The sequence below is a fragment of the Miscanthus floridulus genome, chromosome 7 (assembly GCF_019320115.1).
Source record: "Miscanthus floridulus cultivar M001 chromosome 7, ASM1932011v1, whole genome shotgun sequence".
In the NCBI taxonomy this organism is placed as follows: Eukaryota; Viridiplantae; Streptophyta; class Magnoliopsida; order Poales; family Poaceae; genus Miscanthus; species Miscanthus floridulus.
Window position 1 is genome coordinate 127,524,826 of NC_089586.1, and position 143,347 is coordinate 127,668,172.

At 44.0% G+C, this 143,347-nt stretch overlaps 7 protein-coding genes, 1 long non-coding RNA gene and 4 pseudogenes across 17 annotated transcripts; 5 read left to right on the plus strand and 7 right to left on the minus strand.

Annotated features, from left to right (window-relative positions):
* Positions 1 to 6,314: 6,314 nt before the first annotated feature.
* On the minus strand, positions 6,315 to 9,365 carry LOC136464700 (uncharacterized). Of its 7 annotated transcripts, none has more exons than XR_010761251.1 (7): positions 8,825 to 9,365; positions 8,601 to 8,743; positions 8,293 to 8,492; positions 8,053 to 8,144; positions 7,794 to 7,849; positions 6,940 to 7,113; positions 6,315 to 6,598 (listed from the first exon to the last, which is right to left on the minus strand). It is a non-coding gene; the product is annotated as an uncharacterized lncRNA (long non-coding RNA). The 7 variants fall into 7 exon arrangements; XR_010761250.1 differs by adding an exon at positions 6,666 to 6,754 and having other exon boundaries at positions 6,315 to 6,589; positions 8,601 to 9,365; XR_010761248.1 differs by adding an exon at positions 6,666 to 6,754 and having other exon boundaries at positions 8,601 to 9,365.
* Positions 9,366 to 11,171: 1,806 nt separating this feature from the next.
* On the minus strand, positions 11,172 to 12,780 carry LOC136464701 (thioredoxin-1-like). The gene is made up of 4 exons (XM_066463658.1): positions 12,638 to 12,780; positions 12,215 to 12,399; positions 11,819 to 11,944; positions 11,172 to 11,537 (listed from the first exon to the last, which is right to left on the minus strand). Exons 1-4 carry the CDS (start codon positions 12,717 to 12,719, stop codon positions 11,382 to 11,384), a joined length of 549 nt encoding a protein of 182 aa, XP_066319755.1. The 5' UTR covers positions 12,720 to 12,780; the 3' UTR covers positions 11,172 to 11,381.
* Positions 12,781 to 39,681: 26,901 nt separating this feature from the next.
* On the plus strand, positions 39,682 to 42,364 carry LOC136464702 (uncharacterized). Its single transcript, XM_066463659.1, has 4 exons — positions 39,682 to 40,258; positions 40,349 to 41,034; positions 41,266 to 41,739; positions 41,824 to 42,364. The coding sequence occupies exons 1-4, from the start codon at positions 39,682 to 39,684 to the stop codon at positions 42,190 to 42,192; spliced, it is 2,106 nt and encodes a 701-aa protein (XP_066319756.1). The 3' UTR covers positions 42,193 to 42,364.
* A 2,425-nt stretch (positions 42,365 to 44,789) lies between these two features.
* LOC136467908 (uncharacterized) lies at positions 44,790 to 55,443 on the minus strand (annotated as a pseudogene).
* An 8,727-nt stretch (positions 55,444 to 64,170) lies between these two features.
* LOC136466243 (uncharacterized) lies at positions 64,171 to 65,576 on the minus strand. Its single transcript, XM_066464652.1, has 2 exons — positions 65,456 to 65,576; positions 64,171 to 65,364 (listed from the first exon to the last, which is right to left on the minus strand). Exon 2 carries the CDS (start codon positions 65,278 to 65,280, stop codon positions 64,171 to 64,173), a length of 1,110 nt encoding a protein of 369 aa, XP_066320749.1. The 5' UTR covers positions 65,281 to 65,364; positions 65,456 to 65,576.
* A 1,352-nt stretch (positions 65,577 to 66,928) lies between these two features.
* LOC136466245 (uncharacterized) lies at positions 66,929 to 71,216 on the plus strand. Its single transcript, XM_066464653.1, has 5 exons — positions 66,929 to 67,037; positions 68,385 to 68,702; positions 68,778 to 69,035; positions 70,317 to 70,642; positions 70,813 to 71,216. The coding sequence occupies exons 1-4, from the start codon at positions 66,929 to 66,931 to the stop codon at positions 70,364 to 70,366; spliced, it is 735 nt and encodes a 244-aa protein (XP_066320750.1). The 3' UTR covers positions 70,367 to 70,642; positions 70,813 to 71,216.
* Positions 71,217 to 74,422: 3,206 nt separating this feature from the next.
* LOC136466246 (monooxygenase 2-like) lies at positions 74,423 to 80,616 on the minus strand (annotated as a pseudogene).
* LOC136464703 (uncharacterized) lies at positions 78,195 to 79,505 on the minus strand (annotated as a pseudogene).
* Positions 80,617 to 92,362: 11,746 nt separating the features above from the next.
* LOC136467909 (diphosphomevalonate decarboxylase MVD2, peroxisomal-like) lies at positions 92,363 to 96,481 on the plus strand. Of its 2 annotated transcripts, none has more exons than XM_066466719.1 (11): positions 92,363 to 92,506; positions 92,648 to 92,884; positions 93,139 to 93,337; positions 93,972 to 94,035; positions 94,175 to 94,238; positions 94,333 to 94,413; positions 94,596 to 94,682; positions 94,884 to 95,041; positions 95,131 to 95,179; positions 95,790 to 95,911; positions 96,006 to 96,481. In XM_066466719.1, exons 2-11 carry the CDS (start codon positions 92,669 to 92,671, stop codon positions 96,226 to 96,228), a joined length of 1,263 nt encoding a protein of 420 aa, XP_066322816.1. In that variant the 5' UTR covers positions 92,363 to 92,506; positions 92,648 to 92,668; the 3' UTR covers positions 96,229 to 96,481. The 2 variants fall into 2 exon arrangements, with proteins under 2 accessions (XP_066322816.1, XP_066322817.1); XM_066466720.1 differs by having other exon boundaries at positions 92,651 to 92,884.
* Positions 96,482 to 100,727: 4,246 nt separating this feature from the next.
* On the plus strand, positions 100,728 to 102,011 carry LOC136467910 (probable CCR4-associated factor 1 homolog 7). 2 transcript variants are annotated; one of them, XM_066466722.1, is made up of 2 exons: positions 100,728 to 101,393; positions 101,517 to 102,011. In XM_066466722.1, exons 1-2 carry the CDS (start codon positions 100,852 to 100,854, stop codon positions 101,713 to 101,715), a joined length of 741 nt encoding a protein of 246 aa, XP_066322819.1. In that variant the 5' UTR covers positions 100,728 to 100,851; the 3' UTR covers positions 101,716 to 102,011. The 2 variants fall into 2 exon arrangements, with proteins under 2 accessions (XP_066322819.1, XP_066322818.1); XM_066466721.1 differs by having other exon boundaries at positions 100,729 to 102,011.
* Positions 102,012 to 104,020: 2,009 nt separating this feature from the next.
* On the minus strand, positions 104,021 to 105,863 carry LOC136466247 (pentatricopeptide repeat-containing protein At5g27460-like; annotated as a pseudogene).
* Positions 105,864 to 109,626: 3,763 nt separating this feature from the next.
* LOC136464705 (diphosphomevalonate decarboxylase MVD2, peroxisomal-like) lies at positions 109,627 to 114,722 on the plus strand. 2 transcript variants are annotated; one of them, XM_066463660.1, is made up of 11 exons: positions 109,627 to 109,753; positions 109,898 to 110,134; positions 110,388 to 110,586; positions 112,008 to 112,071; positions 112,212 to 112,275; positions 112,370 to 112,450; positions 112,633 to 112,719; positions 112,922 to 113,079; positions 113,363 to 113,411; positions 114,032 to 114,153; positions 114,248 to 114,722. In XM_066463660.1, exons 2-11 carry the CDS (start codon positions 109,919 to 109,921, stop codon positions 114,468 to 114,470), a joined length of 1,263 nt encoding a protein of 420 aa, XP_066319757.1. In that variant the 5' UTR covers positions 109,627 to 109,753; positions 109,898 to 109,918; the 3' UTR covers positions 114,471 to 114,722. The 2 variants fall into 2 exon arrangements, with proteins under 2 accessions (XP_066319757.1, XP_066319758.1); XM_066463661.1 differs by having other exon boundaries at positions 109,655 to 109,753; positions 109,901 to 110,134.
* The last annotated feature ends 28,625 nt before the right edge of the window (positions 114,723 to 143,347 follow it).

Sequence of the window (143,347 nt, forward strand, 5' to 3'; positions counted from 1 at the left end):
ATCTATGACCGGTGAAATGAAATGCCCTAGGTTATACCTTTGCCTTGCGCATTCCATTCCATCTCCTCCAATGTCTATGCAACACATGCACCAACAAGATCAACAATGATATGATCCACTTCATATCATCACATGATCATATTGGTTCATCGATCTTGATTTCACTTGCTTTTCACCATTGCCTTCGTCTATCGGCGCCAAGTCTTGCTCAAGCTTCACCGCCATGCGATATATCGCTCCAAAGCCTCCGACTTGCCCTTCACGCTTGCAACCGATCTATCAAGTCAAGTCTTGTCTTGATCTTCTCCACCTTGATCACATGACTCAATGTCATGTCTCATGTGCAATAAGCTCCTTCATCATCACATGTGTGGGCTTTGCAACATCTTCAAACCATTTTCACCTTCATGGCATATGTTGCTCACACACATGTACTTGTGGACTAATCATCTATGTATCTCACATAAATACAATTAGTCCACCTAGGGTTGTCACTCAATTACCAAAACCACACAAGGACCTTTCAGCCTTGCAGTGTGTTATTGACAAGTCCTTCATCGACACTAGCTTCTTCACATTTGCTGAAAACCCAGTAGGGACTTTGACCCCCCTTAGGAAAGTGCATATATCTCTCTTCTCGTCTGGTGTTAGGTTGAAGCATGCTGTGGGCAGAGTGTATTTTCCATTAGCCTCAGGTACCGGGTGAAGCTGTGGCATCATATTTAGCTGCACCATGTCTTTTTGTGCTTTTAGACCATCCTTTGACTTGCCTATGTACATCAAGGTAGCAATGAGACTCTCAAAGACATTTTTCTACATGTGCATAGCATCAATGGCATGGGGGACCTCCAAGTCTGGCCAATAAGGAAGATACTAAAAGAAGATCGATTGTTTCTTAAAAGGTACGCCTTTGATAGGAGGTGTGCTTCTATCTCTGTTCATCCCATCCGAATTCTTCTTTCCATAGACGATGCGTATGTTTTTCACCATTGTGTATACGTGTTCTCCGTTATGACGTCTCTCCGGAGGGGGTTCAATCTCTAGGGTGTTGTCATAAAATCTAAAGAATAATTTGTTGTGGTACTTGTGACTCGTCTTTAAGAAGCGTCGGTTCCTTAGGTAAACTATCTTCTTGGATGCATCAAGGTACACCCATGTAGTACCATCCAAGCAAACCAAGCATCATGTCTTCCCTTTGATCAGTCCAGACAAAGCAAACAGCGTGGGGTAATCATTAGTAGTAACAAATATTATTGCTCTACATATGAAGTCCTCCTTTTGGAACGCATCGTACATCGGCTCCCCATGCCTCCATAGCCTCTCCATTTCTTGCATCAAAGGCTCGAGGAATGCGTCTATATCAATGCCTAGTTGTTTAGGGCCATAAATAAGAATAGTGAGGAGAAGGTACTTTCTCTTCCGACACAACCATGTTGGGATGTTGTATATGGTCAAGATCACTAGCCAAGTGCTGTGGTTGCTCATCCTCTCATTGAAGGGATTCATTCCATGGGTGCTCAAGCCAAATCATACATTCCTTGGGTCATCGCTGAATTCTTTGTGCTTCTCATCGAACCTTTGCCACTAACTACAATCAGCCAGGTGTGCAATCTTATCATCATCCACCTTGCGCTCATCATCCCACCATATCATAAGTGCGGCTTCTTTAGGGTTTAGGAAGATACGTCTCAAGCGGTCAGTCACTGGCAGGTACCACATTACCAAGGCAGGAATTCTTCTCTGCTTTACATCGTTGCCTAATGGAGTATCCTCTGGGGGCTAAGATTCTTGTACCACCTTTTTTGTACCCTTCTTATTCCTCTTTTTCCCCGTGGAGGCTTCATCCCCACCATAAAGGTCATTGTTCTTGTACCGGCTGGTCCCACACCGGGGACATTTATCCAGTGACTTGAAACGTTTCGCCACAAAAAAGTGTATAGTGGTTGGGGCATGCATGGATTTTTTCAACCCCCATTGTTAATGGACTTATGACCTTCGCTTGGCATGTGTTGGCGGGAATTGAGTTTGGTTGTGGCAGCACCCATGACAGGAGACGCAATAGATCATTGAAACTATAGTCTGACCCGCCGTACTTAGCCTTCAGGATGAATAGCTCAAGCACAAAACATAGCAATGTACAATGTGTCGGACAACCCTTTTCAACACCATACACAGTCTCCTTCGATGTTTTTGTCACCCTTTCTAAATTTTCTAGACCTTTTGAGCTCTTTAGTAAAATCTCTAGTCCAAGGGCTCGAATCATGTTCTCTAAATCATCTTCATCCCCGACACATGCTCCACCATCATTATTGACACCACCTTCGTCGTTACCATCCCAACCACCAGCATCACCACCTTGTTCATTGCCAAACTCAGAATCCATTCGTGCATCAAGCTCTGCTGAATATTGGGACATAGATTCTAGGGTTTTGTCATCGTATTCCTCCTCATCATCGTCGTTAACAATAACCGTTTCACCATGATGAATCCACACTGTGTAGTCCTCAACAAATCCTTACATAATCAAATGTGGTCTGATGATAGTCACATCTGCCCATGCCATACGGTTCTTGCAATCTTTACAGGGATAAATAATTGTATCCTTATTCTCTATCAATATCATTGCATGCTTCTTTGCGGCTTTAATAAATTTATCCACCTCTTCACGGAAACCTGCCTTGAACCTTAACGAACCATACATCCAAGAGTTCCTGTACTCCATCTTTTACAACAACAACAAAACAAACATTAAATGACTACTTATTCAGATATATATATATATAAATGAATCAAATTAATAATTACTTGAGAATAATTGTATATACTTCAGATATATATGAATATAAATCAAATATAATTACATGAAGCATACAAACACACCATGGTAGAGGAAAATTAATTAATGGCCCATTTATCCATAAATAATTAAAATACATATTTGTTGATTACAATAAACAATTTCAAAGACAACAATTAGCAACAATTATATTTTACCCAATATCTTTCATGCAAACCCTAGTCCAATTTCATCAAACACAAATTTACAAAAATAAAATTAATAAAAAAAACCAAACCCTAGATCTAGATCTACATGCACATGAAACATCCATAAAACTAACTAATTGTTCACTAAAATCAAGAAACATGGACCAAATAAGGGTATGATCTTGTTCTCCTACCTAATTTACCCAGTACATTCAAAACTTGGGTCTAATTTCCTTCATAAGTAGCTCAAGCACCATAGAAGAGAGAGAAAAATAAAACTCTAATTACTCACTAACCAACCATTAAAACTTCAAAAAAAGTGTGAAATAGCATTTTCTTACCTTTTACAACCTCTCCACCAAAGGATTTGAGACCAAAACCTTCCCCTCTTAGTAGAGCAATTTTTGGGAGGTGCCCAAGGCCTTCCCATCTTTCTTTCACGGGTTGGAGTGAGTGACCCGAGGAGAAAGAAGGTGCTGCAGGTTTTTTATATGTGGGTCATTTATAGGGGCGGCTGGTGATTGAGCCGGCCCTACAAATAACAGATAATTATATGCGGGGCATTTGTAGGGGCGGTTCAATCACCAGCTGCCCCTACAAATAAAAACATCGGAGGCGGCTGGTGAGTGACCCCCCTACAAATCAGACCCATTTGTAGGGGCGGTTCGTATCACCAGCCGCCCCTGTTGTTCCATTTGTAGGGGCGGCTGGCCTCTGGGCTCCCGAGCACGCCACTGTAGGGGCGGCTCCATCACCAGCCGCCCCTACAAAAATATTATCCCGTTGCTACAAACCGTTTTTCATGTAGTGGACACTGAACTCTCTTTAATATAACAGTTTGATGTAGAATAGCGCACGTCCGTCCATCTGTCCGGCCGCTTCCAAATGATACAGTACATATATGCATGCATGGAATCATCCATCAATGGTTGTCTGTACCTCCAAGTTGTCGACGTCCAACTTGCAGAAGTCGGCCTTGCCTTTGTACCGATTGGCGAGTTTCTCAAACGGCTTGTCCATGGCCTTGCACAGTGAGTTATTCTTTTCGTAGAACTCATACACCAACTAGATAGATCATTTCAAGCATTAGAGTAGTTCTACTAGAGGTCGATCGACGAGTCTCCAGAAAAGAAAAGAAAAAAAAACGAACTTATTGAGAGATCAAAAAGCTGCTACTAGCTAGTACTAGCAGCGGCGGATCTAGGAAATATTTCAGAGGGGCTGAACAACACTGCTGCTCGATCTTAAGTCTCAGCCCCCCTACACTATAGAACTTTGTCTAAAAATTCATAAATGCTCTACAGGGGTTCCACTGCTCCGGTATGGGTGGGGGGCTTGAGCCCCCGTCCCACCGCTATGTCCGCCCCTGAGTACTAGCTATTATTAGTAGCTAGCAGGTTAATTAATTTAGGTACGTACCGGCTTGTTCTATGGAGCAGCCTGGTCCCAATGCGATTCCCATTGCTTCATATTTTTTATCACGATCGGGAGAGCTATCCTGAGGGGGTTCGGTTAATGTTTGCTGGCCCAACGCATATGTGAAGAGCCCTTAGTTAATATAACTATATTGACTGCAGGATAACGTTTACCTACAGAATTATAAACAAAATCAAGGAAGTGGATAGTTAAAATTACAGGAAAGTAAGAAAGTTTTTATTGGATAAATCAGCATGAAGAGAACACAAGTGCAGGGATACCCAGAACCAAAAATCTGAGATCTGTGTGCCCACATTGCTTCTGTTAGCGCGCTCGGATCGAAAGAGGAAGAAAGAAAGAAAGAAAATAAGATCGAGCAGGAAATTAAGCACCGCGGCATGTATGATACCATCGTTAGATTCGCTCTAGCCCTCCTCCCCCGACCACCAGAACCACAGCCCCTCCCACTATATATAGTAGCTGTTGTTCATGCTGGACTAAGAGGGGTGAGCTCGTACGTGAGTAAGGAGGAGTAAGACAGTGCAAGGTGATGGCATTATATATATAGTCGGGTGCCTGGATCAGGCGTCTGGATGCGGCAAAGAACAGGGGCGGATTCATTAGGGGGCTCAAGCCCCCCTACTGATACCGGAGCCCTGGAGCCCCATGAATTTTTATGCAAAGTTCTATCGTGTATGTGAGGTTGAGACTTAAGATCGAGCAGCAGTCGAAGGTATGTTGTTATTGTACTTTTGTTCAGCCCCCTAAAATTTTTTTTGATCCACCGCTGGCAAAGAATATACGTGCTCACAAAGCTTATGTACCTATCTTCAACCCAAAAACTTAAGAAAATACTAGAAAAATATGAACAATTCACTTATATTCAATCACTGTGCGTAGGGGCAAAGAATAGATGCTCGCAAGGTTTTGCGCACCTGCTGTCGTGTACGTGATCCAGGCTGTTGTCTGGCAGCAAAGAATAATGCTTTCAATTCTTTTCTTTTTTGCTTTCTAAAACTCAAGTTTTAATTTTTGTACACCCCTACTACTACCTCCAGTCAACAATGCAGCACTGATCTAGATGTTTGTTTCATTTATCTAACAATGCATTTTTCTTGGGGATTTATTCTCAAAAACGTTATAAACGGAGGCCACCTCTTCCTATTCATTGACAAAATGTCAGAATCCAATCAAATTCCAGATATGCTCACATCTGCAGCGCGCCCACTTGTGCTTGAGGTTCACGACGTTATCTTTCCATTGGATAGCGCACCTGCGGTGCAAACTTCAACTTGGCTCCATCAAAGAATACTAGGAAGGAGGCGCGCTTCGCCGCGCCCGCATTGCTTTGTCATGCTAATGGCCCTGCTTGTGTGGGAGGCACACATGAGCACCCGTAGTGTAACGACTCAGGGGTGTGCCTAAAATGGGCCGCACCGCTGAAATGACTCGCTGTGGTACTGAGCCCATAGTGTATCGACCCAACCTGAGCCTATAGCCGGACCCATGCAGAAAGAAAAAAAAACGACGGACATTTCTTCGCTGTGGTATTGTGTCACGTGTCAGTGTGATATATTTTTTTATTGCAAAGGGAGTGGGTTCGATGTATTAAACCTGGGTCTCCATCGACACCCTTCCACAGTGTATCGTACCGAGTCCTTTATTTGTATTAAATGCATAGACCCAGCTTCGACACCCACACTGCGGGTGCTCGCAGCTTTTGTACTGCTGGCCTGATTAATTATATTCATGTTTTGAGGCTGATGAAACGCATATAGGTCAGAGTGGGCTAGCCTGTTAAAACTTTGACCATCGCACATGGTGAGCTCCAGTGCGGCACCTAAGAGAATTAGATAGGAACCCTCAAATCCTATAAGCTGATCGTAGAGCAAAATAGTTACTCCACACAAAATTCAGAGAAATCGTAGAGCGAAATAGTTACCTATAGATGTTTTGCATAAAATTATTTACACTAAAAAACAATCAGAATGATACACTCATCATAGTCAGAACACAGAGAGGCAGATAAGCTGATCTGGCCAGTGACTCGTGTAAAAAAGGCATTGGCAGGGTGGCTAAACAAACCAGGAGAATAGCAAAGTATATTGCTCGTATTTCACTGTCCGAAATCCCTAAACTTGTTAGCTGCACAAATCCCAATCAAGCCCGCTGCAGACTGCACTGGGTACTGCAATCCCTAAGAACAATGAGCATTTGTATCAGTTAACAAAATATAAAGAGGAAGAGTCTATTTTTTTTCTTACTTGAGACAGTAATGCTATACAGATGGAATACATCATGTCCAAGAGCACCCCAAAGCTATCTTATTCCCACAACAGAAGAGATATCAGCCCTGAAAAGCCATGAGATTCAAAACCACCCTTGTTTTTTTTTGTCTAGAATTGAGTTAGTATCAAGTCAGGTTTGTTTGCACTGCCTTCATAACTGAACCAATTGTGATATTAGAATCTGCTAAAGTTGCTATGAATGTTTTTTTTTGTTTCGTTACATGGAAATATATAGAGATTGAGGACAAACCTTGATCACTTCTGCCTAGAACTGAGGAAGTTTGAAGTCAGGTTCCTTTGCGGTGGGCAACATGATTTGTTGGGATGTAACTATCTTTGGAATATGTGAGGAAACAATAGTTGTAGCATTTTTTTCCTGTTGGTGATGCTAAAGCAATCTTCTCTGTCCTATCACGAGGATAGACTACAGACCATGAGGAAATAATTAGTAACGCATGGAGAAAAGGTAACGTAATGATGCAGCAAATCTGTCAAGAGATGACGGCAAAAACGCATTTGATACAGCAAGTACCACCAGGTTATCAAGAAAAGGATAAACCATATAAGGCAGATGTAGTAGCACTAACTGAAAATTAATGACGTTACTACCTTAGCAATAAAAGATAATTAATGGTAGAGTAAGTCTGTCAACGCAACACTAACATTCATGAACAATGTATTTAAGGGATGATCCATTTATGTTAAATACAGGAGGCTTAATTGGAAATGGGACTATATGTAGAACTTTTTCAAGAAAAAATGATCTAGTAATCAGTATCGATGGAAACTTGTGTGAGCTTATTTGCCTTTTTTTTTGCAATGCCTTGGTCTGAGGCTTAATGTAACTAAATTAAGCGAACTTAATTCTTAGAGGCACTTAATAGAGGAAGTTGTACTGCACTTCGCTAAGCAGTAAGTATCAGTGACCATATTTAAACCTCTAACCCTCACTGACCCCTGCTATTCTATTTGAACAAATCCAAATGCATGTATAACCCCGACTCCGTTGTTTTATAAAAGGAGCAGCTTCACTGTAATACCATTATATGTAAAAGAACTTGACTAATAAAGGTGGAGCACCACTATTCTGAGGGAGCATCATACCTTTTATGGAGCAGTGCTGCAAGGAATCATGCTAACATTAGTGTTTACATACCAGGCTGCAATAATTAAAGCAAAATCCAGCTAAATTAGATTTAGCTAAATTAAATTCAGCTATATTTTTTTTTGGTTTTAGGCAGCTGTGACCACAATGCACAACATGGACAGGAAAAAGAGAAGTACTGCATTAGCGAGGCTGCCATTGTGGATAATATAGCATGTAACACTATGAACGAAACTAATTAGTAACATGAGCACACACGTGGGCATACTAAGACGACGCCGTCAGTATCGGCGAATGTGCAGAGCAGGGTCCCCGCAACGAAATGGCAGCAACATCTAAAGCAACAGGGTCTGGTAAGGAGGCAGCAACAGTTTAGGCAACAGGGTCTGGTAAGGAAGGCAAGAATAGGTAAAGGCATCACCCAGACTTCTACTCAGAATAAAAACTGAAAAGGAAGCAATGCCAGTTGCCACGGAGATAAACAGAAAAGGATTTAACCTGGAAACCAGCGAAGCCGGAATAAAGCGACGGAGAGCAGGCGAGCAGCCGCCTGAACCACCAAAGTGACTGCGCCGACGGCAGGGCGGGGGAGGGGGGAGCCAACGCTGAGCACCCCTCCCCCGCACTCCCCACACGGTTAAACCTGGCCCAGAAAACTGCACTGAACCACGACGACAGGAACGGCGAAGCGCTCGGATCTAGTCAACCAATCGACGATTGGAGCAAGGCATCATTTAGATCTAAAAGGAGGCAAGCAAGGAGCAGCGAGGACCAATCGGACGGAAAAGAAAAATGCGAGGCATAACCTGAGAGTTCTTGGAACTGGCGGCGAGGTACGACGCAACGGCGGCGGCAATGCTGCTAGGGTTAGCTTTCTCACTGTTGCAGCTATCCCTTGACGCACCACCACTCCGGCAACGGCGGCAGGCAAAACTCCAACGCAGGAGCTCTGCGGACAACGGAAACAGAGAGGGATAGTTTCTGTCCAAGAAGATCAAGATCGGACAGGGAAGGAGGAGGGGGCGTGAACCTTAGTGCTAGGAAGACGGCGAGGTAGAGTTGGGGAGCCCATGCTTGCTGGAGGAGATGACGATGAGGGCGGGCTCTTACCGTCGCCTGTGGCCCATGGTTGCCGATGACCCAAGCGCCGTCGCCGTCACTGCCTCTCCGTCCTGGTTCCGCGGGGAACCTGTAGGCAAGGCCTGCAGCCGCCGCCGAGCGTGAGAAAGCGCTGCAGCTGGGGGAGAGGAGGAAGAAGAAGCGCGGACGGTGGCGGCGTAGGCAAGGCTGGCCAGCGCCGCCGGGGGAGAGGAAGCGCCTCAGCTGGGGGAGAGGAGGAGGACGCAAAACGGACGGAGATGGCGAGGCGCAGCGCCGTGTGATTTCTTTTTTTTTTTCTTTGTTGGCGGAGAGAGCGAGAGGCAACCGGCGCAAGGCCGTAATTAATCGGGAGAGCCCAAATCGACGCCCACACACGCACGAGGTTACGTGGATGCTCAGGATTCGTAAACAGTAACCGAACAGGAACCAAAGCGCTCTCGTCGCGCGGATTCTAGGAGCTTTATGGAGTTGTATATATATATATATGTATATTAGGCGCAGCGGGCATCAAGGAAAGAGACCTAAAGGAATCAAGATGGGCTGGCGTGGGGTGTGTGTGTGTCTTTAAAGATTCCGACTCCACCCGTTTAGAAAAGAAGAATTCCCAATTCCACACTCACACTACTTTTGTCAACACAGAGAGACTTACTATATTCCCGGCCCTCGATTCCTTGGGCCAGAAACTATGTAGGACGTGTTTGAAACGAGATTTTTTTTCCGTTCTTGCATTTTTTATGTAAACTCAAATTGATTCTTATGAATTTTTTAACAAAATTCTGATGTTCCAAACAAGCTCTTAGAGTTGTTCAGATTTTTTTTTAAACGAACGGGGACGAGGGTGAGAGCGTGCCCACCTAAGAGCGTCTCCCAGAGATGAGCCATCTAACTTGCAATCGCTAGCTGTTTGGCTAACTAACAGGCAGAAAACAATGGTAGAGTGTGTAATTTAGAAATATATGTAGCATACTTTATGGATATTGAATTAGTTTTCCTAATAGTTTAATGCATTTACATGTAGAATTGAGAAATATTTTTTCTCTATTTTATATAACAACTAAGATGGATAATTTAGTTAAAAATTAAATGGTTCTACATCATAATATCTTTCATAATAGCAAAGGCAGGTAATTTATATAAGTATTAGGAGTTTAACTATCTTGCATAATATTAGAGTTGTGTATTTTAGATACAAAATTAGGAGATATTCTCAAGTAGCTTTCATAATGGCATAGGTGCAGTAATTTAGGGCATGTTTGGTAGAGCTGTGCTCCCTGATTCTCCAACTGTGCTCCCTGATTGACTGGTGAAGTGATTCTGAGTGATTCTCTATTAGAATCGATTGATAAAATCATTTGGCAAGTTGTTTGCGAAGTGATTCCTGAAAGGAAGAATTTTACTGGAATTGTCCTTAGTACCCCTGTTTGTTTGAGCTGAAGTATGCCCAATATTTGTATGATACATAAATACATTATGGTTTTGTTAGAAATTGAGACTAGTGAACTTCTCCATGTATTTCGTGATTTTTGCATGCAGTGTAAAGGACTAACACAAACAATTTTTACATTCTCATCACACCATACCGCAGTGTCTTCCTTCATGGTGCTGATATTGTTTAATGTCTTAGAATTGGTATTAGTAGTCATACTTCACAAACATGTAAAGGACTAACACTCACGCAAAAAAATATATTTTCAACTAGCTACACACCAGCATCACATACAAAATCCATAATACAAGAAGAAACATGTCTCCAGATTGTAGATCTGAACAAGAGGGGCTTGGACGGCAGCGAGAGGAGGTAGGAGGTAGCCTGCAGCAATACAAATCAGAGTCAAAATTAGATGGATCTGAGGGAGAGAACGTATTTGAGAGGGATGGGATGAGCATCGGCCTTCAACTCACCGGAGAGCAGCGGGCGTCGGGGAGGGGCACGGCGCCCGGCGCGGACGAGCAGTGGAGGGGGCCAGCGCCCGGTAGGGACGAGCAGTGGAGGGGCACGGCGGCCGGTCCAGATGAGCAGTGGGCGTTGCGCCGGGATGAGGAGCGGGCGTCGGGGAGGGGAACGACGGCCGGCGCGCTTCGCTCGTCGCTCGCGCGAGAGTCGCGACGCGGGCGCCGCACGGAGGGGACGGAGACACGGTGTGGGAGAGGAGACCAAATGGATTTCCATTTGCGGGTAAATATCATGAAAGTTTGTGGGGAGGTCTGTAACCTCAGATGGTGGGGATCGGGAGTGAATCCCGGGGAGCAGGTTTTTACAGCTTAGTAGAGAGCGATTCACTCAGATTCGCTAGAGAAGCTAGTGTGTATTTTTGCGTTTGACAGCTGAGGAGCGATTCTGTTGGAGAATCTGCTCCATGGAGCACTCCCAAACGCAGCCTCTAATTAGTAATAGTAAGATAAGAAATACTAAATTTATTATTCACAAACCTTTAATATTTATGTCTCCTAAAATTTTAGCTCGTGCGGAAGCACAGGTCGATAGACTAGTCATAATACTCAACATCTCTCGATAAGTTTCGCTGGATGCTCCGCTCGAGTTCGTCCTCCTTGATGCCGACGACCTTGCCCACCTGTTTGAAGTTTTTGAATAGCACGAACGTCGGATACGCTCCCTCCACTCCGCAAAGCCCCGCCAAAAACTGCACGCACATACGGTTAATTGATTGCAATATATATACCCTATTCTACACCACAAACCAAAACTAGTCAGAAAAAAATACTGAATAGTATTGAACCGCATTATCACTCAGTGCTACATCCAGAACCATGAAATACCGAACAATACTGAAACGCGACTACTGAACGATATAACAGTTTTGTATAGAATAGTATTCTACATCTAGAGTGTAAAATAGCGCGCGTCCAAATGATACAGTACATATATGCATGCATGGAATCATCCATCAATGGTTGTCTGTACCTCCAAGTTGTCGACGTCCAACTTGCAGAAGTCGGCCTTGCCTTTGTACCGATTGGCGAGTTTCTCAAACGGCTTGTCCATGGCCTTGCACAGTGAGTTATTCTTTTCGTAGAACTCATACACCAACTGGATAGATCATTTCAAGCATTAGAGTAGTTCTACTAGAGGTCGATCGACGAGTCTCCAGAAAAGAAAAGAAAAAAAACAAACTTGGCTGAAATTGACTGAGAAACACTGTTCTAGCTGAAATGTTGTGAGAGAAAAACACTATTCCAACTGAAAAAAGAAGCCGAACAAGCCAAGTTTAAGACCAGCCAAACGGCCCATCGAAAACCTGCTACTAGCTGGTACTAGCTATTATTAGTAGCTAGCAGGTTAATTAATTTAGGTACGTACCAGCTTGTTGTATGGAGCAGCCTGGTCCCAATGCGATTCCCATTGCTTCATATCTTTGATCACGATCACACGGTCACGATCGGGAGAGCTATCCTGAGGGGGTTCGGTTACTGTTTGCTCGCCCCACGCATATTCGTAGGAGCCCTTAGTTAATATAACTATATTGACTGCAGGATAACGTTTACCTACAGAATTATAAACAAAATCAAGGAAGTGGATAGTTAAAATTATAGGAAAGTAAGAAAGTTTTTATTGGATAAATCAGCATGAAGAGAACACAAGTGCAGGGACACCCAGAACCGAAAATCTGAGATCTATGTGCGCACATCGCTTCTGTTAGCGCGCTCGGATCGAAAGAGGAAGAAAGAAAGAAAGACAGAAAAAGATCGAGCAGGAAATTAAACACCGCGGCATGCATAATACCATCGTTAGGTTTGCTCCAGCTCCGCTGATTCCTCGACCAATACCACTGCCCCTCCCAGTAGAAATAGTAGCTGTTGTTCATGCTGGACTAGGAGGGGTGAGCTCGTACGTGAGTAAGGAGGAGTAAGACAGTGCAAGGTGATGGCATTATATATATAGTCGGGTGCGTGGATCAGCCGTCTGGATGCGGCAAAGAATATATGTGCTCACAAAGCTTACGTACCATCTTCAACCCAAAAACTTAAGCAAATACTTAGAAAAATGTGAACAATTCACTTATATTCCATCGCTGTGCGTAGGGGCAAAAAATAGATGCTCGGAAGGTTTTGCGCACCTGCTGTCGTGTACGTGTGATCCAGGCTGCTGTCTGGCAGCAAAGAATAATGCTTTCAATTCTTTTCTTTTTTGCTTTCTAAAACTCAAGTTTTAATTTTTGTACACCCCTACAACTATACCTCCAGTCAACAATGCACCACTGATCTAGATGTTTGTTTCATTTATCTAACAATGCATTTTTCTTGGGGATTTATTCTAAAAAACGTTATAAACGGAGGCCACCTCTTCCTATTCATTGACAAAATGTCAGAATCCAATCAAATTCCAGATATGCTCACATCTGCAGCGCGCCCACTTGTGCTTGAGGTTCACGACGTTATCTTTCCATTGGATAGCGCACCAGTGGTGCAAACTTCAACTTGGCTCCATCAAAGAATCAAAGAATATTAGGCGCAGCGGGCATCAAGGAAAGAGACCGAAAGGAATCAAGATGGGCTGGCGTGGGGTGTGTGTGTGTGTCTTTAAAGATTCCGACTCCACTCGTTTAGAAAAGAAGAATTCCCAATTCCACACTCACACTACTTTTGTCAACACAGAGAGATTTACTATATTCCCGGCCCTCGATTCCTTGGGCCAGAAACTATGTAGGACGTGTTTTAAACGTGATTTTTTTCTTGCATTTTTTATGTAAACTCAAATTGATTCTTATGATTTTTTTTTACGAAATTCCAACGTTCCAAACAAGCTCTTAGAGTTGTTCAGATTTTTTTTTTAAACGAACGGGGACTAGGGAGAGAGCATGCCCACCTAAGAGCGTCTCCAAGAGATGAGCCATCTAACTTGCAATCGCTAGCTGTTTGGCTAACCAACAGGCAGAAAACAAGCCTCAAACAGTCGTGCAATCTGCCTCGCCAGCCCAATAGACTTGCCATATCATGCTCCTGCCTTGGCAAATATAGCATGCGGCAACGCGCTCGCCATCCTCGGTCTGTGAGCCTGACGTGAAGACAGGAGTATTGTTTACCTTGTTTTGCTTCAAAAATTCATCTCTTCTCTCCTCTTTCAAAAAAAATCAAAAGGTGGCTACATCAAATTTTTGAAATCATGTGAACTTTACTTTTGATAGAATAGATAATGAAGAACCCATTTTAACTAGATTTACATCAAAATCACTTGCAAATTCTAAAATAAACATCACCAAAGCTGACTGCTTTTTTGAGTTATTTGAACTTTAGAGTATTGATTTAATTATCCAAAATTAAGGAAATTTTATCGTTTCTTGTCATATTGAACATCAAATATAGGGTGGTGTATTCGTATTTGTCTGAAGTTGTGCAGCTGGAAGGATTTAGCTCATGGTTCTTTTCACTTGAATTGAATGCTTCTTTGCCACTACCTCCTCTGCAAAATGGAGCTTGACTTGATCTACCTTATTTGGCCTTTGATGTACCTTTGTCATCTTCTCAAGGGTCAACACAGTTGTATAGCCATTCTTAAGGTAGTTTCCTCAACTTTTGTGTTGCCTACCCTTTATGACAGACTTTTTGTCTGTTTGATTAACTTCTAATATTTTGGGAGCCTATATGTTTTAGGGGGATGCAATGATTAACTTCTATATTGCCTCCCCACGGATGCAACGATTTAGGGAGTGTTTCCTATATGTTTTAATATGTGCAATTGCCATTTGAGGCCATGTTTATGAATTCCATTCATATGCGCTTATTAGGGGGGGGGGGGGGGGGGGGCTCTCATAAATCATTGAACCCAAAAGCCTAATTATTATATGGGCTCTCATAAATCATTGAACCCAAAAGCCTAATTGTTATATCTTTTGTAAGCTTAATCGGAGTTGTCATCAATCACCAAAAAAGGGGGGAGATTGAAAGTGCATCTAGGCTCTAAGTAGGTTTTGGTGAATTGAATGACAACACGATTAAGCGACTAACAATATTCATGAGATTTGCAGGTGTTTAGTCCCAGGTTTATCATTATGTTTTGGACTCATATCATGTGTTGTGATCAAATATTTTTGACTAATTGAGTCTATGGTTTATTATTGTGAAGTATGAATTTGCAAGCAAGTGTGTTGTCAAATAAATGAGACAAGAGGGGATTGCATACATACGGATTGGTCTCAACTATGAAGCTTGCAAGCACAAACCAAATAAAAATAGTTGTCAAAGCTTGTGTGGGATATTGTTGGAAACAATCTTGTTCAAGTACAAGACAACAATATAAATTGAAATGGTTATCATTTTGCTCAAAAATCATGATTTGAAGCACAACAAGACTTCATGGCTTGAGATGGTGAAGATAGCAAGGAAATGTCCTTGAGGTACTAGGCAAGGGTGAAGGGTAAGCGATGTCTTAGCGGCCGAGAAACCTAGCTAAAGTTAAAAAGAAATTTACTTGCATTTAGTCGAGGCATTAATCAAGCTATGGGAAGTAGCGTTGATGTGGAGGATCAAATCAAATGATGAACGTGACTTGAAACCTTCGACACAAGTCACACGCTCAAGGTTGACATGCTCAAAGCATCAAGTGATGAAGACCCTCATTTATGCAAAATCAATGTGGCAAGCAATGCATGGAAGAAAGGCTCAAGTGGAGATTAAATTCATTTTAATTTAAGTCTTGAGTATAGGTATGACACACTATCAAGAGGGATGCATCATTGAATTTGAGACAAACAAATGGCGCTCAGGTTAACCTATGTGCGAAAACTTAAGAGTGAGAGACAAAGAGAGAGATGAAAAGCCAAAACCCTAGCCTCAGCTTAAAAACCGGCCAGGCCGAGTTTCAGACCCCAACGACTAGTTTTCAAAAAGCCGACCAAGACGGGTTCCCAAGCCGGCTAGGCCAGGTTTGGCCGAGTCAGCCCAAACTGCTAGTTTTGTCTTGGGCTCTACAAATACTTCTCCCACTCCACCTTGGCTTGCTGTTGTTCCTCTCCACTTCTCCCACACGACCAGATGCCCTTGGCCAGTTGGCCACTCCTCTCCTTCCCTTTGTGGGTGTGGTTGCTTAGAGATTCACTAATCCTTGATTAGAGAGTGAGCAAAGCTTCACTAGTAGGGATGTGAACATACATGACGAACAAGTTTCATCACTGAAGAAGTGAAATTCATCATAAATACATTTTTATGACGATGTGACGAACCCGAGCTACTCGTTGTAGAACTGGTTTGATCCATGACGAAAAAATAATCATCATAGAACTGTTTTGGCATGCATGGCAGGAGGCAGCCACGTAGGCGGATGCTTCCATTGGAGATGCTAAACCGTGTAGATGCTATGGCCAGTTTACATTAGAGATGCTTTAGGTCACGTGTCACCTTCTTATCTGACAACGTAGTCCACTCTTATTGCACGTTTCAGGTTTTTATTAGACCACATGCCAAGTCTCTATTGTTCCGCTTATAAGTTTTTATTGGCACACATGTCATGTTCTCGTTAGCCCACATGTCATTTTTTATTGGATCATGTGTCATATTTTTATTGGTCCACGTGATCGTTTCTTATTCGACCACGCGTCACGATGCTGGCCACATGGCTTGACATCTTTCTTCCATGTGTCGGATTTTTATTGGCCCATATGTCGTGTCCTGGCTATTTCACGTGTCATGCATTGATTTGTCCACGTGTCAAATTTTTATGTGATCACATGGACTGCGCTCATTCTACCACGCGCACAATGATCATTTCATCAGAAAAATAATTCGAGATCATCACTGCTGCATAGAATGACTACATAATTATTCAACATGGCAATCAAATAACAACAATTCACAGTTCACATGTCAGCAACAAACCACTGATAGAGTTTCACCGCATCCAACCGGCACACGAGTCCACACATCAAACCACAAATGTTCACTGCATCCAACCCACAGAGTTCAAGCCTGAAAGTTACCAGAACTGAAGCACCTGATGTCCTCACAGAGCTTATTGTACTTATCATGTTGATGTTTCTTGAACTCCTCAAACTCCCTTTCAGTCTTTTCTGTCTCCCTCTTCAATTGATCCACTTGTTCAACGAGGACAGTGAAACTTTCCTGTTCAGCAACAAGCTGTTCCTGAAGCGTTCTCTCTGTCGATGTCTGTGTTCTCGTGGAGCTTATCAAGATACCAGCATTCTTAAAAAAGGGTGTTGCCGCTGCCCTAGGAGAGGACCTTGCCCTGATAAAGGCAGAGGACCTTGGAAACAACATTAGCACTAGGCATTGGTTTTGCTCGTATATTCAAAGCTTCCTGTGAAATTCAAACAGTAAACATTAAGTTACATATAGTGGAAGAGGACTTAAGTTGAAAAATCAAGAGATTAATTCATAACAAGTAATGCATATGTCTTCCTCAGCCTAATGCTAATAGAGATTACATAAGCACAATGCATAGGTCTTTCTCAGCCTACTGTTGATAGAGATTACATAAGCATAATGCGTAGATACCATATTGATTGGTGCAAAAATGCAACTTTAAAATTAAATGATGATGCCACATTAGGCTCCTGTTACTTTTTCTTCTTTTATGGTAATTGATTCAGCAGATTTTAAGGAAAGCAAATGAAGGTACTTACAACTGCTTCTCTTATAGCATCGCCCAGGACATTTTTTCTATTGGTATGAAAGTCCTGAAAGACTTCCACGGCATCAACATCCTCATCAAGTCGACCATGTTGTTCATCACATTCTTGATCATGTTATGTGTCCTTCCTGTTGTTCTCCTTTTGTTAACATTGCACATGAATTACTGTTTATACAAAGGCAAGAGTAGCAATAAAACACAACCATCACTTACATATGATTGCAGCTGGACAACATAGGAGTGAAATCCTGTAGTCTGGTGGTACTTCACTTTTGCACGGTTTTGCTTGTTCTTCTCAAATACTTCTTGTAAGTACATTTGTGTTAGACGTAGCAAAAGTAATCATAGCAAGACTAGACAAGAAATCAATGAGTTTACGCGCACACACCTTGTTCTTAGCACGACCACTTTTCGACAAGTTTATACTACTGTGCATTGGTCATGAATGTGACAGGAGAGATCATCAGCCTGTTCGGTTGGCTGGTTTGTATCGTTGTTGGTTCGTGAAGAAGTACTGCTGGCTGGTTTGTGTGAGAGAAAAATATTATTCTGGCTGGAAATTTACGATCATTTACGATAAGCCACAGTCAAACGAATAGGCTGCATATGAATATGATCAACAGACGCCATTAAAGTAGGCTTGCTTCAGCAGGGACCACTTTTGCATGGTGTCATTTTTGAAACCTGCGCACTGTCGTTTTCACATAACAACATCAATGTTTCTGAAACCTGCACACTACCTGTTCATGCAGCTTTGTAACAGCACAATATTTTCACATAACAACGGCAATATTTTCGGTTTCCTGCCCTCTAGAGATCATGTAACAACAATATTTTTAGAAGACACACTCATTTATGGAGACAATCCACCTGTGAAAACAATTAACAGAGGTAGACCTATTAATGCGTTTATCTATGAAAATAAGTCATTTTTCAGAGACGGACTCCTTAAATGGCCTAGCTTTGGAAAAACAGTAAGCCCATTTACCCATCGCACCTACAAAATAAGTTATTCTGTAGTCACCTCCATTTACGATAATTTTATATACTAATTTACGATAATGTCAATATGTATTTACGATAGTTGGGTTACTGGAATAAATATTTACCATAACGTTATAGTAAACCACTTAGTAAGGAGTTACTATAATCTTGTAAATTAACATAGTAATTATCGTAACTCAAAGTGGCTATAGAATAAGTTATTTTATAGCCAGCTACAGGGTAGTATGTGTATGTGTGACTTAGTTTGGGCTCTTCTCTCTCTTTCTTCGTTTCCAGCCACCGCTTCCTCTCCTAAGGCGCTCTCTCCCCATCATATCTAGGCTATCTAGCCTAAGCTCGCCGAGGAGGCGCCCTACCAGCGATGGTGATGCACAGAGATGCTAGGGCCCCGGTCAGGTTGGAGGCACACGGAGGCTTAGGGCCCCCAACTGAGTTGACTGCATGCGGAGGCACGTGGACAGCCGATCGAGATGGCGGCTAACCGAAGCGGCAGGAGACGGTGCTGGAGGCTCCTCGCTGTCGTCTTCTACCACGACGCCGGTGGGATGGGGTGACCATGAACTAGGCACGGATTCGCGATATCATCGGAAGGGGTAACCTTGTCCTCGACCCCATTGGACGGGACCACCTCGTTCTTGATGCCGCGATTGTCCCCTTTGCACTGTTCTTCCTCATCGTCGACGTGGTGCACTAGATGCCATGGGCGGTGGGTCCAACATGGAGCTTGAATCCGCCACTGCTCGAGGAGCACGGTGGACCGGATCTCATGACGCGGTGGAGCTCGGATCCGCCACCGCCTGAGGAGCTCAAAGACGTGATTTTACGATGCCAAGTGGATCTCATGAGGCGGTGGAGCTTGGATCCGCCACTGCCTGAGGAGCTCGAACGGGAGAGGATGACGACAGGCAAATCTCATGGAGTCACGGCAGTGGAGAGGGCAACGGCGAGGAGCTCGGATCCGCATCATGTCTTACGACGGGTGGATCTCCATGATGGGCACCATCGGAGCATCCTGTCACTACCAGAAAATGGAGATTTCGTGAGGGGGGCAGTTTTTTGTGAGAGTGAAAAATACACTCATGAATATATTCGTTTTTACGAGGGTGATGTAAATCCCGCCGCGAAAACTTATTTTCATGAGAGTGCTCCACCCACCGTCATGAAATCAACTATTTTCGTGAGAGTATTTAATACCCTTTCATGAAAATGACTACTCCACCACGAAATTATCTATTTTCATGAGAGTGATAGTTTTCATGAGAGTCAACTTGCACCGCCACGAAATATGGGTTGCTCATTGTTGTGAATTGATCTTGAAAACTAAGAACATGAACAAAGTTTTCCTCCTTTTAATCTGTGGTGAAATTTTGTAACTAGTATTTCTCCCTCGTGCTAACACCAAATGTGATGATTCTTTTTTCTAAAAGTTTCTAAAATCATGACCTATCAATTTATGGAATTCTTACTGCTTTTTTATTTCTGTTTATTGGTAATTTTATTTATCAAGCAAATAGAGAACGCTTGTTGTGAAGCTACCTTTAGGAAAAGTGCCTTTCATATTCCAAAACTTTTTTTAACAAGCAATAGCCTACGTATATGTTGCTACGTAGGAGTTTCAAAAAATTTGGAACCCGTTTGATATTTTCTATCATTTAAATGAATTTATGCGTGCTTTCCGAAAGTAATTCCAAATTGAACTGTGTGTGTCTCTAATAGGAGTAAAAAAATTACAAAGAGCATATTTATGGTCATACATTTCACTCTATCCCATATCTCAGAGTTGTTAGGGAAAAGCATTTGTTTGCTAGGGAGAATTCATCCTTCTGTTTCTAAATTACCATAAAATAATTATAATAATTCTAAACTTTGTCAGAAAATTCTATAATTTTGCATAGTAACATGTTTTTGTTGCATAGTCTTTATATTAAAAAACTCAAATGATTTTAAAAAGGTGGCAGTATACATTGTTCACAAATTAATAAATCTCTCGTATAGTTATATGTCAAACATATGAAAGCTATATCTAATTGTGAATACTATATACTACCACTGTATGAGATGGAGAAATGACCAAAACAAAAGTTGTAGATCTCGATGGGTTCTACAACTTTGTGTTTTTTTTCATTTGAAATCATTTGCTATTACAAAATTCAGTTGGAAGCTCTCATATTTTCAAATTCAAATTTTGAATTGTTCAAACAAAGTTGGATGGAGAAATGATCAAAATAAGAGTTGTAGATCTAGATGATTTATAAAACTTTGTTTTTGATGACTTTTTCATTTGGAGTCATTTACTATCCCAAAATTCTGTCCGAAATTGTCCTATTTTGAAATTCAAATTTTAAATTGTTGAAACAAAAGTCGGATAGAGAAAGGACCAAAAACCGAAATTGTAGATCTCGATGGGATCTACAATTTTTTTATTGACAACTTTTTCATTGAAAATCATTTACTACTCCAAAATTGTAGAAGTTCATAAATTTCTAGAAAGAAGAAAAAAGGAAAAGGAAAGGAGATCCAAGATTTCCTATTCGGCCCATGATTTTTAGTTCGGCCCACGATTTCCTGTCCGTTGTGATTCACGATCATATGGATGAAATGTGCATAAAACTCAAACCCTAATTTATTTTCCTCCCACTCTTATCCCCTCCCCCATCTAGGGATGAAAACGGTACGGATATTTTCCGACCATATTCGAAACCGAATTCGTTTAGAGGGGTTGAGATCTGTCCGTATTCGAGTCCGGATATCCAACATCCGATACCGTATCCGTATCCGAATACTCAAATCGCGTATTTATGATGTCGATATCCAATCGTATCCTATCCGACATAGTTGACACTATCCGTATTCGAATCCGAATCCGGACAGAAATATGAAAACAAATATAATATCGGTGATATCCGTCCGTATCCGATCCGTTTTCATCGCTACCCCCATCCCATCCCACCCCCACCCACCCCGCGCCGCGCCCGTACAACACCCCACCGATGCCGTTCACTGTCCATGATGGAGCGGTACGTTGTGCATGATGGGATGGCCCGCGCGAAAACACTGGATGCGGAGACGTGGACGGCAACCATGCGGTGGATGGCATCCATGATGGGACGAGGACACGTGGACGGCATCCATGTGGTACTGTACCGTGGGCGGAGAGCTGGAGAGCGGCGACCAGAGCACGGCGGCACAGGCGAGGTCCCGTGAACGTCAGCGGTGAGGCAACCAGACGGCTCCATGCCCTGCATCGTCTCCGTCAGCATACCCGACCCCAATGACACCTCCGCATCGGTAAGCTTTCCCATTGCTTTTCCTTTTGCTACTTAGATCTCTGATGCTCAGAAATCCGGCTCTTGGTGCTGTATTAATCTACAGCTATTGATGAAATATATATTTGCTCCACCGATAAGTTTTAAACTATTAGGATGAGACAATACTCAATGTCTTGTAACGTTCCATTTATGTTTAGACTCCACTTCTTCGTTATCTTTCCGAGTCACAGCCATAAGCTTGAACAGGCGTCTAAAATGGTGAGATTGGACAACATGTTTAACTTACAGTTTGAATTGCCTGGACTTCGGCTTGTTTCAACTAGTGAGGTGGTTGACAGACAGGGAACTAATTTTGGTGCCGACCTCCAAGCCTTCAGATTGCAGTGCCGCTTTCATATCCTTTTCTGGCTTCCAATAGATGTCTGCCTCTAGGACCATTTACGTGGAAATTTCTCATTGTTTCAATTAATCCTGATAAACTTTGTATGGAAAATACTATTATGTACCATAATCCTGTATGCCTCTTTTTGGCAATTTTTTTCCAGAAAATACTTTTTACATATTGTGTTCCTTGTGTCTAATTTATTCACTTAGGACATTTATGGTGCAGGACCGTGATGCAAATAAAGTTGTCAAAGAGGTAACTTTTGGCTCAGGAGGCAAGAAGTATCTGTTCTGCAAGGTATGATTTCAAAAACTTGCCTGATAGCTACTATGGGATGAGAGAATTTGATGTCTTAATTCTTTACATGATCTACCATGCAGGTTGCATCGTTGCCTGATAGCCAGTGTGGGATGAGAGAATTTGATGGCTTAATGCTTTGTAAGTTATTTGTTCCATCACTTATGTTGTACAGCAGAGGTTCAGTTTCAATTATATGAGATGAGATGAGATTTATCTTGCATTATTTTGTTGTAACTGTAACTCATTGGTTATTTGGAAATTGGTAATCTCAGTCTCTGATTTCAAGTTAGAAACCAGTATGGATATTTAATTGTTCTTCGTGCTGCAGGGCATGTGAGCTAGCACCACTGGAGACGGCCTCTTTGCCGAGGGCTTTTGGGTTTACCGAGGGCTAGATCTCGGGCACTCGGCAAAGGGGGTCTTTGCCGAGGGCCAGCCCCAGAAGCCCTCGGCAAACCTAGGCCCTCGCCAAATAAGCCTTTGCCGAGGGCCTGGCCTTCCGCAAAGAAACGGCCCTCGGCAAAATAAATCTTTGCCGAGGGCCTAGCCCTCGGCAAATATGGCCGGATGGGTCACGGCGGCCAGTGGCGTCAGTCTTTGCCGAGTGCCCGCCGTCACGCACTCGGCAAAGATTTTTTATTTTTTTAAAATATTCTTTGCCGAGGGCCCAGATCCAGGGCCTTCGGCAAAGATTTTTTATTTTTTTCAAATATTCTTTGCCGAGGGCCATTGACCAGGCCCTCAGCAAAGACCCCCTTTGCCGAGGGCCAGACTAGGCCCTCGGCAAAGATTTTTTTTTTTTTGGTTTTTTTGAACCCAGTTTTTTTGTGGTGCTATAATACATTATTTAAAACTCAATTTTAAAATTTGGGCCAAATTTGACTTTTTTTTATATATTTCCCTAATATATTTCTTTTCGTTGATTTTTTTTCGAATATTTCAAATTTGAACTGCAGGTGGATGGAATAATGCAATTTAGTGATTCGAAAAATGTTATTCATGGTATTTGGTGTATGTTGAGTCCCTATCCACGAACTCGCATCAAATTTCGGGCATCTTCTTCACGTAACATGACGAGGAACTTGTCGGAAAAGTGTTTTTAAATTATATAAAATCCATACGAAGTCCGAAAATCATGAAACTTGTCGAGGTGTTATGTTATCGCATGTGTAGGCTATGGTAAAAATTTGAGAAGGTTTCGAGCAAGTTGTGACGTCGGATGCCTAAAACCCAGACATCTCCACATGTGATCACCAGGTATCTTAAGGGTTGGGCTATTGTGCACCAGGTATCTCCACACGGTAAACTACCTGCCCCAAACGATGATGATTACAACTTCAACGCAAACACATATGATGGACAGTTCTATCAAGAAGATGGGCTACCAGGCACGTTTGAGATAGTCTTACCCGAAGCAATCAAAATGGAAGTAGACAACGAAATGGTTGATGGCGAGGTCGATGGAGATGTGGTGGTAAATGCCAAGGACATAGCAATGCTTGAGCAATTACTTCTAGGCAATGACTACGATGACAACATAGAACCTTCGGATAGTGTTGCCCATTTGGACAATTTTGACAGTGATGATGAGACCTATGATCCCAATCATGAAGATTATTCCTAATACATGTAATACTATGTTTTTTTTTAATTTGTGTTTTGTTTATATATTTTGAATCTATTTCTAATATATGTACTAATTAGTCTTGTTCATTTTTTATTATTGCAGGTGATTGAACAAAGATGGCGAGCAGACATCCACGCCGTGACACGCCCTCGGTTTATGGGAGAGACCGCCCTCTCCTTCGAGGTGAGGGGTCATCGTCCGGGGCAGCGTCCGTAGGAGATGACGAGAGGAGGACCAGGGGCAGCAGCCGTAGGAGGCAGCGGTCTCCTCCCTCGCCACGTGATGAGGTGCTGGAGGAGGAGCACGTGACGGCCACGGCCACGTCCTCATAGGAGGATGAGAGGGGTCAGCAGATGGTCGAGGGAGGCGAGGCGCTCGAGGGCGAGGGAGGCGAGGCGCTCGAGGGTGAGGGAGGCGAGGGGCTCGAGGGCGACAGAGGGGGTACCGCTACTCGGACTCCCTACGAGCGAGGTCCCGCGAGCATCCCTCCGGTTCCGCTTCCTCACAACCGCCCAGTGATTTGGCATATGGCAAAGAGGTAAGTAACTATAGATGTTATCACAACTACTTCATAAGATATGTTGAAAATCATAAGAGAAACTGATAAATTTTCTTAATCACTTGTGTAGGGCCTGGTTGGTTTTGTCAGGTACTCCAGCACGCACCCCCGTGAGCATCCTTGGTGTTTTGTGTAGGAAATGGTACCCTGGCATTGTGCAACTATCCGAAGAGCCGGTGGTGCGGGAGCCAGCCTCCAACTAGGACAGGTACGCGCTGGTCACAGATGACACTTACTGCAACAAGCAGGAGCGGGTATTGGTGGAGTTTTGGGTAAGTTTCTCTCGCACAACATTGCTTAATACATCTCATTCATTGGTTAAATGTTTTATTGAAATAATGAATGGATACATCAGTTTTGTATGCAGAAATTTTTCAAGGCCGAAGGACTTGAGGCCCAGGCGGATCGGGCGGCTGTTGCAGCTTGTAGGAAGTACGTCACCGAGATGCACCACCATGGGCGCGTCCAAGCCCACATAGACTACTACAGGTCGGTACTTAAGCAGTCCCTCCCCAAGCCTCAAGCAAGACTGATTACGTTGACCCGAGACTAGTACCTTGAGGTAGGCGAATAACATTCATAATAATTTGTTTTGATATTAAGTAGGTTCAATTTCATCTTCTTATATGTCAAATACTCGATGACTTGTAGGTGATTCCCTGGTGGTGCCGATCGTATCCCGAGTGCTGGGCCATGATCGTGGACAAATGGTTATCACAGGACTTTGTTGACACGCACGAGAGGCAGCGAGAACAGCGTCTGATGAGGCAAGGTCCAACTCACCATCAAGGCAGCCGCAGCCTCCCCGGATATAAACAAGCATACGTAAGTGATTTCTTTCATTTATTTTGATGCTCAATTCTTCTTGATTTCTCACCATCTTCCCATCTTTCTCGCAGGAGGCTGCGCACGCGGGCGAGGAGGTCTCGGAGTTCTCTGCGTGGGCTATGTCCCACATGGGTAGGGCGTCGTCCTCTGTCTCCTTCGACCCGGCTGCCCCGCCCAAGGTGTACTCCGACCTGAACGTGTACACTAAAGTCCAAGAGTACACGTCCTCGGTAAGGGAGATCTATAGGGAAGATTATAATGTGCGCACTCAGCCCATTGATGCAGAGACGATCATGAGGCTCAGAGGAGGCAAGAAGCACGGGCGGCTGTGGATTGCAGACGGCGCCATCGACTCCACCACTGTTCCCTCCCTCGATGCTATCCGAGCACGGAGCACGAGCTCCAGCTAGCCCATACGCTCACGGCCTTCTCCAGCACTGCAGCAGGTCTAGGCACTCCAGGTAATTCCTGTTTTACTCATCGTACGTTGATATTTACAAACCTAAATTAGATTTGCATTATTGATACATTGGAGTGAAATATTGCAGGCCGAGCTGGAAGAAACAAAAAGGCAAAGTCAAGAGCAGAACGCGGAACTGACCGCACAGCTGTAGGTCCAGCAGGTCACGTTCGAGGCCGCGCAGAAGCAGATGGCGGAGAAGATGGTGATCATGCAAAGTCTTGGGCAAGCATCGGGTGTACCTGTGTAGTTTTCAGCTCCTCCACCTCCTACTCCTGCAGCTACTCCTGTAAGTATGAAAGTTCACTTTTCGCTTATGCTTTGCATGTATGTCGGCCTTCGTGCCGTTGTGGATGTTGGCATTCGTGCCGTTGTGGATGTCGGCATTCGTGCCGTTGTTTCTTGTAGGTTTTGGAAACCTCCCCGTGCAGGGGAGGTGCTGCCGAAATTTTTAATTGAGTCTAATCTTTTTGTATTCCTAGATTACTAGATGCAATCTTTAAGTTCCAAAACTGTTTTCCTGGATTACTCACACATGCAATCTCTGCTCCATTGTGCAGCCTCCGTCCGTGGGTTCCAATCATCCCGGTAGTGCGTCACCGGCTGATCCCGCCTTTCCTTCACCACCGTCTCATAGGCTACCTTGATGAGGACTAGTGCTAGGTGATGTGGTTGGACTTTATTGTAATATTTGTGGTTTATGGTTCTGACTTGTGCTTGGATTTCATGAACTTGTCGTAATAAACATGTGAATGATGATGAACATGTGACTTGTCGTTGTAATATATTGTGATTTGTGGTTCACAATTATGGTTGTGATATATTGTGAGAAAATGGGTTCTGTGTGATATATATATGTGATGATTCATATATATATGTATATATATGAAATGCTTGTGTTGATGGAATGCAAAAAACAAAACAAAAAATTAAATTTCTGCCTCTTTGCCAAGGGCAATGACCAAGGCCCTCGGTAAAGAAGGGTCCTTTGCCGAGGGCCGTCCCATTGCCCTCGGCAAAGATTTTTTTTAAAAAAATAAAATTTCTGCAATATTTCTTTGCCGAGGGCCATGGTTGGCGGCCCTCGACAAAGACTTTTTTTTTAAAAAAATAAAATTTCTTTGCCGAGGGCCTGCGTGGAAGCCCTCGGCAAAGATTTTTCAAAAAAAAAAAGAATAATTCTTTGCCGAGGGCCATCCCATTGCCCTCGGCAAAGATTTTTTGGAAAAATTCTGCACATTTCTTTGCCGAGGGCCATGGTTGGAGGCCCTCGGCAAAGATTTTTTTTACAAAAAAGAATAATTCTTTGCCGAGGGCCCCCGGAGACGGCCCTCGGCAAAGACTCCGTCCCAGGCGCCGGCACCGTAACGACTGCTTTTCTTTGTCGAGTGTCGCTCCAGCCCTCGGCAAAGGCTTTGCCGAGTGCCCGATAAAGGGCCCTCGGCAAAGACCCTCTTCGTCGACTCAAAATTCCCCGAGAGCTCTTTGCCGAGGGCCGCCCTCGGCAAAGCCTTTGCCAAGGGTTAATGGGACTTTGCCGCCTCAGGCCCTCGGCAAAGAGGTCGTCTCCAGTAGTGTAGAGAGGAGCACAACAAGCCTTTCAGGAATTTCTTTTCCATATGGCTGTTCTATTTTGGTGCAAGGCACTACCAGTGCACGCGGGACGGGCACAACCCAGTGCATTTTGTCAGGCACTTCGCCGGCGTGCGGGTTGTGAGGGTGCTGCATCAGATGCTTGCCAACAAGGTACACAAATGAAAGATTTTCAGTTTTACTCACAAGTGTTTGCTGTTTACAGCTGCTGGTGGAATTAGTCATGCCTATAATGTGATATCAGATGGATGGTTCTTGTGCTTGGAGTACACGATTAGAGCATGACCAAGAATCTATTTTAGCATGGCCAAAATCCATTCTCAGTTTACCCTTTCCACTGCTTTATGTGATTTTGAAGTGTGCTTTCGCCACTGAATTTAGCTTAAGTCCTGTCTAAAGATGGCAATGGGGACCCGCGACCCGATACCCGACGGGTATTTACTCCATTAGAGTCTAAATATGGACTAAACACACTACCCACGGGTACGTAAATGGACCAAACCCTTCACCCATCGGGTACGCGGGTATGGATATGTTCCAGTAACCCCCGTACCCGTTTACCCATGGGTGAAAAATACCTGGCCCAAAGGATATTTATGCAATTCCTATCACTACAGTGGCATCGGAATCTGCATTCAGCACTAGTGGGAGAGTACTTAGTGAGCATCGCAGTAGGCTCACTTCAAAAATGATAGAGGCTCTTATGTGCTCACAAGATTGGTTGCGGAACAAGTACAAAAGTATGTCCATTCTCTTGTTTTGTAGTTTGATTCTTTTTACTTTGATTTTATCTAATTGCTAGTTTTCCTTTTTAGTTGACAACAAGGAAAAAGAAGCTACCACCTTCTGGTCTTGCCTCCAAGACATTCAAGAGGGTCTACAGGAACTTGAACTTTGAGCAAAGCAAGTTGTCTCCAACTCGAAGGAAACCAACACATCAACAAGATAGCAATCGATCATCATGTTTGTTGAATTGTTGTCTTACATATGTTCACTGCAATGAACTTGGAGATTTATTTATGTACCCCTTTTGGCTATGTAATATAATGATTTATGACAGAATGACTTTGTGTGATGGTGTAATGTGACTGCTGGTTGCAGAAAATATTATTATATGCTATTATTTGTCTAATTTTATGTGCTCTGGTTAGTGGTGCTTGCTGTTGAATTGTTGATTTTCATATGCTTGAATAAATTATTGGCGGGTACGGGTGACCCGCTGGGTATGATTTATCTGACCGGGTATGGGTCTGGGGAAAATTCCCCACCCATAGCGGGTATGGGTATTCTGGCGGTACCAAATTTTTATGGCGAGGATGGCTCTAGAGTGGCCATACCCGATGGGAATTTACCCATTGCCATCCTTAGTCCTGTCAAGTCACAATCGAACAATGTATATATTTCTAACACAACAGGAAACAGCTGATTTGCCGGGAGCAAAAAAATTTGCTGGGTGCTTTTTATCGGGCACCCGGTAAAGGAATTATTTGCCGGGTGCCAGGCCTGGCGACACCCGGCAAAGAAAGGCCTCCGGCAAAGCAGCCTTTGCCGGGTGCCGGGCACGCGGCAAATTCCAGCCGTCGGCAAAAATTGGTCTTTGCCGGGTGCCGGCCACTCGGCAAAATATGGCCGCCGGCAATGGTGGCCGGCTTGACGGCGGCCAGCGGCCGTCAGCCAAGTCCCCACAAAAAAATGGGGTCAAAAAACAAAAAAATAATAATAATTTGCCAGGTGCCACGCCGTTAGGCACCCGGCAAAGAATTTTTTTATTTTTTTTTAAATTTCTTTGCCGGGTGCCCCAAGACCTGGCACCCGGCAAAGGCTTCTTTGCCGGGTGCCCTGGGTGGCACCCGGCAAATTATTTTTTTTTTTTTGTTTTTTGACCCCATTTTTTTGTGGGGACTTGCTACAGTAAATATATCCCTATTTCAAAATTTGGGACAGTTATGAGTTTTTTAACTATATTTCCTTAATTTTTTCCGTTTCATTGAATTTTTCCGACTATTCCAAATTTGAACTGTAGGTACATGAAATAATGGAATTTCGTCATTCAAAAAATAGTATTCATGATATTTAGGCTATGTCGAGGCCGTATGCAGGAAGTGGCATGAAATGTCGCGCATCATATTGTCATAACATGACGATGTACTCACGGGGGAAGTTTATTTAAATTATATAAAATCCAAACGATGTCCGAAAATCATGAAACTTGTCGATGTGTCTTGTTATCACATGTGGAGGCCCTGGTAAAAAATTGAGAAAGTTTCGAGCAAGTTACGACGTCGGCTGCCTAAAACCCAGACCCCGGCGGCGCTCGGCCCGGCCGGCGCTCGGCCGACGCTCCTGCCTGGCCCCGGCGCCCCAGCCTCGCCGACCGCGGCGGCCACGCGGCCCATGGTCTAGCCGCCGGGCTCCTCCCGCCGCCGGCCAGCAGTAGAGGAGGTAGGTGGAAGAAGGGAGGAGGAAGGAAGAAGAAGAAAAAAAAAGGGGGAGGAGGAAGAGGAAAAAAGAGAAGGGGAGGAGGAAGAAGAGGAAGAAAGAGAAGGGGGAGGAGGAAGAAGAGGAAGGTGCCGACCCGACCGCTGTTGCTACGGTCATCCCCGTCGTCGTCGTCGGCCCTCACTCTTGCCGTTCTTGCCGCCAAGGTAAGCCCTACCCTTGTAGTGTTAGTAGTAGTAGTAGTTAGTAGTGTTAGTAGTAGTTAGTTGTAGTGTTAGTAGTAGTAGTTAGTAGTTTTAGTTGTAGTGTTAGTTGTAGTAGTTAGTAGTGTTAGTTGTAGGGTTAGTAAATAGTAGTAGTTAGTAAGTAGTAGTGGTTAGTAGTAGTTGTTGTTAATAGTCAAGTAGTTCTTACTATTAGCATTGTTAGTAGTTAAGTAGTTGTTAGTAGTAGTGTTAGTAGTAATTGTAGGGTTAGTAGTAATTGTTGTTGTACTACTTCAATACTTTCATGTGCGTGGAAAGAGAACTAAAGTACATGGCTCCTCTTGATATATTGGTGGTTGTTGGCCTTCGTGTCCATGTTTGGTATATATGTGGTTGTTGGCCTTCGTGCCATGTTTGGTATATATGTGGTTGTTGGCCTTCGTGTCATGTTTTTTGCAGGTTTTGGGAACCTCCCCGTGCAGGGGAGGTGCTGCCGAAATTTTGAGTCGACACTAACCATTTTTACCCTTTTTGCAGGAGGAGGACCTGTGGGAGGGACTCGGCGACCCCGATCGTCTTCGTCGGCGCTGTGGGTCTTCCTGCACCGCGTCGACTCGCCACTGCACCGACTCTCCACTGCCTCGCTACCCGGACCTCACCGCCACCCTAGGTATAACCCCTCTATCCGTATGTGGTTTTTGGTCACGTAACCTAGTTATGTGTCTCCCATTCGAAAGAGATACGGTCGGAGATATGCGGACCTTTGCATATCTGCGACCGTATCTATTTCGGATTGTCCACGCTTTTTGGACAGCCCACGAATGCATAGTTGAGGTTAGTTTTCATGCTCTGCTCCGGTTCGAGACGGTGTTTCGGCATCACCTCTCCGTTGTTCTCTGGATACAAACTCTCCCTTGCAGGACATGTATCGAGAGAACGGCGGGGAGGTGCTGCCGAAATTCCATCTTGGATAGGAGTGGAGCATGGAAACTAACCTCATCTACGCATCCGCGGGTGGGATTAGGACCTATCCTCACCTATTAGAGAGTAGGGACACCGCGTAGATGCAATTGATGGTCACCTGTGGTGATGTTATATATGCTAGAGGATGGAGGACCGCTAGTGGATGTACACGGGCTGGACAAGTCAGGGTGATGCCAGCTATGAATGGATGCAGAAGACCGATCGTTTCTTGAATCGTGCATTTGGCAAGGCCGCAAAATTCCTAAAAATGGCTTTGTGTCCCTGCAGCAAGTGTGGTAACAGGAGAATGCTAGACAAGGAACTCATGGGTACACATCTACACAAGAATGGGTTTACGCCGAACTACACCCGGTGGGTCCACCATGGTGAAGCCGGTCATATGAGAGAGGAGGTGGTGAGACAACGCGTCGAGGCTTTCGATGCTGATGCTGGGGTAGCAGACATGGTAGATGATGTTCACCAAGCACAGTTTGCTGAAGGACGTGAGGAGGCGAAGATGCAGGCAGCTGTAGATGCGTTCAAGTACATGATGGACTCGGCACAGAAACCCCTTCACGCTCATTCTGAGGTCTCCCAGCTGGATGCCATAAGTCGCTTGATGGGGTTGAAGTCCGATTTAAACTGGAGTCGAGAAGGCTTCGATAAGGTGTTGGCCGTGGTTGGCACCCTGCTTCCAAAAAACCACGTGTTGCCGAAGACCATGTACGAGGCACACAAGCTCCTTAAAACACTAAAGATGCCATATGAGAAGATACATGCTTGTCCGAATGGGTGTGTCCTATTTCAGGAAGAACTCAAGGAGGCAAAGTACTGTCCGAAGTGTAAAGCCTCTAGGTTCCTGGAGGTAGAGTCTGGTGACGGTGGTGGCCAGAAGATCCAGCTTAAGATACCCGCCCGAGTCCTACGGCACCTTCCCTTCGTGCTAAGGATTCAAAGGCTATTCATGACTGAGGAAACCGTGAAACAGATGACGTGGCACAAGAATGGCAAACGCTACCATCCTGACAAGATGGTGCATCCATCTGATGGTGAAGCATGGACCAGCTTTAATGATAAGCATCGTTTGAAATCCGATGAGGCTCGTAATGTACGTGTCGCGCTGGCAACAGATGGGTTCAATCCTTATGGCATGATGTCTGCCCCTTACACATGTTGGCCCGTGTTTGTTATCCCCCTCAATCTCCCCCCTGGCGTCGCCTTTCAACGACATAACGTGATCTTGACGTTGATAATTCCCGGGCACCCAGGGAGTAAGATGGGTGTGTTCATGGAGCCTGTGATTGATGAGTTGATCAAAGCTTGGAATGAAGGGGTATGGACATACGACCGAGCTACAAAGGAAAGCTTCAAAATGTACGTCTGGTACTAGTACTCCATGCATGACTTCCTGGCGTATGGGTTATTCAGCGCCTGGTGTGTTCACGGGAAGTTCCCGTGCCCAATATGCCAGGAAGCTGTGAGGTTCATTTGGTTGAAGAAGGGTGGTAAGTATTCGTTGTTCGATCAACATCGTCAATTCCTAGGATTCCAACCATCCATTCCGACAGGACACCAAGAACTTCAGGAAAGGTGTCGTAGTCACGGACCCTAGACCGCACTTGAAGACTGGTGCCGAGGTTCATACTCAGATAGATGCTCTCTTGCCCAATGAAGAAGGTGATTTGTGGGATATGGTGAGCAACACATGTGGACTCATAAGTCCGGCTTGACGAGGCTCCCCTATTTCGATGACCTCCTACTGCCCCATAACATTGATGTAACGCACACTGAAAAGAATATCACTGAGACACTTTGGGCAACACTCATGGACACTGACAAGTCTAAGGACAACCCTAAGGCTAGAGTGGACTTGGCGACGTTGTGCGATAGACCACAGCAAGTGATGCGGCCTCCTGCAAACGGCAAGAACTAGAAAAGGCCTAAGGCTGATTTCGTCTTGAAACCCGAACAAAGGAGGGAAGTACTACGATGGATCAATGCGTTAATGTTCCCTGATGGGTATGCAGCGAACCTAAGCAGGGGAGTGAACTTAGGCACTATGCGAGTCAACGGCATGAAGAGTCATGACTACCACGTATGGATTGAGCGGCTTCTTCCGGCGATGGTACGAGGCTACGTTCCTAAGCATCTCTGGCTAGTGCTGGCAGAGTTGAGCTATTTCTTCCGCCAGCTTTGTGCCAAGGAGCTATCTCGGACCGTGGTTGCAAACTTGGAGAAAGTGGCACCTAAGTTGCTTTGTAAGTTGGAGAAGATCTTTCCACCCGGCTTCTTCTTGTCGATGCAGCATTTGATTGTGCACCTCCCGTATGAGGCACGTATGGGGGGCCCGTGCAGGCCCGTTGGTGCTACCCAATCGAGAGATGTCTGAAGGCCATTTGCAAAAAATGTAGAAATAAAGCCAAAATTGAGGCTTCCATTGTAGAGGCTTCCATTCTGGAGGAGGTGACAAACTTCACACAGCTATACTACACGAAGAACCTTCCTAGCGTGCATAATCCACTCCCTCGCTATAATGTTGACGAGAATGAATCCAACCTTAGCCTTTTCCAAGGGCAACTCGGCAGGTCAAGTGGATCGACCAATAAGAGGTTGGAAAATGAAGAGTGGCGCATGATCATGCTATATGTGTTCCACAACCTACCCGAGGTGAAGTCGTTCATTGAGTAAGTTCTCAAAGAACTTGTTTAAATACGCTGTCACTATTCTACATCCAACTGATTCTTTCTCGTTTGCACAGGGAATTTATTCGTGTATCCTGGCATCAACCAAGGGATCCTACCCCACGGCAAACTGACACCCTTCTTTCACGGGGTCTGGGAGCAGGGAGGCCTGATTTCATTTCTTGGTTCAAAACAAAGGTATTGTCCAATTTACCTCGTACCTAGTTCGAGATTCCGAGTTTCACGTACTTAGTCCGGCAATCTTTCCTTCTTGCACTTGTAGGCCCAAACCGATGCAACTATGAGTAAGGAGTTGAGACAGGTTGCAAATGGCTTTGACAGTAAGGTGAAAGCTTATTCAGGTTATGATGTGAATGGATATCGCTTTCACACAAGAAGCTACGAGCGAGCTCGGCCCCATCGAAAAACCACAAACAATAGAGTTTGTACTCTCGGCACTGATGGCCTCGAGTATCATGGCATAATTGAAGATATCTATGAACTTGAATTTTATGGTTCAAAACCTCTTCGTCTCGTCATGTTCAAATGCCACTGGTTCAATCCTCGACTAACGAAACGGAGCCCTAATATTGGTCAAGTCGAGATTCGACACGATTCCATCTATCAAGGAAAAGATGTCTTTATTGTGGCGGATCAGGCCATGCAGGTTTATTATTTGTCATACGCATGCCAAGGCAACAAGGCTCTTCAGGGTTGGTCTATTGTGCACCAGGTATCGCCACATGGTAGACTAGCTATCCCAAACGATGAAGATAACAACTTCAACCCAAACACATATGATGGAGAGTTCTATCAAGAAGATGGGCTACAAGGGAGGTTGGTGATAGACTTAACTGAGGCGATTGGAATGGAAGTAGACAATGAAAGGGTTGATGATGAGGAAGAAGGAGATGAGGTGCAAAATGCCAAGGGCATAGAAATGCTTGAGCAATTACATTTAGATGATGACGATGAAGGCAACATTGAACCTTCGGACAGTCTTGTTTATTTGGACAATTTTGATAGTGATGACGAGACATATGATCCAGATAATCCCAATAATGATGATTACTTCTAATACATGTAATACTATGTTATTTTGTAATCGTGTTTTGTTTATTTACTTAGCATCTATTTCTAATACATGTAATGATGTCTTGTTTGTTTCTTTTTAATTGTAGGTGATTGAACAAAGATGGCGGGCGGCAGTGGGCCAAGGAACGTGAACTTGAGGTACCAGAGAGCATGTCAGGACGCAGATGCCAGAGAGAACACATCGGACGGGAGGAGGCAGAGGGCCAGGAGCAGCGACAGCGGGAGCGGCAGCAGAGGGGCCGGCCTCCTCTAGTCAGGCCGCGTGACGTGCCGGAGGAGCGCCGTACCACGGACTCCTCAGAGGACGAGTAGGTTCTGGCGATGGACGAGGTTTGGGCGACAGACAGCGAGGGAGAGGCACAAGAGGGCGGTGAGGCCGGAAGTAGTTCCACTGCCTCTGCTGTGGCTAGCCCCTACTTGCGAGGTCCCTCAAAACTCCCTAGGCCTCCGCTTCCTCCCCTACGCCCAGTGATCCGCCCCCAGGGGGACAGGTAACTAACTTTAGATTTAATCACAGCTACTTCATATAACCTGTTGAAAATTGTTAGAGAAACTAATAATGTTTGTTAATGACTTGTGCAGGCACTGGGAGGTTGTGTCGCCTGGTGACTCACGCAACCCCAACCACATCTTGGGGCTTGTGTGCAGGCACTATTACCCCGGCATTGTCACGCACAAGGGGACTATGGGGCCGGCCAAATCGTGGGACCACTACAAATCTGCCCCCGACGCAGATTATGAAGACAAGCAAGAGCGGGTCAGGAGAGAGTTCGGGGTAAGTCTCGTTCGCACAACTTTGATCAATACATCGCATTCATTTGACACTTTTTGACATAATGAATTGATACATTGTGTCTGTCTGCAGACTTTTTTAGGTGTGAAGAGGGACAGGAGGAGAGGGCGGAGAAGAACTTGGTGAAAAGTGCCAGGAAACGCATCAGCGACATGCACTACGAGGAGCGCCTCACTTGCATCATCAAGTACTATGCCACGCGACTTGGTCAGAAAGTCAGCAAGACACAGGCAAGACAGATGCCTCTGACCCAGGAATAGTACATTGAGGTAAATGAAGAAGAATAATACTAATTCGTTTTGAGATTAAGTAGCTTTCATTTGGTCGTCTTACATCTCAAATTCTTTATGACATGTAGATGATTCCATGGTGGTGCGAGTCCTTTGCCGACTGCTGGGAGATGATCGTGGACAGGTGGTTCACAGAGGGTTATATCCAGGAACACGAAGCCCACCGGGAGCGGGCTTTGCAGGCGACAGGCCCCACACACCACCAAGGCAGCCGCAGCCTCGGCGCGTACAAGCAAGCTTGGGTACGTGAATTCATTTTTAGTATTCTGACGCTCCATTCTGCATGTTTCTTCTAATCATCTTGTTGTCTTTCTCGCAGTCGGCGTCGCATGGTGGCCAACCTTTGTCCACGTTCATGGCGTATGGACTGGCCCGTAAGGGAAAGGCGACTTCCGTTGTCACCTTCAGCCCGGATGACCCACCCGAGTTGTACAGCAACCCGAGCGCCCACACCCGCATCAGCTCCTACGCGTCGGACGCAAGGTCGGTCCAGGGGATAGACTAGGATCCGAGCACCGACGACATTGATGGCACGACTGTGAGGATCGGACAGGGCAAGAAGCATGGGCGGTACTGGCTTGGCGATGGTACCCTCGAGTCCGGCTCTGTTCCCTCCCTCTCCTAGATCCGAGCAAGTACCCCAAGCGGAGGCCTGGCCATACGCCAACGGCCGTCCCCTTCACAACAGCGGGTCGACGCACTCCAGGTTAGTCCAGTTTAACTCTTCGTACATTGATCTTTACATAACTTAGTTACCTTTACATTACTAAAACATTCGATTGAAATGCTGCAGGCCAATAACGAGAGGATGGCTCAGGAGCTGCAGGACCTGGCGGCGAGGACCGAGGTGGCCGAGCGGGAAAGACAAGCCGAGCGGGCCGAGCGGGAGAGACAGGCCAAGCAGCTGGCGGAGATTACGATGTTCCTGCAGAACTTTGGGCAAGTGAACGGTGTACCTGTGCCGATGTTCGCTCCAGCGCCGCCGCTAGTTGTAGCTAGTCCAGTGAGTATGAATCCATATTGCTTCGACTAGTGCTTTCATTAGATGACCCACTCTAAGCGCCTGAATCTCTTGTCCTTTATGCAGCCTCCGTCGGCGGGTTTGAATGACCCATCTCAGGCGCAAGCAGGCGGTGCCGAGTTTCCTTCACCAGGCACTCAGTTTCCTCCCCACCTTTAGTTTGTATCTCTTTTTCACCGCTTGATGGACATGTGATGCACTGTGATCCACTATCGACTTGTTTCGATGGTAATTGGACCTATTATGTTTGTGATGTCGTGTATGTGAGGTATTGTATTCGCGATGTGATATATATGTGTGGGATTGAGTTTGTGATGAGATGGATGTGATATATATATGCTATATTGTCTTTGTGATGCTTCAGATGTGATATATATCTTTTATATGCTGTGTTTGTGATTATAGAATCAAAAAACAAAATAAAAAAAATTAATTTTTGAGGCTTTGCCGGGTGCCCTGGCCCTGACACGGCAAAGCTGGGAATTCTGAAAGGAATTCCCAGCTTTGCCGAGTGCCAGGGCCAGGGCACCCGACAAAGTTTTTTCAAAAAAAAAATTCTTTGCCGGGTGCCCCATGACTTGGCACCCGGCAAAGAAATTACGAAAAAAAATAAAAAACTCTTTGCCGGGTGCCCCCGCGGTACGACACCCGGCAAAGAAATTATAAATAAAAAATAAAAAAATATTTGTCGGGTGCCTCCCGGCACGGCACCTGGCAAAGAAAATTTGAAAAAAAATTAAAAAATCTTTGCCGGGTGCCTCTGACATGGCACCCGGCAAAGCAAGGGATGACGGAGCCGGCGCCGTAACGACCACTTTTCTTTGCCGGGTGCCGGGTTTGCACTCGGCAAAGTCTTTGCCGGGTGCCCGATAAAAAGCACCCGGCAAAGAAATCTTTGCCGACTAATTTTTTGCCGGAGGCTCTTTGCCGAGTGCTGCACCCGGCAAAGGCTTTGCCCAGTGCAAAGTAGCCTTTGCCGGGTGCATTCGGCACCCGGCAAAGCGCCTGAATCCAGTAGTGTAAGTAGAACCGTAACTCATATGACAAGTCATACAGTTGTATTTATGTGATCGTCCTCGTGCCTTGGTTTGTTAATTCTCAGCAAATGTTACAGGTTGAAGGCCTTGGGAAAATTCCCTGGAATGACTTTGCAGCTGCCATCATGAACTGAAAATTACATGTAGGTTTATGTGCACTAGTTGTTTATTCAAGGCATTGTCCACAACTTAAGTGGATGCCTAGCGCTTATGACTTAGTGTAGGTGTATGTTTGTACACATTACATTATCCTTTTAATGTAACAGTTGGGAATTACTCATGGATGTGTTGGAACGAGATTTGGCTTTATATATGTGCAAAATTTAACCCTCAGTTGTGTTGGTAATTTTCATGGAGGTTTACTGCCATGAAATAACTTGTTTTCGTGATGGTGTCCTCTCACGAAATCTATTTCATGACAGTAACTCTCCGAAATATCAAACTCTCACGAAATATCAAACTCTCACGAAATTATTTCATGACGGTGACCTCTCACGAAATACCGCGAAAAACCATCATGAAAACAGATGCAAACCTGGAGGCCACGTTATTTTCATGAGGGTGGCCGTCACGGACTCCCGCCACGAAAAGAATTCGTGGCGGTGAACTCTCATGAAAATGGTATTTCCGTGTGTCTATGCGTGACGGTGTACCCTCAAGTATTATTTTCGTGAGAGTAAAACTAGATTTTGTGACGTGTTAGTGTGTGGAGGCTACAAATGCTCCAACCGGCAAAAGACACAAACCAGTACTTTTGGAGGAAAAGCTGAGATGTGCTGTGAGAGAGCAAAGGCCATGCTTCTATATATAGAGAGAGAAAATGGTGAGATCAACTATAAATAAAGCAACGTAGCCTAGCGCAGGAAAAAAAATCTTCAGCCATTCTTTACCAACTTCCTCAATTTCAAAATAAGTGTCTTTCTCGGTTCCCGAGAAATTAAATATTTTTAACTTTTTGACCAAATATATATAAGAAATACTAATATTTATAGCACATAATTAATATTATTAGATAGATCATTGAATCTATTTTCATAATAAACTTATTTAAAGATATAAATATTTTGCTAACAATTTTTATAAATCTAGTTAAATTTAAGAAAGTTTAACCGGTACTGACACTTGTTTTGAAACTAAGAGAGCAGTACATGGCACCAAACTTCTGATTGAGACCGACCACTAGCGCCTGCATAGGGGCTGCCGTAGCACTTGAGACCTTGGAATATCATCATGGACACGCAAAGGTTAGACCGTTTAGGCTGGGAGCCTGGGATGTAACAAAAGGTGCAATATCGTACATACAGCTAGCCTGCCGACTTTGTCTTTTTCGTTTCTTTTCCTTTTTTTCTTTTCCTTTGTGCCTTTGATAACGTGGCGCCCAATCAGAATGGTAGAAATGAAATGCTACTACTACATCACGACTAAAGTAAAGCTAAAGGGTTCCCAAATGTATGGAACGAGTTAATCCGAGGCTAAGGGTTCCTAAGTTAATAGTACTAATCGGGAGGCAGCCGCGGCCATTGCACACTACTAGACGACCTGTGCCCTTGCTTGCCGATTCATTGTGATACTACACAAAGACACGTTAGAAATAGAAAAACACACACACAGAGAGTGAGAGAGAGAGGGGGAGATGTTTGATGTGTGGAGTGTTGTGGGATGGTGGGACAACTGGCAGCTGCGCATCCTCGTCCTCGGCAGCCTCGGCCTTCAATGGTTTCTGATGGTGGCCGCCCCCATGCGCAAGTACACCGTCCCGCCCTGCTTGAGGCTATGCATCTGGCTTGCATACATTAGCAGCGATGCTCTGGCCATCTATGCGCTGGCCACCCTCTTCAACCGTCACGCCAGGGCGAGCAGCATTAGCTGTGAAGGCACTGCGAAATATAAGGCGAGTACCCTGGAGGTCCTATGGGCTCCTGTCCTGCTCATCCATCTCGGCGGGCAGGAGGAGCTGGCTGCCTACACCATCGAAGACAATGAGCTGTGGACAAGGCACACCGTGACCCTTGTGTCTCAGGTCGCGGTTGCCATGTACGCCTTCTACAAGTCGTGGCATAACCCCAGCGACTGGAAGCTACTGGCGTCAGCGATCCTGCTCTTCATCATTGGGGTGGTCAGTTTCAGTGAGAAGCCATGGGCCCTCAACAAAGCCAGCATTAATAGATTGGCGTCTGTGTCGGCGAAGATACAAGGAACACAGAAGCCTAGTACAAGATTGGCGGTGTACTTGGACGATCTTCTGTTCTCCGATTGGTACAACTGCTTCAAGTCCGGCGAGAAGAGTAACCTGCCTGGAGGTGTGAGTTGGTACAACTATTGCTTCTCCACCGAGTCGAGCAACAAGGATAATGACGGCTTGTCGGACGCAGATAAAGTCTATATGGTGCTCTCGGACATGTCGCTGTCAGCTGCTGCCGATGACCTTGTGCAACGAGGCAGGGCTGGAAAAGTCCAGGATGTTCTTCGGCCTCTGAGCACAAAGGCGGAGAAGGAACTCAAGCGCTGGCTGCGCGGCGCGTTTGGGCTCATATATACCAGAGCTAATTTGGTTTTCACTCGCACATACCTGGTTTACCATGTGCTGGTGGTGCCGATCCTGCACATCGCCGCCCTCGCGCTGTTTGCGACGAGCCACAAGGATGGGTACGACCGCACCGACGTGAAGATCACATACATCCTCCTGTGCCTCACCGCCGCGCTGGATGTCTTTGCGGTGTTCATCCGTCAGCTCCTGTACCGGGCGATGTCTGCAACAAGTGTCCCGGCGCTGTGCGAGACGGTACCAGGCTACAACCTCATGGAAGCGGTTCTCCGGCGGAGGCAGAAGGCCATTGGGTGGCTGGTCAAGTGTGCCACCAGCCTGGGCTGCAAGGAAGAGTACTTCGACTGCGGTAAATACGACTACAAACTGTACAAGAATGTGTCGGAGATGGTCCTTGCAGATCTGGTGGATGCACAGGGCCGCGACCTTGCCAATTACAGGGTCTTCACGGATCTGGTGGATGCACAGGGCCGCGACCTTGCCAATTACAGGGTCTTCACGGTGCCATACGACGCGCCATCAGGCGGCACTGCTGAGCTGCCGGCGGACCATGAAGAGGCAGCAGCAGCAGGTGGTGTCGAGATAAAAATCTGCGTTAGTCAGAAGCAGGAGCCCTCCCCCCGCCAAAGGCAAGACGACTCGACGGTCGTCAGAGCAGATTCGAGACGGCAGAGCAGCAGCCCGGGCGCGGCGGCGGCCAACTGGGCTCTAAGTGAGGAGCAGCAGAAGGTGTGCGGCCCCAAGATACGGAGCACCCTGCGTGGGTCGTTCGACAGGAGCGTCCTCGTCTGGCACATCGCCACCGACCTCTGCTTCCGCTTGGAAGCTGCTCCTCCCGCTCCCGGTCCCGCCAACGGCGAGGAAGACCAAGAAGACCCACTACACTTGCTTCGCATCAAGTGCACGGAGGCAATATCCAGCTACATGGCTCGGCTGCTGAATTCCCACCCGGACATGCTGCTCACCGGCAGCAGGCAGCACCTGGTCAGTGAAGCCATGGATGAATTCGAGTCCATCTTGGGCCGCACCATGGACGATAACAGCGGCAAGCTGCTCAGCAAAGGCGACCTGATCAAGATCATCGACGACGGGGAAGAGGCACGTTTCTTGCAGGTGCCCATCGGTAATAAAGATGAACACAAGGAGGTAAAATCTTTTTCCACTTGCAGATGCCCATCGGTAATAAATAAAGCTGAAGACCAAGGAGGTAAAATCTTTTTCCACTTGCAGTTGCAGGTGCAGGTGCCCATCGAGAGTAACGCTGAAGACAAGGAGGTAAAAAAATCCATCGAGAGTAACGCTGAAGACAAGGAGGTAAAAAAATCTTTCTTCCACATCCCCGAGGCATGCGGGCTCGCAAAGGAGCTGATGAAACTTGAACCGTCCACGCGCTGGAGGGTGATGTACCGGGTGTGGCTGGGCATGCTCTTCTACTCCGCCAGTATGTGCAGGGGCTACCTGCACGCTAAGAGCTTGGGTGAAGGTGGTGAGTTCCTCTCCTACGTCTGGCTCGTCCTCTCGCTCAAGGGTGCCAAGACCCTGGCCGACAAGCTTCAGATGCTGGAGGTGGAGGGCGACGACAAGGAAACAACACCCTGATCGATGCCCCCACCACTAGCTGGTTTGGAAATTAATTAAATCCTCCAGATGCTTCACTTCGATCGCCGATGCCATGATTTTATATATCAATTCTATTGTTTGTTTGCTTGTTTGTTTAATTTCTAGCTAGCGTTCTACGATCCAACTACTGGCCGGTTTGTTTGTTGCCTTGCCTTGCCTAATAAAGCTCATTCCCTGAGTCTGATTCAGTGTGTTTCATTTGTTGTCTTGTGTGATACCGGTGTCTACTGCTGGATGTACCATTTCTTCTTCTTCTTTTCACAAAGCCTTCTCGGCGAACTATATTCATCTGAGAAAAATGTTACATCGTTTGCTAAAAGATAAAAGATATAGTTAGGGGGTTCATCGACCCAAATACAAGTCTCTTTAGCTTGCCGAGTTAATTCATGAGCAGCGTTGTTGGCTTCTCTATTACAGTGCTCAATGGAGACTTCTGCGAAATCCTTCCATAATTCATAGCATTCATCAAAGATAGGAGCTCATGCTGTTGCCAAAAATCACCCATCCTTTATTGTTTCTACCACCTCTAAGCAATCAGATTGTACCATGCATAAACCTGCTGCAGCCCAAATGTTGCGCCAACATCAGTCCTTCCGTCAACGCATACGTTCCAGCCATTTGAGCATCAAGCACTTAAGGGAGAGGTTTATTTGCCGCCTCTTTGAAACCTCCTCCTGAGTCCCTGATGACCACATCTGTGCTTCCATTGTCTGACTCAAACGCAGCATCTATGTTTATCATGAGTTTCCCGCTGGTGGTTTCTTCTATCCTCGGCGTTCCCTTGAACCTTTTTGCATCGACCTCATGTAATTATTTGCGAAAGTAGCAATGGCCAAAGCCACCCTATGAGGTCCGTGGGTTACTTTCCTCCTTTCCCACCAAATGTATCACTCGTCAGTACCAGTTCAGCCAGCCAGCCCGACGTTTTTCAGACGAGGAACAGTACCTCCGCTCCTAATAGCTTCTTCAGTCATCTGCTGACCCAAGCAATCACCATTTGTCAGACTTTCGATGTGTCTCCATAGTCCATACCCCCAACGCAGACCAAACCGCTTTTGCTCGGTCACAAGTAAACATCATATGCTTAATGTCCTCATTATTTGACTGGCATACCGTGTGCATTCTGCACTGTCCAACACAAGCCGATTAAATAGGATACCTTTGCAAGGAATCAGGCCATTGAGGATTCTCCAACCTTGAATTTTTATCTTCCCCAGTATGCACATTTTCCACAGCCTCTTCCATACCCTGTTGTCCACCATATTTGCTGCTACACCTTCAAACTTTGATGTCCACTGGCAGTGATAGGTAGATCGTACTGAGAACAAACCTGATCAGTTATAATGCCATGCTACCACATGTAGCACTCGGTTTTAAGAACAAAACCAGATACGCACCTTATGGCTTGGGCCTCGTGGGGAAACAGCAGAGGCAGGGCGAGCCGGGCCTTATGGCCGAAGGGAAAAGCTAGCAGGCCTAGAAGAGAGGGAGAGGGAGAGAGAGAGAGTTTTTTTTCGTTTTCTTTTCTCATTTTTCAAAGCCATTTCAAAATTCCTTTTCAAATTGAATCCTTTTTGAGTTTTAGATAAAAACACTCATCACGGTAAACCATATGCACCAACAAGTTTGCTACCCCTTATGATAGATTTTTAACTTAATGAAAAAATTATTATTTCTCTATGTTTTTATGAGCACAAAATACATAATTAAATTATTTTAACTCTATTTCAAAAGATGCAAATTTTAGGGTGTTACACCACATCCTCTCTTCCCTGAGATAGAGGGATTTTAAGTATGCATTGGACATCAACGGGCAGAAACAAAGATCTCAGCAAGTCTACATCCCAGTTGACATCTATCGGATTAATCAACTCATCAACGTTACTAACCAGGTTGCGCCCTCTCGGAGTTTGGATTTTGAGGTCTTGGCTACCGGCCGGTAGCCAATTGTCCTTCCAGATATTGATTTGTGCTCCATCGCCCACTCACCAAATGTAACTCTTTCTGAAACACTCCAGGTCACCCAACACACTTTGCCATATGAATGAACTGCTATAGTGAGGAAGACTGCTCTGATGCTCTCCTCTTTTAAAAAAACTGCACAAATCTTAAAGCGTCATTATTATATTATGTAATTAATAATTAACTAGTTAAATGCCCGTGCATTGCTACGGGATAGCTAACATTTTGTACTAAAAATACACAGATCGCACGATAAGATAACAATACTGTAAAATTTAAATATCAACGTTAAAGTTACAGTTAATCCAAAAAGCAAAGTTTGTGAAATTAACAGTCATGGAGAGCACGGCGTCACAAGCTTACAAACTCTACTTTATAGACATTTCCGTGATGCGCCTAAGATAATGTTTTATATCGGCGGGAAGAAATCTCCGATATCCATTTCTTTCGTGCGCCAATAAATCCACGAATAAGTTCCGTCGCATCTCCATACCATCATGTACATAGGCTCGAGTGTATATGTCAATATTAGTGTCTGTCGCATGGGTAATACTGCGTCTCTTGAAAAATCTTCCACAAAAACTTAAAACAAAGTGTTATACTCACCGTATAAATATGTGTGGCTTTTGATCTATTCCACGCAGATATATATTGTAGAATAAAATATCCACTTAAGTGTCTGTGGCAAGATTCACGATCAGCGATATATAGAAATAGTTAAATCGTAGGTATTATTATTGCAAGCTATAGTAACTCTCCGTTAGTTACCCATCTATGTCATCTGCAATGTTTCCTTCGCGTCTGAATTTCCATTTAAAGACATCCTCATTCCATCCAGAAATATGTACATTCACTGCGTCTGTGTACTACAAGATAAATCCAAGAGTGTACCTGACATACATCAGCGCTGGTGTGTTTTTTCACTGATTTTTAATAGGTCTAGGATCAATCATGATAAGCATCTTCTCCTTCCGATCGAAAATATAAAGTATATACTTTCGAACGTGCAGCCATGGCAAAAGAAACTGCAAACATGATAACGTTTAGAATAGTATATAGGAAACAAGTAATAAAAGCAGGAGCAAGCGACTTACATATCTGCATTGTGCTAAGCTGTATTCCATATCCTCACATACACCAATCACAGCAGTCATTTCTTTCTTAGTGTATTTTTTACGGTATTCTGGCATTTTTGTTAAAGCACACATTTTCTGGAAGAGAAGGATATCGAGAGTCAGAATTAGTATAACTTGGCTTACTTTATACAATTAGGAGAACAACAAATAAGACAATATAATATAGCACGATAAGAATTTTAAAAATGTGCTTACATAGAATCTCAGGTCCATGTGATGCTTCGTAATACTATTGTATTTTTTCATTGTATTGTACTCTCGAGCTGCCTGAAAACGGACACCTAAGTTGAAACAGTTGTCAGAGATGTCTCGATTGTTCATTAACAACTCTTGTAGACCCTTGACACTTAGGGCAATCATGGAGGGATGAAAACCTTGAACCCAAGGCTTCCTGCAAAAGCATTAAACACAGATGATGGTTTTCGTCATATAAGATAGCACACTATTATTAGTAAATAAAGTAATTAAAATAAGCATGTAGCTTACTTCAACGTCGCTTCATCCTAAATTGCCATGACATAATCCCATAGTAACTCAGTCATCTCTTCCTTGTTCATTGACATGTCTTTCATGGCCTCAAATGCCCAAAACTCATCAGGGTCTTGGTTGGCATGGACTTGTGGGGATTTATTCTGAGTTTGTATATGTTGAGGGGTGCCCGTTTGAACCACTAAGCATTCGGCCTCCTCATAATGTTTTCTCTTTTTCGTGGACACTTGATCAGCCATCTTTGGATTCTCTATTATGGCACAGTCGCTTGGGCTTCCAATATTTTCATTCCTATCAAGATATGGAGCACCCTTTCATTTGTTTAACTCTGACAATAGCAAGATCGTCGTAAGCTTTAATCTAAATTCTTTCATATCATCCTACACGATAGTATGAACCTAATTAATTATTAATTAAAAACCCACAGCTAGTGCACACTCATAACTTATGGTAAGACGCATAGTTTACCTCATTGAACTCGTCTGACAAATCGTTCCTAGTCCAATACTCCATAAAGTTTATTAAGAATAAACCGCATGAAAAACCACATGCAACATTAGTAGAGGTTAAGGGTCACATTAGATCAAAAAGGAAAAGACACATAAAATTCAACTTATATGACATGCTATTATTTCTGACGTACCCATCTGTTTGTAATAATTTATCGTGGAAAATCTCCCTAACCAGCCAGGTATCAACCTCAACATCTAGCCATTTGTGCTCTTTCGGGTCTGTCTCCTCCAATATGAAATCTATCTATTTCCGCAATCCACCTCGCTATTTGTTCATAGAAGAACGAATCAATCAGCATTTCTAAAATATAAAATGTGTACAAATAGCTGTGTTAGGAAATACCCATAATTTTATTGAGGTCAACACGTCCGAACATCTCGCCCAAAGAGTCTAGCACTTAAACCTCACGTTTATCGGCGTTTATAACAGCAAGGTACCAATGTGTATTTGTAACATTTATTGGAAGGAACACCTATCAAATCAAACAATAAACATTTTATTGGGCATAAAAAATTAATAATGAAAGACCAATAGATCGTTTAAAAAAATTGCTACCATATCATGCTTCAAGTAAGCTAGCACCCTTTGAACGAAACCAGGACGCTGTGAAGTGCCACGGTTAGGGTAATTGGCTTCAATGGTCTCGTCCTTTTCTCCATCCTGCTTCATGATTGCAACTAAGCACGCAGTTTCAAGATAGATTGTACCTCCTTTCCTCTTTTTCAAACCCTCCTGGGCCTTCAGCAATTTAATATAAGCATATATGACCTGCATACATTTCGTCATTAGAGAGAAAGAGCATTGAAGTTGGCAATGTTTGATTGAGTATTATGACTTGCATCTGTTACCTCGTCAGACAAGTATTCATATGGCTGAAAAAGACATTCCATGTGGTTTCTCGACACCATAACATCATCTATGAGCACAAGCTCCTCATTCCCAGGTGAAGATGGAATTTTTTTGACAAATTCAATTATGGCTCTATTATCGGTACAAACATAATCTAAGAAAGAGGATTAAATTAAAGTATACAACAATAGTTAGCAGTTTTTCTAGGCTAATCCATCAAAGAGAAAATATCAATACCTTCTGGGACAACCGGGGAAGACATAGATTTTTTGGGTTCATTTTGTATGATTATGATTTCCGAAAGTCCTTTTTCTTTAGTCGGATCCACCCCAGAAGTTGTTAGGGCCTTTTCATCATGGGCCGTGCTAAAGCCCTGGTCAACTGGTAGAGCTTCGTGGGTAACTTCTGTACTCATGCTTTCTTGCAACCATCTAGAATCATCCATAGGCTCACTGGAATTTTCTGTTTGTACAATATCTTCTAAGGGGCCTCCATTTTCCTTCGAAACCTTTGCATCTGAACTATCCATCGAGACCTTCTCTACTCTTCTGAACCTTGCAATCTCTGTTCCTATGTTGTTTATCTAAAATTTGGAGATACCTAGACTTGTAATTAGTAATAACCCATCATACAATAAATGATTTGAATATGAAAATCAACTATCAATATAAAAATCAACTATCAAACCAATCCTGGTTACAATTGCCGGACGATGAACAGTAGACAAGAGTGAGAACAATATATTTTTACAAATAATGTCAGTGCGTTGCACGGATCCTGTAAATTTTATCTACACCTATAACGATGCATGTGCTTATAGCTTAGACGATAGAAATTTACAAATCTATTTTTTTAAATATAAAGCCCGTCTCATGATCTTTATGACCTATGTCGTATAGATTAGTTTATACAAAGCTAATAAAATTAGTTTCTCTCTTTTTTTCCATACTATTTGTATCACCTGTATCATTCAACGCGGACTCCGCAGCAAAGCCAAAGCGAGGTGGTGTAGTTTTTTTTACGAACTCTACACTGTCCGCGGATGGACGACGACGCAGGCTGGGGCTTGCCTATGCAGGCCTTATGCATCGCGGCGCTGTGTTCCTACAGGGCTTGCCCATCGTCGTCGACACGGACTCGACCAACGCACGCCGCCACCACCCATATATGTCTTGCCCAGCGATGGAGCCTCTCAACAGCTTAGCAAAGAATTCACAGATGGTTGCAAGTTCTGACTTCTGAGGCACAACCATTGCATATGCTTACCATTACATTACATAATCTAAAATTCGGTAGTTTGAGTACTTGCAAATCATGTTTTCTGTGGTCAAATACTCAAATGCAATGGCTCCAAGCCTCCAATCAAGAGACCGGCTGTAACAAGTATGCAACTCTGAATACGTTTTAAACAGGACAAGCAAGAAACAATGAAGCAATCAAAATTTCATATGGCCACCGTGGAAGTACCTGCGGAGCAGCGGTAGGTCCTTACGGATGAAGCGGCCGGTTTCGACGTTGACGACGAGCCGCGCATCGCTCTGCGCGGAGCAGCGGTAGGTCCTTATGAATGAAGCAGCCAGTGCCGACGTTTACGAAGCGTCGCTTCGGTGGATCTCGTATCTACGGAGGAAGGTGATGAAGGACAGGTAAAGGAAGAAGGGGAAGGAGTGGTATGCTCTATGAAGGACAAGTAAAGGAAGGGGAAGGAGAGGCAGCGTGATATATGGGTTTTCTTTTAGGATACGGAATTTGACCGAGGAACGAGCGGAGCGATACGGAGAGGCGATGACGATACCCTTACATACTTTTTAGGATACGACCGAAGAAGCAAAGAGGTGGCAGTAGACTAAGTGCAATACAATATTTTTTTCTGAATTTTATTCATGCTGCACCAGGCGAAATGCAGTAGTAACTACACAACCAGGTGAAGGCATATGTCATGTTGCAGTTCTGAAAGAGATCTAGTTTGTACAGCATGGCAGTTTGCTGCAAGAAGCAAAGAGGTGGCAGTAGACCAAGTGCACTATAATTTTTCTGAATTTTATTCATGCTGCACCAGACCAAGTGCAGTAGAAACTCATTAGTGAGTTACAAACTCCAGAAATGAAATTGGTTCAGTGAGCTCACAAACTCAAATTGGTTAAGTGAGGTAGTTGTGAAATTTCTACCAGCTCCAATACTGAAATTCTTAGGTAGACAACTTCATACTGTATGGGGATGTATATTAGTTTGCCAAGGTGAATCAAGTAAAAAAATACATTGCTAAACACCATATCTGGAAAGTGTGTACATAATTACCTGAGAACCAATGAAGGCTCACAATCTTCCAGGGACCTTCACTCAATGATGGGAATTCTCAGCAACCTAAGGAAATATCAGAAAGAAGAGTTAACTAATCACACGCTCCATTGCAATGAGATAATTCATCGGTCTACTAATAATCAACAAAAAGCTTTCTGAGAAGGTAGCCCATCACGGCTCAGTTATGTTGATTTTTGCCTAAGCTGGCTGTATATTCATCCACAAAACCAACTGTGATCAATCTAATTAACAAAATTAATTTCGCCAAATGGACTGTTAATAAGACATCAGAGTAAGTTTCATATGTGGTCTCTAAAGTTGTTCCACTTTCTCTTTTACATCCAGAAACTATTACTGAAGCTGAAGGAACTATGTGCTTGCAAGTGCAACTATGTGCCTGCAACTGCATACAGTGGAACACCAGCTTTCATGTTCATCAATTTTATAATTGTTTGCCCCAGTCAAGCATTAGTAGAGCACGTGGTCCTAAATCTATACTGAATTCAGATCCTGAATTGAGATTTAGGACCAGTGAGCAGTGAATGGAGACATTGATTAAACAGGTAGAAAAAGAAATTAAACAGATAGTAAAAGTAGCACAACAAAATCAAAAAAATTATATGGCAAAGGTGCTGCTGCATCCTTTTTCAGTCAAGGCTGGTTGCTAGTAGAGTTTCAGTTCTTACCCATGGATTGTTCTCTAGAAATTGCGGAACATGGATTGAAACTGCAGCTAGCATTAATATCGTTGAAAGTTTAAACTGAATACTTAGATGGCATGACAATATAAAATAAGTTTCCATGTATTTATAACTGATCCATAAGTCACCATGCATATTTAGTCGAGGAAAAGAACTACTGCAAAGAGCATGCCACATATTATGTTGTAAGGACCAGTATGCACACTCTGCACACAGAGCATATGGTACATTTTTGTGAGAAATAACATCACTCGATTAATCCATTGCTCCATGTGTGTGTATATATATATATATATATATATATATCAAAAGGCCAGGCCATATTTCATTTCACCATTACCTAAAGATCTCACCATAACCAAGAATAGATCAATCTGTGTTCTTTTGAAACAGTGGTTATAAAAATTGCACATTGGTATGATTTCCGTAAGTCATAGGTTTCAGTTAGTACAGTTCTAAACAATCTGATGAGGTTCCAGTGGTAACAAATAATTAGCAGCACTACTATGAAATCAGGAGGTCCTCCAGTTGTATAAACTAAGTCGTATGAAAAAACATGTGCCAAAAATCATGAACAAGCTTTCAGTCAAAAAAAAACATGAACAAGCTGCACTGGAACACATGTTTCTTTCAGAGATTCATGAATAGAAGCTAATTTTTTCATGATAGACCTTGGGATGCAAACAACTATACATGAATTCCATTTTGTCTGTGAAATTCAGAGCAACAAGGGCAATGCAATATATTGTCCGACAATGAATAGTAATGAACCAACAACTAATAGAATAGACCCTCTCGTCCAGCACTTACAGAAATAGCTTGCAAAAAAATATGCACCTGCACAAGCTTGACAGAGACCTGTATTTTTGAAGAGTGATCTGCATAGGTATCAAACCATTATATCAGTGTTAATCTTTCGGTCATTCTATACTCCGAAAAGCAGAAAACTATACAGATTACTTAAGTTGATATATTTCGATCACACAGAGAGCAGCTTCTCTTTTGGTCTTACCTTATGAAACAGAAAAATGTTCTACCACTCAAGATGATCCAGAGTTGAAAAAAGTCAAGTATATCTTTTGTTATTTCAAGAAATTTGTAATTGTAAGTAGAAGTGAAATTCTGCAAGCAGATATGATCACTAAACAACAAAATTATAATCCTGAAAATATTCAGGGGATGACCATTATTTCATATACCTGACTACTTGGCTGTGGGCAGACCGTGCTTTAGTTTCTGCTTCTTATGATCGTTGCATGCCAACACTCGACGATTGGTGCATGGATTCAGACGGTGTATCCTCCAAACAAGGTTGGTCCCTGAGATATAACAAAAAAAGAAAGGAAGATGTTGGCAGTACTGATAGAGATACCACTGAAGATATCCAAATGCCTAATAATGGCCTATAGTTGCAGTAGTGGCACAAGCAAGTACTATGTAGTAACTCATTATCTTGGAACTTGAGTACTCACTGATTTGCAGGCTAAAAAATTTGACAACAACCATGTTAGCATTTTGTGCCCTTTTCATTTTTTTCCTACTAAAGACTGCCATTTAATAAATTATTGTCCCCTGTTATAGACTTATAGTATCATATTTAAAGAAATCTGTGATCCAGTATGGCACCAAAAAGGTTCTTTCTTCTTATTTGCAATGACTGAACTTACCGGGTTTACAATTTGAATGCTTGTCTTTACTTACCATCTTCTGCATATTTACCTCATTCACAGCATCAACTGATTATATGTGATTATTATTTTCCTAAGGTGCTCTGTGAGGTGAACTATGTGCCTGCAACTGCATACACGTGGTCCTAAATCTATACTGAATTGAGATCCTTTTCCTTCTTTATATTTCGTTTTGTTTGTGTCTCTGTATACTGAAGTAAATATTACCTGACGAACACAGATTTGTAGGCCATACCGTAAATCACCTACAAAGGTTCCATTAAAATGACCTATGAAAATTATATGAAGTAATGAATTCAAATAAAGAAGGGCGGGCCTGGTGCAAGCGGTAGAGTCTTACCGCCTGTGACCGGAAGGTCCCGGGTTCGAGTCGCGGTCTCCTCGCATTGCACAGGCGAGGGTAAGGCTTGCCACTGACACCCTTCCCCAAACCCCGCACAGAGCGGGAGCTCTCTGCACTGGGTACGCCCCTTTTTTTTAATGAATTCAAATAAAATAATTTCACCTGCAAATAATATTAGGTGCCATTAGAAAAACAAAAAAAATCGAGGTGCGAAAATAATTCAAGTTACAAACATAGTATTGGTTCCATTCAGAAATGGAGTTCATAGTTATTTTAAGTTTGGTACAAGACTAATGGAATATATAAAGCCAAAATACCATTATGTAATCTTGATTGTTTTGTATTGGTCAATCTGAGATTTCTAAGCTGTATCAAGTTATTCGCATGAAGATAAGCCATGTCACCCAATCCAACATTACAGAAGTAAACAGGGTAATTCATAAAACGAAATTGGAGCAAGTTCAAGCAACCGAGGCTTTCAGTAGTTAAAAAATTTGAGAGAAACTCTGTAGTCGCCATCAAATTCGTGTAGCATGTAAATAAAAGAAAAACAAAATAACATCTCAAGATCTAGCAAGAGAGAGGTATCCACATTATGCATTAGGAACTGCAGCAGGAGTCCTGCCCCATGGTCAGGTTTATTAGAATTAGACCATACGACCATAGTGGAAGCATTTATTTATATAGCCTTAACGATACAATAAAAAATCCATAAAACAGTTCTCGAGGGCTTAGAGAAGAGATATGTGACAGCATTTATATGAGTGATCTAATGGCCGGTGCTGCATGCCAGCCGGCACTTGTGCATGAAACTTATCAGTCCGGTAACACACTAATAATTACTCAAGTGTTGCTTGTATGTGTAGAACTCCAAGAAAAAAAAAGCAGACATGATTAGAGAATGTCACAAGCATTCTAATTCACTGTATTTGAGTAATTAGTAGTCAGTGAGTTCACTTCAACTATGTATTTCACATTTGCTTACAACTCAAAATTCAAACCTGAGCAAGAAGACTGTATGCTATAGAAATTCTACTTATGCACCAAATGGCTCCAAAATATCAAATTGCAAATTCAGGTGATTGTACTTAGGCAAGTTCAACAGTTTCATTCAAAACAAAATTACAGAAACAAAGGGTTCATGAAGAATGGTTGTTGATGTCCTACATGTGCAGCACTAATTTGTTTGTTCTCTCTAGATCATTAAAGAAAACCCATCCGAGGATGAGATTGCTGGACTAACAAAAATGTTCAGAACATGGTAAATTCTTAAAATGTTTTTGTTTTTCAAGGAAGCTTAAGGTAACTTCCTCACACTTCTAAAGTGAAACTAATCAGAGTTAGACATGAATGTTTTTCCAATTCCTATGGTCCTGAGATTCAATCAGCCATCAGTTTCCAATGTCAGAGTTTGTTAAATAAGAAACTGTACAGTTGGAAATCAAACTCTTGCCATATAAATTCTTTGCAAGTAGCGAACCCCCCCCTGTTATGAAAAAATAAAATTGGTTTCAAAACTAAAGTAGACCTTAAGAAGTGATAGCCACTGCCAGAACTAACCTGAGTTTAGTTCCAGTAGAACAATTGCCTAAGTAGAACACATGCAAATTCAGAACTAGACTTCAAAACTTTTTTCGAAGATTGTCTGCTAAACATTCATAGCTCTAGATTTCAGTCCAAATAGCAGAATGATTGTAACACAAATGATTGACGGAAGTAATGTAAGAGAACCAAATGCCATTGTGGGATTTGTTGTTGCCTTAAACTATACTGTGTACCACAAATGATTGATGGAACTAATGTAAGAGACACAATCTGTACGGGCAATCACCTCATATATTTTGCTAGACTGGCTGAACTTTTTAATCAAAGTCGTCATCCCAGAAATTCCCTCTATCCAGCTTATCAAAAAATGTTATCAGAAACTGCTGCAGCATGTCACCTGAAGGTTTGAGTAAATTAGTAAAATCATGTTTTATTTCTTTACTCGATTTTAATAGTCTGTGGGAAACACCAGTAAGCAGCTATTTGGGGTTTAAGCACACTTAGGATGACAGATCTGATCCTAGCAAATAAATAGCATGTGACACAAACAGTTCATCCATTGATCTACATTCACCTATCAGCGTGGACATGATTTGATTGCCTATGTGATCGAACTAAAGGGGGAACAAAAGCACAAACCTTTTATTACATGCAGACGCACAGTCACACAGATGAACCACAATCCTGTACCACGTCGGCTGCAAGAGCATGAAGAACATTGCGGTGAATAGATTGTAGCTTTTAAGTACAGATTCTACTGGAGATTAGTGGTCAATCTCAAAACACCAAATTAGCTGGCCTTACCTTGAGGCTCGTGGTTCTCCGGTGATGGAACGACGATGCCAACCAGGGGACGGGCTTTGTGCTACCGCAGCGAAGATCTGGGCGGAAGCTTGGCGATGGTGGTGGCTCCGGCAACTTCGTGCGGCCAGAGGGGGCAGGGGCGCAATCCGCGTCCTCCTCTGCCGCGTGGAGAGAGGAAGGGGAACCTTGTGTTCAGGACCTCATCCACTGCACAAGTGCCATCGAGGGCTCTGCTCCACCATGAGCCCGACGGGGAGAAGAAGAGGAGGGGAGCGAAGGGCGGCACTGTGGGCGGTCTCGGCGATGGAGCAGGCGAGGGAGGCGGCGTCGGCGCGTCGTCTCTCCTCACGTCCGCGGCAGTACCGAGGGGCCCAGATGCGGCGGCGGCGCGAGGTCCCAAGGAGGCCAGGACGGGTCGGAGCAGCGCCGTTCCGCGCCGAGTTGAGAGAAAGGTGAGGGAGGACGATGGCGTGGGCGCGAACCTCGGCGGTCCTTCTCCTTCTCGGCGATCCGTCGGCCGTGGATTGGAGGCTCGGGGCGGGGCAAGGACAACAGAGCGGGCGCGCACGGCGAGGTCGAGCTCTCCGTGGATCCTTTGTATATGATTGGATCGGTGGATGGACAAGATCTGCGTGATTTCAGGAGGAGATTGTGAGCGCCGGGGAAGAGAGCAGGGAGGAAATCACGCGCGTGCCGGGGAAAGCGAGCGAGTATCGCACGCCGGGCGGGTGTGTTTACGGGGGATCAACGATTCTGTTATGGATTTTTTAGTTGTAGAGATTTAACTTTTTCACCCGTGCTCCATCTGCATCCGTCAAGACCCGAGCCGGCACAGCCCATACTCGGCCATCTAGTCAATCACAAGTTCATCTTCCTCTCGATTCTTTCTCGCTCCAGAAGTTCTTCGTGAACAGCGGCGGCACTGGAAAGACTAGCCGAGGCCTCGGCCACCTCTTAACCGGCTGGCGGTGGCCACTTGCACTTGCTTTCCGCAACCTCCAGCTAATTCTACATCATGCCCACGCCAGTAGCTGCGTCCATGTCCTGTGTGTCCAGTCCGGTGTCCGCCGTCTCGCCGGTTAACTTCGAAATTTCGCATCGTGCACACGCCGGCGGCCGCGTCCAAATCCTGAACGCTGCTGGCCTGTTCGTAATATTCTGAAATCTGAATCTATGTTGAGAAATAAATGTCCACCACGCAGCTGTCACAATGGCATATGATTCCTCGATGACCAAGAGCCAGTAGTGGAGATATGCATGCCGTGCCGTGATCCAACAGGACGAGGGCTTGGAGCGGCTGCTGCCATGCAGAGACTCTCGTCGAGCGTGGCCATGTCAATTGTGAATTTGCTGTGTATGGGCTGGACGTGGGTAGATCGTGGCCCAAACAAAGGTCCAGCCAAATACTTAATTAACAAATGGCAAATAAATAGTTCCCTAAAAAAATGGCAAATAAATAGCGATTTGCTTTTGTGATGCGTGCAAATTTTTAAAATAGGTGTACCAGAGCAATTCTCATCTATATTACTTGGTTCTTTATGTTGAGAATTCTTATGATCAATTAGGGAATAATCCCAAGGGGTGTCTTTTTAGGCAACATATCATATGCAAACCAATCAACTTGTGCAAATTTGGAAACTACCCATCAGGATCACTGGATGTTGATCCAATAGATGGGGTGAGGGGGCTTAAGCGCAAAAAAAAGGACGGCGGGTGGGGGGCTTAAGCGTAAAAAAAATCCCACCTCTCACCCCAGCATCTAGTGGTCCTGATTGGTAGTTTGCACATGTTAGTTGGTTTGCACCTGATACGTTGCCGTCTTTTTACCCCTATCTCTCTTACACACTTTTAACTGTCCACGTATGTGTGTGTATATATAGGGAGAGTATATTCAGTAGCTAGCTACAAAATAAGTTATTATGTAGCCACCTCCATTTATGATAATTTTATATACTAATTTACGAGATGTGAAAAATTATTGGCAATTCTTTTGGTAAGATTTTCCTAAAGTGTGGATACGATAAGTGCCACAAGGAAATAGATTTTAAAACCCTCTTATCTTAAAATTAGATTAAGTATCTTAGATTCCTTGATCATATTCAAGAGAATATGTGTGGGTCCGATACAAAGATTGTATGGACAGTTCAGGCATTTCATGGTTGTGAAGATACATCTATAAGATGATTTAGAGTGTGTGAAGTATCCAGACTCGGCCATGGAGTTGGTAAATAATGGTTCATGTTGTGAGATCATTATCCTGAACACTACTGAATTTTTGTGCCTACAATGATGATTGTTTGGTATAACAAAAGTTTAGTTACATATCCAAAAGGATAAATGGAATCTATAAGAAAGACATCAAGATCATAGCAGGATCATTGTTAGTGAATTGCTATTTGCCAACTTCGTGTTGGGGTCAGGTAGATTTACACACTCCTAATTTGAGATTAACTGCATATCCCCTATATGTATTTAGTACATGGGAATCCATGAAGATTTTCTATTTGCGTAAGATTGGGTTACGTTGTATACATACCAATCTCACCACCGCAGCGTAAATTTATGGGCACGCACAGGAAACTAGGGATCAATGTGAGATTTCAATCTTCGTCAATTATTAAGTTTCTAGACCTCTGATGGAGGATCTATTTACGGCCTCATACGCTAGTTGTAGTTTGATAACAAGCATTTCTAGGCATTAGGGAGAGATTTGAAGCACCATAAATAATGCCAGGAAATTATTTGGAATGCATAAGACATTTCAAGCTCAGGATCATGTACTAAATGAACTAAATTTTGAGTTCAAAGAATTATTGATTTGCATAATATTGCAAATAAACTACCAAATGCATTTACTGGTTACTAAGATGTTTTTAAACCTATTAATCTATTGCAAGTATATGCCTGAAAGAGTAGTGGTGCCAAGTGAAACCACTCAACTCTCAATTATAAATAAGAAGGGGAGAAGTATGGCCATAAAGCAGGATTATTCATGCTAGCAATAGAAGTTTTTCCTTCTAAGATAGTAAATGCAGGTCAACCTATGGTTGGCGAAACCTTTTGGGTAAATATTAATTATTATTACCTAGTGGATGGATGTCATCCACAAACCTAGCTCAGAGGTGCACCTAAATACTGATGCTGGGATATCAGAAAGCCCTGACTCTCGTTTTGGGAAGTCACGATGAGTCATTCAGGGTACTTTAAGTTTTGATAGACCGGAGAATTATATGATAGAAAGGCTACATGTGTCGACATGTACTTCTCTGAATAAATTGTACACAATATTCCAAGTTATCCAGTCTATAAGACCATGGCAGAGTGATTTGTTCACTCTTACTAAAACTTGTTGAGTGATATAATACATGCAGAGATAGTCTTGCTCACTAGAAAAGAGGTGTTTTGGGTTATGATGCCAACACCTCATGGTACCTTTATTGTGGGTACATAAGTATTTTTGTCCTAGAATGGATTGAGAACAATATGGTGGTGAGATCAAAGCAAGACTAGTAGCACAAGGGGTTTACGCAAAGCCCAGGCATTGATTTTTAATGCAAATTATTCTCTATAGTAAGTGTTATAAATTTCCGATACTATCTTTTGATTAGCAGTACAAAAGCAATTATCATTGCAGTTGATAGTTGTGGTGATTGCATATATTTATATGATCACTTGATTTGGTGTATTTGTGAAGCTTCCAGGAAGGAGTTCACATACCCAACCCTCATATATGAAATCGCAACACATATTGTGTATTGCTTAAGTCAAAATATGGCTTAAAGCAATTAAGTCAAATTTAGTACAATCGACTTTGTGTGTATTCCCTAAACTGAAGGGATACAAGATTGATTACACGTGGTGTTCATTTTGAAGTCCTTGATTGGATTTCATAGTGTTATATGATAGTCAATAATCTTGACATCATTAGTGATGAACACATGTTAATAACACATTGTAATCTAAAACAGAGTTTGGGATGGAAGATATGTACTAGACCAAAATTTCATTTTGTGTTTATGATCCAAGCATCTTCTCTCAGGATTTTGTACAAAAACTATCTATATCCACATCATATTGAGTGATTCAATATGAAGGTATCATATGGTTGTTCTACCTCATGATAGAGGAATATTGCTTTATGCCATAGTGATTGAGATGAGATATTGGGACATGCGGTCCATTATCTCTGTGCTATTTATGCGCTAATAAATCTTGCAAAAGTTTTCGACCAGATATTATTTTTGCAATGATTTGCTATCTAGTAGCAGCGCTACACCTACCAAATGTTGGTGGATTGAAGTTAAGAATATCTTTTGATATCTCAAATAGCACATGTGGTCTTGGTGTAATCCATGATCCGATTATGTGGATATAATGATTCTAGTTATCTATAAGATCCCCAAATTCCAGATCATTGAAATACATGAATATGGAAAAAACATTTTATTATAGTCTTTAAATAGACATTTAATGGTCAATTCCATTAATTATTCTAACATTGTATTGTATAAGGCTTCACATTAATGTGTATAGCTTGATAGAATGATATATGACATACTGAAGTTACGTGGTGTTGATTCTATGAATCAATGGTTATTATCTATAAAGGTAATGCAACTTGTGTTGTGTAAATGGAGACAAGTTATACTTAATGCAATATTTTGCACTAAGATTGTTCTGTTCCATAGGTGATATGGGCATATGAACATTTACAAACTAAGTCTTGTGATAATCTTGTGGAGATATTCACAGAATCTACCATACTCCACATTTCTTACGTGTTGAGTGCGTTGGTATGAATTTACTTCGAGGTTTGCTAGTATCAGGGGAGTCTCTCTGATTAATAACTTGTTACAAACATCATATTGCACTCTTTTCTTTGTATGAGGCTTTCCTTAGGGTTTCTCATATAAAGTTTTTAATGAGGCAGTATCAACACAATGTTATGTCATATCATCCAGTTTTTCCCACAAGGGTTTTTGGTGGATGATATTGGGACATAAGATGTGTAACACCCTTGGTGTTAAGCATGCACTTAACCTTGACATTGCATGATCACAATCATCATTGAACATTCATGATCATAGGCATATCATGTATTCCATCTTTGTTGGCTCATACTGCATATGATATTACTTAATTACCATACTTAAGTAAGGGTTTACATGCAACTAATGTATGAAATGTGTGTGTGACCTTGTGAATGCTTTAAACATGTTTAAAATAGCATAAGGAATCACTTTGGTATTCATGACTAAGTCTAGTTTAGTCTCTAAGTCATGGATATGGTGTATGACATTATTTTAAAGTGCCATGTTTGACCTAGTTTGAACTATGTGATAGAGTCTTTGCATGGCAGTGAACCTTTAAGCAAAGTTGTAGTATTTGAGTAGGGCAACAACTTTTATGTTTGGGTCTTGAGCTAATTCAGTGCTTAGCTTAGTCATTTTGAGCTCACAAAAATCTGAAAAACTCAATTTCCAAAGGAAATTTTCGAAGTCGTATTCGGTTTACAGTTTCGCTGGCTCAACTTTGGGCTGATTTTACTCGGTATTGGTTGCGAATTGGAACTTGATCCTTTAATGGAAATTGTAGATGGTATATAGGTCTACAACTTTTATTTAGATGGTTTGCGTTAATGCTTCATGGTGTAGGAGTTTTAGCGCTGTGAACTCGCGCTGTCAGACCGGTACCAGAGCTCTGCTGATCGAACTAAATGGCGTCTTCAGTGGCCGACCGACGCCAGCGCTTGGACGCCACGTGGAAGCCACCCGTCACCGACGTCTTGACCTGCCAGGCCACGCCGGGCCGCAGCTCTCCCACTCAAGCCCGCGCTCGCCCGTGACCTCTCCGCGCCCTCAGTTCCACTGCCTGCTTCCTCTTTCGCCTTTGAGCTCACCCGCAGCAAGCACAGCAGCAGCACCGCAGTGCCACTGGCGCCATTGACGGCACCAAGATCGCCCGCGTCGTGAAATCGCCCCGTAGCAGCTTCACTGTACCCCTACCGCACCACCGCAACCGCCTTGCTCCCTCGCCGCGCTTGGTAAGGCCGCAGCGCCACACACGGACTTCGCCGGTGTCCGCCGCCGAGCTCCGTCACTGTGGCCACACCGCCTCCGACCACCATGTGCCTTGCTTGTGTGTTCGCTAGTCTCACCGTAGCATGTAGAGTCTAGGTGTAACCATCGATTAAGCTTCCATGGCCAGCTCCGGCGTCTCGCCGTCGAGCCACGCCGTCGCCCCGCCATGAACGCCGCTATCGTGCTTAGCTCCATCAATCGGTCCAATTAGCTAGCTCATTGTGTTCGCAATGTCTTGTTGATCGTCTTGGTACCGGCGATGTCACCGGAAAAGCTCGCCGCCGGCGAAGTCCGGCCGAGCCACGTCGCGCATCGTGGCTTCGTCGCTACAGTGACTCAATTGAAAAAGATAGTTCATTTATTTTAGTTTTTGCATGCAACTTTGGAAAATCATAAGTGGAGTTATTGAGGTCCAATTTTGTTGAGTCAAATTTTGTTGTGTTCCTAATGAAGTGTAGTTTTTTTTATAAAAATATGAAATATACAATTTATTGTATTTTTCTTGGTAATTAAAATGTATTTAAATAAATGCTTTTTGAATGTTAGTAAACTTGTAAAATAGATATCTTGAGCTAGAAAAGTGATAAAATTGTGATTCCAAGTTTGTTGGTCTTGTGTTGACATGCTCTAGCTAGAAAAAATATATAATCTGTTGTTTGACACTTTTCTATAGGATTTATTATTTTCACTAAAATCGACCTTACTAGCTTGTCATTTTTGTAAAGAATATTTTACTTGGTAAATGGCATGAAACTTTTACAGTAGTCTTGTGGTAGTACTTGGAGGTCACTGTAATTTTCTGAGAATTTATTATGCACATTTGGTATAGATTTATTATTTAATTTAATTATCTAAATAAATTAATAAATGCAATTAAATAAATAGTTTGGGCTTTGCCATTATGTTTTCTAGAGTGTATTTGATGCCCCTGAACTGTTGGTGTACTTGGTGGTGTCAAATTTTGAATGCTTACATGTAGTAGAAATATTGTCGCTTTATAATTCGATTTAATATGTTTTCGGACATATTCTGTTGCTTGTTATGTTGCATAGTCAAAATGATGTTTTCTGTAGAAATGGTTAATAAAAAAGTTGTAGGTAACTTCTTCATCTATCTTGTGTTAAAATTTCAGGTCAATAGGCCAAAGGGTTTAGGAGTTCTATCTGTTTAAAGTTAGTTTTCCGAATTGCTTGTTCTCTGAAATTTCTTGACAGCACTGCATAGATTACCTTTTTTGTCTTGGATAGATTATGATTCAGCTTTTGGTGATTAAATAAGAGTTGTAGAAAATTTTATAAGCTTTTCAGAAAGTCTAAGATCACAGCATTTGGATAAGTATAACTTCAGTTATGATATAAACTTGTAACTGTCATGTGTAACTTAGATATTGCTTTGTGTGAAATTTGTAAATAACTAGAGAAGAGATATGCACCTACTAGGCAAATAAGAAGTTAGCATTGTTATCATTTTGCTACTTAACATCATTGTCGCAGCATGTACATTCCGTTATCACATCCTCAGTGATCCATCTTATGCATTCATGGTACTTATTTATGCATATGCATGCAATAGGTGCAACCGAGAGGATCACACTAGTGGAGCTCGACGCTGAGCCGTAGGAGGAGAATCAGGAAGTTCAGCACCTGGAGGTTCCCAGAGAAGGAGAGCCTGAAGCCGATCACCTTTCCGAGTGCCCCGATCACCAGCCTTCGATGTTTGTGAAAGACAAGCCCCAGAGCATTATAAGTCTCCCTATTTTATTAATGTCACTTAAGTTATTAATATTGATGCATTACGTGATAGGAGTTGTTTGAAAACAATTGCTGCATAATACCTTCCTTGACCAGAAATATCTACCATGAATCCTATTTAAGTCCAGAAACGTTTATCATGCTTAGCTATGCTTAGATCGGTAGAAATCGGGTGATTTCCTGTCACCTGAGCTATAGGTGATAACTTAATCACGATTGGCTATATTGTGCTATCGTGGAAAATAACCTGGTAATGTGGAATAAAGGGAGATCGGGCGGAGTCTTATAAGCGGTATTGTATGTTGGTTGTTTGAGATCCTTTGCGATTTCGTTGGACTACCGGGTTTATATGGGCTCAAGTATGATTGTTTGATCACTTCGGTGATTGCTATTGTACTTGTGCTCTTATAAATTGGACGGTTCTGTGACAAGATGCATTGTACTCTTTTCTTTATGTGAGTTTTCCATTTATGGTTTCTCATATAAAGTTTTTGATGAAACAATGTTCAACACAAAGGTATATGTTATATCATCTATTTTTCCCCACCGGGGTTTTTTGGAAGATGATATTTGATGCATATTGACCATATGGTCAAGGTGTTTTTAGACTAAGGCTTTGAGTTTAACTTAAAGGGTCTAATAACATTGGTGATTGTATATCATGGTGTTTCTTATTATTTTTTCCACTGGGTTTTAAGGAGTTTTGCCTGGTATACTGGTATTACTTTGGTTTTTTCCCACATGGTTTTTCAAAGATTCATAATGATGCATAATAGATGAACAGTGAAGACTACAGGGAGCTAATTGAGTGTTGAGAATTATTATTTAGGGGGTGTTTGGCATGGCTCTGGAGCTGAACTCCAGCAACTCCAGCCAATTTTCCAGCCAAACACCCCAACTCCAAAACTCCATGGAGCTGCCAATTCCATGGAGCTGTAGTGCAAATGGAGGTGGAGTTTTGGAGCACCTCTTTTGCAGCTCCGACTCCACCTAGAGCTGGCTCCACCTAGAGCTCCGACTCCAACTAGAACTGGCTCCACCTGGAGTTCTGGAGTGGAGCAGCTCCACCCAGAGTTAGAGCCATGCCAAACAGGGCCTTATGATCCATTAGGGAATAATCCCAAGGGGTGTCTTTTTACCCCTCTATCTCTCTTTCACACTTATAACTGCCCACATGGGCTCTGTATATTTATATATATACAATATTGTTCAATGGAATACACAGACATCATTTTACATCGTTCGATGTGTCTCGCTCTCTCTACTTTTAACACTTTAAATATAGACATCTTATATTCTGAATTTCTTGCTAGACAAAGTGGAGAATAAGGATGACTTTGTAAATTACGCACAAGATATAGAAAAACTGTTGGAGGGTATAAAATATATAAAACAATTACAAGGTCGCTTGTACACCTTACACAAACAACACGTTAGCCTGTTTTTATTAAGTATAGGATATTGTTAAAATGGATCATGAATTATTTTATCTCTCCACACTCCACAGTCTAAGGCACATCGGTCTGGTGCATTGCTCTTAAGATATTTTGCATGAATGAAAAATGGTTTCGACGAAAGCATGCTTGTAGATATCTGAAGGATAGCATTTAATTTGGTTTAAGAATGTGCCCAATATGGCAAAAACGCTAGAGAGGACAGGATAAGTTACAGACCAGATAAGTGACCTACTAAAAAAACTCCAGTACTACAAGGATCGAGGTTACAACTAACGACCAACAACGAACACTATTCATGGTCTGGTTTGGCCAGACTGAGTGCTCGTTGTTCTGAAAACTCAGAGCGCCAGAATGCCATAGGATTCGATGATCCCCCAGAATCGCGAGGTCGCTTGCAGCATGCTAGTTCGCAGCTGTCCCTCCTTATTGTACTTGACACCGAACGTGGTCAGATTAAGAACACGCCGGCGCCGAGGCCGGGGCCGGGGCGGCCAGACCTTATTTTCGCTGTCCAGATGCTCGTCGTCCTTGTGAAAGAGAAGCTCAACAAGGCAGAACTCGCTGTGGCCGCCCATGTAAACGAGCTCGGCACCCAGACGCAGCTGCTCCGAGTAATCCTCGCAGAACAGCGTGTCCTCGCCGATCTTCCAGGACGGCGGGGTAGCGAGCTCACCAGCTGCGACGGGCGCGACGACGTCGCAAGAGCAGAGGCGGCCGGCGTTGTCTCTCTCGCGGCAGAGGCCGACCCACGCTTCAAGCTCGGCGTCGAAGTAGGACTGGCCAGCGAACGGCAGCAGCCAGTCGCCGCAGCGTGTCCACTCGAGGCGCTCCGCGTCCAGGGAGAAGGTGCCGGAGCGGTGGCTCCGCCGGGACGCGGCGGACACGAAGAGGGTGCGGCCGTCCGGGTGCAGCGCGTAGCACTTGACCTGGCTGGCGTAGAACGGCGGCCGCGGCTCGACGGCGGTCCAGGACCACGGCGCCTTGCTGCCATACGGCGGCTGGTCGCCGAGGTAGAAGGCGTCGACGTCCGTGAAAGCGAAGAGCTTGCCGGCGGCGGAGGCAAACAAGGGCAGCATGTAGTCGTCCCTGCTGCAGCCGTGGTAGGGCCACGAGCATACCGACAGCGCCAGCGTGCGCGTGTCGAAGGCCGGGATGCCGGGGCTGGCTTCGCCCGGCTGCATGGCGAAGATCTTGGTGCCGTGTGAGACGACCGAGTCGCAGTCGCGCTCGTGCTCGGCTTCTATGCGGGCGACCGGCGGCTCCGTGAAGCGCGTCGGCGGCAGGCCAGTGTCGGCGTCGGAGTCGAAGTCGTCGACGTCCAGCCTGCGGACGCTGTAGCCCCTCTCCCAGTCGTCCAGCAGCAGGTAGAGATGCTTTTTCCGCTCAGGCGCCGGCCGCTTGGCGGTGCTGCGGCAGCCGCGCTCCTCCGAGCGTTGGCGCTTCGCCATAGGCTGTCTTCCTATCTTCCGTGACTCGTATTTCTCTCCCCTTCACTTCAGTATGGAGGTGTGTCCCATGTGTCACGAGCAAGGCTGATTTACGAAAGAAGAATTATATTAAATAAAAGCTAGGTACATCAACATATTATAAGCACTTAGAAACTTATTTTCATCTAAATTATACCTACGCTATGAATGGCTCTAGATCTCAAACCCAAATATGTATGACACTTCGTATAGATGACCGTACAGACAAACACTCGGCAAATGGCCTAAGAACAAATGCCCAACGAACGATGGCCAGTATTCCTGCAAGCAGAGTTAAGAAACTTTTTCTTTCCTGTGTCTTCCTTCTTCTTTCTGCCACTGAAGAATTTGAAAGCCTGATCTGAAATTTATTCTCCCTAGTCCTTCATCGTGGTCAGATATAACCACAACAAAATGGAGAAGAGACCGGAGAAAATTATTTTATGACGGCGACATCATCTCCGCCTTGATGTCACCGTCCGAAAAGAAAAGTCTCTATGTCGTCGTGCCGATGAAGTTGTTGACGCCATAGCTGTCGCCCTCATCTTTAAAAGTGTCGTCACGGAGAAAACGATTCCACCTTATCTCCGCGCCGTTACTAGAGATGAGGAGGAGGAGATAAATCTCCGATACCAACAAACTTGACATAAAGATACCTTAACCCTAAAGACTCGATCTACTAAAAAAACTTATTAAAAATGATGAATCTCCGCTACCTCCTGCCTCCGACAAGAGCCTCGCCGGAGAAGGGAGGGGGACAGGGGCGGCGGCGGCGCTAGGCGAGTCCCGAGGCCGAGGGGCAAGTCGCGGGCCTCGTACACGATATACATAGGTGTTTTGACAGGAACAAGGTATCTATGGATCGTATTAAGGGGGCGAATCTTCTCTATAAACGAATCCTGCACCAAAACCAGGCTTGTGGATAGGGTTACGTCACCCGTTGACCCGTTAACCGTTAGATCGAGCCAACTTGCGATGTGAACCGTCAGATCTTGGATCGGTTCGGATCCCTGCCCGTTTCGTCGTGGACCCGAAACCTCCAGAACGTTCCGGCGAATCGGCCGCGCCCGGGGGCGGCCACGCACGCGCCGTGGAACAGGCCGCATCCCGCGTCGGGGAACCGGCCGCGCCAGTGGCCAAGGGCGCCGCGCCCTGCCATGGTCGAGGGCCCAAGGTCACCGCCCCGCCGTGCTGGGGGACAGGTCCACCCCGCCATGTCCGGGGGCGGGTCTGCGCCGCCATGGCCGGCGCTCCTCGCCCAGTACGAGGTGGCCGGGGCCACTGCGCCTCCCACCCCGGCGCCGGGGTCGACGCGCCCACACCAACGACCGCGCCGGAGTCACCGAGGCCCTCTTCCGTGACGGGACGGCCGGGGCTACCGCGCCCATACCCCCGCCCGCGCCGGGACCGCCCCACCCACGCTGGGCCGCCGCCGTGAGAGAGAGAGACCGAGAGAGCGAGACAGAGAGCTGGCGTCGGAGAGGTATCTCTCCGTGCCCGCGAGGATGAACGGCAGCAAGAGACGAAACGGGCAAGCTGCGGGTAGCGTTCGCGCCAGTTGCGCCAGGCAAGCGAGTAACGTGGCCGCGTGGATGAGCAGCTACATCGAGCAAACGAGCCCAGGCTTACTATGGGCACGGGACAGCAGCTTCGTGCGGACGAGCGGCGGCTTTGCGCCTTTGCGTGGTCTCGTGGACGTGTGGCCGCTATTAATCATATTGAACAAAAGCTTGACACAGGTACGTAGTTAGGGCAAAGGCCCAACTTGCACCAGCGGGCCAGCCCAAGGTTTGTGTCTTCTCTTTCGTCAATAAAATATTCATCTCTGATGCCACTTCCCGTTTTACCAAAAAATAAAATAAAATAAACAAATACTTAATAAATCCAGAATAGTACACTCGAGTAGACAGTTCCGAAATATATCTTTCCAAATGTAAAACCGGAATGGAATTAACAAGTTTAATCCATCCACTACCAAGTGTGCTCTTGCTCTGAAACTAAATCTGGATTGATTTTTATCTAATTGCAATGAGAGTACTAACATTCATATGATTTATTTTGTGTTTGATAAAGTTATTTAGGTGAGGCAGTAAATTATTTATCATTATTGTGTATACCATTTTAAACTACCAGACACGGGTTCATATTTTCTCAAATATCCATTTTTCTACCTTTACCAACCTAAGGCTCCACTTAAGGACAACGACGTTCGACACACGTTCGACACACGGCTCGGCGAGCAATCCGCTAAGAGCATCTTATATCTTTCCTAATGTACACGAATATAGATTATCGTAAAAAAATACTCACAAACAACCTATTCAATTGGATATCAAATATAAAGATCCTCTATTTCGGATTTCACAATAGCCAAAGATAAATAATGAGAATAGCTTTTTAGACTGCGCACAATATACAAATATATAGAAAGCGATTTTCACTTGAATAACTTCAAATAATGATTTATAGAATAGATTTTAGAAAAACTCTTAGAGATGCTTTAACGACATGGTGAATTTGGCGGAATTTATGCAGCACCAACACAAGAATCAGGCCTTTTGTGCAAGTTACGGTAGACATGTGAACTAAACTCAGGCCACATATAGCGAAATGGTACCTCAATGCCACTCCTAGCATTTTTACCTTCTCATGTTACATCATCAGAAACCATATCTGCTGACATGCCACAGCTTTAGATGCATACATCATAGAGAGACCTCCAAGTCACTATAGCTTGCACTAAATTCTACACTGGTCAAAATCTGGTGTAGCGCCACGCCCATATTTCTAGTTCGTATCCGAATCAAAGTCGAGACTTATATAAGCAAAATAAAAAATAAATTTTTATATTTACCTTTTTTAGGGGGGCTGTAATAATCCTGTAATCAGGGTTGCTTAAAACCCAGTCGATTCTGCGAGCACCACAGCATTCGGAGCATCGGTGGCTCATCGTTGCGTTGTTTAAAACCCACTCGATTCTGCGAGCACCACAGCATTCGGAGCATCGGTGGCTCATCGTTGCGTCGACATCTGTCTCTTTACATTTTGCGAAAAAGCCCTCGAAGTTTGTAGGAACTAACCCGCAGTCCAAAGTCGACCCAGTCCGCGGTTCGCTCCCGCACGCGCACGGTCAATCTGTGTGGCGCCGAAAACCCTAGCTGCCGCCATCTCTCCTCTCCGCCTCACCGCCGTCATCGCTTCCCTCCTCATCTCTCCGCCTCGCCGTGTTGGAGGAGCGTACCCGGATCTATGGGAGGTGGCGTTCGGCCATGGCGACGTCGTGGCGGGTCGCGGCCATGGTGGAGCGGCAGTGCTCGCATGCTCAGAGCCCAGAGGCAGGACGGGGTGGGGCGCCGCGGTTCTCGGCTTCTCGCGTGCTCAGAGCAGGAGGCGAGAGCACGAGGGTACGGCTCAGCAACAGCTCCACATCCTCTCCGAGATCTGTTCACTAAAGTTGAGCTTCCTCTTCTCTCTCTCAGATCTGACCTGGATGGCCTCACGGGGCCTCGGCGATGGAGGGCAGCGGCAGCCCGGAAGGCCAGCATCCTCCACCTCCAACTTAAGCACGCATGCTTTAGTAGCTCCAAGGCGTCTGCACCCCGTCCCGTCCCCCACGGCGTCCTGCAGCCCCGCGCCATCGACGCCCCGTCCCTCTCCATTCCCCATTCCGCGCCGCTTCTTCAGCATTTTGGAACTGCATGTGCCTCAGATGCTTTGCCCAGCAGCTGATAAACACAGTATGTTCTTTTTTATTCCTTACATGTTGATTTTTTTTTCTGTGATATAGATGATATGACTTCACTGAAATTACAATGTTTGACAAACAAAACATACAATCCTATATTCAAGTGTTTTTTACTTTCAAAACATGCAGGCTGCTAAGTGCTAATACATGTTCCCTTATGTATTGTTGTCATCCATACCTGGTCTAGAGCTGAAATTGGTTCCAGCCATGGATATTAGAATCGAAACCAGCATTGTGCAGCAATAGGATTGGTTGTGCAATTAATAACCTTGAAAATATTGATAAGCTATAAATATTGCAAGAAAAACATTGCCCTTAATTTTGGAAATTCTTCCGATACATTTCCACAACTGGCATATTTTGGAAATTACATTTGTGCTCTACTTCTGATTTGAATCAATTGCTGCACTTCCTGTTTTTAATTTTCAGGATGGTAGAGAAAAAAATGTAGTACATTTGTACTCGAGTTTCACCATAGTAACATGATCAGAAGAGTTTCTATAGTCATGCAAATTAGTTTTTTCAGAGTTAGTGCTTACCCCATTAATGTTGTTTTCGCATGTTTTAATGTATTCTTGCCCAATGTCATACCTAATTAGTTCAAAATAAATCAATTGCATTCTATCCTCATATGTCGTTATACTATTTTCTTTGATTCTGTGCACTCCACTCAGAGCTTGCAGGTTCATAAATTCATGTGTTGTGAAGTCCTGGAAGCATATGACTCAGTTACAATCAGAAACGACAGCCCAATCTTCTTTTTGTAAAGCTTTATTTTAGAATACAAGATTCTCAATACTGATGTGCGCCAAATATACGAGGGGATGGCATGCCGAATGTGCGTCCCCAATAACTCCAAATATGTTAATTAATCTGATTTGGCTGATGATATAGTACTATCTTCATATATAGCTTTCTTTTTGTTATTTCCTGCCTTCCATCGGTAACTTTATGCCACCTTCAACCAAAGTGTTTGCCTAATGCAAAGGTCTTCAAGATGTCTGATGGTGTCCGTGCTTTAATCTATATTCAGTTGTTAAGATAGTGCAAGATGTCTGATGAAGTTAACGACTTGTTCTTTCATTTCTGTGAAAAGAGTCCATCAACCAAGGTGCTTGCTCCAAAACACAAATTAATGTTTCTAATATCAGTTTTATAAAATGCTACAGATGTTTATATTATATGACACTATTATTTTTCAAATATATGTACTTTGAGCTGTAATTTTCCCTATTTCCTAGAACTGAACATTCTGACTTGTGTTTTTTTTCAGGATCCTTGCACATTGACAGTCAGCAGTACTGTCGAAGGAGAAGAATATGAGGTCGTTCAGGAGCTTGAGCATATTGTGTACACTTAGTAAAACCGTCATTTATGGTAAGACAATTTTTGCAGCTTGCCTTAGTAATTCAGTCTCCAGAGTACCACAAGAAGAGGTTAGCGACACCAACAATAAATTTCTAAAATCGTTTCATCTGCGTATTGCATGGTGAGCTTCTGTGTACGTAATATGACAACTTATTAATTCTAGGACTTGTGTGTCACCTACCAAAGAAACAATCGAGGAACTTTTCACATGTGGTGCTGCAGAGCCTATAGGTACCTCCTCACTCCACTTTACTTGCCTTGATCAAACTGTTCAATGATGAGTAATGATATAACATGCGTTGAAATCTTACTCCATTTTACAATCTATAAACATCATACCTCAAGGCTTCCACAAACTGGTTTAAGTAATGTATCTCTGATGACCTTTTTTCTATTTACAGGGTAGTTTGACTGCTAAAAATATTCAGCGTCATGGGGCCTTGTCATTTTAATGATCAGCTCTGTGTTTTTCGGAAACCTCATGGCTGCAGATTTCAAATGTGTAGCTTATCATTCTATTGTCTCCGACGTTTTCTAACCTGTTCTGATGACCTCTGCACTTCTAGATTAGCATTCTAGCTATTTTCACCTAGATGTTTTGTAGCTATATAATGAATGACTATCTAACGTGTGGCTCAATTAGAACTATAAGGGCTAGCTGCAGAGTGCAGTGATCATGCATGTAGTGAATGTCTATGTAATGGATGGCTAAACAGAATCATCACGTGTTGCGGTGGCCATATAAACCGTAATTGTGCTATTGGAATGGGAGAAGTGATTGGTTTCATAATTTTTGCTACGTATCTGTTAGTGTGATATGCCTAATTTTAGGTGCTGACAACGTGGTTATGATGACAATGACTATAAAAACCAATGTTTCTAGTTAGATCTTAGTATTATTACTATTTAAAATTATAAAACCATGAGGACAAAAGCTTTTGTTTTCAGATCATTATAGGGCGCCTGCCTGATGTTCTAGTGTAAAGAAAAGAAGCCCGTCCGCAGTCGAACTCGGATTAAAAAGATCGCAAGGGGACCGTGACCCCGTCCGCACGGATCACAGATGACATGAGGAGAGGAGGGCTCCGTGTCGGACCGGTCCAAAGGGAAAGCCGGTTCTCATCGTATCGAAAATGGCCTGTAATGAGCCCACTCCTATGAGCTTGTCGGCCTAGGTTGGGCTTCGATTACTCAATTGTTCAGGCTCAGCTACTGCCTGCTTGGAGGATCACAGGTTTTCCCGGCTTTGGGCTCAAGGCAGACCTGATTGCGCAACGTACGTTTTCTATATCTATCAATTGCTATCTCCAGTTTTTTATTTAACTAGTAAAAATGTATGTGCAACACACACGCGTCTATCAGAAAAATTCTTCATAATCGAGCAGTAGTGATATAACAATGAAACTCCCGAGTCAGTTCATATATTTTTTTTAGAGAGAGAACAAGTCAGTTCATATATATAAGTAAGCATAATTGTTGGGAACACGATCTATTGTAAGATTTGTATGACTTTATGATCTAAATTGATTGGGTTTACTTTTCTAAATTTTATCTCTCTCTCCCTTGTACCCTTTCTCCTCCCCCAGTCTCCCCCTTTTCTCATTCTTTATGCTACAACTGCACTCCCAGATAACACACGGGGATAGCGAGCGAGATGGAGTAGTCCAGCACATTCCCACATTCATAACAACATAGTAATATGGATGGTGATGGAACAAAAATGTTATCTGCTAGAAATTATTTATTCAGAGCATGTCAAAAGATACGTTGAATGCCAATACGATAGACATGCATAGTTTTTTTTAAGAGATACAAATGTCACAAACCCATTGAAATCAAATTCGCAAGGTAAAACATATTTGGAGAAATAGAAAAATTCGTCGGGCAGTTGAAATAGATTATCCATTTCGCATGGCAATGTACCTTTGTCACACAAAAAAAAAAAGTTATTAGATATCAACAGACCACTATAAACTGGCTTTTTGGATTTTATTGCTATGTGAATGTGATGCAACAATGCAAAACTATGGTTTATCAGCAAATGAATTTTGGATTGCTACATAGGGAAACTTCTAGCCAAAATACAGAACATAATTGGTACAACCTTCCCTCGTGCATGAGGATGTCTTCAATGTCATAATAATCAGGAATAATATATCATTGTTGCTTATACTCAAACCCACAATCAATTTCCATAATGATTCATTATGGCGTGTGAGCAATATTTCTATTCATGGTTGTGCCATAAAAAAAATATATTCCTACCCGCAAAAAAAAATTGTATTCCCTCCTGATGCTTACCCGCAGCTTTGCTGAATCCCAGAATCAGTTAACATCACTCTTTTATTCCCTCCTGATGCTTAACCGCAGCTTTGCTTAATCCAAGAATCAGTTGACATCTCTCTTATTGCGATTTGCTGAACGTGGTCTGATTTAAAAATTATTATATTTTTTTGAACTGCGTTATTATTATATTATATTTGGTAGAAAAGAAAAAACACACAATCTAGAAAGACCAGATCAGGTTTTCACAGGCCCAATTTCTTGCGGCAGGCCTGTCTGTCATTTTCTCACAAACAAAATTTGACGCCGAGTCCTTGCAAGAATAGAATGTAGGGACTGCTCTTGCTCTAGGGACCAAAATTTAAATCTTTAGAGTTGACACGGGCCGCGCGAACACATACCCCCCTTACCACAAATTATGACGTCCACTCTCTCACTTAGAAAGATGGTAAACCAGCGCACCCACTATGTGCAATGTAGGCCACTGATCTAGGCCACGGGCCTTCCTGATCGCAACGTCGCAACGTTGCCCCTGGGCCGCATTATGTAGCGCCTAGCCCTCTCGCTCTTCCGTGGTGCGCCGAGGTAGGACTGATCGGTCCTGACTCTTGACAGAGAAGCCGTAGCGTCGCTCTGTCGTTGGATCCCTCCCAGACGGTTGAGGGGCTTCACACGGCGCTGCCCTGGTCGGACCACTCGTGTCGCAGGATATGGACTGGGACGACGAGAAATGGCGCTACATGAGCCCAGCCTGGTTAGTGGCCTTTCTAGTCTAGTACCGATCTGAAGTTGGCTTTCTTCTCCAGGCCTATCTTTTGCACTCGGAATTTGCTACGACAGGATTGGGATTGAGACTTGTTCCATGGCATCTCAAATTTTCCTCTTCTCTCATTTTCTTCCCCTTCCCCTTTTATTCTTTTGCGAAAGAAACCAAATTCTCAACATGCAGCCTGTTCGAATCGTCATAAATGATCATGGATTATTTACTGCTGTCTGATTTGGTGTGAAAAAAAAATACTATTACAACTTATAATCCACGATCGTTTACGAGCCAGCGAATTGATGAACGTGCAAGCGAATTGATGAACGTGCAGTCGTGCACAGCTTGTACGCACGTTTAATGTACGGATGAAAAGACGGCAGGCACAGCAAAATCTCCGGACACGTGCAGGCCCAAAAAAAATGGCTGGCTTGATCAGCTGTTTTTAGCAGAGGTATCATCATGGCTGTCAGCTCAAGCAGGCAATCGAGAACCGAAATCCTGTATTTCCGTATTTCCCTACAGACGACGGTAGATCTTGTTGCCCGTTCTTGTTTGGTTATTTTCTAATCTGAAGGAATTGAAAGGAATTGGGTTAAAAATTTAACTTGCAGGGGATAAAATTCCTCTCAATCTTTTCCGATTGGTGATTAACCCTCTACAGAGCTTATCCAGTTAGCCGTCAATGCGAGAAACAAACCCTCAATCTATGTTCTGTTTGATAGGCGGTTAAATCTCCAAGCTTATTATGCTCAGTGAGGGATTGAGTGGATCCCTTCGACCCTTCCATGTCACTCAATCCCTTTGGGGTTTAATCCCTCTGTAGCTTCAATCACTGACCCTGAAAATCTGTTCTGTTATTCCCTTGTATGTATAATTGATATCTTTGTTCAGAACACGAGCAAAAGTAAAAACTCTCATGTGCTTAACGTGAAACTCAGATTAAAAATAAACTGGTATAGTACTCCTAATGCCAAATTAAAATACATAACTATCATAACAAAAAACCATTAATACCAGACTATGGGATCCGAGGATGCCAAACCGAAGTAGACGACTCAACCTAAATTTAATAACGAGGTTAGGAGTTGCAAGTTTGCCAAAGAAAAACAATCCTCAAGTCCTAAGCAATTTATAATTATAGAATGGCACGCAACAGCACATGTTTACTCTAGACCTGACAAGTCTAACTACGCCCCGTTTGTCACAAAAACTTTTCTTCTTTCGCATAGCCAAATAGCCAATCTCCATAGTGCTTTTTTTAGATGGTGGTAATATCTCAGAGCGTGCCACAGTCGTAGTCTGACATCTTGAGAAGAGTTCTCGCGAGGAAGCAAGATAAAACCTTGTCCCGCAGGAAGCTCACGACGGCATTGTTGCTCTGCTGCATGAAGCCGACCACGTAGGCAGTGGCAATGAGCTGGACGCTCCTCCACCGCCGGTGCCGCCCTCGCCGAGCACGGCCTTGCCGAGGCACCTGGCCAGGACGACGCTGTCCTCTAGCGCGGCGCAGGCGCCCTGGCCCAGGTCCGGCGTCATCGGGTGCAGCGCGTCGCCGGCCACGCAGACGCTGCCCTTGCTGATCGTAGAAAGGGATTGCACAACTGCATAACCTCTATTGATTAATGATAGTGTACATATATAGATACAACACGGTGACCTTTGGCCACAGCTATGCATGCGAGCGGCTAAGCGATCTATGCGGGAGCGTGGGCGACGCGGAGACCGGGCGTGCGGGCGTATGCGGCAGCGCGCGCTTTGTGGATCGTGGACGCGCACGGCGCATGAGGACGTTGGCACTCCTGAGGACTCGTGCGCTCTAGCCGTTGGAACCGTTGGTGGAATGAGTCCGCTGACACCCCCCCTCAGTCTGGACATCGCCGGTCGTGATGGAGAGGTTGTCTCTGAAGTCAAAGAAGAGTGCCGACGGAAGCCCCTTGGTGAACACGTCTGCGAGCTGCCGTGCACTGGGAACATGTGTAACACAGAGCTCGCCAATGGCTACCTTCTCTCGGACGAAGTGTATGTCAAGCTCGATGTGTTTAGTTCGCCGATGGTGCACCGGATTATGAGCCATGTAAACCGAAGAGATGTTGTCGCAGAACGCGACCGTCGCCGAGGGAATCTTGTAGAGCAGTTCGGCGAGCAGTTGGCGAAGCCAGGAACACTCGGAGACGGCGTTGGCGATGGCGCGGTACTCCGCCTCGGCACTCGACCTCGAAACCGTGGTTTGCCTCTTGGACGACCACGAGATGAGGGATGAGCCAAGGAAGACGCAAAACCCCGAAGTGGACCGTCGTGTGTCCGGGCAACCGGCCCAATCGGCGTCGGAGTAGGCAGTGATCGTCGGTGTCGTGATGGCGCGCAGCTGGACGCCGAGGTTGATGGTCCCTTTGACATACCGTAGTGTGCGCTTCAGCATGGTTAGGTGCACGTCGCGCGGAGCGTGCATATGGAGGCAAACCTGCTGCACGGCGTACGCAATGTCAGGGCGTGTGATCGTCAAGTACTGCAAGGCGCCTGCAATGCTTCGGTAGGAGGTGACGTCGTCGATGGGGGAGCCGTCGGTCGCAGAAGCCTTCGATTTTGTGTCTGCCGGTGTCGCAACGGGCTTGCAATTGGCCATGCCAGCACGTTCGAGAAGCTCCTCGGCGTACTGAGCCTGGCAAAGGAAGAAGCCATGGCGTGTCCGGCGTACACCTATGCCGAGGAAGTGGTGGACGGGTCCCATGTCCTTTACGGCGAAGGCATCATGTAGTCGCGCGATGAGGTGTCGTAGGAGGCCAGTCGATGAAGCCGTCAGGATCATGTCGTCGACGTAGAGGAGCAGGTAAGCCGTGGCGCCGTTCCGGTTGTACACGAAGAGGGACGTGTCGGCCCTGGACTGAATGAAGCCCAGGGAGGTGACATGCTCGACGAAGCGGTGAAACCATGCCCGTGGTGCTTGTCGTAGGCCGTAGAGTGAACGAGACAGGAGGCACACGGCGTCGGGATGTGCAGGGTCGACGAACCCCGTTGGTTGCTGGCTGTAGACGCGCTCCTGAAGATTGCCGTGGAGGAAGGCGTTGGAGACGTCGAGCTGGTGTGCCGGCCAGTTGTTGGTGGCGACGAGGGTGAGCACGGTGCGTATGGTGGCCGGCTTGATCACCAGGCGAAAATGTTTCACCGAAATCGACGCTAGGCCGTTGGTTGAACCCGCGGACGACCCATCGAGCCTTGTAGCGTTCGAGGGTGCCGTCGGGGTTCATTTTATGTTTGAACACCCATTTGCCAGTAATGATGCGAGCTCCTGGAGGTCGAGGCATGAGAGTCCATGTTTTGTTTGCCTGCAAAGCATCGAACTCGGATTTCATGGCAGCATACCAGTTCGGATCTTTGACGGCGGAGCGGACACTGCGGGGTATCGGCGAGATGGTGGCCGTGGTCGCCAGGGCGTACTTCGGGTTGGGTTTGTAGATACCCGCGCGTGCGCGAGTCACCATTGGATGACCCTGAGCCCGAGGAGGAGACGAAGCTGTGGGGTGCGTGCTCGAGGACGACGTCGAATGGGTCGTCGATGTGGGCGATGTCGCGGTGGACGAGGACAACGATGAGGACGCTGGGTCTGGCGGCGTCGGTGGAGTGTTGCTGATGATGGCCGTAGGTGCACGTCCCGGCCGCGCGGAGCGAGCGCGTGTCGGGTGAGGCGGGAGCGCGTCGTGGAGGCGCGCGGTGAACGCCGGTGGCGGGCGCGGCGTGTCGTCCTCGTCGACCGCGTCGTGTGCGCATGGAGGCGGTTGTCGTGCGACGCCGATGTGGTGAACGTGGTCGCGGAAGGGGAAGACGTCCTCGTCGAAGACGACGTGTCGCGACGTGATGACGCGCCCGGTGGTGATGTCGTAGCATCGGTAACCGCGGTGATCCGCAGGGTAGCCGATGAAGACGCAGGGTGTTGAGCGCGCGGCGAGCTTGTGAGCAGAGGTGGCGATCATGTTGGGGAAGCACCGGCACCCGAACACACGAAGCTCGTCGTAGGAGGGCTGCACACCGAAGAGCATGGCGTGCGGCGTCGTGGAGCCAGTGGCGCGACATGGTCGGCGGTTGAGCAGGTACGTGGCCATGGCGAGCGCCTCAGCCCAGAACGCAAGAGGAGCTGCACTGTGAATTAGTAAAGTACGCAGACAATCGTTAATGGTGTGAAGGATTCTCTCAGCCTTCCCGTTTTGCTGCGATGTGTAAGGACACGAGAGGCGAAGCAGGGTACCGAGAGAGGAAAGGAGAAGACGCATGGCAGTGGAGTCATACTCACGTCCATTGTCAGTCTGAAATGCGAGTATAGGAAGATGGAATTGTGTATGCACATATGAAATGAATGAGCGAATGGTGTGGAAAACATCAGATTTGTTACGCAGGGGAATGGTCCATAAGTAATGCGTGTAATCATCCAGGAAAACAACATAATACTTATAACCGGAGTGACTAAGAACCGGGGACGTCCATACGTCTGAATGAACAAGTTGAAAAGGGAAAAATGTCTGTGATGTAGAATCAGTAAACGGTAAACGAGTGTGCTTGCCCAAACGGCAAGAAGAACAAGAGTGAGCATCAGCTTTATTACATTGAAAAGGAAAAGATTGAAAAATTTGGGAGATGGCTGGGTAACCGGGATGTCCCAGCCGCTGATGCCACAGCGTCGTCTCCGAGGATGCAGTGAGAGCTTGGTGGTGGGGAAGCCGGAGTGGATAGAGATCGCCGCTGCTCTCACATCGGAGCATCTCCGCCCTGGAAGGAAGATCCTTGATGGAAAAACCAGATGGGTCAAACTCAATTGAAACATTATTATCACGCGTAAGACGGCGAACTGAAATCAAGTTTTTGATGAGGGATGGGGAGACAAGAACATCATTTAAACGTAGAGGGGAAGTGGCGGTAGGAATGATGGTGTGTGCTTGTGTAACAAGGCAACCGGGCACCATTGCCTACTGTGATGGAGGATGAAGAAGGTCGAAGAACGGAAGGAGGAAAATTACCAGGGGAGGAAGACATGTGCGACGTCGCACCGGTGTCGAAGTACCAGTCGGAACGTGCTCAGTCGGCTGATTGCGGGGCGCCGGCGGATTGCAGTGCCGCATAGAGGGCGCTGTTGTCGAAGACGCCGCCAGGAGCCGGGTGGTGGTAGGCCGCCATCGCCTGTTGCGGCTGGAACGGTGGACGCGGTCCCAGAACACCGGCGCCGAGGGCACAGAAAGGCATGGGCCAGGCCTGCACCATGCCCTGCCAGGGATTGTAGCCCGCGGCCCATGGCGCGGGCTGGTTGTTCGAGGGGTTGGAGTTGTTGTTGCGTGGCCCGCCGCCATTGCCGCGACCCCGTCCACGGCGCCGATCGGATCGGTATGTGGATCGGGAGTTGCCGCCGCCGCTATTGGAACGAGGCGCGCTGGAGGACGAAGAGCCGTCCTTGGTGCCCGTGGACGTCGAGTTGGAGGAGCCCCCGGACTGATCACCGTGCGTCGCCGCGAGCGCGTGGCCGGCCTCAGCGTTGGCATCATGCTGAGCGCTGAGCTCCTCGAGGATGAGGAAGGAGCGGGCGCTTTGGAAAGTGTGCGGCGGATTCTTGATAGTGATCACCGGCTTGACGTAGCGGTACCGGGGATTGAGGCCGCGGAGGAGGTTGAGAACTTGACTCGGCTCGGAGACGGGATGGCCGATGTCGCGTAGCTGATCCGCGAGCCGCTTCAGCCGGGTGCAGTAGTCGTTCATCGACATGTCGCCTTGCTGCAAGGTGCGCAACTCGCTCTCCAGGTACACGGCGCGCTGCAGCTCGTTGTCCTGGAACAGACCTTCGACGGCGTGCCACAGGGTGAAGGCGTCATGGCCGTCGCGGCAGACGATGTCAAAGACACCCTTTGAGACGGTGGCGAGGATCCAGTTGACGACGCAAGAATCAACCCTGCGCCACTCGCCATCGCGGTCGTCGGACGGGGTGGTGGAGCGGACGTGGCTCTCGAGCCCAAATTTCCCGAGGGTGGATTCGAAGAACAGGCGCCATTGGCCATAGTTCCCTTCGTCCATGTCGAGGATGACAGGGACGTGGTGGCGAATGGAGATGCCTTAGATCACGGAGGCAGAAGCAGGGACGACGGAGAAGTCATCGTCGGAGGAGGAATCAGAGGGGTGGGAGGAGCCAGCCATTGGAGCGGAAGGTGTGGTTGCCGGAGAGAAGTTAGGATCGTAGAGCGTCTGATACCATGTAGAAAGGGATTGCACAACTGGATAACCTCTATTGATCAATGATAGCGTACATATACAGATACAACACGGTGGCCTTTGGCCACAGCTATGCATGCGAACGGCTAAGCGATCTATGCGGGAGCGTGGGCGACGTAGAGACCGGACGTGCGGGCGTATGCGGTAGCGCGCGCTCTGCGGATCGTGGACGCGCACGGTGCGTGAGGACGTTGGCACTCCTGAGGACTCGTGCGCTCTAGCCGTTGAACCGTTGGTGGAATGAGTTCGCTGACACTGATGCTCGCGGCTACAGGCGACAGCGGCGGCCGGAACCGCAGCGGCACCGCGAAGACGTCGTCGCTCGCCTCGATCACCGCTAGCGCCTTTAAGGCCGCCAGATTTGCCAGCACGAACCGCTTCAGCTTGGTGCCACTCTCGATGATGGCCTTATCTGCAGTTTACCGAATTCGGGGAGAATTTCACTCGAAATGGCATTGTTTTTAACTGCAAAAAAGGGAAGGCATTGGCATGATGATTACTACTAACCGTTTTCAGTAGGAGTCCAGCTGAAGAACCAGTAGATCTCAGTGTCGTTGCAGGGTCGCATGTCGGAGCGGAGGCCGTGGCCGTTGAACTGCAGGAACTCGGGCTCGAAGCCGTGGCCGTCCGGGAAGCGCGCGAGGCCTCTCGCCGCCATGCGCCCCGAGTAGGTCGGCTCCTCGAGGCCCAGCCATTTGGCCACCACCGAGTTGATCCCGTCGCATCCGATCAACACCTGCAGCAGATGTAGAGAGCATACACCTCCTGAACAACAGCTCTCCGTCTCCGATAGAGCATAGCAGCGTACCTAGTGTACAGCAGACAACATGTTTTTCAGGTTGCCCACCTTTGCTCTCAGCTCCGAGCCATCGGCCAGTTGCAGGACCGACTCAGTCGGACCCCTCGACCGTGTCATGATCGGAGACACATAACCAACCACTAGGCGGGTCTCTGTTACATAGCGCTATAAGAGAGAGGTGGGGGCCAGGGTGCTAGACACGAGGTTTGACGCCGTCACTGGACCCTACCGAAGAACCCTAGAAGCCCCTCCGATCGCGAGCGCACTGCAAGTGACAGGAAGCACCATCGGCAGCGCCCTGTCCTCCGAACTCCACCGCGCCTACGCTGCCACGACACCGGCGTCCACGTCGCTGCAGCGCCATGGACGCAACTGCGCTAGGGCGAGGTACAAGAACAAGTTTCTCCATCTAAGTCAAGTTTATCCACCGATCTACGTTTTAGAGGTACTATGATCTATCAATGGTAACAGAGCCGGGTTTTCTAGTGTGTAGATCTAGATCGGAGTAGTAACAGTTTAGAAGAAGATGAGAAAAATCCAATTCGGATCGAAGCCGAGGGATCCGAACCCCAACCCTAGAAGGGGAAGAACATCAGAAGAAAGAGGGTTCGATTCGGCCCGATTTGGATCGACCCAAATTCGAACCCTAACCCGCGTAGATCGATTCGAGGAAGAAAAACAGAAGCAGAGGGTTTGCGCCGAATACTAACCCTAACCCAACTCGATCCAAACCCTAACCCTAGAAAATCGAGAACGGAAAGGGGAGCATCTACCAGGGCTTCTCCACCGCCGTCGCACCGCCGCTGTGCGGGAAGAAAGCCCCGACGCCGCGCAGGTAGCCGAGCCGCCGCTCACCGCCGAGACGCCGACGTGTAGGCTCGGAATCCAGGGCGCAGCCACAAGGCCGCTCGACGGCGATGCGCTCAGCCTTGGGCGAGCGCGCTCCGGCGAGGGGCCCCGCAGCGGTGCCGCCACCTTCTTTTTTCCCGGCTGCCACGGGCTGCAGTCGCGTCATGGTCTCACTTTGCGGGCTAGGTTTAACCAAAGCTGGTTCTCTTGTCTGGATTTGCAGGCTAGGTTTAACCAAATCAGGCTTGCTCACGGGGAAGAACATAAGACGGCGTCTCAGACCCATTGGGGCCACTTTGAGTTCACTGTTATGGCCTTCGGCCTCACAGGTGCCCCCAACACGTTCCAAGGTGCCATGAATTCCATCCTCAAGCCTCTCCTCCACAAGTGTGTGATTGTGTTCTTTGATGATATCCTTGTTTACAGTGCCACCTGGGAAGATCATCTTCATCACTTGCGTCAGGTTTTTGATCTGTTGGCCAAGGACAAATGGTTAGTGAAGCTCTCTAAATGTCGCTTCGAGCAGCAAAGTATTTCCTACTTAGGCCATATTGTCAGCAATTCTAGAGTGGCAACTGACCCAGCTAAAATCGATTCCATCAAGTTGTGGCCTCAGCCTTCTGATGTTAAAAAGTTGAGGAGATTCCTCGGGCTAGCTGGCTATTATCGAAAGTTCGTCCTGACATTTCACCGTCATTGCTAGGCCTCTAACATATCTGCTCAAGAAGGGTTCGTTATTTGTGTGGACATCTGTTCATTCCTCGGCCTTCTTAGCCTTGAAGAATGCACTAGTCCATGCTCTGGTTCTGGCACTTCCGGATTTTTCGAAGGAGTTCCAGCTTCAGACTGATGGCAGCGTCAATGGAGTCGGCGCTGTTCTTCTACAAGGTGGCCATCCTCTGGCCTTTGTCAGCAAGGCTTTGGGTCCTCGTACCCGGGGGCTCTCAACATATGAAAAGGAATTTTTAGCCATTCTAATGGCCGTAGAACAGTGGAGGTCCTACTTGCAGCATGCCGAGTTCGCAATGTTTACTAATCAGAGAAGTTTGATGCACATAACTGATCAGAGGTTACACACACCATGGCAGTTGAAAATGTATACTAAGCTAGCCGGTCTCCAATATCGCATTGTCTACAAGCCCGGTGTATCTAATCTTGCTGTTGATGCTCTTTCTCGGCACCCGGCGCCTCCGGCTCAGTTGGCTGCAATCTCCTACTCTTCCCGACATGGCTCGCCGAAGTTTCTGACGGCTATGCTCAAGATCCTTTTTCTGCCAGCTTGTTGCAGGAGCTTGCTGTGTCTCCACTCTCCACTGTCCAGGCCTCATTACTCTCTCGCCAGTGGAATCGTTCGGTACAAGGGACGAGTTTGGATCAGCGACAATAAACAGCTGCAGTCCCGGATTATCTCTGCATTGCACAATACTGCCATTGGGGGCCATTCCGGCTTTCCAGTAACTCACAGCCGGATCAAGAAACTTTTCGCATGGCGCGGTATGAAGAATGACATCAAGTTATTTGTTGCTGGCTGTACCACTTGCATCCAAGCAAAACCGGACCGCTCAAAATACCCAGGGCTGTCTCCTCTCCCTGTTCCATCTGAAGCCTGGCAAGTTATTTCGATGGACTTTATTGATGGCCTTCCTCGTTCAGGGCACGCTGACTGTATCATGGCTGTGGTGGATAAATTCAGTAAGTTTGCACATTTCATCCCTTTGCTACATCCTTACTCTGCTCAAAAGGTTGCACAAGTCTTCCTTGATAGTGTCTTTTGTTAATACTTGTAGGATCGTCTAGGAGTAGATCCGGGGTGTTAAACATTTACTGGATGAATCAAACCTAGAACACGTTCTAGATAGAGAGATAGAGACAGAGAGAGGATAGAGGAAGAACGTGTCGAACCTGACACCATAGGGGATGATCTAGAAGCCGCCATCACGTTCGTCAGTGAAGTCTGCGCACGGGCAGCGACGTTCGGGGAAGCGGTCGATGAAGTCGTCGACGTCGGTGGAGCGAGGCGACGCGGCTGGTGGCTTCCCGTCACTGGCTACGCCCCTCTCTGATCGGATTAGGGTTTAGGTTTTGGTGGGGAGCTCGGCTCAAGCGAACCTCGTGCGTAGAGCCGCTGGCCCCCACCTCTATTTATTGCGCAGTGTGATAGGGGCCCTCCAGCCATAGTGGGCTAGACGCCCCTGATCAGGGCGCGGATCAAAAGGCCCAACTGGGCCGTTGGGCCCAGTTTAGGATTAGAGATCAATCTAACAATCTTCTCCTTAATCTCGTACCATCTTTCAATTTCATATCATTTACTTTTGTTCATTACATTATAGATTAGCGCATAGAGCATGTTTCATCATCACGGTCAATTACCGATAGATTTAACAGCTACAACACACCACTCTATTCTGAAATAGATACTTAACTTTGGACCTTCTTTTGTCCAGGAATTATAGGTTTTCCCTTAAACCCATGCCGGCTACATGTTCTCTGAACACGTTGGGTGGTAAGCCTTTTATAAGCGGATCCGCGAGCATCTTTTCGATACTTATATGCTCAAGACTTATGACATGATCCCGGACTTTATCTTTCACAACATAATACTTTATGTCAATGTGTTTGGCAGCACCACTTGACTTATTGTTGTGAGCATACTGTACTGGTGGATTATTATCGCAGTATAACTTAAGTAGTCTATAGATGTTGTCAACCACCTTCAAACCGGGTATGAACTTCTTTAGCCAGTTCACCTGCCCCGTTGCCTCATAACACACTACAAACTCGGCATACATTATGGACGATGTAGTGACGGTTTGCTTTGAGCTTTTCCATGAAATAGCCCCCCCTACGAGAGTGAATACATATCCAGACATGGATTTTCTATCAACTCCCGCATAATTAGAATCTGAATATCCCACTATATGGAGTGAATCAGATCTTCTATACATCATCATGAGGCTTTTCGTTCCTTACAAATAACGTAAGACTTTCTTTACTAATTTTCAGTGTTCTGTTCTAGGATTGCTCTGGAATCTGCCAAGTAACCCGGTAACAAATGCCAAGTCAGGGCGCGTACATACTTGAGCATATTGCAAGCTTCCGACAGCTAAAGCATATGGAACCGCTTTCATTTGATCGATCTCATATTGGTTCCTAGGACATTGAAAATCTCCATATCTGTCGCCCTTAACTATAGGAGCAGGTGAGTGACTATATTTGTGCATACTGAATTTCTTTAAGATCCTTTCTATGTATGCCTTTTGTGACAGTCCTAATACCCCTTTACTTCTATCTCGGTAAATCTTGATCTCTAGAACGAACGAGGCTTCACCAAGATATTTTATATCAAATTTTGAGAACAAAAACTTCTTTGTCTCCAGTAGTAGACTGACATCACTACTAGCAAGTAAGATATCGTCCACATACAGGACAAGGAAGATAAACTTCCCATTCTTAAACTTTGCATAGACACAATTGTCCTCAACATTCTCTTTAAACCCAAAATTCTTTATTGTCTAATCAAACTTTAAGTACCACTATCTTGAAGCTTGTTTTAATCCATAAATGGATTTCTTTAGGCGGCATTCCATTCGTTCTTTTCCTTCCATGACAAAACCTTTCGGTTGTGCCATGTAAATATTTTCCTCCAAGTCCCCGTTGAGAAATGTCGTCTTTACATCGATCTGTTGTAATTCTAGATCGTAATGTGCCACTAATGCCATTATGATTCTGAAGAAATCTTTACATGAGACTAGAGAAAAAGGTCTCATTATAATCAATCCCTTCTCTTTGTGTAAAGCCTTTTGCCACAAGTCGTGCTTTATATCTCTCTATATTCCCTTGAGAGTCAAGTTTTGTTTTGTAGACCCATTTACAGCCTACTGTTTTGGTTCCTTTAGGAATTATTTCTAAGTCCCAAACTTTATTGGCATTCATAGATTTCATTTCATCTTTCATGGCCTCAAGCCACTTTGATGAATGATCACTTCTCATGGCTTCTTCAAATGAGGTGGGATCATCCTCTATTTGAAATTCCTCAGTGTTGTATACTTCATAGTCAGCAGGAATAGATGATTTTCTTACTCTTTGAGACCTTCTAGGGGCCTCCATATTTGACACATCTTCTGTTTGAGGTTGTTGTTGCTCCCCCTCATGTGTGGCAATAGGTTCTACAGGATCCTGAAGAATAGGTTCCTCATCGTTATTTATTGTTGCCATAGGCGGAATAACAACAAGTGCTGGCACCACCGTATCTTGCACTATCAGTGCAGCGACAACAGGTAGTGAGAAAAATGGCTCATAAATCATCGGAGTGGGCGTACACACCTGCTTCTCTTCAAGGTCAATTTCTTAAGCTATCATGCTCCCCCTCATTATTTCATCCTCTAGGAAAATAGCGTGTCTCGTTTCCACAAACCTTGTATGTCTGTCTGGATAGTAGAAACGAAAACCTTTTGACTTTTCTGGATAGCCAATGAAATAGCAACTTACTGTTTTGGGATCTAGCTTCCCAATGTTTGGGTTAAATACTTTAGCCTCAGCAGGACTCCCCCACACACGTAAGTGGTTTAGTGAGGGTACTCTTCCTGTCCACAACTCATACGGTGTTTTGGGTACCGACTTACTTGGTACTCTATTGAGAATATGAATGACGGTTTTTAACGCCTCCATCCACAAGCTCAACGGTAAGGTGGAGTAACTTATCATACTGCGCACCATATCCATCAGGGTACGATTGCGTCTTTCAGCTACTCCATTCTGCTGAGGTTCGCCCGGTGTAGAATACTGGGCTACTATGCCATTCTCCTGTAAGAACCTCACAAAAGGTCTAGGAACTTGGCCATATGGGATATGCCGACCGTAGTACTCCTCCCCAAGTCGGACCTGACTATCTTAATCTTTAAATTGTGTTGGTTTTCAACTTCTATCTTAAATATCTTAAATTTATCCAATGCTTCTGTTCTTTCTTTAATTGGATAAATATAGCCAAAATAAGAATAGTCATCTATGAATATTATAAATGAATCATAACCATCTACACTCTTCACAGGAAAAGGACAACAGATGTCTGTGTGAATAATCTATAAAATTCCTGCGCTTTGTTTGACATCTTTCTTAATTTTCTTTACATACTTTTCTTTTATGCATTCTCTGCATTGTTCTAAATCTGAGAATTCTAATGGAGGAAGAATATCATTCTTAACTAGTCTTTCTATTCCCCCCTCGAAATATGGCCTAAACGACAGTGCCATAATTTCGACGACGCATCGTGAGTTCTCTTTCGTTTTCTGTTTACATCCACAGACGATGATACATTCTCATTGTCGCACGCAACGTTCTCATCATCGCATACAACATTCACATCATCACGTAGTGATAACAAATAAAGCTTATTTTGTAAGATAGCAAGACCAACACATGCATTATTAAATATTATCTTACATTTGCCATTTCCAAAATGGCAATCATATCCATCATTGTCCAAGCATGAAACACTAATCAAGTTTCTCTGTAAAGCGGGAACATAAAGTACATCTCTAAGTAAAAGTGTGAAGTTATCAGCAAGCTCTAGAGAAAGATCGCCAATGACTTCAACATCTGCTGCGGACTCCATTTGTAACTTTAACGTATCTTTCTCTTCTTTTGCATAGTCCTTGTCGAACGAAATCCCTGTAAAGAATTAGCAACATGAACAGTTGCACCTGAGTTAATCCACCAAGTAGATTTCGAATACTATACATACAAGGATTCATTTATGAATGTAATAATGTTCTCACCTTTCTTTGCCATGATCATCTTTAAGTAATCAGGACAATATTTCCTATAATGTCCCATCTTCTTGCAATAGAGACACTGGTCTTTCTCTATTGTGAACTTGTTCTGCTGAGGCTGATGCAGCATGTGACCCTTTCCCTTTGGCTTTGAGGAGGAGTTAGCATTATTATTCTTTTTCTTGTTGTCTTTCACATAATTGATAGTGCCACTAGTGGTATCTTTCATTCTCTCCTCTTGCACACACATAGCTATGAGCCTCTCTAAGTCTCACTTCTCGGGTTGTATATTGTAATTGACAACAAAAGTGTCAAATTCCTTTAGCAAGGAAGCAAAAATAAGATGGATAAGGAACTCTTCCTTGAGAGCCAGATCTATTGGTTTTAGCTTGGATGCCAAATTACTCATCCTTAGTATATGCTCTCTTATGCCATTATTTCCAGAGTACCTCTCTGTCACCAGCTGTTTTATCAGCTGGGTAGCATATGTCTTTGAAGAGCCAGTAAACTGACTCTTTATTCTATCAAGGTACTCGGTGACGGTGTCACACTCTGGGATTGAGCCTACAATTGCAGGCTCAATTGTGTTCTTTATCACAGCCAAATATTTCTGGTTGGCAGTGACCCACTTGCTATGCTCAAAGTCATAGGACATCTTTTGGAATGCAAAATTCCTCTCTCTAGTTGCCCAAGCGACATCAGCCTTGTTTGTCTCTCTCACCGGTGGCACAGGCTCAGTGGGACACGGTGAGGTGACTAGCCAGTCCACCTCAGCCAAGATGAAGGCTAGGTCAATCTTTTTCTTCCACTCCGTGTAGTTATCACCTTTGAGAGTGGGGATCTCTTTGATACAACCCATCAAGTTGTATCCGTCTGAAAACACAATTCATATAGAGTGAGAACATAAATAATAACAATAGTTGCATGCCTTGATTCCAACGTTGGTCAAAATTAAAACATACAACTGTTTATACATTAAATCTACATCACCGTTGGACAGAAATAAAAATAATGCATAAAATCATTAAAATCATGATATTGTTATTAACAATGTTGGTCAGAAAATAACAACATCATAATCATATCAAAATCTCTTTTTCTCTAATTAAATATCATGTTGGTTCAAAATAACTGGAGAATAAATAATTTCTTTAGCAGTGGAAAACGTATACTCAATTTATTGAATTTTACCCACAGGGAAAAATTACTTTTTCTATTTTCTTTGAGCTATTTTTCATTTTCCATAAATAAGCAATTACTGGAAAATAAAAAAGAAAAAACTGATCTTGGGCCGGAACTCACACAGTGGCCCGGTCCAGCTCTGCCCTTTCACTTGCGCACGTGTGCGCTGCGCTGACCCAGGCCGCAACCTGGGCCTGGGCCAGCAAAGCAGCCCGGCGCGCTCGCCCGCCTGGGCCGAGAGCGGCCCGTTGAAACCTCGCCGTCGGATCTCATCCGACGGTCGAGCGTAGGCTTCGTGGGATCAAAACCCGCTCGGCCGCGTCGACCAGAAACCCTAGCCCCATTCCCCTTTCTCCTCTGCCTTTCTCTCTCAGCAGCGCGGCGCACCGAGCGAGCGAAGCGGTGGAGCGGGCAGCCATGGCGCCATCGCTGGCCCCTCACCGATGTGCGCGCTCCCTAGCGGGTGAGCGCGCCACCGTCGAGCGCCCTGGCCGCGGCGTCCCCTTTGCCGAGCCCAGGCAAAACAGCTCCCCCCGCTCGGCCTTCTTCTCCCGCGCCACCGAAGGGTCAGCCCGGCGCACGGCGAGGTAGGTCCCTTTCCTCTTCTTCCCCGTCCCCTTCTTCTTTTGGATTTGGATTCTACTTCTCTTATCCAAACCGGTGTTGGGGATTAGGGTTTAGATCTAGGGTTAGGGTTCGAAATCCGACCCACTATTCTTCTTCCCTAGAGGGTCTTCACGGGTTTAGGGTTCGGCTTTGATTCTCTTCTAGGCCGAATCCCTCTTCTTTTGTTCTTTCCATCACCCAGTTAGGGTTAGGGTTAGGAAACCCCTTCTGTCTGCTCAGATCCGAAAGGATCTAATTCATTATTTCCTTTTCTAATCGTTTCTAGCCCCTGCCGAGATCTACCCCTAGCAAACCGAGCTCTGATACCATTGTTAATACTTGTAGGATCGTCTAGGAGTAGATCCGGGGTGTTAAACATTTACTAGATGAATCAAAGACCTAGAACGCGTTCTAGACAGAGAGACAGAGACAGAGAGAGGATAGAGGAAGAACGTGTCGAACCTGACACTGCAGGGGGGATGATCCAGAAGCCGCCATCACGTTCGTCGGTGAAGTCTGCGCACGGGCAGCGACATTCAGGGAAGAGGTCGATGAAGTCATCGACGTCGGTGGAGCGAGGCGGTGTGGCTGGTGGCTTTCCGTCACTGGCTGCACACCTCTCTGATCGGATTAGGGTTTAGGTTTCGGTGGGGAGCTCGGCTTAGGTGAACCTCGTGCGTAGAGCCGCTAGCCCCCCACCTCTATTTATTGTGCAATGTGACAGGGGCCCTCCAGCCATAGTGGGCTGGGCGCCCCCAATCAGGGCGCGGATCAAAAGGCCCAACTAGACCGTTGGGCCCAGTTTGAGATTAGAGATCAATCTAACATCTTTCGCCTCCATGGTATGCCCACTCACATTATCTCGGACCGAGACCCGGTCTTCACTAGTACATTTTGTAAGGAGCTGTTCAAATTGGCCAATACTTCACTCTGTATGAGCCCAGCTTATCACCCGCAGTCCGATGGCCAGACGGAGCGAGTGAATCAATGTCTGGAGACATATTTACGCTGCTTTGTGCACTCTTGCCCTCGTCAGTGGCTCAAGTGGATTTCTATGGTTGAATTCTGGTACAACTCGAGTTACCACTCCGCCCTCGGCCGTTCTCCCTTCGAGGTACTGTATGGGCACTCACCTCGAAATTTTGGGCTTACTGATGCATCTGTCTCACCTGTACCTGACGTCGCCACTCTGATGGCGGAACGAGCTACAATGTGGGCTTCTGTTCGACAACACCTGCTGCGCACCTAGCAGCGGATGAAATCTCAAGCTAACAAGGGACGTTCGGAGCGGCAGTTCAACATTGGCGACTATGTCTTCCTCCAGCTCCAACCCTATGTGCAGTCATCTTTGGCGCCTCATGCACATCAAAAGCTATGCTTCAAGTTCTTTGGGCCGTACAAAGTCGTCGACAAGATTGGCTCCGTCGCCTACAAGCTGCTTCTGCCGCCGGGTTCGTCCATCCACCCGGTCTTCCACGTCTCGCTCTTGGAACCGGCGCCGCCTTCTGCTTCGTGCCATCAAGCTCTCAGGTTCCTCCACCGCCGGACCTGTCTGATGGCCTTCAAGTACCTGAGAAGATTCTGCAGCGTCGACTGTACCACCGCGGCTCCAGCACTATCCCTCAGCTCCTTATCATGTGGTCTGGCGTCGACTCTAAACTCGCCACCTGGGAAGATGTTGATTACATCGTGCAACAGTTCCAGGAGCTCCGGCATGGGGACATGTCATGTCCCAAGGGGGGAGCGTGTCAGTGCCCCTCACCCTGGCGCCCCTGACGAAGGCTCAAGGCCCAGGCGCGGCTCAAGGAAGAGGTCCAAAAGCTCCAAGCTATCCGGCCCAGAGTGGCAGTGCTCCCTGTGTGTGTAAGCCTGAGTGAGGCGTATCTAAGGAAGGGGATGTACTGAGAAACCCAACTTTGAACTGAATCAAACTAATCAGACGCCGAGCACTCTGCCGGCTGTCCTCGCCTATCCTTTCTTCTTCCCCAATCCAAAGTCCCTCTTCTCCGATTCCCTTCCCTTCTGCTTCTCCTCGCCGCCGGCGAGGGAGACGCTAACACTCAATGAGGCAGAACTTGCTGTCACCCATATAGATAAGCTTGGCGCCCCGATGCAATTCTGACTCCTTGCGGAACATCTTATTCAGGCCGAGCTTCCAAGATGGGGGGCTCGTTAATTTGGCAGCGACCGGTGGCACATCACACGAGCAAAGGTAGCCAACACTATCTTTGTCACGTGCAAGGCCGACCCACGCTTCCTACTCGGCATCAAAATAGGCCTGGCCAGCAAAAGGCAACAGCCAGTCACCATGGTGAGGGTGCGGCCATCTGGGTGCAAGGCATAACAGACGATTTGCATGTTGTAGAATGGCAGTGGCGAGTTGACTGTGGACCAAGACCATGGGGCGTTGCTTTCATAAGGTGGCGGGTCCGCAAGGTACTCAGTGCAGTCTTCTAGGAAGGCGAATAGCTTGCCTCCGATGGAGACAAAGAGGGGAATGACATAATAGTCCGCGCGGCAGGAAGGCCATGGACAGATGGTCAGACTCATTGTGTGCGTGTCAAAGGCCGGGATGGCAGGGCTGGCTTCTTTTACCTTCATGGCAAAGATCTTAGGAGCCATGAGAGACGAAGTTCCAGTACCTCACGTGCGGGGCTTCGATCCGGGTGAGCGGTGGCTCGGTGGACCGCTTTGGCGGCAGTTCAGTGTTGGCACCAGCGTCGAAGGTGTCGACGTCCAGCCTGCGGACGCTGTAGCCCCTCTCCCAGTCGTCCAGCAGCAGGTATAGCTGCTGCTTCCGCTCAGGCGCCGGACGTTTGCGCTTCGGCATACCGTGTCTTCCCACCTCCCGTGACTCGTATGTCTCTCCCCCGTTCAGTACGGCGGTGCGTCCTGGGTGACGAACAAGGCGCCAGTAGCCTGTATTTATGGATCATATAAGAGCAAGTATAATAGCAGGCTGTAAGCCGACTAAATACTGAGGTGGAGGAGAAAGAGGAGAAGCGGACTGTAAGTTTACAGCCGGTTTGGACATAAGAACAAAGAAAGTCTGTGAGAGAGACGAGTGGGCCATGTATTAACTGTAAAGAGCTAACTACTATATGAGTGGGCTAAAAGAAAGCTACAAAAAAATCTTACAGCCAGCAAGCCGGCTGTATTATTAGCCTTGTTCTAAGGGGTGAATTGGTAAGGTATCAGAATCAAAGTAATATAAAAACAAGTTTAGTACCTGGCTTGTAATTCCTTGTAAAGAAGCCCGTCCGCAGGACTCAAGTCCGGAGGACTGGAGCACGTCCAGTGCCCATCACGGGCTTTAAGGGCCCATTTTAACATGAGACCCATAACCAGCGTAGTCATGCACGTGCACGCAGCAAAGAAAAAAAGAGAGAGGGAGAGAAATCGGCCCAACAGCCACGGAAGAATTGCTCTCCTGCGTTTACATCATCACATCTGCTTGCTACCTTTTTCTTCCCTTCTCCCGTTCGCCTCGTCTTCTCCGCCTGCCCGAGACCGAGAGCTCGACTCGGTCATCGCCGCCACTCTACTCCCTGCTGCCAGTTCTTCGGCGGACCTTTGCCAGCGACGAGCACCCACCGCACCAGGTATGCCCGCCCACAGCAAAACTGAGCACCCGAATCCAATTTAAGCTATACTGTATTCGGATCTGATCTAATCAGTAAGCGTACGCATGTATTATGCCTGCTAACTTCACTTTTTTGGCAAAAAAAATATCGGGTGTACAGCAGAGCGAAGCGAGGGATCCAATGGCGGTGACGGAGGGGCAGTGGGTGCTCATGGCAACGGGGCGGACGCCGACCAACATTGCGGTGATCAAGTACTGGGGGAAGCGGGACGAGGCTCTCATCCTCCCCGTCAATGACAGCATCAGCGTCACGCTCGACCCCGACCACCTCTCCGCCACCACCACCGTCGCCGTCAGCCCCTCATTCCCCTCCGACCGCATGTGGCTCAACGGCAAGGTGTGTCATTGCTACCGCCCCTCCTCTGCTCGCCAATTTGTCTGTGCCGCCGCTTCGTCTGCTCAGTGGTCTGTTCATAAGAAGAAGAAAAAAACACTATGTACCTTTAGTTTTTTATGTGTCACTCTGGACGCTGACTAAGTGGCAGATAAAGAATTCTAGTATTGTAAGACTTGGATTTGACGAAAGATAGTATAAACTTGAAAAGATGGCCGTCCTGCTTACGTTGGCTTTTGGTTTGGATAATTGAGCAGGAGATCTCGCTGTTAGGAGGAAGGTTTCAGAGCTGCCTCAGAGAGATCAGAAAGCGTGCTCGTGACTTCGAGGATGAGGAGAAGGGCGTCAAGATCAAGAAAGAGGACTGGGGGAAGTTGCATGTCCACATAGCCTCGTACAACAACTTCCCCACGGCTGCTGGTTTGGCCTCTTCGGCTGCTGGCCTTGCCTGTTTCGGTAAAGTCTCTTCTGCTATCATCATAATCTGATAGTCTCCCTCCGTTCTCAATTATAAGTTGTCATGACCTCTGGCTATTCCTGCAATGAATGACCATTTATTGGTCAGTTGTATTAGCAAAAACTACCATCTGGAAAACTATTTGCAGCAATTTTACTAGTGCTGTTGCCATGTGGCCAATCTGATTATTTTTATCAATTTGGAGTCCAAGATGGAAATTTTTACTGCAGATGCATCAAAATAACTTATTAGAAACAGATGGAGTATTTTTCTAGTTTCTTTTGTCGTCTTGTTCTCCTGTGACCGACATTAAAACATGAAAAAAAAAATTAGGAACAGATGGAGATTGCGAATGTAAGTTTTCTCCCTCTCTATTCACTAAAAAACATGGAAAATAGTACTATTCGAGTATTACTATTTTTGGTCCCTGGTATCTTTCCCCGTTACTACAAAAGCTATTCAGCATGCTTCCCTGGTAGAAAACCACAGTTCCTTTTTTATAACATGAAATTCAGTAGTTCTATTCAAGACTAAATAATGGTTCACAATTTCTAAGTTCCCCATAAAGATTTCTGCATTTTTTTCAGATCATGTATCACCTACATAAGCATTTGTTATTGAATATTGCTGCAGTTTTCACCCTTGGAAAGCTGATGAATGTGAAAGAAGATTATGGAGAACTTTCTTCAATAGCAAGGTCTGTTCCTGTTATTGATAAAAGCATTTTGTTTTTATTCTTGAGATCCTGCAAGGACTGTACTCAGTTTGCCAATCTGTGTGCTAATAACTCATGAGTCTTGCAAATCCATACTTATATTTTTCTCAACTTCATTCAGGCAGGGATCTGGGAGTGCATGCCGTAGTATATATGGTGGTTTTGTGAAATGGTGTATGGGAGAAGTGAGTAATCGTTATGACCGAGAAACAGCCCTGGTTAAATGCATATCTGGCCTATTCAATAATGACTGAGTGGGGCCTGATTAATTGCTTGCAGAAAGATGATGGAAGCGACAGTATTGCCGTGCAGCTTGCTGATGAAACACATTGGAACGATCTTGTAATTATTATTGCAGTGGTACGTGAACTATGTCCCGCATGACCTCCTGCTATGTGTTGTACGCATCATCTTGTGGCTTCACTGATTCTGATTCACATATGGACTCTCTTAATGTTTTAAACTTTTGTACCTGTGCCTTCCCCCCATATTGTGCTCTTTCTGATGTCATAAATTGTTGACACGTTCATTTGTGGAATCAGGTCAGTTCAAAGCAGAAGGAAACCAGTAGCACCAGTGGGATGCGAGATAGTGTTGAAACAAGTCCCCTCTTGCAGTACAGGGCCCAGGTGACTGTTTTTTCATTCTGGAGGACTTGAATTGTTTTGAGCTTTAACTATTTTGAGAAATTTCTAAAAAAAAACACAATTTACTTTCGATTTTGGAATCTTATAATATCCTCAGTTTTTTTGCAATATGATACGTTGGTCTGACTATTACTTCTTTTCCTGTGATTAACATGCACTGCACTGGTTGTCCATATGTTTCAGACAGTAGTGCCAAGTCGGGTGTTGAAAATGGAGGAGGCTATCAAGAATCGTGACTTTGAATCCTTTGCGAAATTAACTTGTGCAGATAGCAACCAGTTTCATGCTGTATGCTTAGACACGAGCCCTCCCATCTTCTACATGAATGACACGTCACACCGGTATATTCTTTTAGCAGTGTGTTGGCTTGGGTTTTATGTTAATGCTGTAATCTGAAGAATTTTTTTTTTCTGGTCTCAATCAACCACAGGATAATTAGCCTTGTTGAAAAATGGAACCACTCAGAAGGAACCCCACAGGTATTTATATTGCTCTTGAACATCTGTTATCGTTTATTTAAAAAAAAAACTGTTATCTTATAATTAGTTCTGTTCGTCAGTTGTGCTACCCTAGTTGGATATTGCTCAAATAGGACAAAACCGTTGAATAAGATTTGATACAGCAAGCTATCAACTGCACTGGCCAAAACATGTGGCTTGCATCTCTTTATGGAATTATTAACTTCAGAGTGAACCTTGGAAGATGTTTGTATAAATAGCCGCAAATTGCATTTCTTCTTTTAGTTTGTCACCTTTTATATTTTGGATGGTCATCCTCAAAATCATAAGGTGTGAACATATAAAAGGTCACCTTATATATATTTTGGATGGTCACCTTTTATAAAAGCTTCTGTTGGATGTTATATCTATGAAGTTGTCATCTAAAATTGGAAATTCCTAAGCCAGTAAACTCAAAAGCAGATTTTTCCATCCTGGCCCTTTGATGTTGAATCACACTTTGGACTAATTGTGGTGTCTGTTGTGCATTTTACCCATTCTGCAACACCACAGTTACTGTGATGTGATAGTGAGATCATTTATAAGTGTGGACAGTAGAACTCTAACTCTGTTTGAGAATGCCCAATGGCAGGTAGCTTACACCTTCGATGCTGGGCCTAACGCAGTCCTAATCGCACAAAACCGTAAAACTGCAGCACATCTCCTCCAGAAGCTCTTATACTATTTCCCTCCACAGGATAAGGATTTGAGCAGGTGAGTTTAATGTTTTTTTTTTCATGATTAAATCTGTTGTCACTGACTGTATTCAGGAGCTCTATAGATGTATCTTATCAACATGATCTTGCAGCTATTTGGTTGGCGATAAATCGATTCTAGGTGATGCTGGAGTGCATTCCATGGAAGATGTGGAAGCTCTTCCAGCACCTCCAGAGATGAAGGTACCGGATCAGAAATTCGAGGGTGATGTTAGCTACTTCATCTGCAGCAGGCTTGGGGCTGGTCCAAAGGTTATTGCCGACGAAAGTCAAGCATTGATCGATTCAGTCACCGGACTTCCAAAAGGGGTGTAATTTCAGATTAGATTGAAATAAGGGTTTAAGCCAGGGATTAAAGAAAATGTTATCTACAAGCAATGCTAGATTGCTAGGCCGGGAAATGGACTAACAGATTCCTGAAGATACATTAAGCTTGCATATTGGTTGGTTTCGTGCTGAGAACTGGACATATCGTACTCCAATTTGTAAGACATATTTGTCATGTATTATACATTTGCGCTGGTGTTCGTTGCTGTTCAATAAAGATATAGTGGAACAAGTTCTCTCCTTTTGTTTTCCTCCCTCGTCTAGTGTGTAGCTGAAGTATTTGTTTAAGCAATTGAGCACGTTAGGTGAGACGCAAGCGGGGAATAACTTTTTTTAGAGGAAGCGGAGAATAACTTGTTTGTCTGTTCTTTTTTTTTAAAAAAAGTCTTGTCCGGCTGCTTTTCGCAATGGATGAAAAACCACACCCCCGCCCGCCGAATGGCACGCATCGTAGACCATACCCAAACGGACATTTAATGCGTGGAGCTCACGGACCATGCACATATACTACTATTTACAACCAGAAATATAGCTCAAGTATACACTAATGACATATAGCTCTAGCTCCTGTAGAATTAGAAGTTGTATGATAAATAAAGTGTTTAAAATACATAGTTTTAATTAAAAAATAATAACAAATATATTCATCAAAATAACTTCAATGTGTCACCGCCTAGCTCAAAAAAATCTAGAGGGGCTTTGGATTGGAGCTAGATGTCACATCTAGCTCCAATCCAAAGCCCCTCTAGATTTTTTTGAGCTATATTTCTTGTTACAAATAGTAGTATATGTAATATTTTTTCTTCTATTCGGGCATGGTCTGTGAGTTCCACGCATTAAATGTCTGTTTGGGTATGGTCCGTGAGTTCTACGCATTAGATGGATACACAATGGTGATTGGCTGTTATCATTCATTGACAAGCATGTTTCCTACTACTTTTTGGGGTTTAGATATGTACCATCTTATTTTGCCAAGCTTGAGCTTTTTTATAGAGGTGCTTGCCAAAAGAGAGAGAAATTTCTCTTCTAACCTACATTTGGCGTCAAATGACATGTAGTAGACTTACTAACAGCCTGACACATCGGTGTATCTCTTGCTACTACACCTATCCACCCATCACCTATCAAGAGGCACAAATTATAAAATGTACCCTAGCAAAATATTATGAGATGCTACATAGTTTTTAACACAACCATGTTTCAATGGCCCTCTGAGGTATTGTTGCATCATCGCGTCCTTGATACTACACTACCCTCACCTCTCTAAAATTCCAAGTGCTTTGTTTTTTCTACCCTCATCCTATTCACCAATTGGACCAACCTCTAGAATACCAAAAATAGACAATAAGATGGCCCATAGTTTCCAACTCAACTTAATTTCCATTTACACTAAGCCGTATTTTTGTTAAAAATATCATGTAACTAAAGTTACATTTCATGTCTTAAAATTGGTTATTTTCCACCATCCAACATACCTTGAAAACATGTTCTAGACTTAAAAATAGTCAACTCTAGCACATTTTTAAAATCATGGTAATTCACATTTATCTTTTGTAGGTGCACTAAAATCACTATGATAATTAAATATCGATCACGTTTATAACGACATATCAGTTCTAATTTTAGCTGTAGACATACACCATACTGTTTTAGCCAGTTCAACACTTGCACATAATTTGAATTTCCAATCAAGGAAGAAAAGACTGCCTTCTGGCCGCATATTTGATGTACAACCGTTGATATGTGATAATGGTATTGTTGCATTGTCTTATGTCTTGGCTACCACACCTACAGAGAGTGTTCTACAACTAAACATTGTCACAGCTAGCTATTTTAAAAGTTCACGGTAATCAATGCTTTCTTTTTAATTAGGTGCGCTAGATAATATCTAGTGGCTCAACATATTCATTCTATGATAGATAGGTTTCCGTTTTGGGTTTAAACATGCACCGTCACTTTCTATTGTAGGTCATAGAATTTGAATTAGCAAGTAATAAAGAAGAAAAAAGTTGTTTCATAACAACATATTTAGTGTGAAAATTGATCCCAGTCATTGGTACATGACAGAGATATTGCTGCAGTGTCATGTCATGCTACCACATCTATGTGACTAACCCCACCTCTCTAAAATTCCAAGTGCATTGTTCTTTCTTGAACATTTTGCACAATTCACCAATCAGATCAACTTCTAGAATCTATGCAAAGGACAACAAGATGGCCCATAGTTTCCAACTCAACTCCATTTCATGTGACACTTAGTCGTATTTCCGCTAAAAATATCACATGTCAAAGTTTTATTTCTTGCTCAAAATTAGTTATTTTCCACCATCCAACGTACATTAAAAACATGTTCTAGACTTAAAAATAGTGAACTAGCACATTTTGAAAATCATGGTAATTAACATTTATCTTCTGTAGGTGCCCTAAAATCATGAGGAGAATTAAATACTGATCAGTTCTAATCTTATCTGTAGACATGTACCATACTGTTTTAGCCAGTTTAACACATGCACGTAATTTGAATCTGCAGGCAAGGAAGAAAAGACAGTCTTCTGGCCGCATATTTGATGTGGATGTTGATCTCTACCGTTGATATGTGATAGAGATACTGTCGCACTATCTTATGTCTTGGCTACCGCACCTAGAAAAAATGCTCTACGACTAAACATTGTCACAACTAGCTATTTTAAAAGTTCATGGTAACCAACGCTTTCTTTTTAATTAGGAGCACTAGATAATATCTAGTGGCTCAATATGTTCATTCTATGATAGATTGGTTTCCGTTCTTGGTTTAACATGCACAACCAATTTTTATTGTAGGTCATAGGATTTGAATTTGCATGTAAGGAAGAAAAAAGTTGTTTCATAACAACATATTTAGTGTGAAAAATGATCTTGGGCATTGGTACATGACAAAGATATTGATGCAGCGTCACGTCATGCTACCACATCTATCTGACTAACCCCGCCTCTCTAAAATTCCAAGTGCATTGTTCTTTCTCCAACATTTCGCACAATTCACCAATCATACCAACAGCTAGAATCTATACAAAGGACAATGAGATGACACATAGTTTCCAACTCAACTCCATTTCGAGTGATACTTAGTCATATTTCTGTTAAAAATATCACATGTCAAAGTTTTATTTCTTGCTCAAATTAGTTATTTTCCACCATCCAACGTACATTGAAAACATGTTCTAGACTTTAAAATAGTCACAACTAGCACATTTTAAAAATCATGGTAATTAACATTTATCTTTTGTAGGTGCCCTAAAATCACGAGGAAAATTAAATACTGATCACGTTTGTAATGGCGAATCGGTTCTAATTTTAGCTGTAGACATGCACCATACTATTTTGGCCAGTTCAACACTTGCACATAATTTGAATTTGCAAGCAAGGAAGAAAAGACTGCCTTCCGCATATTCGATGTGGATGTTGATCTCTACCGTTGATATGTGATAGAGGTATTGTCGCATTGTCTTATGTCTTGGCTACCACACCTACGGAAAAATGCTCTAAAGCTAAACATTGTCACAACTAGCTATTTTAAAAGTTCATGGTAATCAACGCTTTCTTTTTAATTAGGCGCACTATATAATATCTAGTAGCTCAACATGTTCTTTCTATGATAGATTGGTTTCCGTTTTCGGTTTAAACATGCACCGCCACTTTTTATGTAGGTCGTAGAATTTGAATTTGCATGTAAAGAAGGGAAAAAGTTGTTTTATAGCAACATATTTAGTGTGAAAATTGATCTCGGTCATTGGTACATGACAGAGACATTGTTGCGCCATCATGTCATGCTACCACATCTACTAACCCCACCTCTCTAAAAATCCAAGTGCATTGTTCTTTCTCTAACATTTTGTATCCACCAATTAGACTAACTTCTAAAGCCTATACAAAGGACAATGAGATGACACATAGTTTTCAACTCAACTTCATTTCGAGTGACACTTAGGTATTTCTGTTAAAAATATCATATAGCAAAGTTTTATTTCTTGCTCAAAACTAGTTATTTTTCACCATCCAACGTATGTTGAAAACATGTTCTTAAAAATAGTCACAACTAGCACATTTTAAAAATCATGGTAATTAACATTTCTCTTATGTAGTTGCATGAAATCGTATAAGGAGAATCAAATACTGATCACGTTTATAACGGTGGAACGCTTCTAATTTTAGATGTAGACATGTACCATCTTCTTTTGTCCAGTTCAACACTTACACATACAGGCTTGTTTGGCTATTGGCTAGGTAAAGCCACGCAGCGAGACAAGATGTCTGATTTGGGATGGCTATAACCACCGGTATGGCTTGTCTGGCCAGGCAGCGCTTGCCAGCATACCATCCAAAACCGCCCATAATTTGAATTTGCAAGCACAAGAAAGAAAGAAAAGACTCCGCTGCACATTTCATGTGGATGTGATCTCAGCCGTTGATATGTGATAGAGGTATTGCCGCATCGTCTCCTGTCTAGACTACCACACCTACCCCCTCCTATCTCTCCTCTAAAAATCCAGAGGCTTCGGCCCCCTACTCGAGCCTTTCGCCCAATTCCCCAATCGGACCAAACCCTAGGAGAGATTCGATCGGGAATTTGGCATGGCAATGTCAGATCTCACAGCAACCGTGATCCCAAAGCCAGACGGGGCCGACGACGAGTCGGTGGAGATCCGGGAGGTGTGGGCGGACAACCTGGAGGAGGAGTTCGCGCTGATCCGCGACATCGTCGACGAGTTCCCGTTCGTCGCGATGGACACGGAGTTCCCGGGCATCGTCTGCCGGCCCGTCGGCGCCTTCCGCTCCCCCGCCGACTACAACTACGCCACCCTCAAGGCCAACGTTGACATGCTGCACCTCATCCAGGTCGGCCTCACCTTCTCTGGGCCGGGCGGCGAGCTGCCGGCCCTCGGTGCTGGCCGCCGCCGCTGCGTCTGGCAGTTCAACTTCCGCGAGTTCGACGACGCGCGCGACATCTTCGCGTCCGACTCCATCGAATTGCTCCGTCACAGCGGCATCGACTTCCGCATCAACTCCGAGCGCGGCGTCGATGCCCGACGGTTCGCCGAGCTCCTCATGTCCTCTGGCGTCGTGCTCAACGATTCCGTATACTGGGTCACCTTCCACGCAGGATACGACTTCGGGTACCTACTGAAGATTCTCACCTGCAATAGCCTCCCAGACACACAAACCGGGTTCTTTAAACTTATGAAGATATATTTCCCGACTGTGTATGACATCAAGCATCTCATGAAGTTCTGCAACAGCCTGCACGGCGGGCTGGACAAGCTCGCTGAGCTACTTGATGTGGAGCGCGTTGGGGAGTCTCATCAGGCTGGGTCCGATAGCCTGGTCACGTCCTGTGCATTCTGGAAGCTCAAGGATTCATTCTTCGCGGGCTCAACAGAGAAATATGCAGGTGTCCTGTACGGGCTCAATGCAGAGAATGGTGTTAGTGCACATTGAGGGGTATCACTCTCTTTGAATTTTAGCTTTGTGAATGTATTGATTTAGGACAGAAAGGGTGACAAGTGTGCAAGAGGGCTCACTGAAACATAAGTCTGTAGGTTAAGTCTGTCTCACTCATTTGGGTGTATTTGGGATGTAGTGTTCTCTGGTTGCTCATTATTGAAATAGCTATTTCTCTTCTCTTTCAGCTTTTGTTCTCAATTTTTATTTTCTCCAAGCAAGATACTACACTCGATTAAAAATAGTAAAAGATGACCTCTGAGAATTAAGCCATGATACTTGCATTGCCACAATTTGTACGACCCATAGTCTAATTTAATTTTCTTTATTTCTTTATCTTCATGGTAAAAGAATTGATATATGATGCCTTTTTATATGAGCAGCTGATTGTCTCGAAAAAGTAATAGTGTAATACTACGTTATAATATCTAAGCATTTGTGAGCATAAACTTGGTGATGCTATACAAGAGAAAATGCCACCCACATTCACATGGCTATGCCTGAGGATGGCTCTCTTAAGGTTCCCACAATAAAGAAACAACTATAATATACTTTAGGAGACTAATACTTCATAATCCATCATCTATCCTTAGAGTAAGCACATCACCCATTTCATTTTAAAGCTGCAACTTTTCCAGAAATAGGATTCTGAATGCCTCTTGATTGAAAACTTCTAGTTTCAGTAATTGTGTATGCAAGTCACTTTCTACTTTCCAGTATTCTTCCATATGAGATGGAGCTAACATATTTCAGTAAAAATTCCCAACAGCAGCTTGGAAAGCTCTCACTTGATAGTTGTGCACGGCATGTTTCTTTCTTTCTTTACTAAGGCTTTGTAGAATCTGTTTATGGAATCTGACCTTCATGCTAGTGCCTAGTGCTCCAATTGACTGTTGGAGTTTCTGTCTATGCAAGTGTATCTTTGCATGAGGACAATTACAGGTAGCATTGTTTGAGGTTGAAATATTTGAGTAATTTAGAGTTCAACCCCTCTCTGGCCCTCATTCTTCCAAAATGTAGGTCGTTTTAGTTATGTTCTATGTCAAACTTCTCTAACTTTGACCAAGTGTATAGAAACATGCACCATCTACAACATCAAAATTAGTTACGTTAAATCCACCATGAAAATATGTCTTGATAGTGTATTTATTTTGTATTTGTAAGTGTTGATAGTTTTTTGTATATACTTGGTCAAAGTTAGAGAAGTTTGTCTTAGGAAAAAACTAACCTACATTTCAGAACGGAGGGAGTATTATATATGTTTTTAGAATTATTCTTTCTAACTATGCACTGAACATTCAGCGGCTTATTTTCTTCTTGGACACTTCTCTCCATGATACACGGTATATCTAATAAAAATGTCCTGAGCCATTGAGATATATTTATTGATGCTGATGCAAATTTACAAATGTGCATCTACTGCCAAAGTACAAATGTGCATTGCATTCAATTCGTTTTCTTTAATCTTTATTACTGTTGTTGTATATCTTGTGCTGATCATTCGAGCACTTTCAGGGCAATTTCATTGCCAGATGCATCCTGCTTGTCTTTTTTCCCCTGCTTTTAGAATATTTGAATTTGACTGTCAATTGCTGTGGTACTTATTGATTGTGCCTTCCCTTTTCACCTGGTACTTTGGCCTGTTCATTTTGTCCATGTTTCGTGTTGTTGTTGATCCCGGTAGATGGTCTGGATCATTTGCCTGATTACTTTTACATCTGCCTCTTAAAGATTCCATATCCCAGTATACCATCTCCATTGAGAAAATAGGTTCGGTTTGGATTAGCCTGCATCTGGGCCAGGGTTGGTGGTCGTTAAGGTTAGATCGTTTTAATTTTTTTTGCTTAGCCTGCTCTTTATGTTGATTATCATCTATTATTGATGCGGCTGATATTGTTCACCTTGGCCATTGCCTTTTGCCTGCTTATTATCCCCTTGGATCTTGTAATGGTTACAAGTGACACCCTTGTATAAGGCAGAGTGAGGCTCCTGAATTGGCACTATGCAAGATTAGTATTTACACCAGATTCATAAAACCTCCATACATCACACCTAAAGGTTATCATGAACTTTGACTTTTCCTAGCATTTGCAAAACATAGTTTCCCGGTACCTGTTAATATGTAATTATCTGGATACATCACTAATGGCATGAGTGCTAACTTTTGAACTCCCCCCACCCCACCCCACCAAAAAAAGAAGGATGCTTCAGTTGCACAAATAAAATAAACAAGCTTTAGATTGTTTTGGTTGTCTAAATGTCCTATATTAATGACTTGAGCAAGTAATGTATCGATGTTAAGCTCTCTATAATAAAAGATGAAAAGGTATCAAAGTTGATTTCCAAATAACATTATTGAAAAACGAAAACAAAAGGCTGCATTCTCTAGCTCATCTATTTTGCCAGTTACACACTAACTCTAAATTTGTATGCAAAAGTACTTCTGAGAATGAAACCAAATTTGCAATTCACTTTGTTCAAACCCACTGCCGAAGCACGTTTTTGGAGATTGATCAGTGGGAAATTCTCCCAGAACAATTCATAAGAGAGATGTTACACGCAGATGTTACGTGGGCTGCAAACCAGCTTTTCGTGGATAGTGATTTTGAGAAACAAATAAGCAAAGCTATGTGCTTGCATCATAAAACTGGTTGCACCACTAATTACAGGTAATGACTAGGGAATGTTGATTCAGGTTCGATGAGGTTCTGATAGTCCAGAGGTTCAGGTGATCCTTGAGAAGCTGTAAGCATTCTTCCGTGCTGGTTCAGGTCGTTCCACACAAATACACTGGAAGATTCCCAAGATGGAGTTGTTCAGATTAGCAGGACTGCAGGAACACCAAACAGGGTCTCCAGGAGCGCCTTTTTTTTGTATCTAGTAATTTGCAGGTTCAACTTGCCGCTCTTCACTTTGCAGCTCAAATTGACAAAGTCAAATGAATGATATTTATCATTTGACTGGTGATTGCCTGTTCCAGTTAAAGACTATCCATTGCATGTGATATCTATCTTGCCAGCAAGTATGATCAACCGGTCCATTTCTTCGTCCATATCATTCTGATCTTTTGCAATCATCTCAAGGATATTCGGTGGCACAACGTCAGCATTGATATATGCTCGAATCAATGACTTATACAGGGGCAAGCTTGTCAAGTTAAACCTCTGGAGAACCTTAATGTATCGATATGCATCGTCAAAATTTCCTTGCTCTTCGAAATGTTTGCCGATGGCCTCCATCGGTTCAAGTGGAGGTCTCCAATGGCAACTCTTCAACAGAGAGAAACCTTTCTTCATGCAACCCACAGCTTTGTCCATCTGCCTACTCTGAACATAACCCTCCATCGATATCTCCCATGTCTAGTAATTTGGACATGCTCCTTTCTCTAGCATGTGGAGGTGGAGCCTCTCAGCCTTTTCAATCCACCTATTCCTCACATAAGCACCAAGAAGAACATTTGAAACCCGCACATCATGCTTCCTGCACCCTCCTTCCCAGCTTCCAAAGATCCACTCGGCCTGGCTGATGTCGCCAACTTTTATTGAACATAACATAGCAGTCATGTAGTTTGCAGTGGGGATTCTACCTGGCACACTTTTGCTAGCCTCCCACAATCTCATAACTCCATCGCTGTCATTCAGAGCCGCATAACATGTCATTACAAAAGAGTATCCTAAGCGCCCTGTTGGTGACAGTTTTGTTTCAGCTTTCCTAAGGCAAGCTTGCGCTTTAGTGTTCAGTCCATTCTTCCTGAAAATGTTGGCTAGTGTGCAGTATGTGCTCCAACCAACCTCGACCGTCTCATCATTGAACATCTCCTGGAACACTGATTGTACTGAGGCAACACCAGAGACTTCAGCACAAGCATTCATCCAAAGGTTGTAGGAGAGAACATTTCTGGGAATGTTGTTCCGTTTCATGAGGTCAATAACACTAAGGACCTTCTCATACCGACAGGTTGCAACATAGAGTTTCATGATTTCATTGAAAGAGTGAGGATCTACAGGCAACCCGTGACTCTGCAACTGGGCCATGAAGTATTCAGCCTTCTGTACATTTCTTTCTGTAACATAGCAGTGGAGGAGAGGGAACGATGCAGCTTGTCTGGCAGCAGGGCTCTGTAGTACCGGGTGAAGCTGTGGCATCACGTTTAGCTACACCATGTCTTTTCGTGCTTTCAGACCATCTTTTGACTTGCCTGTGTCCATCAAGGTAGCAATGAGACTCTCAAAGACATTCTTCTGCACGTGCATAGCATTAATGACATGGAGGACCTCCAAGTCTGGTCAAAAAGGCAGATACTGAAAGAAGATCGATTGTTTCTTGAAAGGTACACCTTCGATAGGAGGTGTGCTTTTATCTCTGTTCGTCCCATCCGGATTCTTCTTTCCATAGACGACGCGTATATTTTTCACCATTCTGTACACGTGTTCTCCGTTATGACGTCTCTCCGGAGGGGGTTCAATCTCCGGGGCGTTGTCATAAAATCTAAAGAACAATTTGCTGCGGTACTTGTGACTTATTTTTAAGAAGCGTCAGTTTCTTAGGTAAACTATCTTCTTGGATGCATCCAGGTACACCCATTTAGTATCATCCAAGCAAACCAAGCATCCCGTCTTCTCTTTGATCTGTCCAGACAAAGTAAACAACGTGGGGTAATCATTGGTAGTAACAAATATTATTGCTCTACATATGAAGTCCTCCTTTCGGAACGCATCGTACATCTGCTCCCCATGCCTCCATAGCCTCTCCATTTCTTGCATCAAAGGTTCGAGGAACACGTCTATATCAATGCCTGGTTGTTTAGGGCCAGAAATAAGAATAGTGAGGATAAGGTACTTTCTCTTCTGACACAACCATGTTGGGATATTGTACATGGTCAAGATCACTGGCCATGTGCTGTGGTCGCTCATCCTCTTATTGAAGGGATTCGTTCCATCTGTGCTCAAACCAAACCGTATATTCCTTGGGTCATCGCTGAATTCTTTGTACTTCTCATTAAACCTTTGCCACTGACTATAATCAGCCAGGTATGCAATCTTATCATCATCCACTTTGCGTTCATCATCCCACCATGTCTTGAGTGTGGCTTCTTTAGGGTTTAGGAAGATATTTCTCAAGCGGTCGGTCACTGGCAGGTACCATATTACCAAGGCAGGAATTCTTCTCTGCTTTGCATCGTTGCCTAATGGAGTGTCCTCTGGGGGCTGAGATTCTTGTACCACCTTTTGAGTACACTTCTTATTTCTCTTTTTCCCCGTGAAGGCTTCGTCCCCACCGTAAAGGTCATTGTTCTTGTACCGACTGGCCCCACACCGGGGACATTTATTCAGTGACTTGAACGTTTCGCCACGAAAAAGTATACAGTGGTTGGGACATGCATGGATTTTTTCAACCCCCATTGCCAATGGACTTATGACCTTCTTCGTTTGGTATGTGTTGGCAGGAACTGAGTTTGGTTGTGGCAGCACCCAAGACCGGAGATGCAATAGATCATTGAAACTAGAGTCTGACCAGCCATACTTAGCTTTCAGGATGAGCAGCTCAAGCACAAAATGTAGCAATGTCCAATGTGTCGGACAACCCTTTTCAACACTATACACAGTCTCCTTCGATGCATTTGTCGCCCTTTCTAAATTTTGTAGACCTTTCGGGCTATTTAGCAAAATCTCTGGTCCAATGGCTCGAATCATGTCCTTCAAATCATCTTCATCCCCGACACGTGCTCCACCATCATTATTGGCACCACCTTCGTCGTTACCATCCCAACCACCAGCATCACCACCTTGTTCATTGCCAAACTCGAAATCCATTCGTGCATCAAGCTCTGCTGAATATTGGGACAGAGATTCTATGGTTTCGTCGTCGTATTCCTCCTTATCCTCGTCGTTAACGATAACCGTTTCACCATGATAAGTCCACACTGTGTAGTCCTCAACAAATCCTCGCATAATCAAATATGATCTGATGATAGTCACATCTGTCCATGCCTTACGGTTCTTATAATCTTTACAGGGGCAAATAATTGTATCATGATTCTCTTTCAATGTCGTTGCATGCTTCTTTGCGGCTTCAATAAATTTATCCACCTCTTCACGAAAACCTTCCTTGAACCTTAACGAACCATACATCCAAGAGTTCATGTACTCCATCTTTTACAACAACAATAACAAAACAAACATTAAATGACTACTTATTCAGATATATATAAAAATAAATCAAACTAATAATTACTTGAGAATAATTGTATATACTACAGATATATATGAATATAAATCTAATATAATTACATGAAGCATACAAACACACCATGGTAGAGGAAAATTAATTAATGGCCCATTTATCCATAAATAATTAAAATACATATTTATTGATTATAATAAATAATTTTAAAGACAACAATTAGCAACAATTATACTTTACTCAATATCTTTCATACAAATCCTAGTCCAATTTCATCAAACATAAATTTATAAAAATAAAATTAATAAAAAAACAAAACCCTAGATCTAGATCCACATGCACATGAAACATCCATAAAACTAACTCATTGTTCACTAAAATCAAGAAATATGGACCAAATAAGGGTACGATCTTGTTCCCCTCCCTAATTTATCCTAGTACGTTTAAAAATTGGGTCTAATTTGCTTCATAAATAGCTCAAGCACCATATAAGAGAGAAAAAAATAAAACTCTAATTACTCACTAATCAACCATTAAAACTTCAAAAAAAATATGGAATAACATTTTTTTTACCTTCTACGACCTCTTCATCAAAGGATTTGAGACTAAAACCTTATCCCCTTAGTAGAACAATTTTTGGGAGGTGCCCAAAGTCTCCCCACCTTTCTTTCATGGGTTGGAGTGAGTGACCCGAGGAGGAAAAATGTGTTGCAGCTGTTTTATATGTGGGTCATTTATAGGGAAGGCTGGTGATTGAGCAGCCCCTATAAATTAGAGCTATTTATACGGGGCATTTGTAGGAACGACTCAATCACCAGCCGCCCCTACAAATAGCAACGCTGGGGCGGCTGGAGAGTGAGCCGCCCCTACAAATTAGACCGAATTTGTAGGGGCGACTCGTATCACCAGTCGTCCCTGCTGTTCCATTTGTAGGGGCGGCTGGTGTCTGAACACCCGAGCACGTCACTGTAGGGGCGGCTCCATCACCGGCCGCTCTAAAAAAAATTCTAACCATTGCTAAAAAAAAATGTTTTTTACGTAGTGAAAGACCGGGATGGCAGGGCTGGCTTCTTTTACCTTCATGGCAAAGATCTTGGAGCCATGAGAGACGAAGTTCCAGTACCTCACGTGCGGGGCTTCGATCCGGGTGAGCGGTGGCTCGGTGAACCGCTTTGGTGGCAGTTCAGTCAGTGTGGGCACCGGCGTCGAAGGTGTCGATGTCCAGCCTGCGGACGCTGTAGCCCCTCTCCCAGTCGTCCAGCAGCAGGTATAGCTGCTGCTTCCGCTCAGGCGCAGGACGTTTGCGCTTCGGCATACCGTGTCTTCCCACCTCCCGTGACTCGTATGTCTCTCCCCCGTTCAGTACGGCGGTGCGTCCTGGGTGACGAACAAGGCGCCAGTAGCCTGTATTTATGGATCGTATAAGGGGGTGAATTGGTATCAGAATCAAAGTCTTATATCAGCAATATAAAAACAAGTTTAGTACCTGGCTTGTAATTCCTTGTAAAGAAGCCCGTCCGCAGTACTCAAGTCCGGAGGGCCGGAGCACGTCCAGTGCCCATCACGGGCTTTAAGGGCCCATTTTAACATGAGACCCATAACCAGCGTAGTCATGCACGTGCACGCAGCAAAGAAAGAGAGAGAGAGAGAGGGAGAGAAATCGGCCCAACAGCCACGGAAGAATTGCTCTGCTGCGTTTACATCACATCTGCTTGCTACCTTTTTCTTCCCTTCTCCCGTTCGCCTCGTCTTCTCCGCCTGCCCGAGACCGAGAGCTCGACTCGGTCGTCGCCGCCACTCTACTCCCTGCTGCCGGCGGACCTTTGCCAGCGACGAGCACCCAACGCACCAGGTATGCCCGCCCACAGCAAAACTGAGCACCCGAATCCAATTTAAGCTATACTGTATTCGGATCTGATCTAATCAGTAAGCGTACGCATGTATTATGCCTGCTAACTTCACTTTTTTGGCAAAAAAAAAAATATCGGGTGTACAGCAGAGCGAAGCGAGGGATCCAATGGCGGTGACGGAGGGGCAGTGGGTGCTCATGGCAACGGGGCGGACGCCGACCAACATTGCGGTGATCAAGTACTGGGGGAAGCGGGACGAGGCTCTCATCCTCCCCGTCAATGACAGCATCAGCGTCACGCTCGACCCCGACCACCTCTCCGCCACCACCACCGTCGCCGTCAGCCCCTCATTCCCCTCCGACCGCATGTGGCTCAACGGCAAGGTGTGTCATTGCCACCGCCCCTCCTCTGCTCGCCAATTTGTCTGCGCCGCCGCTTCGTCTGCTCAGTGGTCTGTTCATAAGAAGAAGAAAAAAACACTATGTACCTTTGGTTTTTATGTGTCACTCTGGACGCTGACTAAGTGGCAGATAAAGAATTCTAGTATTGTAAGACTTGGATTTGACGAAAGATAGTATAAACTTGAAAAGATGGCCGTCCTGCTTACGTTGGCTTTTGGTTTGGATAATTGAGCAGGAGATCTCGCTGTTAGGAGGAAGGTTTCAGAGCTGCCTCAGAGAGATCAGAAAGCGTGCTCGTGACTTCGAGGATGAGGAGAAGGGCGTCAAGATCAAGAAAGAGGACTGGGGGAAGTTGCATGTCCACATAGCCTCGTACAACAACTTCCCCACGGCTGCTGGTTTGGCCTCTTCGGCTGCTGGCCTTGCCTGTTTCGGTAAAGTCTCTTCTGCTATCATCATAATCTGATAGTCTCCCTCCGTTCTCAATTATAAATTGTCATGACCTCTGGCTATTCCTGCAATGAATGACCATTTATTGGTCAGTTGTATTAGCAAAAACTACCATCTGGAAAACTATTTGCAGCAATTTTACTAGTGCTGTTGCCATGTGTCCAATCTGATTATTTTTATCAATTTGGAGTCCAAGTTGGAAATTTTTACTGCAGATGCATCAAAATAACTTATTAGAAACAGATGGAGTATTTTTCTAGTTTCTTTTGTCGTCTTGTTCTCCTGTGACCGACATTAAAACAACAACAACAACAAAGCCTTTAAGTCCCAAACAAGTTGGGGTAGGCTAGAGTTGAAACCCATCAGAAGCAATCAAGGTTCAGGCACGTGAATAGCTGTCTTCCAAGCACTCCTATCTAAGGCTAAGTCTTTAGGTATATTCCATCCTTTCAAGTCTCCTTTTATTGCCTCTACCCAAGTCAACTTCGGTCTTCCTCTGCCTCTCTTCACGTTACTATCCTGACTTAGGATTCCGCTACGCACCGGTGCATCTGGAGGTCTCCGTTGCACATGTCCAAACCATCTCAACCGGTGTTGGACAAGCTTTTCTTCAATTGGCGCTACCCCTAATCTCTCACGTATATCATCGTTCCGAACTCGATCCCTTCTTGTATGACCGCAAATCCAACGCAACATACGCATTTCCGCGACACTTAGCTGTTGAACATGTCGTCTTTTCGTAGGCCAACATTCTGCACCATACAACATAGCAGGTCTAATCGCCGTCCTATAAAACTTGCCTTTTAGCTTTTGTGGTACCCTTTTGTCACATAGGACACCAGACGCTTGCCGCCACTTCATCCACCCTGCTTTGATTCTATGGCTAACATCTTCATCAATATCCCCGTCCCTCTGTAGCATTGATCCTAAATATCGAAAGGTATCCTTCCTAGGCACTACTTGACCTTCCAAACTAACATCTTCCTCCTCCCGAGTAGTAGTGCCAAAGTCACATCTCATATACTCAGTTTTAGTTCTACTGAGTCTAAAACCTTTTACTCCCGAGTAGTAGTGACCGACATTAAAACATGAAAAAAAAATTAGGAACAGATGGAGATTGCGAATGTAAGTTTTCTCCCTCTCTATTCACTAAAAAACATGGAAAATAGTACTATTCGAGTATTACTATTTTTGGTCCCTGGTATCTTTCCCCGTTACTACAAAAGCTATTCAGCATGCTTCCCTGGTAGAAAACCACAGTTCCTTTTTTATAACTTGAAATTCAGTAGTTCTATTCAAGACTAAATAATGGTTCACAATTTCTAAGTTCCCCATAAAGATTTCTGCATTTTTTTTCAGATCATGTATCACCTACATAAGCATTTGTTATTGAATATTGCTGCAGTTTTCACCCTTGGAAAGCTGATGAATGTGAAAGAAGATTATGGAGAACTTTCTTCAATAGCAAGGTCTGTTCCTGTTATTGATAAAAGCATTTTGTTTTTATTCTTGAGATACTGCAAGGACTGTACTCAGTTTGCCAATCTGTGTGCTAATAACTCATGAGTCTTGCAAATCCATACTTATATTTTTTCTCAACTTCATTCAGGCAGGGATCTGGGAGTGCATGCCGTAGTATATATGGTGGTTTTGTGAAATGGTGTATGGGAGAAGTGAGTAATCGTTATGACAGAGAAACAGCCCTGGTTAAATGCATATCTGGCCTATTCAATAATGACTGAGTGGGGCCTGATTAATTGCTTGCAGAAAGATGATGGAAGCGACAGTATTGCCGTGCAGCTTGCTGATGAAACACATTGGAACGATCTTGTAATTATTATTGCAGTGGTACGTGAACTATGTCCCGCATGACCTCCTGCTATGTGTTGTACGCATCATCTTGTGGCTTCACTGATTCTGATTCACATATGGACTCTCTTAATGTTTTAAACTTTTATACCTGTGCCTTCCCCCCATATTGTGCTCTTTCTGATGTCATAAATTGTTGACACGTTCATTTGTGGAATCAGGTCAGTTCAAAGCAGAAGGAAACCAGTAGCACCAGTGGGATGCGAGATAGTGTTGAAACAAGTCCCCTCTTGCAGTACAGGGCCCAGGTGACTGTTTTTTCATTCTGGAGGACTTGAATTGTTTTGAGCTTTAACTATTTTGAGAAATTTCTAAAAAAAACAAACAATTTACTTTCGATTTTAGAATCTTATAATATCCTCAGTTTTTTGGCAATATGATACGTTGGTCTGACTATTACTTCTTTTCCTGTGATTAACATGCACTGCACTGGTTGTCCATATGTTTCAGACAGTAGTGCCAAGTCGGGTGTTGAAAATGGAGGAGGCTATCAAGAATCGTGACTTTGAATCCTTTGCGAAATTAACTTGTGCAGATAGCAACCAGTTTCATGCTGTATGCTTAGACACGAGCCCTCCCATCTTCTACATGAATGACACGTCACACCGGTATATGCTTTTAGCAGTGTGTTGGCTTGGGTTTTATGTTAATGCTGAAATCTGAAGAATTTTTTTTTCTGGTCTCAATCAACCACAGGATAATTGAAGGGCGGGCCTGGTGCAAGCGGTAGAGTCTTACCGCCTGTGACCGGAAGGTCCCGGGTTCGAGTCGCGGTCTCTTCGCATTGCACAAGCGAGGGTAAGGCTTAGCCACTGACACCCTTCCCCAGACCCCGCACAGAGCGGGAGCTCTTTGCACTGGGTACGCCCCTTTTTTTTTAATCAACCACAGGATAATTAGCCTTGTTGAAAAATGGAACCACTCAGAAGGAACCCCACAGGTATTTATATTGCTCTTGAACATCTGTTATCGTTTTTTTAAAAAAAAAACTGTTATCTTATAATTAGTTCTGTTCGTCAGTTGTGCTACCCTAGTTGGATATTGCTCAAATAGGACAAAACCGTTGAATAAGATTTGATACAGCAAGCCATCAACTGCACTGGCCAAAACATGTGGCTTGCATCTCTTTATGGAATTATTAACTTCAGCGTGAACCTTGGCAATATCCTTAAGATGTTTGTATAAATAGCCGCAAATTGCATTTCTTCTTTTAGTCTGTCACCTTTTATATTTTGGATGGTCATCCTCAAAATCATAAGGTGTGAACATATAAAAGGTCACCTTATATATATTTTGGATGGTCACCTTTTATAAAAGCTTCTGTTGGATGTTATATCTATGAAGTTGTCATCTAAAATTGGAAATTCCTAAGCCAGTAAACCCAAAAGCAGATTTTTCCATCCTGGCCCTTTGATGTTGAATCACACTTTGGACTAATTGTGGTGTCTGTTGTGCATTTTACCCATTCTGCAACACCACAGTTACTGTGATGCGATAGTGAGATCATTTATAAGTGTGGACAGTAGAACTCTAACTCTGTTTGAGAATGCCCAATGGCAGGTAGCTTACACCTTCGATGCTGGGCCTAACGCAGTCCTAATCGCACAAAACCGTAAAACTGCAGCACATCTCCTCCAGAAGCTCTTATACTATTTCCCTCCACAGGATAAGAATTTGAGCAGGTGAGTTTAATGTTTTTTTTTTCATGATTAAATCTGTTGTCACTGACTGTATTCAGGAGCTCTATAGATGTATCTTATCAACATGATCTTGCAGCTATTTGGTTGGCGATAAATCGATTCTAGGTGATGCTGGAGTGCATTCCATGGAAGATGTGGAAGCTCTTCCAGCACCTCCAGAGATGAAGGTACCGGATCAGAAATTCAAGGGTGATGTTAGCTACTTCATCTGCAGCAGGCTTGGGGCTGGTCCAAAGGTTATTGCCGACGAAAGTCAAGCATTGATCGATTCAGTCACCGGACTTCCAAAAGGGGTGTAATTTCAGATTAGATTGAAATAAGGGTTTAAGCCAGGGATTAAAGAAAATGTTATCTACAAGCAATGCTAGATTGCTAGGCCGGGAAATGGACTAACAGATTCCTGAAGATACATTAAGCTTGCATATTGGTTGGTTTCGTGCTGAGAACTGGACATATCCTGCTCCAATTTGTAAGACATATTTGTCATGTATTATACATTTGTGCTGGTGTTCGTTGCTGTTCAATAAAGATATAGTGGAACAAGTTCTCTCCTTTTATTTTCCTCCCTCGTCTAGTGTGTAGCTGAAGTATTTGTTTAAGCAATTGAGCACGTTAGCTGAGACGCAAGCGGGGAATTACTTTTTTTAGAGGAAGCGGAGAATAACTTGTTTGTCTGTTCTTTCTTTTTTTTAAAAAAAAATCTTGTCCGGCTGCTTTTCGCAATGGTTGAAAAACCACACCCCCGACCGCCGAACGGCACCCATCGTACCACCAACCCGGCAAACCAGAGAAGGGAGCCAAGCACAAGAATCTAGGGTTTTTTCTTTTTTGGCTCGTCACATCTAGCTCCAATCCAAAGCCCCTCTAGAGATTTTTTTTGAGCTAGGCGGTGACACATTGAAGTTATTTTGATGAATATATTTGTTATTATTTTTATTTAAAAATATGTATTTTAAACACTTTATTTATCATACAACTTCTAATTCTACAGGATCTTGGAGCTAGAGCTATATGCCATTAGTGTATACTTGAGCTATATTTCTTGTTGTAAATAGTAGTATATGTAATCTTTTTTCTTCTGTTCGGGCATGGTCCGTGAGTTTCACACATTAAATGTCAATTTGGGTATGGTCCATGAGTTCTACGCATTAGATGGATACACAGTGGTGATTGACTATTATCATTCATTGACAAGCATGTTTCCTGCTACTTTTTGGGGTTTAGATATGTACCATCTTATTTTGCCAAGCTTGAGCTTTTCTATAGAGGTGCTTGCCAAAAAAGAGAGAAATTTCTCTTCTAACCTATATTTGGCATCAAATGACATGTAGTAGACTTACTAACAGCCTGACACATCGTTGTATGTCTTGCTACTACACCTATCCACCCATCACCCTATCAAGAGGCACAAATTATAAAATGTACCCTAGCAAAATATTATGAGATGCTACATAGTTTTTAACACAACCATGTTTTAATGGCCCTCTGAGGTATTGTTGCATCATCGCGTCCTTGATACTACACTACCCTCACCTCTCTAAAATTCCAAGTACTTTGTTTTTTCTACCCTCATCCTTTTCACCAATTGGACCAACCTCTAGAATACCAAAAATAGACAATAAGATGGCCCATAGTTTCCAACTCAACTTAATTTCCATTTACACTAAGCCGTATTTTTGTTAAAAATATCATGTAACTAAAGTTACATTTCATGTCTTAAAATTGGTTATTTTCCACCATTCAACGTACCTTGAAAACATGTTCTAGACTTAAAAATAGTCAACTCTAGCACATTTTAAAAATCATGGTAATTCACATTTATCTTTTGTAGGTGCACTAAAATCACTATGAGAATTAAATATCGATCACATTTATAACGACATATCAGTTCTAATTTTAGCTGTAGACATACACCATACTGTTTTAGCCAGTTCAACACTTGCACATAATTTGAATTTCCAATCAAGGAAGAAAAGACTGCCTTCTGGCCGCATATTTGATGTACAACCGTTGATATGTGATAATGGTATTGTTGCATTGTCTTATGTCTTGGCTACCACACCTACAGAGAGTGTTCTACAACTAAACATTGTCACAACTAGCTATTTTAAAAGTTCACAGTAATCAATGCTTTCTTTTTAATTAGGCACGCTAGATAATATCTAGTGGCTCAACATATTCATTCTACGATAGATAGGTTTCCGTTTTGGGTTTAAACATGCACCGTAACTTTCTATTGTAGTTCATAGAATTTGAATTAGAAAGTAATAAAGAAGAAAAAAGTTGTTTCATAACAACATATTTAGTGTGAAAATTGATCCCAGTCATTGATACATGACAGAGATATTGTTGCAGTGTCATGTCATGCTACCATATCTATGTGACTAACCCCACCTCTCTAAAATTCCAAGTGCATTGTTCTTTCTTGAACATTTTGCACAATTCACCAATCAGATCAACTTCTAGAATCTATGCAAAGGACAACGAGATGGCCCATAGTTTCCAACTCAACTCCATTTCATGTGACACTTAGTCGTATTTCCGCTAAAAATATCACATGTCAAAGTTTTATTTCTTGCTTAAAATTAGTTATTTTCCACCATCCAACGTACATTAAAAACATGTTCTAGACTTAAAAATAGTGAACTAGCACATTTTGAAAATCATAGTAATTAACATTTATCTTCTGTAGGTGCCCTAAAATCATGAGGAGAATTGAATACTGATCAGTTCTAATCTTATCTGTAGACATGTACCATACTGTTTTAGCCGGTTTAACACATGCACGTAATTTGAATTTGCAAGCAAGGAAGAAAAGACAGTCTTCTGGCCGCATATTTAATGTGGATGTTGATCTCTACCGTTGATATGTGATAGAGGTACTGTCGCACTATCTTATGTCTTGGCTACCGCACCTAGAAAAAATGCTCTACGACTAAACATTGTCACAACTAGCTATTTTAAAAGTTCATGGTAATCAACGCTTTCTTTTTTTAATTAGGAGCGCTAGATAATATCCAGTGGCTCAATATGTTCATTCTATGATAGATTGGTTTCCGTTCTTGGTTTAACATGCACAACCAATTTTTATTGTAGGTCATAGGATTTGAATTTGCAAGTAAGGAAGAAAAAAGTTGTTTCATAACAACATATTTAGCTCCCGTTCTGCTAGCAGAATTTTGGCTGAAACTGGCTGAAAAACACTGTTCTGGCTGAATTGTTGTGAGAGAAAAACACTGTTCCGGCTGAAAAAAGAAGCCGAACAAGCCGAATATGGGGTAAGCCGAACGCGGAGTGTGAAAAATGATCTTGGTCATTGGTACATGACAAAGATATTGATGCAGCATCACGTCATGCTACCACATCTATCTGACTAACCCCGCCTCTCTAAAATTCCAAGTGCATTGTTCTTTCTCCAACATTTCGCACAATTCACCAATCATACCAACAGCTAGAGTCTATACAAAGGACAATGAGATGACACATAGTTTCCAACTCAACTTCATTTCGAGTGATACTTAGTCATATTTCTGTTAAAAATATCACATGTCAAAGTTTTATTTCTTGCTCAAATTAGTTATTTTCCACCATCCAACGTACATTGAAAACATGTTCTAGACTTTAAAATAGTCACAACTAGCACATTTTTAAAATCTTGGTAATTAACATTTATCTTTTGTAGGTGCACTAAAATCACTATGAGAATTAAATATCGATCACGTTTGTAACGGCGGATCGGTTCTAATTTTAGCTGTAGACATGCACCATACTATTTTGGCCAGTTCAACACTTGCACATAATTTGAATGCAAGGAAGAAAAGACTGTCTTCGGCATATTCGATGTGGATGTTGATCTCTACCGTTGATATGTGATGGAGGTATTGTCGCATTGTCTTATGTCTTGGCTACCACACCTACGGAAAAATGCTCTACAGCTAAACATTGTCACAACTAGCTATTTTAAAAGTTCATGGCAATCAACGCTTTATTTTTAATTAGGAGCACTAGATAATATCTAGTAGCTCAACATGTTCTTTCTATGATAGATTGGTTTCTGTTTTCAGTTTAAACATGCATCACCACTTTTTATGTAGGTCATAGAATTTGAATTTGCATGTAAAGAAGGAAAAAAGTTGTTTTATAGCAACATATTTAGTGTAAAAATTGATCTCAGTCATTGGTACATGATAGAGACATTGTTGCGCCGTCATGTCATGCTACCACATCTACTAACACCACCTCTCTAAAAATCCAAGTGCATTGTTCTTTCTCTAACATTTTGTATCCACCAATTAGACTAACTTCTAAAGCCTATACAAAGGACAATGAGATGACACATAGTTTTCAACTCAACTTCATTTCGAGTGACACTTAGGTATTTCTGTTAAAAATATCATATAGCAACGTTTCATTTCTTGCTCAAAACTAGTTATTTGTCACCATCCAACGTATGTTGAAAACATGTTCTTAAAAATAGTCACAACTAGCACATTTTAAAAATCATGGTAATTAACATTTCTCTTATGTAGTTGCATGAAATCGTATAAGGAGAATCAAATACCGATCACATTTATCATGGTGGAACGCTTCTAATTTTAGATGTAGACATTGTCGATGCGGGACCCACAGGATACCCCACAAGGAAGAGAGGAGATCTAGTTTGATTAGGATTCCTCCCATGTAATCCTAGTAGTAATACTACCCTGTAATCCTACTAGGACTCTACATTGTAAACCGACTAGGACTCTTTCCTCCTAACTATATAAAGGAGGGCAGGGCTCCTTAGATTGGGAGTTTTTAGAAGAGAGTTCAGAAGAACATAACACAACACACAACACTTTACAATCAATCCAACGCAAAGGCTAACGCCGACTGGACGTAGGGCTATTACTCGATCAACGATCGAGGGTTCGAACCAGGATAAATCGACTATCTCTTGCGTTTATCGTCGAGTTCTGCATACGCTGAAGCCCGAACATACTGCCCCGGGTATCCCCGTGGCAGGCTATCGGTGGTGAAACAACGACAGCTGGCGCGCCAAGTAGGGGCTTTCAGCGACTTTGCATCCAAGAGCTCGACAGACCTCGATGACATGATTTTTTCGAAGGGATCGACCTTCATCTTCGGTTCGTGGATCTGTGAGGCAGGCGACGATGGCAAGCTCCAAGGCCGTCTCCTCAAAGATTCAGATCATCATCAAGACCTTTCCATTTCGGCGACAATGACAGATCAGCTTGCCGGAAGATTCATGCAGCTCGTGATGTCCAATCCAACTCAGATTTTGTGGCTTCACGCATCCGATTCAAACTCAAGCTCCGCTTCCGGGATGAAGTCTTATCCGAGTTCCTTCGGAAAACCGAGTTCTTTTCCAACAAGGCTCTGGAACACGATATCAACCTATCAAGAATACAACTCAGAGTACACTCAGAGTACTTTAAAGAAGATGGGTCCTTTTTCGTTCGGTCTCCACAATATGGCAATATCTTATCAGGCACAGCTCGAAAGATCTCTTAATCCAGTGCTTGGAATACCACTGACAGGAGCTCAGGAAGGTCTCGTGCTAACTATAACATCTCTAGACTGTATCGTCCATTGGCCAGGTTCCGTTCTTGAAGATAGCGGTACCCGACTAGTTGGCACGACGACAACAGCAATTCTACCCTACCAAGAAGGAGATTCGATCTGTGACCTTGAAGCCTCTACTGAAGTTATCAACGACTATGACAGCGTGGAAACCAACGCCAATAACAGAGCAATTCATGCACGAGAAGTGTTCATGGTTCGCTGTCCCCGGTCACCATTGGTCCCCCCAGAAGCACCTAACATCAGGTCATCGGATGAATCTGAATCCAACATATCACCCTTTGTCCAAGGGCACGATGGTGAGATCAAAAATCAGAAACAAGCCAGAGAGAGAAGAAACAAATTAAAATAGGGACGCCAGCACCGTGCTAGGCAGCGCAAAGAAGCTTAGAACAGATATAAGTCAGATCTAGTCGAGTACAATAGAAGAAAATCAGAACAAGAAGTCGAAGAGAGACGTGCGGCGAATACACCTTACAACAGGATCCGAGAAGCAATAGAAGAACTCGAAACAACCTCACATCCCGGTGAAAAACAAGAACAGCTCAGGGACTTTCTTCGGACAACGGTACTAAGGACGCACGATGGAAGGACACGCTCAAGACTACTTACCAGATCAACATCTCATGAGCAGGAAGATCAAAATCAAAGGAAGTCTGCTTTTATGAGACTTGGACCAGGTGGAAATCACAACGGAGAAAGTAGAAGGGACCATAGTCAAAACTACCGAGTCAAACAACCAAGAAAAACCAGAAGCAAAGCACCTATTCAAACAGCCCCACAGAACTACTCTCACCAAAACGACAGTTGGCAGGAAGGAGGTGCTGAATCAGAATACAAAGAAGCCGGAATGCACGATAGATTCCCCTATTTTACAAACAGATTAGCTTCAATACGACTTCCTCACAAGTTCAAGCCGTCCAACCACACAAAATATGACGACAAGACCAAACCAAGACAGTGGCTTAGGATCTACTCACAATCAATTGAACTAGCTGGAGGAGACGACGATATCAAGACCTTGTTTTTTCCAATGGCTCTAGAAACCATGCCTCTACAATGGTTCGACAAATTGAATCCAGGGTCAATCAGAAATTGGGAGGACTTGCAAAGAGCTTTCTGTGAAAATTTCGCGGGTATCATTACGCACCCCATCACCCACGCAGGACTAAAGGGACTCAAGCAGAAAGGGGGCGAAAGTCTTAGAAATTACTATCGACGATTTGGCGAACTACGTGCTCAAGTACATGACATCACCGAACAAGAAGTAATCGAAGCTTTCTCTCACGGAATCATGGCTAGGTGGCAATTTTAGGATTTCTGCAAAGAAACCCCAAGAAATAATAAAGAATTCAGACGCATGGTAGAAATGATGATTATTGCAGAAGAGAAGACACGAGAAAGGTTCTCGGATAGAAACAATCGAGACAACCCGAACAAGCAAAATCACCGAAACAACAGACATTAGGAAAGAGAACGTGGACCAGACAACACCGTAGTGGTGACTGACAAATCAAGGAAGTTTTACAAACCCAGAAGTTATGACGACATCGAAAACATGCGCTGCATCTGGCATCCTAAAGCAAATCACACCATCGGAGAGTGCTACACCTTCAAAGATCGTTACACAAGAAAAGATAGCAAATGGAACACTATTGAAGACAATCAAAAAAAAGATGAAGACAACCACGAAGACAAGGGATTCCAAAAATCCAGGGGGACAGTAGTAGTGATCTTTGCCGGGGCTCCGGATTCTAGAAGCAAACATCAAGAAAAGCTAGCTCTACGAACCATCATGGTAGCAGAACTGGCCACTCCAAGATATCTCAATTGGTCACAGTATCCAATCCAGTTTTCAAGAGAAGACCAATGGACTAGCATAGGAAACACAGGCCATTATCCACTGGTTCTAGATCCAACTATCGCCGGTATGACTGTCACAAAAGTACTAATCGATGGGGGAGCCGGACTCAACATCATATTCTTAGAAACACTAAGGAAGATGGGACTACAACTCGCTGGGATGATTACACCAACAAGCACCCCCTTTTATGGGATAGTACCTGGCAAGGCAGCTGTGCCACTTGGACAAATCACTCTACCGGTTACTTTCGGAACTCCCTCAAACTACCATACAGAGTTCATCAAGTTTGAAGTTGCAGACTTCGAATCATCATATCACACAATCCTCGGGCGACCAGCACTAGCAAAATTCATGGCGATACCGCATTACCCGTACCTATTGCTTAAGATGCCATGACCTAATGGAGTCATTTCCCTTCGAAGTGACTTGAAGCGTGCTTTTGACTGCGACGTTCAAGCAATCCAAATTGCAGCCAAAGCACAAGACGCCAATGGCAGAAAAGAAATAGCCACTATTGCCGTAGAAATGAGCCCAGAAGAGCTAGAGATACCGGCTAAAAAGCCCAGCATCCTATCACCACCAAAAGAAGCCGACGTCAAGCAAATCGACCTGGGCACCGGTGATCCCTCCAAAATGGCAGCCATCAGCGCCCACCTCTCGGCAAAATAGGAACTCACGCTTACCAACTTTCTCTGGGACAACAAAGATATCTTCGCTTGGAAGCCGGCCGACATGCCAGGTGTCCCAAGGGAGTTGGCTGAGCACGAAATCGATGTCAACGAAGGCTCCAAGCCTATAAAGCAACGGCTACGACGATTCTCACCCGACAAAAAGGCAGCAATTAAAAAGAAATCACAAAGCTGATGGTAGCCAGATTCATCAGAGAAATCCTTCATCCAGATTGGCTAGCAAACCCGGTTCTAGTGCAGAAGAAGAATACGGATGAGTGGCGTATGTGCGTCGACTACACAGATCTCAACAAACACTGTCCAAAATATCCTTTTGGGCTACCACGCATTGATCAGATAGTTGATTCAACAGTAGAATCTGCCCTATTATCTTTTCTTGATTGCTATTCAGGATATCATCAGATCGCACTAAAAGAACAAGACCAGAGCAAGACATCTTTCATCACTCCGTTCGGAGCCTACTGCTACAAGACCATGTCGTTTGGACTCAAGAATGCTGGAGCCACATACCAAAGAGCTATCCAAACGTGCCTTGGTGATCAGATCGGCAAAAACATGGAAGCATACGTGGATGACGTAGTAGTAAAAACAAAGAACCCAAATACACTAATTGAAGACTTAAAGCAAACCTTCGAGAACCTAAAAAGGTGGAGGTGGAAATTGAACCCAAACAAGTGTGTATTCGGAGTTCCTTCAGGACAACTACTCGGATTCCTGGTCAGTCATCGTGGAATTGAAGCCAGCGCCAAGCAAATTTGAGCCATAATAGAGATGGGCCCTCCTCGAAGTGTCAAAGATGTGCAGAAACTAACAGGTTGCGTGGCGGCCCTCAATCATTTCAAATCAAGACTCAGTGAAAAGGGGTTACCCTTCTTTAAACTACTAAAGAAGATAGACAAGTTCGAGTGGACAAAAGAAGCCAACGAAGCTTTCAAAAGACTTAAGGAATACCTTACCTCCTCGCCCGTCCTCACACCTCCAAAGAAAGACAAAGACATGATGTTGTATATTGCGGGTACTTCTACTGTGATCAGCACAGCAATAGTCGTAGAAAGAGAAGAAGAAGGGCTCGTATACAAAGTACAACGCCCAGTATACTACATCAGCGAAGTACTGTCAGAATCAAAAATCCGGTACCCACATATGCAAAAACTACTCTACGCCCTATTAATCAGTTCACGCAAGCTTCGCCACTATTTTGAAAGCCACAAGATTACCGTAGTGACAGATTTCCCACTCGGAGACATCCTACACAATAAAGACGCAACAGGGCGCACATCCAAGTGGGCAGTTGAACTTGGCGCTCTCAACATCAATTTCACACCACAAAAGGTAATTAAATCTTAGGCTCTTGTCGATTTTGTTGCTGAGTGGATAGAAATTCAACAACCCATGTCAAACACCATCCTTGACCATTGGAAGATGTACTTTGATGGATCACTCAAGCTAGGTGGCACCGGCGTAGGCGTACTCTTCATTTCTCCAGACAGAAAATAACTCAAGTATGTACTTCAGATATTGTGGCAAGCTACAAACAATGAAGCAGAATATGAAGCTCTAATCCATGGACTCAAAGTGGCAATTACCCTCGGAATCAAGCGATTACTCGTATATGGCGATTCGGCAGTAGTCATCAACCAAGTCAACAAAGATTGGGACTGCACCAAAGAAAATATGGGCGCTTACTATGCTGAAATATGAAAGCTCGAAAAACATTTTCAAGGGTTGGAAATTCTACATGTCCCGCGTGATTCTAATATTGCAGCAGACGTCCTTGCCAAGCTTGGATCGGACAGGGCGAAGGTCCCACCCGACGTATTCATAGAGAAGTTATCAGCACCCTCTTTCAAACAACCCGGTGAAATAACCCCTGAACTACAAGCTAAAGGCACCCAGATTTTGGTAATCACCACATCATGGATCTAGGTTTTCATCGATTATATCAAAGAGAATAAGCTGCCAGCAGATAAAGTGGAGGCTACCCGAGTTGTTTGCAGAAGCAAGAACTACGTCCTAGTAGGGGACAATCTCTACAGAAGAGCCGCATCATCAGGAGTACTCCTAAAATGTGTCTCATTTGAAAAAGGCAAAGAGATCTTAGATGAAATACACTCGGGTTGCTGTGGAAATCATGCCGCCTCAAGAACACTAGTTGGCAAAACTCTCCACACCAGATTCTACTAGCCAACCGCCTTGAAAGACGTAGAAGAACTAGTCAGAAAATGCAAAGGTTGTCAAATGTTCGCAAGACAAGCTCATATACCAGCTCACAATCTCATCTGCATCCCACCCGCTTGGCCTTTTTCCTGCTGGGGGCTGGATCAAGTAGGACCTTTCAAGAAAGCAAAGGGCGGTTTCGAGTACATCTTTGTAGCAATTGACTAGTTTACCAAGTGGATTGAATACAAACCACTCGCAAAATACAGCGCAGCCAAAGCAGTTGAGTTCATCCAAGACATTATGCACCGCTTCGGCATGCCCAATCGAATCATCAAAGATTTGGGTTCTCCCTTCACAGCCATAGAATTCCAAAGTTGGGCATAGAATTGCGGCTTCAGCATAGATTACGCATCAGTCGCACATCCAGAAGCCAATGGACAGGTAAAAAGGGCTAATAGACTCATACTAGCCGAATTAAAACTAAGATTATATGAAGAACTAGTGGACTATGAATCCAAATGGATTGAAGAATTACCTAAAGTTGTATGGGGGCTACGAACTCAAATAAGCAGAGCCATCGGATACTCACCTTTCTTCCTAGTTTACGGATCAGAAGCCGTACTACCTGCCGACTTGATCTGGACGTCACCAAGGATAGAACAATATGACGAAGGAGAAGCAGAACACACCTAAAGATTAGAACTCGACAGTACAGAAGAAGTCAGAGTAAACGCTACACTTCAATCAGCAAGATACCTCCAAGGTTTAAGACGCCACTACAACAAGAGCACCCAGCCTCGATCACTCCAAGTTGGAGACCTAGTACTAAGAAAAATACAAAAAACTGACGGACACCATTAATTACTAAGTCCATGGGAAGGCCCTTTTATTATCACAAAAGTCACCGGACCAGGCACGTACAAGTTGATAACTGAAGATGAAAAAGAAGTCAACAACATATGGCACATCAGCCAACTAAGAAGATTCTACGCATGAAAGCAACTCAAGGAAGAATATATATACGAGCCACAAGGGACCAATGCCCATAATCAACAAAGAGGGTGTTCCTCGACAATATATGTATTATGACTTTCATTCATGATCAATAAAGATGGTTTTCCTCGACAACATGTCCTATTATGGCTTTCCCCGAGTTGTTTCCAACAAAAAGCAAAATGGCTAATAATATGCCTGAGCATACCGGCCGAGAGCAAAAGAGCTGAAAAGATGCTTGAGCCCGCCGATGAGGGTAGCTAACAAGCTAACACCCAAAATAAAAAGCAAAATGGCTAATAATATGCCTGAGCATATCGCCCGAGAGCAAAAGAGCTGAAAAGATGCTTGAGCCCGCCGATGAGGGTAGCTAACAAGATAACACCCGAACCAAAAAGCAAAATGGCTAATAATATGCCTGAGCATACCGACCGAGAGCAAAAGAGCTAAAAAGATGCTTGAGCCCGCCGATGAGGGTAGTGTTGACACAAAATGTGATGCACTGTGCCTCACACACAGCAAGCCGGAAAGCGTGGCTTCAATCGGGTGCCCGGGTGCTTCGTGATCCGGAAACGTGCCAGTCAGTTTGACCTGAAAAAAACTAACAAGGGATAAAACAGTTAAATGCCAAACCGGAACATGTCGGGTGAGACCAGACAGTTCCATATATACGGCCCTGAAGCCACTTACAACGACATACAGCTATAGGAAGCTGTCTGCCAACAAGTTTATAAACTATTCGGCTAATCGTAAGATGAACGCACGTAAAGATTCGATTGCCGAATGCATGTGCATGGGAAGACATGTTTGAACAAGTGAAATTAATTATGAGTTAATGCATAACCAAGCTCAGCAGTCCAGCCGAGTTGGGATCCATGAAGAAGGAATGTGCAAATAAACATGATTAAACTAATCTAAAACCTACATCTGCCGCACGACACCTAGTTTCGTCAAAGCTTAAACGTAATTAACATGCATGAACCCACAACATGTAACAATCTAGATTAAAATAATTCAGCCATTATGAGCATGTTATCTATTTGCAAAGGTAATATGAAAGTAATGATCATTGAAGCACGAATAAAACCACAAGAGAGGGCCGAACAATATCAATCTAGATTGGGCAGAAAGTGTGTTACAAATATATGAAATATTTAAAACATGCAACACAGGATAACTTAATGAATCTATTTAGATTTTGCCGTATCTAATAGAGCCGATAACTGTCTTGCTTTCACTAAGCATATTGAGCAAACGCCTGCCGCACGGTATCTACTCATAAACAAAGCATAAGCAAAGACTTCTTGATTGTCAAGCAAAGATCCGCCGCACGATCATTGAAAACAAACAAGACTACTTGCATCATGTCTAAATCCACCGCATGATACTAAACATGATAACAAGGTTGTCGGAACTTACGGAGGTCGACGGATCGATGACTCCTCTCGAAGAACTCGACGACACGACAAAAGGACTCGAAAGTTGGCACGGGGCCGGTTGTATTGATTTGGTTGTGAACGCCTATTACAATGGTCGAGGGTCAATATTTATACCCTAGACAAAACACGAGTCCTAAAAGACTACGATTTACAAAGGAACTCTTAAACAAACTTGGAAACTACGATTCCTTGCCCTAAACTCTCAGAGTCCTTTATTATTACAACTTTCATCTTTTCGATCGGCTTTGCCTGCCATCTTCTGCTTTCCCGAATGGAGTCACCACCTTCTGAGGTAACCAACCGCACAAGCATTTAGCCGACCGCTCGTTTTGTTTGCCGAATGTCCTTCTTCCTGTATGCGGGTCCACCTGTCATCTTCCAAAGTCGACCAAAATCCAGTGTTAACACATGCCCCCTCAATTTTGGGATAAAAGTTGTTTTATTCTGAAATTGACCACAAGCTCCTTCTTCCTCCTAGGTCAGCACCGTTCAACACCGCAGCCGCTGTCCAAAAAAATTCAAGCTTTCAGCGCAACCTCGGACCCACTTCGAATCTTCAATGGCGACCCAGGATGAAATTCCAGAGGTAAACTTCACTTATATTCGGCAATTTCCACTTGATCTTCCCGTTCTTCTTTCGGCTTATTCCTCTTTGATTTCAATCACCCTTTAAAGGAATACAAGAATCAGATTTTGATCCCTTATGCTGCCAACCCTGATTCCTATTTCCTCGGCCCAATGGGAAATCCTGCCCCTTTTGAAATTATTGAGAAGGAAACCCAAAGAATCCCTTTCAAATCTGGGATCACCTTGCCAAACCGATGGTCAAACACGTTCAAGAATTGGCCATTTCCCCCAATCGCTGGATGGCGGAATTGGTACAGGAGAATGCTGGAGAAAAGCAGCAGCCACTAGGAAAGTCAAGACATCAGTCATTGTCTGAAATTATCCTTAGCAGAAACACCTAGAAACGATTCCCTTTTGATAGCAGCTTCCCATTTTTGGTCTGACACCATTAATGCCTTCATCTTCGGCCATGGTATGATGACCATCACTCTAGCCGACGTGTTCATAATGACTGGCTTGAACGTGTCACTACCAGTATACCCTCATAAGTACAAGAGCAAAAGTAATCAAAGAGCCGTCAGCTCTGGATGTGGATGGGTCAAATACATCTAGAACTACATGAATGCATCTGGCATCATTTCTGACAAAGAGTTGAAAGCCTTCATGAACATGTGGCTATGCAGATTCATCTTCTGTGGAAAATCCAATGAACCAACTCTGAATCATATGGTGATGGCTGAAGACTTAGCTACAGGCACTCAGATCCCACTAGGCAAATATCTTTTGGGGTCTGTTTATCATATGATGCATCAGATTACTCTTCAGATGCGCCAAGGTGGAGAAATCTCTTGTGTGAATGGTCCCTGGTGGCTAATTCAGATGTGGCTCCAGCTATACATGCATCAGATAACCTCTGTGAGCCTCTTCAATCTAAGTTTTCCTTCAGTTAACTATGCTGAAGGCAGTACAGTAAAGGTTAAGGCTTGTCAGACTTATGGGGAAGCAGCATCATCTATCAGCATTGACATAGACATTGGTCATTTCTTCAAGCTGTTTTTCAAAGGATTCGGCAATGTGCTCTGGTTCCCTTACAGAGAAAATGAAAATTTGACTTTGCCCTGCAAGTTTAGCTATGAAATTGGTTGTTCAGGTCAAGAATCCACGGAGATCTTCAACTCCTTTATCAAACCTTGCACTCTGCCAGCCGAATTTCATCATGGGAGGTTAGTGCAGTCCACCTATGAATTCTACTATCCAAATATGGTGGCCAGACAATTAGGATGTGGCCAGCTGCCCCCAAGATTCCTCTTCTCAACAATCATAAAGTCAAGGGAAGTAATAACAGAAAGAATAGAAGCCAAGAAAATCTTTGAATTAGGATGGGAATTGCCAACATACGAACCATCTCCATTTGGGCTAATAGATGTTGCTCATCCCTTCTTTGTCTCTTGGTGGCAAGAATGGCATGCTCATATCTTCAATATATCAGTTCATCCTTTATGCAAAAACTTGCAGCCCGATTTTGCTTCTGATAGTGAGGTAATTTCATTAGGCTCATCATTTCCTGCTCTTGAATTCACTTCTTATTTTAACATCTGGTTATGCATAGGATCTTGAGTCTACTCCCCCTGCCAAAGCAATCCAGTACTATTCGGCTGGTCCCAAGCCTGCTCTGGGGTTTGATGCTCCAAAATTAAAGGAATTCATGAAAATTCCTGCAACTTTGGATTCAGTACCTCTAAAGGTACTCATGAGAACTCCTGCTACTTCAGCTGCTGCATCTTCAAGAGGAAAAAGCAAAAGGAAAACACCTGAAAGTTTTCTCTTACCCAAGAAACCAAGGACCAAGAAAGCCAAATCATCTCTTAAGGTATGAACCTTTTATCCTCTATCAGGTTAACAACCCCACTTAGCAGTAAACCTGACCACCTCTATATTCATTACTTCCATTGTAGCCACAAGTCGAAATTCCCAGACTAGGCAGCACCTCAGCAGCTGTAAAACCAACTCCTGAAGTTTTTACCGAAAATGAAGAAATCCATGACAGTGAAGCTTCAGAGACTCATGAAGCTGAAGGTTCAAAGGCTCATAAATCTGATGAGACTATAGGTAACATCGTTCAACCAATTCTCTTTTTTCTTCTTCTTTTTTTAAATAACATCTATCCCTTATGCTCATTATCATTTACTTTATTGAGAATAGATGAAATCTTAGACGAACTGGTAAGGGAAACTTCTCCTGATCAAGCTCCAAACCCATCCCTTCTGAACATTCAGCCAAGTCCTCTAGCAAGCCAGGGTATAACCCATCCTGATGATCAATCAGTTCAGCAGGTAATGCCTTGTCTTACACTATATTTTAGCAAATTCACCCAATCGGCTAACACCTCCTTTCTTCTCTTTTCTTTTAGAAGAACATTACTAAACCGACCACCAGCTACTCCTTCTCTATTGAGGACTACATTATTGAGAAAGGTGAAGAGATTACTTCTCAACAAACCTTATCGCTGGAAAATTAGGCTCGGCTAAAAGCGATGATCATTCTGCTGAACAAGGATACCATTAGTCTGGTTCAGGATGCAGATCAGATAAGAGACCTCCTTGAACTCATTGATCAAGATATCCCTTCTGCTCTCAAGGCCCCCCTAGAATCTGCAGCCCATCTTGATGACCACTTTGCCATGGTGAGAAGGGCAACCAAGAACATATCTTCGAGGGCTGCTTTGCAGAAGGATAGATCTTCGAAGAAGCTGGAGATTAAAGATCTGCACTCTCATATCCAGACCACAAGAAATTCCTTGACAACCTTGGAGCCTGAACTGAAAGCCATGGAGGATGAAAAAAGCAGACTAGAAGCTCAACTAGCCGAACTGAATGCCAAAATTCAATCTCACAGGGCCCATATAGCTAATTTGCTGAAGAACATAGAAGCAGCTTCACTAAAGATAACTTCGGCCATCAAAGAAGATCAGCAAATCAAAACTAAATTATCCAGCATCCAGAGTTCTGAAGATGAAGATCAGAAAGTGCTAGATAATGTTAGCCGAATTAGGACTGAAGCCATAGAGGCAATCAATCAGCTTCTGAACAAGTAGACATTGGCCTTGTAATAAACTTAAGTGTGATATACTCTGTCCCTTGATCAATCAACTTTATGTTTACATATTTTTTATTCGTTTGAAAAAGCAATCGGCCATTTTCCTTTAAATTTCTCGATTAGAATGTAGCCGATTGTCTCCATTCTTCCGATAGCCGAACGAATCCTAATTTAAATGTTGTGAGGGTATAGCCGAACAATGCTGGCTCCAACAAATCAGGGAGATAGTCAAACAACGCCCGATTTAATCCATGCCTGGCCCAGCCCAGTAGCGGCCCAGCTGAAAGGGAAAAACCCTACTCCATCGTTCGGCATTCTCGCCCCATGACTCCGTGGAATTCGCCATGATTCTTCGCTTCGGCTTATAAATAGACCCTTCCGTTAGCCTTCATCGCTATCTCCGTTTTAGCGTTCTCATATCCATCTCCTCCACTTCCTTTGTTCGATTCATTCTAGAAGAAAACCCTACCCTCCACCAAAGCAAATGGCGAACAGTGACGATCGTGGCAAACGACCTGCCGATGGAGAGGCGGAAGGAAGCAGAGCATCGCGCTGCCGGCGCCGTGGGTACGAATCGGCTTTTTGCCCCCTTGCGATTTGTTCATCTCTTAGTTTCGATTTTTTCTTCCTCATTCATCAGGATAAGGGTCATCAGCTCCAGTCAATATCATCTCCTCCCTCCAGCGACAGCAGCTCAACCAGGAACTCCATCATCCGGCTCCTCCGGATCCTCCAGCTCTTCAAGCTCCTATCATCCCAATCCTTGGGGCCTGGCAGAACCAGCAGATGCACACCATCCATATTCTCACGAGGAAGCGCTCAAGTTTCGCCAGGAGAGGGACGAGGCCTGGGAGGAGCTAGGCGACGTCTCCAAGAAATTCGGCATCGAGCAAGCCGAATGGGAGGACCAGCGGAAGCAACTCTGCGACGCCATCACCGGTTTGATATCTTCATTTGGTTTTATCATTCTGGCTTCCCCTGCTTGCTGACCCATTTTTTTTCTTTTCTGCCCAGCTCTTTCTGCGGAGAACGACCGCCTGAAGGCGGCGGCAAACAAGGTTGCCGACAAGGTGAATGCCCAGGGGGAGACATCCGAGGCATGCCTTGATGCTGTGGACGGCCGTGTTGATCAGGCCGTCATCCAAGGTGTGCACCTTGGTGTTTCTCTCGGGCTGGCGGCAATGACCTCCTGAACCAACGAAGACTACTCCTTCCAGCCAGTCGGCTTCGCCGGAGGACGCCCAGACGAGATCGACGACATCGATGAGCGTCTGGAGGTCTACGATGATCATGCTGTCGCCCTTGCTGAGTCCACAAATCCCCAGTCCGTCCTCAATAGGTTATTCAAGGAGTAGTTTGTATTAGGATGAACTTCTGTAAATAAACTTGTCCTTTGGAAGAATGCTTATTTCTTTGATTCTTTTTGGTAAAATTCTACCTACGACTGTCAGAAAAATGCTGAAAACACCCCGGCCTTGCATAAACATTCTTGTGCTAGAGGCGATGCAAACTGCATCGGCTATTTTGTGCTAAAGGCGATATGAACAATATCGGCTATTCTCAGTTTTATTTTTTAGGTTAAAGGCGATTTTCCTTTTATCGGCTTTTCTGATCTACGTTCATAAACCAACCTCAACACTGGGGTAATATTTCTTAAGAAATCTTCCATTGATAGCTCTGGTAAACTCCTCCCCAAATAAAGTCTTCAATATGTATGCATTGCCAGGTACACATTCTACTATTCGGAAAGGACCTTCCCAATTTGGAGACCATTTGCCGAACGCTCTATCCTTTGTTCCAACTGGCAATATAGTTTTCCAAACCAAGTCTCCTTCTGCGAATTGCTTTAGCCTAACCCTTTTGTTATAATACTTGGCAACGCGTATTTTATTTTTCTCAATATTTTCCAATGCCTTGAGACAAATCAAATGTAAATCTTCCAACTCATCCATCATCAGATTCTTATAATCTTCTTCTACCAATTCTTTCTGTAACACAACTCGCCTTGAACCTGACCGTAATTCCCATGGTAATACAGCATGATGCCCATAAACCAGTTCATAGGGAGACATTTGAGTGGACCCATGACAAGCCATTCGGTAAGCCCACAATGCTTCATTAAGAACCAAGTGCCATCTCCTTGGTTTTTCATCAATCTTCTTCTGGATGATTTTAATCATAATCTTATTCGATGCTTCTGCCTGGCCATTAGCTTGTGCATAATAAGGAGAAGAATTATACAACTTAATCCCCATATCTTTGGCAAAATCATAGAATTCTGAAGAAGTAAACTAAGTTCCTTGATCAGTTGTTATAGTTTGAGGAATCCCGAATCTGTGAATTATATGTTCCTTAACAAAACTGATCATATTCTCTGACGTTACCTTCTTCAAAGGGATAGCTTCAACCCACTTGGTGAAATAATCTGTGGCCAAGAGTACAAATTTGTGTCCCTTACTAGAAGGAGGATTGATCTGACCAATTAAATCTATACCCCATCCTCTGAACGGCCAAGGCTTGATTATGGGATTCATAGCAGATGCTGGAACTTTTTGAATATTGCCGAATTTTTGACAATTGTGACACCCTTTGTAATATTCAAAACAATCCTCCAACATAGTCGGCCAAAAATAACCAGTTCTCCTAATTATCCACTTCATCCGATAAGCTGACTGGTGTGCACCACACAATCCTTCGTGAACCTCATACATCACCTTCTTGGCTTCTTCTTGACTTAAACATTTAAGCAATACTCCATCGATGGACTTGTAATATAACTGATCATCAAGGAACACAAATTTGAGAGCTTTGTACCTGAGTTTTTGGGAAACTTTTTGAGATGGACCTTTCAGATAATTGGTAATTTCGTATCTCCAATCACCATCTACTTGATCAGTATTTAAAACACCTTCTTCTATAGCAAAAACTTCCCGACTCTCTCGATATCCAGAAGCAGCTTGAGCTAACTTATTTGCTTCTTCATTGTACTTTCTAGGGATATGATGCAAGGTTACTACCAGAAAATTCTTCAAAAGTTCTCTACACTCCTCATAATATTCTCTTAACACATTGTTCTTGCATTCATACTGACCACTCAGTTGATTAATCACCAACTCAGAATCCCCAAAGATTTCAACAGCAACGGCCTTTACTTCTATAAGAAGCCGAAGCCCTCTAAGCAACGCTTCATACTCTGCCTGATTATTAGTAACATGAAATTCAATAGGAACCGCATACTCAAAAGTTTTTCCTTGTGGGGAAATCAAGAGAATACCAGCACCACCACCTTTGTTACAAGATGATCCATCGAAGAACAAGGCCCAAGGCACAATGCTTATCGCCTCAATAGAAAGATCCCGATGTTGGGTAATAAAATCGGCAATAATTTGACCCTTTACCGCCTTTGCCGATTCGTACCTTAAATTAAATTCTGACAATACTAAAATCCATTTGCCAATTCTTCCATTCAAAATTGGCATTGATAGCATATGTTTGATTACATCAAAACTAGAAACTTCCACGCATTCGGCATTCAACAAATAGTGCTGAAATTTGGTACATGAGTAATACACACACAAGCAAAGTTTTTCTGTAGCCGAATACCTTGTTTCCGGGTCTAGCAGCTTTCGGCTAAGATAAGCTATGACTCTTTCTTTTCCTTCAAATTCTTGCATAAGGGCCGATCCTATCGTTAGGCTATCGGCCGCCACATACAACTTAAAAGGCTTGTCAAGTTGTGGAGGTACCAGCACAGGTGGTGCCTTCATATATTGCTTGATCTCATCAAAAGCCTTTTGTTGTATGTCACCCCATACAAATTTTTGATCCTTCTTGAGCTTTAATAAAGGAGAAAAGGGTAAAACTCTCTTGATAGATTGGATATGAATCTTCTTACAAAGTTGATTTTACCTAACAATGATTGTAATTCTGTGAGGTTGGTTGGCGGCACAACTTTGTCTATTGCTTCCATGCTCTTTTTCCCAACTTCAATTCCTCCTTTATGAACTAAAAATCCCAAAAACTCACCAGCCGAAACTCCAAAGGAACATTTGTTTGGATTCATCTTCAAGCCATGCTTTCTTGTGCACTCCAGAGTCTTTCTTAAATCGGCTAAATGTCCTTCATGATTTCTAGACTTGACCACTATATCATCGATGTAGATCTCTACAATCTTGCCGATCAGCTCGTGAAAAATATAATTCATAGCTCTTTGATAAGTTGCACCGGCATTCTTTAACCCAAATGTCATGACTATCCATTCAAACAAACCAATATGACCAGGACATCTGAAGGCTGTTTTTGAAATATCTTCCATTGCTATAAAAATTTGATCATAGCCAGCATTACCATCCATAAAACTAATGACTTCATAACCTGCTGCTGCATCTAGTAGTAAATCGGCAACTAGCATTGGGTAACCATCCATGGGAGTGGCTTTATTAAGATTTCTGAAATCTATGCAACCCCTTATTTTTCCATTTTTCTTGTATACCGGTACTATATTTGAAATCCACTCTGCATACTTGCATGGCCGAATGAAGTTTGCTTCTATTAATCTTTCAACCTCCTTCTTCACATCGGCCAATACCTCCTCTTTATATATCTTTCGTGGAGGTTGTTTGTAAGGACGAAATCCAGGTTTAATGGGTAATCGATGCTCAACAATGGAACGATCCAATCTAGGCATTTCCGTGTAATCCCAAGCAAAACAATCTTTAAACTCTTTCAACAGATCTATCAACTTTGATTTATATTCTGGGTCTAACTTTGCACTAATATACATCGGCCTTGGCTTAGAACCATCACCAACATCAATTTCTTCCAACTTATCAGCCGACATAAAACCACGTCTCAACTTTCCTTTGTTGCCATCGACAGGATTTCCCATTAAAAATTACTATGAGAGCCGACTGCTTGGATCGGCTGTTGGCCCTCGCTGAAAACATTTATAGGACCTTCTTTCCACACTTTTCCAGAGAAACAATCGACGCCTTCATATTCCCAGTAGGTAGATTCTGTGGCAGCAACACTTACCGAATCATCAGCATGTACAACTTCAATGTCATCTCCAATCCATTGAATGAGAATTTGATGCATGGTTGAAGGAATGCAGCAATTAGCATGGATCCAATCTCTGCCCAAGAGTAGACTATATGCCCCCTTGCCATCAATGACAAAAAAGGTAGTAATCAGAGTTTTCAACCCAATAGTCAACTCGACATGGATAGCTCCTCGGGTATCGGAAGGGTTGCCAGCAAAGTCCCTAAGCACCATGTCAGTTTTCAACAATTCTTCATTAGTCATCCCAAGCTTTCTGAAGGTAGTATAAGGCATGATATTGATAGCAGCCCCTCCATCAACAAACATCTTAGTTAAAGGCTTGCCATTGACATATCCCTTTAAATAGAGTGGTCTCAAGTGACGATTCTTGATTGGTTTGTCAAAAACAGCCTGCTGTGTTAATACAAGCTGGGCCATCAAATCCTGACATTCACTTTCATCAAAATCAGAGTACACCTCTTCTTGGACATCTTGGCTTTCGGGAGCTATAAACTCTAATGAGAGGAAGAAAGCCATGCAAGCATCAGCCGAAGGACCACATTCATCAGGCTTCTTCTTAGGACGCCATATTTGCTTTGTTTCGGTAACTTCCTATTTCAACTCCCTATTCCTCAACCGTTGAACTCTTCTTTTCTGACTTTTCCTCAGGCCTGGAGGACACCACTGTCCTTTTTGCCATACGTATCTATAGGAATCAGCTTCTTTATCATGCACCCTATCATGAATCCAACCTTGACCTACAAATCTTTTCCTTTGCTGATTTTCAAGATCATCTATTTTTAAGCGCCGATCATCTTTAGGAACCTTCGTTCCAAGTCTTTCATAGACGGGACGGCGGTTGACTCGAGATTGCCTATACTCGGAGTACTGAGCACTACACTCCAGACAATTATTTCTAGCAGGCAACCTCAAGCCTTCATTCCAATAATGCCTTAAGAATGAACAACCCCAATGAGACTGCTCCTGTTCCGTCATGTATTCTTCTTGCTCCCTTCGGTATACCTCTTCCTCATACCTCCGGCATTCTTCCATAAACCATTGCTTCTTATAGTATTCCTTCTCTTGCTCTCTCTGCCACTTGTTTAGCAAAATACATGATGTAACTCTAGGTTTGGAAGTTTGACCTTTCTCGGTTCGGCTATTCTGAAACCGAACTCGTTGCTGCAGCTCTCTACTGGTGACTTGCCGATCCGGGTCAATAGCACCACTTTTCTTTGCTCTATCAGAAGTCAACACCTTCATCTTGCCTTTACCTTTGAGATCATTGGCAGAGACCATATTCACAGAGAAAGAAATCATATTTTGTGGAAAAGGCTGATCATCAATTTTCATCTTGCCATCAAACTTCAAATGTCCCTCTTGGATAGCTTTCTGGATTCATATTCTGAACACTCAGCAATCATTGATAGAGTGAGAATTAGTGTTATGGAAGCCACAATACTTTTTGTCTTTCACTCCTTCAGGACGTAGCATGGGATGTCCTTCTGGCAGCTTGATGCGTCCTTCCTTCATTAACAATGCAAAAAGCCTGTCTGCCTTAGTAACATCAAAATCATAGATTCCCTTTTGTTGTTTCAACCAGCGTTGACTAATTTGAGTAGGCTCCTTTGCCCAATTCAACTCAGCTACAACTATCTCATCTTCATCAATATACTCAGTCGCTTCCTCTAGAAAACCTTGATACACCTCATTAGTGGCATTGTTCTTCTGAAAGCGATTATCTCTCCTGAATCCTTGGGCCTAATTACTCATAGCTGCTAAACGTTGTGCAAGTTGGCCAAGATCATCAAACTCCATGCCGAACAACTTCTCCCTGATATTCAGCAACATTCCTGCTATAGCTATTCCAGGTAGTTGATCATCTGGTAAATTCAGAGAATAACACATATTCTTGGTCTCCCTAAATTTGCGAAGATATTCCAATGGTGTCTCATTTGTTCTCATCCTCAGACTCATGAGATCGACCAACTTCTTCTCATTAGTACCCGTGTAGAAATATGAATGAAACTTCTACTCTAGCTCTGCCCACGTACCAATGGAATGAGCTGGTAAAGACGTGAACCACGTGAAAGCTGGTCCTGTAAGAGACAAAGGAAAATATCGAATCCTCCAAGCTTCATCTGAAGCAGCTTCTCCAAGCTGCATTAAGTACTGACTGACGTGCTCTATGGTACTAGTATCATCTTGACCAGAAAACTTGGTCAAATCTGTTGGAGGCTTCACCCTTGGAGGTAACGCCACTCTGTTGTACCACTCTGGATAAGGAGACTTGTATGAATAAGATTGATTTTTTTGCTTCAAGCCGAACTGATTCTACATCATATCAGCCATCCTGTGCATCAAAACATCAATGCCTGAATCCTGATTTCCTTGTACTTGCACTCCAGAAGGCAATCCTGAAGCACTCCTATACCCTGGATTTGGCACCGCATTGATAGCATTGTAATCAGTAAATTCTTGATACCCATCTCCATACATATTCTTCTGCAATCTGTTTGATGCTGGAGAAACTCTATAAGCTGAAGGTGGCACTTCTCCTGTGGTACCAAATGTTACCTGGCCATAGGTGGGATGTGATTGCTTTTCAGTGTGAGTCAATCCACCTATATTTGAAGTCGATGCTCCTTCTTTTCCAACAGGCTTCTCTTGATGCTTTGGAACATTGAAAAGTGTCGGTCCACTGAGTGGGCCAACATTTTCTTCAAAGTATTTATCAACCATTGGACCAAAAGTACTGATCATAATTGCCCGAAAGGTATTTAGAAAAGCTGTGTGATAGTTTGTCATGGTTTCTCCCATAGCTTTATAAACTAGGGCTGCCATCTTCTGAGCATCCTCCTCTTCAGTGTAATCAGTTTGATGTGGAAGAAGAACCCTTGGCATTGACTGCTTTTGAAACACTTTGTTGCTCTTATTTTTGGAAAAAGACATCAAACACTTCCGTTGGTATTGCTCACATGCTTGTAGCACTAAATCTCTGTAATTATTTGGCAATTCTGCCATGGTCACATCCAGAACATAATCATTGTTGATCTCAGACGCCATCTTGAACTAACAGAGGTCCCACTGGGCGTGCCAAAAAGTGTGTTGACACAAAATGTGACGCACTGTGCCTCACACACAGCAAGCCGGAAAGCATGGCTTCAATTGGGTACCCGGGTGCTTCGTGATCCGGAAACGTGCCAGTCAGTTTGACCTGAAAAAAACTAACAAGGGATAAAACAGTTAAATGCCAAACCGGAACATGTCGGGTGAGACCAGACAGTTCCATATATACGGCCCTGAAGCCACTTACAACGAAATACAACTATAGGAAGTTGTCTGCCAACAAGTTTATAAACCATTCGGCTAATCGTAAGATGAACGCACGTAAAGATTCGATTGCCGAATGCATGTGCATGGGAAGACATGTTTGAACAAGTGAAATTAATTATGAGTTAATGCATAACCAAGCTCAGCAGTCCAGCCGAGTTGGGATCCATGAAGAAGGAACGTGCAAATAAACATGATTAAACTAATCTAAAACCTGCATCTGCTGCACGACACCTAGTTTCGTCAAAGCTTAAACGTAATTAACATGCATGAACCCACAACATGTAACAATCTAGATTAAAATAATTCAGCCATTATGAGCATGTTATCTATTTGCAAAGGTAATATGAAAGTAATGATCATTGAAGCACGAATAAAACCACAAGAGAGGGCCGAACAATATCAATCTAGATTGGGCAGAAAGTGTGTTACAAATATATGAAATATTTAAAACATGCAACACAGGATAACTTAATGAATCTATTTAGATTTTGCCGTATCTAATAGAGCCGATAACTGTCTTGCTTTCACTAAGCATATTGAGCAAACGCCTGCCGCACGGTATCTACTCATAAACAAAGCATAAGCAAAGACTTCTTGATTGTCAAGCAAAGATCCGCCGCACGATCATTGAAAACAAACAAGACTACTTGCATCATGTCTAAATCCACCGCATGATACTAAACATGATAACAAGGTTGTCGGAACTTACGGAGGTCGACGGATCGATGACTCCTCTCGAAGAACTCGACGACACGACAAAAGGACTCGAAAGTTGGCACGGGGCCGGTTGTATTGATTTGGTTGTGAACGCCTATTACAATGGTCGAGGGTCAATATTTATACCCTAGACAAAACACGAGTCCTAAAAGACTACGATTTATAAAGGAACTCTTAAACAAACTTGGAAACTACGATTCCTTGCCCTAAACTCTCAGAGTCCTTTATTATTACAACTTTCATCTTTTCGATCGGCTTTGCCTGCCATCTTCTGCTTTCCCGAATAGAGTCACCACCTTCTGAGGTAACCAACCGCACAAGCATTTAGCCGACCGCTTGTTTTGTTTGCCGAATGTCCTTCTTCCTGTATGCGGGTCCACCTGTCATCTTCCAAAGTCGACCAAAATCCAGTGTTAACAGGTAGCTAATAAGCTAACACCGAACTAAGAAGCAAAATGGCTAATAATATGCCTGAGCATACCGGCCGAGAGCGAAAGAGCTGAAAAGATGCTCGAGCCCGTCGATGAGGGTAGCTAACAAGCTAACACCCGAACCAAAAAGCAAAATGGCTAATAATATGCCTGAGCATACCGGCCGAGAGCAAAAGAGTTGAAAGGATGCTTGAGCCCGTCGATGAGGGTAGCTAATAAGCTAACACCCAAAACAAAAAAGCAAAATGGCTAATAATACGCCTGAGCATACCGGCCAAGAGCAAAAGAGCTGAAAAGATACTTGAGCCCGCCGATGAGGGTAGCTAACAAGCTAACACCTGAACTAAAAAGCAAAATGGATATGTCTGAGCAAGCACTACACGGTTTCGCTCAAGAAAGCACTCGGACGACGCTTGTTCCTACTCAATAAAGCCTGAAGGAACAAGACGAGGCTTCTAGAGCTCAACCATGAAGAGCTCGGGGGCTTGACTAGCTAATAAACCATCTCAAGATGTTTCTACAGCTAGGGAAAGAGCCAGATGCTGACCACATTTCGAGTTAAGCAAAAAAGCTAAAAAGAAGAGGCTGAAGATGCTTGAGATCGCTGGTCCTAAATCTTTTCGGTACTAACAAGAACAAAAAGTTGAAAAGACAGAGATCTACTTACCCCAAGTTGTTTACACAAAAGCCAGACAAGCTCTCGACAAATCAAGAAACTTTGTCAAGCCAACAATCAACATACACCGAGTTGTTTACACGGCGCAGATAAAAGCAAAACAAGCACTCGACAAGTCAAGGCTCAGATAAAAGCCATACAAACGCGCGACCCATCAAGAAAGCTCCTACAACGAATGAAAGAACACGACCACTCTAAGCTTCAGATGCACACCGCGTCCAAGAAACAACTACCCAGAAAAATCCTTATAACTTGGACAACTCATTTGAAGAATAAACAAGGCGAAGACATCCAGACAAAGAAGACATCAATAAAAATAAAGAATCTTCATTCAAAAAGAAGTATAATATTACAGAAGCTAGAGTACGAAGGTCAATTAGATCAAGCATTGTCATCAGGAGAAGAAACATCAATATTAAGATTGTCCACAATCCTACTGGCTAAATCTTCGACCTCAAGCTCCACCTTTTCAACAGCATCTAGATACTCTTGACTCTCGGCTTCATCAGCAACCTTGGACAAAGGAAACTCCGGAGAAAGAACCCAGACCTAGGCAAGAACATTGCTAGTACACAGTTGGGCACATCTCTTCACGAACTCCTAGAAACGGGTCGGCACTTGGGGAATAAACTGAGCCCAAGATTGATCATCATCCATTGAAGTCCGGAGAAGACCTGCTACTGACCAAAAGGATTTCCATAAGGCATTCCAGTTCTCAGTAGCCGTCGCAAACTTACCAGTCAAGTCTTTAATAGTTTTTTGGGCCTGCACAAGATCCCTGTCAGCTCCACGCCTAATCAACTTAGCAAGCGCGAGTTCTTCTTCAGCTCGAGTAATTACCTCCTCAGCCCTATTGTGGTTAGTGCGAACAAGTGTCTTCATCTCCTCGATACCCTCCAAGAGCTTCTGCTTTTCAAATCGGAGAGCTAGACCAAGCATAAAGACAAGTCAGTGGAAAGAGAGATTTGAATACAAAGGGAAACAAAAAGAACCCACAGTACCATTGCACTCATTCTTCATGGCCTCCACCGCAGCGTCCCTCCGCTTTTCCACCTCAACCACCTAGGTACGGAGAGCTTTTTCCTCATTTTGGTGCGTTTGCCGCTCAGTCTTCATCTCAGCCCGATAGAGGTCAAGCTCTATTTTTAAGGCAACAACCTCAGAAGACAACTTTTTCTCGGTTTCAGATGAGAAAAAGAAGCTGGTATGATCCCGAGAGAAAGACTGAACAAAAGGAGAAAGAGAAAAAAGACATAAGAACAAAAGAAAGGCGAACATCTAGAGAAAGAACTTCAGAAAAACCTACCTGGTGTTTTTCGCCAAAAGAAGACGCAAAGGTCCCCTAGGCGGTGGTCAGCTCCGACAATCGATGAGTGGCATCAAATTGCTGCACCACGTCATCATCCAAGGGCGGACCACCAGAAGCAAAAAGAGAAGAGGGAGAAGTCAGCCGATGTAAAGAAGGCACGGCTAGGGCAATCTCCTAGGAAGCCATGGCCAAGCCCTCAGATGGATCCGCCGCCATGGCCACGGTCACCTCAGGAGTCAGCAAATCCGCAGATGCGTACTCCGTCCCCCTCACAACCACCTCGACAACCGTGCGTTCTGAGTCCTGAGGCTCAGTACTCAAGGCCGCACCAGAGGTCTGACAAGAAGTCAACTGAGGGTTCAGGGAAGACGAAGGCCTAAAAGTTGATAAGGGAAATCACCAATAAGAACAAAAAAAGGAGAACATAAGCAAAGAAACAAACAAAATTCACTCACTCAGCTATCTTCTTCTTCATAAGACCAAAAGAAGACCTTGCAGGGAGAACTATAGCAGCAAAAACATCACCGTCACCCTGCGACAGGAGCGACATGACTGGAACTGGAGCCCCAGAAGAACTCGAACCCGACGACCGCTTATTACAAGAGAACAACTCCAAAGTTAGAACAAAAAGAGGTATTCAACAACAGGAAAGTAAGGAAACAACTCACCGACGCGCGACAAGGGGCGCATCATCATCCTCTTCTTCCTCGCTCTCGACCAAGGCCACCATAACACCAGCTGAAAAAGGGCAAAAGTACTCGATCAAAGACAAAAACAAACAACAAAAGGACAGAGCGTATTAATATGCTCACCTAAGAGCATGCTAGCTACAACTGGAGTACCTGGACGAGTACTCGACTGGCGAGACTTTTTGGTAGCAGACAAACCAGAAGAAGAAGAGCTATCCGCTCACCCCCTCTTTACGACAGTATGAGAAGCTCGAGGAACTGGACGAGGAACATACTCTACATATGCATCAAGGTTTGTGGAAGAAACACCAGGAAATATTGTGGTGGTTTGAAACTTACTGGTCAAGGATGCCCCAACAAGATTCTCCCTAGTCTTCGCAATGGCAGAGCAAACATCAAGGGGGATAGGGTCAACGAAGTTACGCCCCAATTTATATAAACGAGTAAAACAACCAGACAGGAAAGAATAAGCAAAAGTGGAGACAGCAAAGTAAATACGAAAAGTACCCGCATAAGAAAAAACAACTCACAGCAGGAGGCGGGTTGTTAGCACTGTACTCAAGGACAGCATGCGGGACGACGCTCAC

Bases quoted from the DNA above. Each gene is read 5' to 3' on its own strand.
- LOC136464701 (XM_066463658.1), bottom strand. From the start codon at position 12,719: ATGAACAACAGCTACTATTTCTACTGGGAGGGGCAGTGGTATTGGTCG. The intron at 12,400-12,637 runs GTATTATGCATG...ATAATTCTGTAG, and splicing joins CTGGAGCAAACCTAACGATG to GTAAACGTTATCCTGCAGTC. The intron at 11,945-12,214 runs GTACGTACCTAA...TGATCTATCCAG, and splicing joins CTGCTCCATACAACAAGCTG to TTGGTGTATGAGTTCTACGA.
- LOC136464702 (XM_066463659.1), top strand. From the start codon at position 39,682: ATGTTTGATGTGTGGAGTGTTGTGGGATGGTGGGACAACTGGCAGCTG. The intron at 40,259-40,348 runs GTACAAGATTGG...ACCTGCCTGGAG, and splicing joins ACAAGGAACACAGAAGCCTA to GTGTGAGTTGGTACAACTAT. The intron at 41,035-41,265 runs GTCTTCACGGAT...TCGAGACGGCAG, and splicing joins GCGACCTTGCCAATTACAGG to AGCAGCAGCCCGGGCGCGGC.
- LOC136464705 (XM_066463660.1), top strand. From the start codon at position 109,919: ATGGCGGTGACGGAGGGGCAGTGGGTGCTCATGGCAACGGGGCGGACG. The intron at 113,412-114,031 runs GTATTTATATTG...GCCCAATGGCAG, and splicing joins ACTCAGAAGGAACCCCACAG to GTAGCTTACACCTTCGATGC. The intron at 114,154-114,247 runs GTGAGTTTAATG...ATGATCTTGCAG, and splicing joins CAGGATAAGAATTTGAGCAG to CTATTTGGTTGGCGATAAAT.
- LOC136467909 (XM_066466719.1), top strand. From the start codon at position 92,669: ATGGCGGTGACGGAGGGGCAGTGGGTGCTCATGGCAACGGGGCGGACG. The intron at 93,338-93,971 runs GTAAAGTCTCTT...ATATTGCTGCAG, and splicing joins TGCTGGCCTTGCCTGTTTCG to TTTTCACCCTTGGAAAGCTG. The intron at 94,239-94,332 runs GTGAGTAATCGT...AATTGCTTGCAG, and splicing joins TGAAATGGTGTATGGGAGAA to AAAGATGATGGAAGCGACAG.
- LOC136466245 (XM_066464653.1), top strand. From the start codon at position 66,929: ATGGGCACGGGACAGCAGCTTCGTGCGGACGAGCGGCGGCTTTGCGCC. The intron at 67,038-68,384 runs GTACGTAGTTAG...ACTAACCCGCAG, and splicing joins TGAACAAAAGCTTGACACAG to TCCAAAGTCGACCCAGTCCG. The intron at 68,703-68,777 runs GTACGGCTCAGC...TCTCTCTCTCAG, and splicing joins CAGGAGGCGAGAGCACGAGG to ATCTGACCTGGATGGCCTCA.
- LOC136466243 (XM_066464652.1), bottom strand. From the start codon at position 65,280: ATGGCGAAGCGCCAACGCTCGGAGGAGCGCGGCTGCCGCAGCACCGCC.
- LOC136467910 (XM_066466721.1), top strand. From the start codon at position 100,852: ATGGCAATGTCAGATCTCACAGCAACCGTGATCCCAAAGCCAGACGGG.